Here is a 141,586-nt window from a genome sequence, read left to right as displayed (position 1 = left end):
CACGTACCAATGGATTCCTTAGGTTTGCTAGTTTCATATGATACCAGTATCTTCACTCTAGCTCTAAAAGAGCTGCAGCCTCCGAAGGACAGTAAAGTTGGTCGGGATCGCCGACGAACCTCCAGGTCTTTTAATTAAAAAAAAATAATAATTCCCTAACATCTGGCCAAATCGAACCTTATGGCGGCCAACTTTGGCCTGCGGGCCCCACTTTGGGCAGCCCTGATTTAGACAGTGTGAAATAAGCATCTTAGTCTTTGAAATTTGTGCAAATGACCCCTTTAAGAACTGTAAGTTTATATGACTGTGGATTGACATTGACTCCATACTGGTGTTTTTGCATGTTTCAGTCCCGTAACTACAAATAATACATACTTTACATTAATGCAACACCATTTACCAGAGCATGGCATACGGTGTTGCATTAATGTCCTTCTTTCCAGTCAGCCTCTTGATGCAGTTAATGCCAGAACTGTATGAAAATCAACTCGTCAACACTTGAAACCTCCCTGAGATAAGCAATGCATTGCAGGGAACACTTAAAAAGACAAAAGGATGCACAATGCATCATCCGACCACATTGTAAAGCCAATTAGAAGGTGGGCTGAGAAGCTAGACATCATAGAAAAGCGTGAAATTACAGTATAATATAAATTATAAGTATGAATCAGTAGGTGGTGGTAATGTGCCATTTTGTTTGTTTGCCAACTGCCAAAGATGAGGTTTAGTTGGTAGATGCTTCTTATGGGGAGCCAACACTATGCTCTTCTACAGTTTCAAACTATCAAAATAGAAAATAGAATAAAGGTTGTGTCAACAATACAGAAAATAAATACTGTACTTGCAGGTACCTCTAAGGGTAGTTGCACTGGACTGCATGCAACGTGTATCAGCGCTGAGCAAAGCTGTCCTAGACATTGTTCAGAACTAGTTGGTCCCAGCCTTGGTTGCATTGCTTTTGTCTTTCTTCTTTGATTCAAACCACCTCTCTATCGCTGGCAACAGAGGCATGGTGTTGTTAAGCAGGCAGTGTTGCTGTGTGGCAGAGGTAGGTGTATAAAGACTTTTCACACCTATGCACGACTGACAACCAGCATGGATAACTGACAGCTTAACTGAGGGACACAGTCTTCTGAAGCAGTGACAGAATGGACTGTTTCAAGACGTCTTCTCGCTGGTTTGTTCAGATATTTGTTCGATGCTACATCATCAGATATTTGAGAGTCTGCTGCTAAAAAGAGTGATGTTAATGAGCTTTTCAGAAAACCAAACCTAGAGGACAAACAGTCAAGAAAGTTGAATTTTAAGGTTCTTTTTTGACCTTAGTAATAAATGTTCAAAGAAAAGGTCCACTTGCAATATTTCTTCTGGAGCTTTCAGTTGCATCTGATAGCCTTCATCTGCACGTGCTGTTTGCTCAGTTGTAAACTCCATCCACTGATGAAGGCCACCAGATGCCGCTGAAAACTCTGGAAGAAATCTAACATCAGTTACCAGATTTCTTCTGAAGCTTTCTGCTAATGAAGACTACAAGATGCAGCTGAAAGAAATCTACTAAGTGGACCTTGAGTTAAGAATTTTTTCTCAAAGTAAGAAAGTTGGATGTCATGAAACAGTTTGGAGTCAGTGTGCAGGCACAACCTTTTTTTGGGATGGGGATTTAAAAAGTTTCCTGTTCGGTTTCCCAGAAACATTTGAACATTCAGTACAAAAGACTACTTCTTATCTTGGTCGAGTGTTAAGGTGAATTTCATACCACAGTGAAATGGATGGGGACAAATGGCTTTCTAGAAATGTGGGACTCGGTTTAAACAACTGTTTCACCAACATTTTTTTGCATATGTCTGAAAGCCTGAGGATATGCATTTGAAAGTGTAATGATGCTGCTGTAGTAAAGAGCGATGGTACATCACGTTATGCTCTACTGATACTGATGGTCAGCAGTAACGTAACGTATATGCCATTTGTAGTTAGCAGGGTAACACGCGACATCACCCTATGGTAATGTGTCCAAACATCTTGTTTCTATTAAAGTGGCAGTAGACAGTACATTTATGGCATCATTGGGCAACAATTCCATAATAGCCTTTCAGTATATTGTAATTCAAGTGTTCTGAGAGATAACTAGACTTCTGCACCTCCTCATGACTCTGTTTTCAGGCTTTAAAAAAATCTAGCCCATGACAGGAGACTTTGACCAATCACAGGTCAGGTCATTGACAGAGAGCGTTCCTATTGACTGTGCACCGATCATGTAAGCGGTACTTGACGTTCCTTCACCAGATTTCACAATGGCGGCGGCGTCACAAACGTTCTCATTTTACAGCTAAACCGTGCACTACAAGATGATTCTGAAGACATTTGAGGCGAGAAAACAGGCATTACCGTAACAAAATATTGATTCATATTTGATCAGCGCGGCCTAGTTTGACCGTTTGGTTGGAGTTTGCGAGTGATTGACAGCCGGCTCTCATAGACAGCAGATGGACAGCAGACCTCAGATCAGCTCTTACTGCTTGTTTTCCTCCGGTCTGTGAAATCTTGCAGATGCCGTTAGGAGCACCGAAGGACACAGAGGAACATGATTTTTTTCAGGTTACCTGTTTTATGTACGACTGTCACAATATAGCAACCGTTTTATAAAAATATTTTTTTTAATCATATTTGCTCCAATCTCGCCTACTACAGCTTGAACTATTTCACAGCTAATATCATTAATTACACCGTTTAATGAGTGTTGCACTGCAGGGCTCTCCTCAGGCAAACTTTGTAAATGGGTTACAAAAGCAGCAATCTGACCGGTCTGCTTGTGCTCCCTCACTATGTATCATATTGTTCAGCAAGTTTGTTACGTAGTAATAACAGGATTGAGTCTCTATTTTTTCTCCTTATCACACAAGACACGTGCAGGTTAGGAGTGGACAGAGGGCTCGCTGTTCAGAGCTGTCTGCACTGATAAAGAGCTGTGATGCAGGAATAATCTGTGCTATTGAGCAGCCCAGCTAGCTCTAATACATCACAGGCCCTGACATGCCCTTCACTACCCAGGAGAGCTTCGCCCCAACTGAGCACCAGTCCAGCGTCCTTCACAATTATAGTATTCATCAGTCTTACTATCAGGATTTCAATGTGAGCTTGATGATTCACTAAATCAATGAGTCGATATTTATTTTTATTATGAAGTCAGTTTGATTTACTTTTCCTCTCAACAGACTCTCAAAACACAACAGGACGCTGTATTGAAATATATGAGCCATCAACAATGCAAAATGTCTGTAGGGCATGTTCAGCGTGTTCCTGTATTTAAACAGCCCACAAATTACAGAAAGAGATGATGAATAATGAAGAACACAAACTGAGCTGCCTCTGAAGAGCACAAAATGTTCATCCACCCAACTGTCCATCACGTGATCCCTGTTGCTCTCGCATGGATGTGAGAATTAACTGTGCTCTCTCGTCTTCTATAACACTGTTATGCAAACCCATCACTTGTCTCTTTTGAAAAAAGCAAAACAAAAAAGATGTTTTACACCACAGCCAATATGTCAAAAAAGAGAAAATTCAACTTTAGTGATTTAGCTGTTGGTTATTTTTTTCGCGGTATCTCATGTTCTACGAATCTGTTCTTTCTTTTGTCACGTTAAGCTGAAGGAACCAGGAGGATTGTCAACGTCAATTAACTCATTAAGCTTCATTAAGTCTCCAAAAAGTTCATAATTTTGTATTTTTAGCTACGCTAGTGGCCTGACTCAATGGATGGAAATGTTCGTCTGTTTGTGGTCAGTTGATCTGTCGGCCCAACACTTTGGTCCAGATTGGAAATATCTCAAAAATTATTGGAAAGATTGACATTAAATTTTGTACCGACATTCACGATCTCCAGAGGATGAATGCTTCCGACTTTGGTGGTGACTTTTCATCTAGCGACACAAGCTGGGTGAATTTTGTATCCAGTGAAATGTCTCTAACTCCAGCTGTGCTATGTATTTAGTGCTAATTAACAAATTTTAACATGCTGACACGCTACACTAATACCACAACAAAACATGGTAAACTTCGGTATGTTAGCATGCTAATGCGCTAAACGAATAGTGCCTTCAAATGGGATCGTGTTTACCGTGTTCACGAGTTAAGCCCATATGAACGCCACCTTCATGTCGTATTCAAGACCTCTTAAGTCGTGATACCACTTGAACGCCAAGCATATCGTGTACACGACTTCTCATGTTGTAAACACAAGTTCATTTGAAGGTATCATAATACCACAACAATACATGGTAAACATCCGTACTTTAGCATACTAACACGCTAAACTAAAACCACAACAATACACGATAAATGGACTTGCATTTATATAGCGCTTCCGACCACTCAAAGCGCTTTACACTACATGTCATTCACCCATTCACACACTGAATGGGTGAATGACATGTTGCTAAGGTGCCAACATTCTAAATACTCATTCACAGACCGATAGCTATGCCTTCGGGAGCAATTTGGGGTTAAGTGTCTTGCTCAAGGACACATCGACATGTGACCCGGAATGTGATCTGCTACTCAATGCAATCTCTTATTCAGCATTTCTCTCATTAGTCTTTCTGACTTAAAAGACTAAATCAGCATCCACTTCAGCAACCACTATTAGAAAATCATTTAAAATATATATAAAAGAAAAAACCAAGCTTAAAGAATGTACCATCAGATGAAATACAGAAAATCAATCAAATTTGTGGGAGGCCATAAACAGCTTTGGGATTTTTACTTTAAAAATGACCTAAACAATCAGTCGAAATAAATATGTATTAATTTTCTGTCAGTCCACTTACAGATAAATTGTCTCATGGTTTCACAAGTTTTTATTGGTCTATACATACTGTTAGTCAGTGACTCCGCAAACCAGAACTAAAAACACAGATGAAGCATTACACTAGAATTCCACCTAACAATACTTACTTATGCAGAAACTTTGAATCTTTGTAAGCATTGAATGATGTCCTTTTTGTCTGTTGTCCCAGTCGTCCTGATTCGAGCCCTGCACGGTGCCAACCGTCAGTGCTGCAGGGGTCTTGGCACCCGGTCTGGCTGACGCTTGCTGCCGTATAGTAGATCTCTCCCCGCTCTCCCTTGAATCTCACTAATGAAGTGGACACATTGATCAACCTTTGCTCGTGTTTTCTCTCCATTTTATACAGTCAGGGAGGGGACACTTAAGGGGATTGCGTCTGTGCTGCTTCATTTCATGTGGAGGCTTTCTCCAGATGGCAGCAGGATGTTTTTGTCCCCAATCAATACGTTAATTGATATCAACTGATTGGGGCTCACTGTATTTCCTGTGTATCCACTCGGACAGGTTCATCCTCAAGTCACTGTCCATCAGCCTGTTACTCTTTTGTGTTATTTGCTTTTAAGTGCATTTTAATGACAAGACAGTTAACTTTATATTAGCCTCTAAAGCATTGAATTAATTCTTCATGATGTTGTTCTCCCTCTCTCTCTCTCTCTCTCTATCTCTCTCTCTCTCTCTCTGCTCTAGGACTGAAAAAACGAACCAGGAAAGTCCTGGGCTTAGGAAAGAGAGACAAGGAAACAGATGCAGCGTGAGTTTGCTCAGACGCGTAACACAATTAACATGCAGAGTTTTGCAAACCACCCAACTCTGAAAACAACTTGGAAAGACTTCAGTTTGACAATGTGAATTGTGTCTCTTGCATTGAGTATCAAAAACTGTAAAATGTTGAATGTTTGGTCAGATATGTAATCTGTTTTGACTCTTTCTCTGATGAGAATTTTGCTTATTTTAGACTGTTTTATTGAGGGGAAGGATCTTGTACTGCTGTTTGTGTTTTGACAGCATTTCACATTTGAGTGTTTTGACATATTTTGTTAAATGAAAGAAAGGGTTATTGTAGAAAATAACGTTTATATTTGTCAAAGTAAGATTGAATCAGTACCAAACCTCAAATATTGTATTGGCATCAGTCTCATGATATAATTATTTTCTTCTTCCTTGTTGCTTCAAACAGGAGTTCACCTGACAAAGAAGGAGCTGGAAGCGGAAAGAAAGGAAATGTATGTACATTTAAAATTTGCAGTGAAGATGTGTGAATTTTCCTCTCTGTTCTCTCTCTTCTGCTCAGAATGTGTAAAGATATAGCACTGTTTAACAAAGGAAATCATCCTTTACTTTGGACATTGTTACGTACTGCCGCCATATTCCGTTATGATAACTTTGTACTCACCGCAGTAATTGCTCAGATCTGGAAACGCAGCAACGTCACGACAACAAGGCAAGAAACACTAGAAGTCAGACAATCTGACAACATTTTCTCTAAATCACTTTATTTGGAGGTAAAAACTAAAGTGAGTCCATCTGAAATATCGGTAATAATCCCTCATTGCACATAACTACGTCAACTATGATAGGTTAACCAATTTATCGGTCAGGCGATTCAATAACAATGTTTGGGTAGCACATCGCAAAGCGCATCGCCGCCGCAAGTTTACTGGAGAAGCTGGCGGACAGTGGTGAGGAGTCTTCACGGCTTAGGCCCACCGTTTGTCTTGCTAATGCCCCGACTGTGCACAGGTCGCTGACACACATTATGACCCGGTATATTGACATCGGAATCGGCCCCAAAAATCCCGCATCGGTTGGGCTCTGTAATGGATGTTTACAACCGACAGTTTGGGTACTGATTTTACATTTGTTTTTTCTTCCAAATAAGTTAGCATAACATGGGCTTTTAAACAAAACTGTCTCCTCGTCCGACTGCTCATATTTCTTGCCCTGTCTTACTTATTTTGAGCATTTTTACCACAACTCACTTGGTGTATGCAACGTTATTTTTACTGATAGGAATAATGACCAAAACTACAACATTAAAACCAAGTTGTAACAAACCAGACTCTCCTTTAAGAGAATTCAGTTATTTGTTCCTCATTTATTTATACAAATTGATAATGACCTTTTAATACTGACTTTACTTGTCGTAGGCTTTATGAAGTTCTCCTTTCGTTATTCTGTCTTTTCTCCCCTTTTGTTGCTAGAAAAAGGCCAATGGAGCCCCGAATGGTTTCTATGGGGAGATTGACTGGGACAGATATGTAAGTATGCGCAGCCTACTCCATCTTTTACTCACTACTACTCCTCCTTCCTCCATGTTTCTAACCAAGCAGCGACTTTGCAGCTTTGCCGTGATGAAATACTTGCACTGTGCTGTGTGCAATCAACGCTATAGGTTTAAAATTACTGAGTAAATGGTGCGAATAGAGTGATGGCTGCAATATTCTGTGAGTCAGCAGAAGAGCTTCAGGCCAGGAAGCTGACCGTCTCTGGCAAGACATCTGTGAAATCTGATCCGCATTTATATGCAGAGTTGTTCACGGGGAAGAGTTTTGGCGATGTTACTGTACAGTGTGACTGTCACCTTTACTCCTCTCTCTCTTTTCCAGGCCACTCCTGACGTGGACGAGGAGGGCTTCAGCCTCCGGCCCGGCGAGGAGGGCGATGATATCCTTTCAGTGAAGAGAGGAGTCCGTCGTGGGACTCTTATCCTGCAAAACTATTGACCTGTTTGGCTGAGTGACTGATTGGACGAGAGCTTCTCTGCATTAAATAGGCCAAATCAATAGTCTCTCCCTCTCTTGCCTCATCACATGTGTATGTCCCTGCAGAAAGGAGCAGGAGGGCAGCCGGACAGACACATTACATTCAGATTGGCTTTCCAGTTGTCACTGAGCCACAGTTCTCATTAACAGCTGACCCCCAGCTCACTGGTATTTTGAGTTTTTGCTCCCGCAGGTGTCAGCGGCTATAGGTTTGAAATGAATTCATAGAGAGACTTCCCCTGAGTCGGATGATTTAGCCAGAGACAGAGCAGGAGTGTCAGTTACAGCAGGTGTAATGCAGTTAACTGGGACACAGCAGACAGAGATTTAAAAAGAATATGTTATGTTTAAATGCTGTAGAAGATTGAATAAGCTTCCATGTTTCACATTATTCCACTTTGTCCTTGACAAGCGTTCACCAGCTTCCAAAGCAAAGCACTTTTTCTCCTCCAGCGACTCCGAGGACGACGAGGACAGCAAGAAGAAGTTCAAAATCAAGATTAAGCCGCTGGTGGCGGACAGTGCCAAGTGTGTCCCTCCATCTATGGACGAGCTGAAAGCCTCAGTGGGCGGCCTGGCACTTTCTCCATCTCTGGTGAGCGCTCTGCTGATCACCACTCTTGTTCTGCTACACAGTACTAAAGGCAACAACACACGCTGCTAGTTTATATATATTGTAACAGCCGTTGAACTCTGTCTTACACCCTCTTTGTGTTTGTGTTTCTTCTCACTTATCTGCTGTCATCTCGTAGAAGAGAAGTCCGGTAAGTCTGTCATTCATTTTCACATCTGTATCACCACCAACATGGATCGCATGGCATGAATTCACTTGGAAATGCTTGAGAAAGTTTCCCTCTCTGTGATAGTTCACCTTTAAATTGCCTTCATGGCTGCATGCAGTTTTCTGTCTCACCCTCAGCGTCCTTTCTGTCCTTCCTAGGCCGTAAAAAAACCCTCACTTCTTTTTGTTGACTTTTTTGTTTAGCTACATCTTTACTTGAACCTGTATGGCAAAGTGTTACATAATGCACAGTAAACATAACACACTCACAAATCTATTGATTTGGTCTCAGTGGAGAACTTAACATGCCAAAGCGACCTGCTTCATTAAACGCTGTGCGTGTTGGTCATAGGTGATGCTGGTATTGTCCTCATGAGGTGTTATGGCTCATGTTGCATTATGAAGGCTTTGTGGTGCAAGTAAAGAGGTGCAATGTGTGCTGTTTTAGTTGGTGTCCATTTGACTGATTTGTGTCACTCACTCTCTGACCCAGGTCTGTTCTCTCTTCCTTTTTGCTGGTCTCAGAGACGCAGCCCGGTGAGTTTCTTACACCATCTGCTGGCTGTTTCAACAGCCGACAGCCTGAAACACAACTTCCTAATCTCTGCTGTCTGATCTGTTATTTAAGAAAAATGCAGTGCAGAAAGTAAAATGATACACAGCAAAATAAGAATAATCCATCTAAGGCAATCCTGATGTAGTTTGAAGTCTCAAAATTTAGATTTTCCTTAGATAAGTGAAAAATATGATACTATATGATACTGTAAAATGTATGCATTTCAATTTGTTTACATGGATATACTGTATATTCTTGATATGACTAAAGTGATCTTTTCTAAGATATTATATTTGTGCCTCAGAAGTTAAAACATCCATTTTTAAAAAAAGAAACATCTTAAAATTGAATGGAACAATGATTTAAGACAGTGTACACTTTCACAATATATTGTGTTTCCTCATTTTATATTTTGTTTTGGATTCTATCTGTTACAGGGGCTGATAAAAAGGAATTTGTCCTGTAAGTACATCTATTGCTAACAAATTTTGCTCACAAAAAAAATGCTAACATGCTTACAATGACAATGCATTGTCATTGTAAACTTGTTAGCATTGTTACAATGAAAAAAAAAAATACAATGACAATGCAAACATGCTAATACTTAGCATGTAAAATGTATATCGTGTTCACCATTTTAGTTTAGCGTGTTAGCATGCTATCATTTGCTAAATAGCACTATTTAGATAGCACCAACAAACACAACATTCGGTACAATCAGCTGTTCGTTCGTGTCCCGTTTTCACAACGTTCAGTCATTTTCACTGTACAAATGCAGTAGTTTTAAGTCCAACCATGTAGTTCTTTCCTAAACCTAACTATAGTGGTTTAATGCCAAAAATAAAGTGACGCCAAGTGGCGTGCAAAGCGGCAGTATGTTTTTTTTGGAAGAGAACGTATTAGATATTTCAGTCTGGACCAACTGACACACCACGCCACTAGATATATATAAATATTATATATTATAAATAAGCTTTTTGTGATAGTATAAATAAATACAAGTGCAAAAGAGCAACAGTTGAGTTTGTGTCATGTTTCTCTGGTAGGTGAAGAGATTGCCAGACCCAGACGCTCCACCCCAACACCAAGTCCTGCCCCTGATACGCCAAGGTCTGTCATACTTTTAGCAATAATGACCACTGACTGACCTGAACACCCCTCTTATTCAGTCTGTATGTTAATGCTGCTTCTACAGATGTGCCTTGAATAACCTTGTTTTTGATATTTTGTCTCTTCTTGCAGTGACAGGCTGTCGCAGAACGTTCCTGCCTTTTTTGGGCTGCCTTCAGAGACCAAATACGCCAGATATGATGGTCTGTCCCCTATCGATATTACATCACATGAATCGATACTGAGCACGTCATGTAGCAGGTGAAGTTTACAGAGGTGACGTTTAACGTTTCTTTGTCGTTATCCAATCACAGTGGTCCCTGCTGATGTGTGGGGAGACTCGAGACCACGCTCAGAATCACCGCTGAGCAGAAGTTTCCCAACAGGAGGTGGGTGAGCTGGCATGAATGAACCTCAGTGACATATTTGAAATGTTGTGCTGAACTGGCCTGAACTGTCACCCTTGTTGTTGCAGCTCCTCCTCCGCTTCCTCCAAAAAACATTCCATCAAGAAGTCATTATGGCTATTCTTCAGACTCTGGGGGTAAGTTTAAATATTTCAGAAGAGACTCGTATGAATTGAATTTATTACAAAGTGCACAAATTTATGAATAGTAACAGTCTTTGGCGATTTAGACCCAATGTGACATAGTAAAGGGGAAGTGATGCCGTAGTTGGATTAGGATTATTCCCCGGGTCTAGACACTGGTGATGGTGGTAGTGAAGAGATTGATGCAGATCCGAATCTGGAGGTGATGGGGTGGTGGAGGGTCGCATCAGTTTGTGCTAATACTGACACTGAAAGCAGCATAGAGGAGAACAGTTTTAAACTTTTGACAGCAACGATGTGATTGGTTTAGGGAGATATGGCAAGATCTGATTGGTCACTGAAAAGAGAGACGCCCATAATCAGCTGACATAGTAACAGCCCATGAGAGAGAGACCCAGAATGAATGAGATTGCACCCCTAGTCTTCCTGACTGAATTTACGCAGAAGCTTCATAAAAACACTGTTGTATATCAACCACACAGTTAAATCCCACATTGATCTAATGCTACCTCAAACTCTTTGCAGCTGATCTACCCAATGGAAGGGCAGCTCGCAGGTCTGCCCCCATCTACCTGAACGTCCTGTCCCCGGCCTCCTACCGAGGCTCCCCGACCCCTGACCTGGACGACGTGTTCGGCCCCGCGGACGGCACCCGCGCCAGCGAGGAAACATTGTCTCCCAGATGGGTTACTTTCACCAGCGACAGACCCCCGCCGCCTGATGAGCCCGCTCCCCCTCCGCCACCGGACTCTCCTCCTCCAGACACGCCATCGTCCACGCCCTCCACCCCCTGCCTCTCTCCAGGACCGCCGCCAAACGAGCCCCCGCCTTCGCCTCCGCCGTTTTCTCCCGGGTCTCCTCCTCCTTTCACGCCGCCAGAATCACCCCCTTCCATCGTGCTCGGACCTCCTCCTCCGGACGAACCGGCCCCTCCCCTGCCTCCTAACTTCTCCCCCTCTATTTCACCGCCTATGTGCTTCGACGACGAGGCCATCGATGAGGAGGTGCTGCAGTTTGCGGCGTACTGTCCTTCCCCTGCCCCCATGAGCCCCGTGCCCCCTCTGCCAGCGGAGCGGAGGTCCCCTCGGGTAGGAGTCACGTCCCCTCGGGTAGGAGTCACGTCCCCTCAGGTAGGAGTCACGTCTCCCCTGGTCTTGGCGGGCGTGGGGGGAAAGAGGACTCCAGAGGGAGCATACCTGAGAGATGATATCCCAGACTTTGTGGGTTCACCCAGAGAGCTGACCCCGAGCTTCAGGGGCACGCCACCTCCTCTCCCTCCGACCACCTACAGGTCTATCATGTCTTCCCCGGGGCCCTGCCCAGGCAGCAGTGAGTACTCTGCTCTCTGTCTCTCTAAATGTTTACATGCTGCATGAACACAAAGTATGATTGGAATATTGTGTTTAAACTTTGGAGCGTCCTTTAGCTTGAAGAAGTGAGAAATGAAGCTGCCATCAGTGCCACCAAAAGATCACACAGATGCTTGAAGTGCAGGTCGTCTTGCCACTCAGCCATTTGTTTACGTTGTCTTACTGTAGATGTTGGGATGTGATCTGATCCAGCTACAGAGCACTGATCAACATCTCATTAACTGCAGTCACTTTTTATGTTTGCTGTTTGTTTTTCAGTAAACATTATTTATATTTTTATGATTTGTTTTTGTTATTTTGACTAGCTGACTCATTTTTTATGTAGTAAGCTTTCTTCAAAGCAGTTTCACAAGCAACTAATAGAGTGATAAAATGAGTTCAATTCTAATATAATATAGCCTGCTACTTTGTCTTGATTCTGAATAGTTTAACAACATTATATTAATACCAGTGAGTCACCAGAAATAATGATTTCACAAGTGATGTAACACTTAATTAACTGATAACGTAATAAAAAATGCCAACTACTATTATTGTAACTTATAAGAATGGAAAGAATATGATAATTTCATCATGAAATCATGGGTATTGTAACACCTCTTTTGAGGTAAGAGTTGCTGGTTAATGTAACTGTTCAGAGTACTTTGTTACATTACAAAATTATAATTATCTTCCATTTTAAGATAAACTTTTATTATTAGTTAGGGCCACACAAGAAAATAAAAGCTCTTATTCTAGAAAGAGTTCTTACAATAATGCTGCCCTAAAAGAAATATGCATAATTTTTGCGACGTAATGTAATTAAAACTGTTTTGTAAACACGGATCAAAGCTTTATTTGTAATGTCATATAAAAATCACATGACTACGAAAACACTAATTATGATGCTAACACGAGTTGTGTATTTATTTTAAATACAATTTTAGGAATAATAGTTGTATGCTTATTTGAGCTACAATCTAATTTCTTATACCTGCCGACAGCAACTATGGACGTAAGCACAAACCGTAGAAACCTACTGTTTCCCTCAAAGATGGAGGTGCAGTAAATACTACCATGTAAAATAACACCTGTCTCCTACAGTTTCACCAAAACACTATAGAAATCCAAAGTAACCCAACCAACAGTTAAGTAAATGGGTTTCTTACTGACATCTAGTGGTATGATTGTAAGGTAACAGCCTCTGTGTTCCTAATCCTTAACAATGTAATTCTGTAAGATCACATACTTCTTTATTATCCGTCCTATAACTTTATTATTAGGGACAGATGCAAAATTATATATATATATATATATATATAAATAATATAAACACAGGACATGATGTTGTTGTTTCTCTTGCATATTACAAGGTGACCACTGACAAAGAAGCTCCAGTTATACAAAAAATATGTACAAACCTACAATTAGCAATTATAGATAGCGGACGTCACATGTTAAACCTTTACTGAATTATAGGACTCAGCAGCAGCATTCAGTGACCACCTATGTTACAGGGTCAGGTGTGTGGCCATGTCAATGGAGTTATAGTTAGACGTAAAAGCTGAATGTTTTTAATTAATTGTAGGAGTGAAATATGATAAAATATCACAAACAGCTCTTCAAATTCTTCTTGAATTTTGGTCACAGGTTACGGTCTAAAGCACGATTCCGGTGAGGGCATACAGTACCGGCTCTGTGAAAGAGTGGAAATGTTGGAGCTGATGTTGAATGATAATCTCTCTCGCTGTGATCTGAAGGCAGTGCTAACCACAGACACTGGTATGTGCCGTAGGCCCCTCGTCCCCAGCTCGTCCCGCCACGCCTCAGTCTCGAGGCAGTCCGGTCCCTCCGCCTCCTCCTCCTCGACCGTCCTCGCGACCAAAGCTGCCCCCGGGGAAACCAATCACAGACCTGGTACGTGTGAAGTGTCCTCTGTCTCGGTCTGCCCTCCTCTACTTTGTTTATTCTGTTGTTTAAATAAAATGTGCTGTCTCCAGAATCGGCCCTTCAGTCCGCCGGTTTCAGGCAGCCCCCCACCTTTCGCTCCCTTGGCCCGAGCAGAGAGCTCTTCCTCCATCTCCTCCATCACCTTACATAGTGCAGCGTCCACTCCAACCTTAGGAAGGGACCTCAACATTTCCACAGGTACACAACCAGCAAGTCATCTTCCTGTTTTTCTTTTAGCCTCACATCTCAGTCTGTGTCCACGTTGTCTGTTGCTCATCATCGTGTCCTTGCCTCACAGTCTTGTCCCTCTCCATGACTCTCTCCTCCTCATGTCTCTGCTCACTCAGAGGCCTCACAGCCTCTGGTATGGTTTGACCACGGCAGGTTTTATTTAGCTTTTGAAGGTGAGTCGAGCCAGAACGCTGCTGTAGTCCCACCAGTGCATGGGCTGAAAGCGCCTGCCCTCCTTTTACCTGCAGTCCTCTCCACGTTCATGTTCACTGAGCCAGAATATTGCTGCCCATCCCGTCCCATGTCCTGCTCACTAACCTACAATCTGGTCTCTAGATGGATTGTTGTTTTGCTTTCTTTTGCTTTATACTCCTCTATCCTTTGCGTATAACCCAAAGCTGGACATTTGAGCATATAGGGTAGGAGCCAAGATAATAGACATACTCTAAGTGTATTTTGTGTGTGTATGTGTTTTCAACAGGATGCTCCAGAGGACCCAGTCCGCTCACCATGGGACCCCAGGACACTCTGCCAGTGGCCGCTGCCTTCACAGAAACCATCAATGCCTACTTCAAAGGCGCAGACCCCAGCAAGTAGGCCCACATTTTCCTGTTTTGGACACTGTGACCATTACCGATCTAATGACCAATATGCATTGATTGAAATTGTGTTTTGAGCAAGATGAAGGGTCTCTCTGGGCGCTTTCACAAGCCAACATTTAGTCCTTTTTAATCAAACTCTGGTGCGGTTCATTTGGGCAGTTGAGATGAGTTGTGGGCAAAGTAATCGTACTCTGGCGCGGATCAAAACAACCGGTCCGAGAACGCTTGTGAGAAGTGGACCATTTCCAAGTGGACCAAAAACGCAGGCTGCCTGTGCGGGCTTGTGTTGAGATGGACACAGGTAAAGGACAGGTTAACATGAGTTGGAGAGGACTGACCTCGACTTCTATAGAAAGTCCGATGTTTGCATGACATCTGGGCCGAAGAGAACATACAGAATACGCTAAACAAAAATAGTGACGTTTAAAAAGTCATTAGAGATAAACTGAAGGAGAAGGGCTTTGTGCGCAAAGTAGATCAGTGCTGAGTCAAAGTGAAAAAACGTTGACAGCAACTCAAAGTCCGCGATTCCCTGCATAGAAGTGGCAGCTCTCGCGACAAAAAAGATCAATTCGCTCCGTCGTACACGCCCCTCAGCAACTTAATTGTTTAATTTGGTCCGATCGTTAGAAAACAAACCCAAACTATCAATTTCACTCTGATTCACAACCAGCCAAACGGACTATGGCTTGTGAAACCGCCTTTTATGGACTAATAAAGTGAATACATTCCTGGCAGCTACAAACCGACTTTGCACTTCAGTTTTGACACTAAACTGGATTCTTGGAGTGTGTGTTTTTGTTTGGCGTGATCTCTGAGATCTGCCCGTTCACTCCCTCTGTCCCAGATGTGTTGTGAAGATCACAGGGGAGATGGTGCTGTCCTTCCCCGCCGGCATAACCAGGCATTTTGCCAGCCACCCAACTCAACCCATCCTCACCTTTTGCATCAGCAACTACAGCCGATTGGAGCAGGTCCTCCCCAACCCACAGCTGTTGTGCTGGTAAGAATAACAGTTTGTTACAGGCAAACACACACACACACATAATATACTGTAAGTATCTCATTACTATGTACCTCTCATTCCTCAGTGATTCCACACCAGACAGTGCAGACACCAGGGAGTTCTGGGTAAATATGCCAAACTTGATGAGCCATTTGAAAAAAGTGGCTGAACAGAAGCCTCAGGCGACGTACTACAACGTGGACATGATCAAATATCAGGTATCAAACATCCATCTGTCTATGTATCTAGTTGATGTAACTATAGTATCTATCCATCCATATATCTCACCGTCTTGTGTTTCCTGTGTGTCTCAGGTGTCGGCAGACGGGATCCAGTCCACTCCTCTGAACCTGGCGGTGAGCTGGCGAGGCGACGCCATCAACACCGACCTTAGAATAGACTACAAATACAACACAGAGGCCATGGCCGCACCCGTGCCACTGCACAACATCAACTTCCTGGTTCCTGTGGATGGAGGCATGGCCAAACTCCAGGCCATGATCCCCCCCGGCACCTGGTAAGGACTCCTTACATTCAGAACCGGCTCTAGGGGCCTTCTGCCAAAATCATGGGATGTTTAAATGCTATGTTGCAAATTTGAAATGTATGTTTTTCATTTTAAAAAATGCAACAGTGGAGAGATAACTTCATCTATCTAACCACTATCTTCAAGTTTTTCTGTATTAACGTTGACATGGACTTCATGCATATCAGACAGCAACATGTCCTCTATAATATGGAATTACTTTCTCATAAAGGAACCCAGAGCAGCAGACGATACAATGGAAAATCCCCAGTCTCTCTCATAGATCTGAAAATGGAGGTGAGGGATTGTTTTAATGTGTTCATTCATTTTCTTAAATAATCTTCTAGTTAAAGGGTTACGTCAGTATTTTTCAACCTGGACCCTATTTTCCCGTGTTTTTGTGTCTAAGAGGTTAATGGGGACAACACTTTTTTTTAATTGGTCCAGTATTGAAGGATAAGTAAGCAGCGTCAATGTAACGTTACTAAAAGTGCTTGTTGTTGCCACTGACAGGCTCAGATTGGTATTATAAGTGTCTGACAACATTATGGAAAGGACTCTACAGAGAAATAGAACATTTTTCTTACCTTTCTCTTGATCCGGTCTGTTTGTTATTGTGTCCAAGGCCCGCTCAAGGAGACTCTTTCCATAAAGTCAGACACTCATAATAACAATCAGAGCCTGTCATGGCATAAACAAGCACTTTTAGTGGACGTAAATGACGGTGCCAGCTTGCCCCAATAGCACCATGTTGCAGCCTGTGAGCAGCGGCCGTCTACAGCGTTCTCCCTCAATACTGTACCAGTTTCAGAAATTGTTGTCGCCATTAGTCATTTAGACACAAATACATGGCAAAATAGGGTCCAGAGGCCTGTACTACAAAGCAGGATTTGTGGTTAGCGAGGTAACTTCAGAGTTAACCCTGGGTTTTCCGTCCTACGACCGTGGTTCACTTCTTTCCGGGATACATCGCCATGGTAACTTATGCTGAACTCCTAACCTGCTCCGGAGCAGGTCATGTTAACCGTACAGATACTGATCGTATGATAATATTACACAAATACTAAGAAGTTACAGTCCTAACCCAGGCTAAAAGCAACACAGTTTAAACTGACAAATGCAGCAAGGACAGTTGGCTGTATGCTGTGGGTGCGTAACGCTTTGAATTATGTTTTTATATTTATTTTTATACTTGCTCCCAAGTCTGTTTCACACACGCCGGAGTCGGGGACGGAGCTGAAAGAAGGCTGAAATAGTCACACATGCAACATCAATGCCAAAGGTCATAATGAAGTGTAATCTATTCATCCATTCTTTTTTTAAAGCTATTTATATATCACTGCCCCATCTAGACGACTGTATCTGACTTTTGCGTGTTCCGTTAAATTAATAAATCTGTTAATTTACACACTCACACATCAGCAGGTTTTTTTGCCAGCTGTCCTTCCTGCATTTGGCAGCTTCAACTGTGTTCATTTTAGTCTGGATTATGTGTTTAACTTCTTTTTTATTTGTCTAATATTATAGTTTGCTCTTGGTTTGTAAATCATGCCTCTCTGCTGACAGTAGACTTGTCCATGTTTGTGATTGGTCACATGCTGCAAACACCGCCCCTTTTATGTGAACACGCTCATATCATAGATTTGAGAAACCCTGGGGTGATTTACCGAGTTGATAACCACCGTCGTAGGAACGTGAAGCGGGATCGCGGTTCTTAGGGTTAGTGAAACCAGATAACTACAAGATACCCTGGGTATGTTGAACTTGCTTCGTAGTACAGGCCTCTGGTTGAAAAATACCAAATAACAAAGAATCAGTCTCATTATATTCCCCCTTATGTCACTGGACTGAACTGAAATCTCAGTTACAGGTTAGAAGTTTAGTTTTGGATTAATTTATATACTGTTTCATTCTTTTACTACACCATGTAACATACTATCTCAATAGTGTATCTGTATCCCCCAGGAGTAGGGGCTCTTCTGGGCCGGTTCCAGATGAAAGAAGGTCCCTGTAAACCCTCACAGCTGGCAGTCCAGTTCAGCAGTGAGGGATGCACTCTGTCGGGGTGCGACATCCAGCTGGTTGGGACCGGCTACCGGCTATCGCTGATCAAGAAAAGATTTGCTGCAGGTCAGTTTGAGTACCAGGATTGTGTGTGTGACACTCCGGGCCGAACCTCTCCGCTTCTCTGACATGTTTCGTTTTTGCTTCGCAGGGAAATATTTGGCGGATAATTAGTGGACCTGTTTGTGAACGGAACCAAAAGAATCAATGGCTTTTGACTGTGAAGACTATGGATCCATCCCATGTTTAGTGCATTTGAAACTTCATCTTTAGCAACCATCAGAAATAATGGTTGAGGTTTAAACAGAATAACAGATGATATTTGACTTCATAACATCATATTCAGTAGACCGACTGCTGCTGAGTTTATGCAAGTAAATACAAACGATTAGTTTTGTGCACTTGGAACACTTATGGGCTTACATGGAGTAAAACATAGGGAAACCCTGATTCTTTGTTCTTGTTGACATAATTGTGGATTCATACGGTGATCCAGCCTTATTCATTGCAGTTCCTTTTGTCTAACTGGTCATCATTGCAAATGCACTGTAAAAGATAATGTGAATAGATTATATAATATTAAAACAATCTTAAACAAGGTGGAAAAGGCTGGAAAATGTAAAAAACAAAAAGAAAAGTGTAGTATAGAGTTGCTTTGCAGTTGTATTCCAATAAGTTATAGGTTCCATGGTATTATCTGATTTACACTGCCACCTCAAATCAGATTTCTTTCCCGCCATGTGTGACCGATCTTTATCGTTGTCTAAGCAGAATTTATGTTTCTGTGTAGACAGCCGTTGAAATGTCACAGCCCACTCTATCAGTCTTGTGATTGAAGGCGACTGGTCAGTTCACAGTTCAAAACGACCCGCAGCGCTGGACTAACATCAGCACTCTTAATCTGAAGGTGCTTTTTATATGGAATTATAATTGTGCTTCAATCCGGATGGCATGATGGGGAACTTTGAGCACATTAAAAACGTTTGTTTGCAAGAACATGAATTATTTTTATTAGAGAAATTATCATCAAGTTTTTAATTTAAATTTAAAATGGCTATAATTAATATTTTGTATTAACACATAATTACTTTTATGTGAACGAGGTTGCTCATAGTGACAAACCTACAGAGAATTATCACCCGAATACTGTTTAGTTAATTGTTTTACTCTTTTTTTTAGACAGCAACTTTACTGTTTCGGTTGACTCTCACTGCTCATAGCATCGCTTTTTTTTGCTGCAACAGGCAGCTGTTTTCAGCAAAATACCTCAGATAAACCCACTGTCAAAGTTAGCAACTAGCTGGCGAGTATTGTGGAACATTTAGCAGCTATAAAGTCAGATTTTTCCTTCAGGAGTTGGTAGAAAGGTGGCCAGAAACAGGACTCCAAATGAATGCTAACTGCTAACATGTTCACCATATCAACTTAAAGGATGATATCGGTGTTGTGTTCACAGCTGGTTTCCGTTGCCAACAAGCGGCCAATAAATATATTATAATAACATAATATATAACATAATTTCATAAAATTGGGTAAATGGACCCAAAATGTTATAAAGTATACTTTATGTGTGGCCGTGGTGTGTCTGCTTACCATTCTACTACCTACTTACCAGATAGGTGAGGTTTATTATTCTGCGTTTATTGGGGCTGAACGGTTTTGAAAAAATATCTAATTGCAATTATTTTGACTGATATTGCAATTGCAATATAATTTCTGATATTAGACGGAATGATCATTTTTATTATCACATAAGTTTCATTGAACATTCAAATGATTATAGTGTGATTTTTGCGGGGATCTGTACCAAACAAAGATGTTTTCTTAAGTCTGTAGAATATGATGTAACAATATTTAATTTAAAATGGTATTTTGACACACATTTCACCTTTAACAAATATTGCTCCTCCTGCGTTTTGAAAATTGCAGTCGGCCGTATTGCGAATTTGATGCAATTTAGATTACTTGTGCAGCTCTAGCGCTTATGTGGTTAATAGAAGAATAGATTTTCTTTCATGCCAATAAAGCCACTGTGAATTGAATTGATAATTTCTCTACAAAATATCATTCATGAGCTTGCAAAAAAAAAATCATATTTTGTCCCATCTGGCGATCAGGATCGAAGCACATATATGTAATGCTATACTTTTACACACGCAATCTTTACCACTACTTCGATGGCATTTTTGCCGTCAACGGGTCATGTGAACAGAGTCAGTAAATCAGTTACAGCGGTTTGACTTGCTGAAAAAACAAAAGCATTTCATTTACCACTTTGGGCGCGTGCAATGCTCAGATACATCGACTTTCCCACATCACAGGGCTTTAGTGGTATTTGTGGTTGGTGTGTGAACGGTCAAATTTTGTAACAAAAAAGGTGTGAATAACAGAAGCTGCTACTTTCGCTGGAAGAGTTTGGTTCATTTATTCTGTTAATGTTACAGATATTATGTCTGAAAGGGCCTTAAGACGCATACAGAGCCAGACGCGAGTGCCATACGGTGGTTGAGAAGGAGCTTTAATGAGTTTATAGAGGGGGACCTGGGCTGACTGATTGTAGGAGTTGCCTTTGATGCTGCTTAAAAACTTGGCCAATTCCTTTGACCGTGATCTTTGATAGAGGTCTTGACGAGGACTATTGGGGACATCACGGAGTAATGAAAAGAAATGTCTATCAAGAAGACAGCACTATTCATGTCCCCGTTTTATTTTTCTTCCTTTTCCACCATGTTGAATAAATGTTTTATCATTTTCTAATAGCAATATTTAAGTGTAAAAAGTGTACATAAAAAGCTATGTTTCAAATATTTCTCTGGGCATATGGATGTGTCTGTGGTTGTCTCTTGGTTTATTGATGTCAGCACTCATGATGAATTAGGTCCTATATGTAACGACACCACCGCTCTTCATCTCTTGTTTTACATGTGGGTTTCTTGTACCAAAAAAAAAAAAAAGAAGTGTTACTGTTGATGAATATCTCCAAACGGTGCCGCATGAAATCTGCATTTGTCCATTCCAGTCTTATCAATGCAATACCAATTTATCCATCTCAATAAGGTCATGATACGTGTGTTATTGTATAATCGTGCTACGAGAGGAGACTTTTTTGCCTTCACTTAAACCTCCACTCTCTGTTTTGCTGTTGTTGCACCTTCAGAAAACTCATTGTCAATAAATTTGGCATGTATTCATTGATATTCCCATTCCATGCATCTGATATAGGTGTTTGACATTCTCCTGTGTTTGACTTGCACACAAAACACACCTTAAATTTCCATTAATAAAACAATTCATTGGCTCATGTCACATGTTCACATGTCGATATGTGTTTGAACATCTCATCTTATAGAATGTTTTAATGTGTTGACTCACAGTTTGGGCCTGGGTGTAATATTTCATTTAGTTCTTAGAAGAAGAAAAATCATACGGTCCTTTCAGTTGATTAAGAAGAACAATATTTCTGTTAATTATGCTTATGTTTTTCTTTGCCTTATTTCTGAGCATACACGTAAGTCCTCCGATACGGGAGGGTTTTCTGTGAGTTTATTTTTTCTACAACTTGTTTTGGCTGTATTCCTTTCACTGCATTAGACACAGAATATGCAAACATGTCATGTAAATTTCCCATCCAAAGATTTTGAAAGTAAATATATGAAAAAAAATCAATATAATGTAATACCTGTTTTACTTGGTAATAAAGAAGAGGAAATACGAGACATTTATCTCCCTCTCATTTGTTCAAAGATAGAAAAGTATAATTTGGGCCAGATTGTAAAAAAGGATGAATGTTCCTGTAAAAAGTGAATCTCTCAACCTGACGTCCACTGTTAAACTGAGAATATTAGTATTCTTCATGATTTATTTAATGTGGGCCATCAGACAGGAGAGGGTATGGGGACATAATGTTATTAGGCTAGTTGAGAAAACAATGGCACCACAAGGTCCATTTTCTTCGGGGCACTTGCATGTCCATGTTGGCATTAGGTTCAAAGTTCATTCCTGACCTTGGTATAGTAGCACAGGCTTTCTCAAACTTATTTGGACCAGGGACCCCTTAAGGTCATAATCGTAACACAGATTTGTACAATTTGTACTGTTAAATGCCATTGAAACTATTTGTATTCTAAAACTTTACAACCTAAATACTTCAAATCTGTTTCATAATGATAAACAGAAACACATTTCGATTTGAATCATGTTAAGATAAGATGAGAGGATCCTTTAAGAGTCCCACAGTGGGGAAATTTGCAATGTTATTGAATGTTAATACCATTTATTTACCTTTTAAAAAGAGGTTGATTTTATTCAACATGTATTTTGGACTCAACTTGACAGCATTTATGAAGCCTACATTTCAAGTAATTGATCTTAAAAGCTTTCAGAAAATGAACAGTAGCAAGACTGGCATTGTCCTAACAGATCCAGATATTTAAATTTACCATTACCAAGTGCTTCAACTTACAAATAATAAAGTTATTGCTGTGTGTCACAATCTTATCTTAGAGTTTCTATTGGCCCAAAGTTAACGTGGGTGGGAGTAATAGACACAATATGTTTGTTTTATTAACCCAAATGGTCCCCTTCTGTAGATATGGACTTTTTAATGACACAGCACAATTTTATAGTTAATAGCAAATTATTTTGTGCTACAGACCCCTTTGAGAATCACTGCTGAATTACATATAGTATAGTAGTAACAATATGATGAGAAGTGCTCGGAGAAAAAAAAGGAAATGTGAACTTCTATAAATCCATGACAACCGGGCAAACTCCATGTTGATGAATATCATGTGGTGTGATCAAAAGCTCCAGAGCAGCTCCTAAATAGACTGTTTCAAGGTCAAGAATAATCTGAATTTAGGTCCACTGTGAGTAGCTTTTTTCAGAAGCTTTCAACCACATCTCACAGTCTTCATCAGCAGATGGGGTTATGAATAATGTATCAGTAAAATATTCATTGTAATGTCATTACAAACAAACAAACAACACTATGCTTTAGAGCAGTTACAGTAGGACCATAGAGGAGGACTCGCGGTCATCTAGACCAGGGGTCAGCAACCTTTACTATCAAAAGAGCCATTTTAGGCACAAAAAAAAAAGAAATCTGTCTGGAGCCGCAAAACATTTGAGCATTGTGATGAAGATAACACAGTTTGTAGTCCAAGTACATAGATTATAAGTCTAATGCAGTGAGGGCCAAAGTGCAAGTGTACAACGGAGTATTAGGGCCACATTGAAGGAAAAAAAATCAGAGATTTCCAGAATAAAGTCATACTTTTACGAGAAAAAAGACATGACTTTACGAGAAATAAAGTCGTTTATATTACGAGAATAAAGTCATAACTTTATTGACTTTATTCTCATAATACTACGACTTTTTTTCTCGTAAAGTTATGACTTTATTCTCATAATATTATGACTTTATTCTGGCAATATTACAACTTTTTTTCTCGTAAACCTATGACTTTATTCTCATAATATTATGACTTTATTCTCATAATATTATTACTTTATTCTCATAATATTATGACTTTATTCTCATAATATTATGACTTTATTCTCGAAATCTCCGATTTATTTTTTTTCCTCAATGTGGCCCTAATACTCCGTCATACCGTCGTACCATAGACCTACAACAATGATAAATAAAAATGAAAATATACACAAAAAAACAGTTATTCATTTACACTCATGTTTTTTATAAAAATCCACAGGGAGCCACTGGAGAGGAGCTAAAGAGCCGCATGTGGCTCCGGAGTTGGGGAAACTCTCGCGAGATGATTAGGGGTTGGACAGCGAGTCTCGCGAGAGTTTTGCAAGTTTGCGGGTTACCTTCTAGAACTCCCTCTCTGCACGGAAGCCCCTCCCACTGACTGATGGTTCACTGTTGCCATGACAACACCAAGCTCCACGGTGCTGACTACTGTTGTTTCTGCTCGGTTCAAGACGTCCTGAAAACGGTAAAAAACGTGTTAAATTTACCCTCAGTAATATGGACATAAGACATAATCTGTAAAACTATACTGTAGCCAAAATAATAATAATAATGGGTTTAAAAACGAGCCAACTAACTAACTCCTAACAGCTAAGCCTGTCTGTTTACATCAGAAGCGCATCTCTCTGCTTCTTCTGATCCTCTGCTGTTTACTATCCATCTCTCTGCTTCTTCTGATCCTCTGCTGTTTACTATCCATCTCTCTGTCTGTCTGTCTGTCTGTCTGTCTCTCTGTCTGTCTGTCTGTCTGTCTGCCAGGGGCGGGGCCAAAGTGGGGGCCTGGGCTGCCCCCCCCCCCCTCTGAGTGTGATAGGTCCGATAAGACTCAGTGATTAAGACTTAATGATGATCTAAAGAAAGGGTGCCCAAACTTTTCCCCTGGAGGGCCAAAACTGGACCTCAATGGAGGGCCACAGGCCAAAATTAAACACCTATTATATTGTATTATTAAGATGCAAAATGGTACAAGGAACCCAAGTTCCCTTAATTGAATATGTTTTACATAGTTAGCCCCTTAAAACCCACCTGCTGAATACAATTTGGGCTCATTTATGCATTTCCAAGACTGTTTAGGGACCCCAGTATGTAGAAATATTAAAATACACTATTTTTAGAATATGCAAAAATGTATACTGTATTCAAAGAACTGCATGTTTTCCCAAAACTGCATAGGATTATTATACAGTGAGCATGTCTGTAAAGGGGAGACTCGTTGGTACCCATAAAACCCATTTTCAGTCACATATCTTGAGATCAGAGGTCAAGGGACACCTTGACAAATGGCCATGACAGTTTTTCCCCACCAACATTTAGCCCAACTTTAGAGTGTTAGTCTCCTTCCTGACAAGCTAATATGACATGAAATGGTACTAATGGAGTCCTTAGGTTTTCTAGTTTCATATGATGCCACTATCTTCTAACCATAAACCCAAGCCTGATACGGCCTCCCAAAGACTGTAAAATCGGTTGGGTCTTTTAATAAAAAAAAATAATGTGCTAACATCGGGCGGGCCAAATCAAACCTGATGGCGGGCCAACTTTGGACAGCCCTGATTTAAATAGCTCATATTTTGTTACACTGTGTTTAGCTCTTTTTTTACTGTGTTAGCTGAAGCATCTTGTTTTTTGCACTATCCCCTTTGCTGCTGTACACTGCCAATTTCCCCACTGCGGGACTAATAAAGGAATATCTTATCTTATCTTATCTTAACTAGGTAATAATTGAGCTAACGTCAATATATTTAGGTTGTCCGGTAAAGCAAAGAGGGAAGCTGTAATGTCTGACCTGCACCTGCTTAAAGACAAATCCCAAAGAAGTGAGAGGAGGACAAGCACGCTCTCAGAGGGAAGCCATGGAGTCAGAGGCATAGAAACAACTGGCAGGACTAGGGAGTGAGTAGATTGTGCAGTTAATACGGGCCAGTATTCACCTTTCATAGTATAGGTCGTGACTGATAATCAGAAAGCATTCCTAATACATGTGTTTGGTTGACAAGTCAACCACAGTGTGGATATACCCCCATGGCTCTTTTCCTGACAGTTTCTTCAATCTGATCATGTCTTTCAGCTCTATAAGTATTGACCTGCTTAAAGACAAATCCCAAAGAATTGAGAGGAAGCAAAGCAAGGTGCCCTCAGAGGGAAGCCATGGAGTCAGAGGCATAGAAACAACTGGCAGGACTAGGGAGTGAGTAGATTGTGCAGTTAATACGGGCTAGTATTCACCTTTCATAGTATAGGTCGTGACTGATATTCAGAAAGCATTCCTAATACATGTGTTTGGTTGAGAAGTCAACCACAGTGTGTACATACCCATGGCTCTTTTCCTGACAGTTTCTTCAATCGGATCATGTCTTTCAGCTCTATAAGTGCTGACCTGCTTAAAGACAAATTCCAAAGAAAAGAGAGGAGGTCAAGCAAGATGCCCTCAGACGGAAGCCATGGAGTCAGAGGCAAAGAAACAACTGGCAGGACTAGGGAGTGAGTAGATTGTGCAGTTAATATGGGCCAGTATTCACCTTTTATGGCATAGGTCGTGACTGATATTCAGAAAGCATTCCTAATACATGTGTTTGGTTGAGAAGTCAACCACAGTGTGTACATACCCATGGCTCTTTTCCTGACAGTTTTTATTCAATCTGATCATGTCTTTCAGCTCTGTAAGTACTGGGATGTACATGGATGAACTAGCACACCATGATGACAACGCTCGGATGGCCATAACAATGGAGAACACCTACCAGATGGGTGAGATAATATTCACCTGTATGGCAGACAGACATGCTGCATCATCACCAACTACAGATGTACTGTAACAGTTTAATACAACAGTGATTTGATTTTAAATTTGATTTGATTAATTCAGTACTTCAGCCTCATCACAACCTTACACCAAGGCACTTAAATAATGATATAAAGATTAAATGATCGACAATCCAGTATCATCGATGCAAAGTGAAAACAATGATCACATGCCATCACCTTATTTTGAGATACACCTTTATGTTGAAATTCCCATGTCACGTCTGTGTCGTAGGATGGCAAACTTTGTGATGTCAGCAAATATCGTACCGATGTCCAAAGTATAATATTGTATTGCGATGAAACTTGTGATTTACACCCATACTAATCAAAGTAACTGCAACATGAAGTAAAACTTATTTGCCATGGTATTGTTGTCTTTGGTTTTTTTTTACCACAGAACCTTACAAACGCATCCCTGTTCCTGCTGTCACAGACATACTGAAGGATGTACTCACCAATTACCTCCAAGAGGAGAAATATGAAGTAGAATGGTCTCAACAAATGACAAAAACAATATGTGAGGTAAGTAAAACTGAAAAAGCTCATTCATGCAGCACCTTTTGAATAACCTTGAATTTCTTTCTTATCAGTTTATTTTTTGGATTTCCCCTCCTAGGTGATAAGAGCCCGTGTGAAGGACCTCATGATTCCCCGATATAAGATTGTCGTCCTGGTCCACATCGGCCAGCTCACCGGGCAGAGCATGCAAATCAGCAGCCGCTGTCTGTGGGATGCGTCTAATGACACCTCCGCCACCTACTCCTTCAAGAACAGCTCTCTGTATGGTGTGGCAACCGTCTACGCTGTTTACTTTGAGTGAACCACGAAGACATTGAATAGACTCACACAAGAATCACTTTAGTTCTGCATTTCTCACAGAGTTCTGTATCCATGTTGTATATTTTGCCACGTATGAAATGATAAAACAAGAATTTATAAGCAAAATTCATGGTGTTTTTGTTTTTTTATTTTTTGTAGCATGGAAAATGAAATCACATTATCTTAACAATGTTCTGAAGCGTTTATTTTAAATGAACGAATGACAGCTGATGATGATGACCCCCTTGGGATGTTCCCCTCTAGCAGAGCATGGAGAGGTCAGTCCTTCGACAGCCTTGTTGACAACACGCTGATATTACTGCCTGGCTCTGGTCCCGCAAATGACGATACGTTGCTGGCACATCTGTCGTCTTCAGTTTTGGCTCCCTGCTACCTGCCAAGAGATATCAGCCTAATTTATTTTACAGTTGTGAAACTAACCCCAAAGCTACAAAGACAAATTCAAGTGACTACTCACCGTCTTGTAAAGTCTCCTCTTCTCCCATCAGTCTTCTCCACCTGGATCCTCCGCAGGTGTACACCACTGCTCGCACAAACGCCCGGCCACACAGCTTCAGTGTGTTATCCTGTGTCTGAACCTGTGCTACACACAACAAGCACAGCAGCATCGCAACCAGGATTAGGGATCTCATGTTGTTTATTCTCAGAAAACATCTGTCCCGACCAACCCCTTTTATGTAGAGTCTCCAGTGATGACACACACAAGTCTTCTTCAGGTCATAACTGTATTATCTCTGATAACCATCATGTGCTTTTAACAACGGATGTTATTCGGGATATGTGTGGGAATCTAGGTCACCGTGATGACCACTGATTGACTACATTTTCGTAAATGTTAAAGAGAAATAATTGCTCTTTTATGTCTGAGCTGCAGGGTTTTTATTGCCATGGATTTAACAAAGTGTTGCCTAATGGATCGCTTGAGATATCCATCCTACAACAAACTGAGGTGATGGCTCTCTACATAGCAACATAGTGGAGTGTGTGCCCACTATCATGGACATAAATCAGTGATTACGAGAAGAGACAGTTGCATTAACCGGTTCACTTGTTGTCAAATTGAACTGTGTCATGGAATAGAGTTGAAATAGTCATTACCAGATCATTTTTAGATATCAATGTTGGGGTGGGAGGAGGGCTAACCATTATCAAAATCAAAATATAGTTTGTATTATAAATGTATTTTGAATTAACCTTTTCAGTGCAGCTGCTTTTATTAAAGCACAAATAGACCTTTTTAATAGCAGGGATGGAGTTTAATTTGTCATTGCAGGAAATCCATAGGTGCAGTCAACAACATTAATTATATAATTGTCAAGGCCAGTTCAAAAGTTTCATAATATGTTAGATGTTTGAATTGTTTTACATGATGTTATATGTTCATACTAAGGCTGTCAATCGATTAAAATATTTAATTACGATTAACTGCATGACTGTCCACAGTTAATTGCGATTAATCACACATCTTTTGTCTGTCCAAAATGTACCTTAAAGGGAGATTTGTCAAGTATTCAATACACTTATTAACATGGTAGTGGGCAAATGTGCTGCTTTATGCAAATGCATGTATATATTTATTATTGGAAATCAATTAACAACACAAAACAATGTCAAATATTGTCCAGAAACCCTCACAGGTACTGCATTTAGCATAAAAAATATGCTCCAATCATAACATGGCAAACTGCAGCTCAACAGAAAACAACAGCTGTCAGTGTGCTGACTTGACTATGACCTGCCCCAAACTGAGACAAATCATGTAACTGCTTTCAGAACTAAATACATCATTCCTGATGACTATGAATATCATAGTAAAAAAACAATAGTTAAGCAATATTTGATTTACCTTTCCTCTTTCCATGAAATGTGCTATCACCTATGACGTCCATATTAGATGACAAGAAAGAGGAAGTTCCCTACGTCCCAGCCTATCACATGACATATCACTGGAAAGCCAAGGATGTCCTTTTTACAATACACCAGGGGTCTGATAGAGATGCACGTGGAAAAAATGTCCACTAAAGAGGACACAAGTCAATGGGCTGGGTGGGTCTCAGGAGGATGAATCTATTCCTTACTGATGTTTTTTTCATTTTAGAGCATATATCAGTACATTGCATTTAAATTACAGCTTTATTTTATTTTTATTTTTTTCCAGAGCAAAATATTCTGTTTTATAAGAATGTTATTTAAATAACAGACCTTTCCATAAGAATAAACATGGCAGCAGGTACACAATCATTTGACTTCAGTGACAAAATACACTCAGTTACCAACATTGCAAGGTAATTTGATAAACAAAAATAAAATTCCTTCAGTGTAACACAACATCCCTGCAATAAATCCTACCACCATGAAGATTATACTTTTTTTTTGTTTTTGTTAAGAAGTGTTTTAAAGAGGTGTTGAATCAACTTTATGGCCATTTTAGTTTAGTTGACATTAAGAGAAGAGGGAAATGAAATCACTGCTGTATAAAGTCAAGGATTAGACTTGTTATGGTCCTTAAAGAGAGTAAAGATAAATGAGTTCAGGTGATCAGGTGACATCATTGCCAACAAAAATTTTGATTTGAAATTACAGCTTTATTAACACAGTGTAAACAATTTAGACCTATAAGTATATGTTTGCTAATTGTTTGCCCCCTGGCATCTGTTTATTTTGTCTTGTTCCTTTTACAGTTTTGCACACGTCTTTGTCATTAAACCTGTATGACCGGTTTGTGAAATAAAGGCAATAAAAAAAAAAAAAAAGGGTAGCTCAAAAGAGTAAAAGGGGATGCATGCACTAAAGAGGACACAAGTCAATGGCATGGGTCTCAGGAGGATAAATCTATATCCTTACTAATGATTTTCTCATTTTAGAGCATACATCAGTACATTGCATTTAAATTACAGCTTTATTAACACAGTGTAAACAATTTAGACCTATAAGTATATGTTTGCTAATTGTTTGTCCCCTGGCATCTGTTATTTTGTCTTGTTCCTTTTACAGTTTTGCACACGTCTTTGTAATTAAACCTGTATGACCGGTTTGTGAAATAAAGGCAATAAAAAAGAAAAAAAAAAAAAAAAAAAGAGTAGCTCAAAAGAGTAAAAGGGGATGCATGCACTAAAGAGGACACAAGTCAATGGCATGGGTCTCAGGAGGATAAATCTATATCCTTACTAATGATTTTCTCATTTTAGAGCATATATCAGTACATTGCATTTAAATTACAGCTTTATTAACACAGTGTAAACAATTTAGACCTATATGTATGCTAATTGTTGTTATGAATATATTCCATTACATAAAACACATACATAATAACACATTAGGTCACTGCATCATCATCATCATCATCATCATCATCCATGCTTCATGTTCTTCATATACTGCAGGTGGGCGGGGCTTTACATCCGGGGAACAGCCGCAACCCCTGACGTCACGTGACCCCTGCAAGGATTGCAAACATGGCGGAGGTAAGAAAGTGAAATAAATATTCTGGGAAAAATAAATGTCTCTCCTGCTTAATAAGTCAGCCCAGCTGAACTCATACGTCGCTTGTGTGTTGTAGCTTTAATTCACGGAATTAAGAATCAAGTGTTTGTGCTGCTGGATAACAGTTATTTCATGACAACAGGCTTGTTTGAGTAAACTTCGGGGGTTTAGCTAACGTTAGCTTGAAGCTAGCTCAGTTAGCTGCTCAGTTAGCTTCTCAGTTAGCTTCTCAGTTAGCTTCTCAGTTAGCTTCGGTGTTAGCGACGCTACTTATTACAGAATACTCAACTACACGTTTCATTAGATACGCAGCGGTGGTTTCATGGTTTACAGCAGGGCTCAGCAACCTTTACTAGCAAAAGAGATGTTTTAGATCTGTCTGGAGATGCAAAACATTATAGCATTGTGATGAAGGTAACACAGTTTAAGGTATAAGTATATAGTATATAAGTCTAATGCAGTGAGGGCCAAAGAGACAATGTGTGATGCAGTATTAGGGCCACACTGAGGGGGAACAGAGATGAGATTTACAGAATAAAGTCATTATATTATGAGAAAAAAAGTTGTAATATTATGAGAATAAAGTCAGAAGGTTATGAGAAAAAAGCTGTAATATTACGACAATAAAGACTTAACTTTACGAGAAATAAAGTCGTAATATTATAAGAAGAAAGTCATAACTTTACGAGAAAAAAAGAAAATAACACGTAAAATTACACCTTTATAATATTATGACTTTATTATCGTAATATTACGTATTTTTTCTCGTAAACCTATGACTTTATTCTCATATTAAAACTTTTTCTCATAAACTTCTGACATTATTCTCATTATACTACGACTTTTTTTCTCGTAAACTTCTGACTTTATTCGTATAATATTACGACTTTTTTTTCGTAAAATTCTGACTTTATTTTCATAATATTAAGACTTTTTTTCTGGTAAACCTATGACTTTATTCTCGTAATATTACGACTTTTTCTCGTAAACCTATGACTTTATTCTCGTAATATTACGACTTTTTTCTTGTAAACCTATGACTTTATTCTCGTAATATTACGACTTTTTCTCGTAAACCTATGACTTTATTCTCGTAGTGTTACAACTTTTTTCTCGTAAACCTATGACTTTATTCTCGTAATATTACGACTTTTTCTCGTAAACCTATGACTTTATTTTCATAATATTACGACTTTTTTCTCATAAACCTACGACTTTATTCTCGTAGTGTTACAACTTTTTTCTTGTAAACCTATGACTTTATTTTCATAATATTACGACTTTTTTCTCATAAACCTATGACTTTATTATTGTAATATTACGACTTTTTTTTCTCATAAACTTCTGACTTTATTTTCATAATATTACGACTTTTTTCTCGTAAACCTATGACTTTATTCTCTTAATAATATGACTTTATTCTCTTAATAATATGACTTTATTCTCTTAATAATATGACTTTATTCTCGTAATCTCAGATTTATTTTTTCCTCAATGTGGCCCTAATACTCCATCGTACCGTCATACCATAGACCTACAACAATGATAAAACAGTTATTCATTTCCATTTTTATAAATCCACAGTTCCTGTTCACAGGTTGCTGACCCCTGGTTTAGAGCTATGTTGTTTTTAGGTTAGTATTCGCAGGCAGTTTGATACCAACTTGGACGCATTAGCTAACATATGTAAAGGGAGATTTAGCTTTGTGTTTGTGTGTAAGTTAGCTCAGTTGAGTAGCTTAAATCAACCAGTTAACTGTGGTTGAATGCAGGCGGTAAAGTCTTTCCTACCAGTGGCCCTCAGACTTTATACCTCCTCCCCCTTCTGCAGGAAGGACACTGAGTACAAATATAATATCAATATCATGTGCAATACTACTTTTTACATTCTCATGTGCAATATCACTGTTCATTGTGTGCAATATTAATGTCCAACATGTGCAATATTACTTTTTTTTTAGCTTACTTTACCTTTTTTATTTACTTGTTGTGGTGGAAATTGACCGAATAAGGGAGACCAACAAAGACAAAATTTATCTTTGTATATTTATTAAGCTTTTGCGCAAAAGGACCGAAACCTCTAAAGTGACAGTCAGCGACCGCCGAGGAATTGATGCCGAATGCATCCTCACCAGGGTTTTTATATGCATAAGAACAAAGAGTCAATGGTTACTTTGGTTACATTTGATATGATTACATACTATAAATGAAGGCACACTTTCAAGCAGGGAATTTCCATAAATCAAGGCACACTTTGTCTCAGACATGAAAGAGAAGAGTTAATGTGCAGGCTAGACTATATTTCATCCTTACATCATTTATACAGATCAGGCATTGTATAGAAAAGGACAGTTCATTTACAGTATCAGGAGTTTGAGTATAGTTCAGCGGAAAGGGAGCCAGTCATGAACAGTATAAAACAGAGAATACAAAGGTTATACACTAAATGATAATTTTTTCCCTCTACACTTATCTTATTTACTCATTTTACTAAATTGATCTTACTTAATTGTTATTCTATTAGGCCCTGGTGCTAGAAATAGTCCTTTTTTTTATACACTTGAACTTGTTGTATTTTTGAGCAATCTCTGGCACAAGAATTTCCTTCGGGATTAATAAAGTTCTATATTAACTTATCTTTTCTTAAACAGTGAACACCACTGTAAGCTCAAATGGTTGCTGTATTGAGAGGCTACTGAACATTTTCCCCCACAGGAAGTGGTGTCAGTCTTCTTTGTTTCTTTTCTTATTGAACTGCAGTTAGGAGGACCACAGGGTCGAGCGCGCTTTTTTCCCCTCACCTCTCACCTCTCACCTCGGCCCCCTCAGCCAGTTGCATTATGTCAAGTTAACATATACAGCAGTTTCTAATTGTGTACATCTAAAATTACATATTTGCATATTTCTGCAGCTTCTGTGCTTTAACTTTATTTTTTGTTTTGCAGCCCTCCGTCGGGAATTCGAGCCCAGGTACTTAAAGTTGGAGCCTCTGTTTTGTTGTTGTTGTTGTTTGGGTGCATGCTATATGTTTCTAATCCACTTACATTTAATAATTCAATTTGATGCTTAAAGGAATAATTTAAATTGAACCATAACCATAATCAAAATAAAAAATATAGTTTATATTATAAATGTATCTTAATTAAATTAATAAACCATTGTGGGAAATGCTGTAAATCAATGAATATGATTACTTTATGGTAATGTTAGTTTGAAAAGAATTTTGCATCCGTATGATGAGGTACTTTATTATGGCTTTTATTCATTATTATTGGTAATAATTATATAGATATTATTGGTAATCCGCTCCCTGACATTCCTATCTGGATATTTCATCTGTAAGATGTTGGATTTATCAGCTCTGTGAAGCATTAGGCTACTGAAGTAAAAAAGCAAACAAGGTTTAATTGGATTTTGATAAATCTTTATATATATAATAGAGCTTCAACGATTAATCGATTAGTTGTCGACTATTAAATTAATCGGTTTAAGTAATTTTTTATGAAAAAAAAGTCTAAATTCTCTGATTCCAGCTTCTTAAATGTGAATATTGTCTGGTTTCTTTACTCCTCTGTGACAGTAAACTGAATATCTTTGAGTTGTGGACAAAACAAGACATTTGAGGACGTCATCTCGGGCTTTAGGAAACACTGATCAACGTTTTTCACCATTTTCTGAAATTTTATAGACCAAACAACTAATAGATTAATTAAGAAAATAATCAAGAGATTAATCGTCAGTGAAAATAGTCTTTAGTTGCAGCCTTATATTGATATTGCAGATATAAAATTACATATTCCGGTATAGAAGATTCGATCCATATTGCCCACCCCTATGCCTGAATATGTCTGCAGTCTACATATGTATTCAAACAAAAAAAATACTGGTTGGACCTTTGTTGGATTTGTTCATAATTTCCATAAGTAAATGTTTCAGTCGTATTTTCAGTTAAATTTTGCATCGTCGCTTTAATTGTTCGTTACTTTTCCAGGAGGTTCAGCAGGTGCCGATGATCATGATTTCGACCCATCAGCAGACATGCTTGTTCATGACTTTGATGACGAACGCACCCTGGAGGAAGAAGAAATGTTGGAGGCATCAGATGAGACCAACGCCAACGAGATTGAAGATCTTGCACGGGTGAGTTTCAGGCTTAGTTCATATTTGCTTTTGTCTGTTGAAAAAAAATGCTGTGTAGCTCAACATTTAGACAATCAATTTGGGAATAATGGCGGGCAGCGCTTGAAACCTGGGACACAAAGGTACAGTGTCTGGGACAGTAGAGAAACTTATCATTACAAATGAAATGATTTCTATTATTTATGCGTCATGGTTATTAGTTTACTAACATTAGAGAGTGAAGCCATGGGCTAGTGAGAAGAAAAACCCAGAGAAAAAAGCCATGTGAAAGTTGTTCAAGTTAAAAAAAAAAGAAAAAGATTAAAAGTTGTAAAAGCTTCCGGAGAGTAATAATGTCCATTACTTTGGTGGATGCAAAGTTTTACCAACGGGTAACGGACATATAGCAACCTGCAGAAGATAAATATGTGGTAAATGTGAATTTGTTTTGTACTGCTTCATCAAGATGTAGTGTGTTAAAGTCAGGAAACAACAAGCAGAACTTCCATGGCGGACCAGAGTGAGTCATGGAAGTGATGCTAGTTGGTATAGTTTCTAATAAATAGTATATAACAAAACTTTATTTATTGTGTAGAATGGAAAAAGAACTTCAATTTGGGACACTGGTTGTTAAATCTGGAACAATTGAAATTAAAACTTGGGACAGTTGCGGAACAAAAAAAAAGTAAATTTCGAGCCCTGTTGGTGAGTCCTAATCCTGAGTTTTGAATCTACATTTAGACCAAACTGAGGCAGGAAACTGTTGTAAGTTTATTTTATTTTACGGTTTAGAAAATAATGTCGCTTTTCTTTCAACAGGAGGGAGAGATGCCCATTCATGAGCTGCTGAGTCTGTACGGTTATGGGGGCAATTCACCAGCAGATGAAGATGAAGAGGAGGAGGAAGAACCAGAGGAAGAAGAAGATGATGAGGAAGAGGACGAGGAAGAGGACCTAGACAATGACGAAAGCAGTAGAAGCACTGGGGAGTTAAAAAGAAATGAGGTACATCTGCGTCTCTTGAGTCTCTTGACAGTGATATGGTTTCCATGAACTTAATATATTTTGTTGTGTCAACTGTTCTGTGTAATTTCATCGTTGTTTGTGTGTTTTCAGGTTGAGGGTGTTAAGATCTCACCAGGACAGGAGGATGAGGCCCAGGTAACCTCTGAGGTCCGCACACGCTCAGTCAGGTCGCTCGGCACAGTAGAACTCATTCGCCCTCAGAAACTCAAGTACTTTGAAAGTATGCACCATCTTACCTCATTTTCTTCCTTTTGTTGTTCCTTCTTGTTGCAACTAAATGCAGATTTCTTTTGGGAGATTTAGCTGGTTAAATGGATATCATATTGTTCCTCAGGTAATAATGATGCAGAGGAGGAGTCAGATGAAGATGAGGACTATGTTCCATCTGAAGACTGGAAAAAGGTGTGTAAGAACTTTATTTATCAGAGTGTCACTTGTACTGCCAGATTACATATTGATTTATAATACACTGCCAAAAAACATTTGTCAGAACCAAAACGGCATGGTTTCTTTTGAATGAACACATTGTTCAGATGAATTTGCATACAGACTACCTCTTATTTATGTCAGGATTTGCAACATGTGCAGTGTCACTTCACATTTATCTAATCCTTTTGACTTTTAGAAATACACAGCTATCTACGTTGGCTGTCACAATGATGGATTAATGTTATTTTAATAAAAAACATACACTGAGCCCACTGCAGAAATAATATACTGAACCTCTCAAACAGAGGAAGCTTTTCTCAAGGGAACAATCAGAAATATTTACGGTGGAAGAATATATTCACAAAAACCTAACCGTGTGCTGAAAAGTTGTGCAGAAATGACTTCCTGAGAAAGGAGAAGAGTAGAAATTGCAAGCAGGTTTCATATTTGTTATAAATTATGAAGTAATTGTCTAAAACTGTGTGTTTATTCCCAACAGGAAATCATGGTGGGTTCAATGTATCAGGCAGAAACTCCTGTCGGCCTGTGTAAATATAAAGACAACGAAAAAGGTAAGCTGGCTGTTTCGTTGTCTCACTGTCAACATCGTAAACTGTAACTATGTGGCTCCTTTCTGTGTCCAAAAGAGCTAAAGTTAATTCAGTAGACTAAAGGTTTGACATCGCATTTCCTGTTTTCTCTGAATTTGTCCTTTAGTTTATGAAAATGATGACCAGTTGTTGTGGAACCCCGAGTGTCTTCCTGAAGGCAAAGTGGTGGAGTTCTTGACGGAGGCATCGAGGCGGACAGGAGAGGAGAAGGGAGTGGATGCAATCCCAGAGGGATCCCATATCAAAGACAACGAACAGGTGACAGCAACATACAACCCTGAAGAAGGCTGGCCGAAGGCTATATTTTCTCTTACTGTGAACAAATCCCATGAAAAACAGTACATATTTCAGTGTACTGTTGAGCTGTAAAATAAGAAAGTTTGTGACTCGCCGGCCGCAACCATGTTGAAAACAGTCAAAGCCAGAACCAGCCACCACCCACTGGCTGGAGCAAACTGGACCGCTTTGGGATCCGTCACATTTTTCCGCCTGTTGCCCGGACTAGGTGTATCTCCACCATTACACGTTGTCTGTCTTTTCATGGGTTTGTTGACAATAAGAAAAATGTTGAATAACGCCAGCATTATGCTTTAAATCAAATGATCATGCTGCATTACATGTTAATAGCTTTTCACTATTGAACTTGTGTGATCTTTTTGTTTCCCTGTAGGCGTTGTATGAACTAGTGAAGTGTGACTTTGACACAGAGGAAGCTTTAAGAAGACTTAAGTTTAATGTAAAAGCAGCGAGAGGTGAGTAGACTATCAAACACATATTGACCTTCAGTTGTCTGTGATGCAGCATGTTTGGAGGGTGATATGGCGTCCTGTACTTGGATCATCTTAAGAAGATTAACACTTATTTTTCTCTAACAGAGGAGCTTTCTGTCTGGACTGAAGAGGAATGTAGAAATTTTGAACAAGGACTAAAAGCTTATGGGAAAGACTTTCATTTAATACAGGCCAACAAGGTAAGAGAAGTGTTTTAAAAGCCACCATTTCTGATTAATGTGTCATGACCATATGTTGATTAAAATCATTTTGGATAACATTAATTTGATGTTGATGGGTTTTGCTGTGCCTGTGTTGATGCTCAGGGTTGGAATCAACCTCGTTGCATTTTGAGACAAATCAAATTTCTTTTTCTTTTCTGTAGATCACATTGACCTTTGTCAGAGTCCCAAAACAAAAAATTTGATTTGTCTCTTATTTGACATTGTACTGAATCTATCTCTTCAGACGACGGTAATAATGGTTATTTCATGTCTGCTGAATTAAATCTTTCAGGTGAGAACTAGGTCTGTAGGAGAATGTGTGGCCTTTTATTACATGTGGAAGAAGTCTGAGCGTTATGATTTCTTTGCACAGCAAACCAGACTTGGGAAAAGGAAATACAACCTTCACCCCGGCGTCACGTAAGTTTATAAAAAATATATATAGTTGTGTGTACAATTATTAAAAGAAGAAATGTACTCCTGTTTCACGTTGATGTGTTTGGTAATTTTGTCTCTCGCTACAATTTCTGGGTGTAATATAACATAAATGCACTGCCAGGGTCGAACAGTAAAGAAAAGACCTTCTGTTATTCCAGCCAAAGGAATGTAACCGCAGTGAAGCCAGAATTAAATAAAAAAGACTATTCTAGTCTGAGTGAATTCATTAAATGAGCTTGGCTTAACTGATACCACATGCACTTGTATTTTAGTGGGGGTCGGTTGAGTGTAACTGGTTGTGTGCTGTTGTGTTTCATCAGGGACTACATGGACAGATTACTGGACGAGACGGAGAGCGCGACGTCCAGCAGGGCTGCGTCGCCTCCTCCCACCACCTCCAGCAGCAGCGCCAGCCACTCGGAGAGGGAAGATGGCAGCAGTCAGAACGGTGAGCTGATGAATATACACGGTACTGAGCACACATACAAGCAGTTGATGTTTATAATTTTTAATATATCTCTTACCATAAACGGTCCTCGTTGTGTGGATATCCCATGTTGTCATCTCCTTCAATGGGAGCTATTTCTTAGGTATAAAGGGCCTTAGTCCCGCCCCTTCCGGTGGACCCCATGGTACCTTATTTTGGAAAAAATCTAAACAGTAGTCAACGGAAAGAGATAAATATTTTTTGGATCCCGTTTGAATTGCTACATGAATCACACAATAACTAGCTGGCTAGTGTTGGTGACGTATATTGTGCGAGATGAGAGAAGTAGTTCACTGTAGACACAAAACTTTATGATACTACGACGACAAACTCAGACTTTCTTGACTTGAAAAATTATGTTTTAAATTGACAAACATCATATGTGTGATTCGCGCCGCAGTTCAAACGGGATCAAAAAAATATTTGTCTCTCTCCGAAATTCTTTCCGAAATAAGGTCCGAAATAAAGTAGAAAACTGTGAGCAGCACAGATGAAATCCCATTCACCTCTTTTGTATTCAGATGAAGGCAGAAATCTGAGACACTAATATCTCAGAAGCTGGTGATACTACTATAGTGTTTTGTAATTTGGGTGATTCAACATTTTAATTGTCTCAAACCACACTCATTCATTCTCTCACATTCTCTCATTGTCAGGAATCGCAAGCCACATTTCAAGCCATCCAGCGGATGGTGCTCAGCTGCTTCCAGTAAATCAAGTCAAACCTGAGCCCGTTCAGTCTGTTCAGTCCAACGGGCCTTCCCATCCGCTAGTGGAAGCTGCTCCTCCTCCTCCTCCTCCTCCTCCTCCCATTTCAGACAACAACTCCAACGGCTGCAGCCAACCCGGTGCGCCCAGCCACGACCAAAACGGTTCTCTGGAGCCTCCGCTGGACCACCGAGACGCGGCGACGGCACATGAGAGGCCTGCCAAGAGATGCAGGACGGAGGCAGAGCCGATGGGCCAAAGTGAGGTGGAACCATCCAGAACACAGGAGAACTGAAGGACACAGTGACGTAGACTAATAGACGCTGAATTTAGGAGGGGGGGGTTATCCCTACTTCCCTATTTATGGGCAGAGGTAAGGGGGTGAAGAGGATGAGGAACGATGAGCCCCGCGTGGCCCACAAGCGCAGTATCTCCTGAGAGCAAAGACTCTTTGATAAGGTCAAAGGTCACTGAAAATCACACCTTGATGAACACAGCCAACCGAACTGCAGCTGTCCTCCAGGAGGGGGACGCCACGGCCGCCTCCGTCTCCCCGTCCCTCCGTCCCTCCGAACCCATCCGCGTACTGACTGCCTGCAGAGCTCATCCCAAAGTACCACAGCGCTCCTTCATCTCCGACAAAACCATCTTCTAACCATCGTCTTTATTCCCTTTTTGGAGACTTGACTGACAAAATTTTGCCAAGAATTTCCTCTTTTTTTTTCTATTTGTACTCAAAGAAAACAAAATCACCTGTGATATTTTTTTACACAAGATATATTTATATTTTTTAACAAAAAGAAAACTATGATAGGTAACTGCTGTTCAAGCTGTTAGAACATTTGATGAAAACACGGGACACGTTTTAAATGATTTACATGCTCAAGTTGTCAAAAAAAGAGGCAAAAACACAAGACGAGTAAGTGCCGGCGCTGTCGCTGGCTCTCTTTAGTTGCACTTTGATTGTATGTTCCTCATCTTTACGGACGAGGAGTGGCGTCGAAACCCAGCAGAATAACATTTTCACTCCTCTTCTGAACCCGCTCCGGCCTCTTATCAACGGCTGTTTGTTTGATTCTGATAAATAAACCGACGGGTTGGTCCCCCCGCAGGTTTGTTTGTGTAAAGCAGCTGACATCAGTGATGTCCTGTATTATAATTCATCATGTAGAAGATCGCTGTATTTTTGGATTTTCATAGTCAGTGCTTTGCTCAACGCTTTGTTTTTACTAGACAGAATGTCCGTGATTTTTAATGTAAAGTTTGTATAGATTTCTTACCTTGAGCAGTTGGTACATTTTTTTATAACTGTCTGTTCATCTCCGTCTGTTCTGGTCTTCCTCGTAGGCTGCTGTGCTTTTTTGTTGAGAAATCTTTTCGCCCGTGTTGCTCTGAGATGGATGTAATAAATAAAAAAAAGTAGCCATTCCTCTTTCCCTCTCTGTTTCACTTTACACTTCGCATTCCCGTGTGACCTTGCACAATCTAAAATGTTTGTTGCATATTTTGTGCATAGAAAAAGCCCCACCTTGTGGTTGAGCGTGCTGCTTGCCTTTGGTTTAAAACCTCTTGCTTAAAGTGCTTAGTTTCAACCGATATCCTCCCCGTCTTTCTACAGAGCAGTGGATTTCCAGCAATGAAACAGACCAGGTTAATTTGTTTTGGTACATTAGCTGTTCAGCTTGACGTGTTTTACTTTGTACTCCAGCTTTTGAACTTACATTCACAAATTAAGATAAGTTTGTCTCGAATAATGTTGATCCATGTAGTCTTTTCTTTCCCTTTGTTGACAATGTCTTTGTTTTGTTTTTGTTTTTTTTCTCTGTAAATGACGACATGAATAAAAATGAAGTGTATTCCAAGACTGGCTATGAATGGAATAACATTGGCTATATTTAATAAATGTATTAATGAGTCTGAGTTGTTGTGTTGTGAGTTTTCAAACTGTTCACACTTGTACACTGTAAGAAATGGAGGACAAAATCCACAGTCCAAGTTCAACTGAAGCCGATATGAGACTTAAGCAGTTCTGTATTTTTTAAGGAACAGTGTGTAACATTTCAGGGGATCTGTTAGCAGAAATGGAATATACTATTCATAACTATGTTTTCATCAGTGTATAATCACCTGAAACTCAGAATTGTTTGTTACCACGGTTTTGCACACGACGGCTCACGTTACTGCAGTCTTGGACAGAGAGGAGTAAGCTGAGGGGTACTCAGTTGGTTGTATTCTGAACTTGGGAATGTACAGTATGTTCGTAATCAGCGAGGATCAATTAAAAGCCAGCATGGAGAAAACAGAATGATTGGAGTGGCCAATAACTCAACATGGCATGTGAGGATTGTATTAAAATAGAATTACAAAAATTCAAATCTATCTTAATTTTATTGATTTGTCAAATATAAAAAAATAATCGTGACTTTGTATTTAATCAGTGAAATATAATTATAAAAAAATAGTGAAGGCTCTTTGTCTTAATTAAAAGATATAAAATGTGATTATAGTGTCTTTTAAAATTACTTTCCATGATTGCAGCAAAAATGTGTGCTTACAAAATACAGAAAATACATAATAAATGTTTTGACAGCACATACAGTACACAGACAACATGAAATGAGTCCTAGACGTACGCAGATCTTCAGTGTCGGGTCGGGACTCCGTGGTTTACGCCTTTTCTGTCAAATTTGATGCAATTACAATAAATTTCAGAAACGTGCAGCATGTTCAAATTGTAAATACAGCTAAATATAGCTTTTTAAAGAGGACCTATTATGCTTTTTGCCTTTCTTTTATTGTGTTACATAGTATTAATGTGCATATAAAAGGTCTGCAAAGTTACAAAGTCCACGCCAAAGGACAAAGAAACACTGCTCCTGAACTGCCTGAAACGCCTTGATTGAAGTCCTGCCTTTTCTTCCGTAACGTGGTGATGTCACCAAGTAACACATTTGGATAATACTTGCCTAGTGGCTAGTTTGGCTCGCCCTCAAAAAAAGCTAGTTAGAGCGGAGCTTGAGGTTGGTTCGGTTGACTGATCACAACAGACTAGGGCTTTTTTTAAAACATTAAAGTATGTTAACATGTTCTAGTAGAAACCCAAAATACAAGTATGCACCTGAAAATAAGCGTAATAGGTCCTCTTTAAATTTAGGGAGGTTTTGATGCACATTATTTGAACAGTTCTTACTTGCTTGCTCCTGTGTGAAGGTGATATAGGAGTACACCAGGCTGCCAGCGATGCTGTGAGAAACAAAGATAAAAAAAATCTGTCCCCAGACTGAAAACAGCGGCACAGTTTAAATTGTGTGTGTGTCTTACCTAATGTTTAGACCCATGAAGTTAGTCCAGGAGAATATGTAGTCTCCTCCAAACACCATCCCGAGGTAGGTCACGAGGATATTCTGCAGGAGTCAAAGACAGAGTCACCGCACACATCTGCATTCATGCATCTAGTCGGCCCGCAGAGGGCAGCGGCAGCGTGACATGACGTACCTTAATACAGCCCACGATGGAGGTAGTGAGTGCTGAGTTGTACTGCGTGCTCAGCATGATGGAGTACATTAAAATGAAGCTGTGCAACACAACGTAGAGGAATTAGACAAGAGCAGCAATGTGGGATATTCTCTGTTAACAAACGATGGATCTATAGAGTTTACCCCATGACACAGGAGAGCACAAACTGCAGAACAAACAGCTGATCAGACCATCCATCATAGTCCAGCGCCTGTACGCAAACACACACAGACAGGGGAGAGTCTCAACTCCAGTAGTCAGACACTAAGTTATAAATAAATTAAAGATGCAGTCGGTAACAGAGGAACATGATTTTTTTCACAGATTACCTGTCTCATGCACTACTGTGAGGATATAGTGATCGTTTTCATCATATTAGCTTAAAGTTATCAACTGCAGCTTTAACATACACATATAATATAAACATGAATATATTTGTGTTAAAAAAAAGGCATTCCTTACCACTTGCAGGTCCCCTGTGTAGTAGGCGTATGCCGTAGTGGGGAAAATCATGATTAAAGCGTTGTAGTAGAGAAGCCCATATTTGCCCAGCTCCTATGGGAACAGCAGCATACAGTACAATCCTTTATTAAGAAACGATGCAGCGAGGAAGCATCACACACACAGTGAGGTAGTACGATCAGCAGCTCCGCTCACCTTGGAATCAAGTTTCTGCTTCACAAACGCCCCGCTGGCCGCCGTCAGAACATTGTTCAGCATTATGAAGACGTATCCTTCAAAGTCGAAGGCTAAATCGGTGCTACAAAACATGTCATATGAGTGTACTTGTATGTGGTCGTTTCACCCATAGACTGTATATAAAGATGGACGACATAACAGCTCCCCAAAAGTGAAGCCAAAACATCTCTATCACCCCCTGGTGGCTGGCTGCAGTATAGGTCATAAGGCCCGCCCCCTCCATGTTAGTGGATGGGGCATGGGTCAAACTAAAAAGTCAAATGTACACGTCAAATACATTTTTCCCAAAGATGGTTTCTGTCATTTTAGGTAGTTCTTATTACAATGATGTACGTTCAAGTGTTAATTTTTTGATTAAGTTTGGTTTTAATGATGCTATAAAAAAGGGGTGAGACGTCATGATTGACAGCTGTGAGTCTCTCTTGCTGACAAGCTGCGGCCGTGCTCGGCTCATGATTGGCTCGGGCGGGTGAACTCAATACCGCGGCTCCACCGCCTGATCACTACCGCTCAGACTCTGGCTCCAAATGACGTCAAAATATCTAGATGACAGTGCCCGTATCCGGGATATTTTGGCTTCACTTCTGTACAGTGGGAGGAAGTGGAGACGAGTCGTCCATCTATATATACAGTCTGTATACGGTCTCACCTGGCAGCAATAAAAGCACCAAAGATCATGGTGAACACTGTGATCTTAACCGACGTAGAGTAAGTCTTCCTGTGAGGAGAGGAATGAAAAGCGATTAAAATCTTTAAATTCATCTGCAGGTGCTAGAACATTCTTGTTAAATAGTGCTGAGGAGGAAACTTACTTCAGCAAGAGTCCCTCAAACACCATGGTGAGAACAATAGTGAACCTCCTCAAAACTGTAAACATGGGCAAACTAGGAAAAAAAAAACATGGTAAGCTATACAGTATTTTTGCGGTTTCATATTAAAGAGGACCTATTATGCTTATTTTCAGGTGCATAAATGTATTTTGGGTTTCCACTAGAACAAACCAAACTTTACGACTCCATTCTAACTCGCTTTGTTTGAGGGCGTGCCAAACTAGCTGCTAGGCAGGTATTATGCAAAAGTGTTACTTGGTGACATCACCACGTTACGGAAAAAAAGGCGGAAGTTTAAGCAAGGCGTTTCAGGCAGTTCAGGAGTAGTGTTTCTGTGGGGGAGAGTAACTCCCTTTGGGCTTTGTAACTTTACAGACCTTTTACATGCACAAAAACTATATAACACACTAAAGGAAAAAAGCACAAAAACATAATAGGTCCTCTTTAAAAGAAATTGTGTTTCATATCATATAATAATATGCCAAGTAATAGAAGATCTAACTTGAGTCGCTGTGTCCCAAACAGCCCTGATATTTGATTCCCGACATACAGAAGAGGCAGTGGAAACATCTGGAAAGAACACATTAAATGTTAAGGCAGTATTTTGGATCATTAATATGAGGCTCTTCTTATTATCTTGTATTACAGTCTCACCTTGCCCGGTATACTCAAATCCATGTCTGGAAACGAGATCACACCCAACAGCTTCCCGGTCCTCAGAACTACAACTGTAGCCAACATCTGCACAGAGGACACACACAGTGTATCAGGCTCTGTTTAGGTAGAAACGAGGCTTATTGAAAGAGGCTGGGACGCGCGGTCTTGAGCTACAGGGGTATGACACATGCGCAGTGTAACTGGAGCTACGTTGCTATTGGCTCAATTTCGGCAACTGCAGACCAGATTTTACCCCCGATGATAATTCACCCTCCTTGGGTAGGAACAGGAAGTATCTGTGACTCAACTTAATGCAAACTTACCTGGCCAATTCCGACACATGTCGACGATGGAAATCTGTAAAACATGTAGAGAATGGTGTGAATGAGGAAAATCACAAAAAAATGAAAATATAGCTGTTTTTAGGCAAAAAAAATGACAAGGATTTAGCGTTCTCTGCTAGCATCTCCCATATTTTGCACCAGAATATAAAGTAGAACCAGTGATGGAAAGTAAATTATTTAAAGGTCCCATGTCATGCTCATTTTCAGGTACATACTTGTATTTTGTGTTTCTACTAGAACATGTTTACATGATTTAATGTTAAAAAAAAACTTAATTTTCCTCATACTGTCCGCCTGAATATACCTGTATTTACCCTCTGTCTGAAACGCTCCGTTTTAGTGCATTTCAACGGAATTGCAACAGAATTGCGTTGCTAGGCAACAGCTTGGGTCCATGTTTACTTCCTGTCAGCTGATGTTATTTACATACACTGCAACAGGAAATAAACTGGGACACGTTTAGAATGTTTATGTTCAAAACCGTGTAATGGTCTAAAATATTGTATATTTGTGACATCACAAATGGACAGAAATCCTGACAGCTTGTTTCAAACGCACAATTTCTAAATACGGGCTGTGTATATTTCTCCATTTATTGAGCGTTTTGATAGTTTAACAGTATTTATAAAGCACTTAAACCTGCTGTATAATATAAAAGACATGAAAATCTCACTTTTTACAATATGGGACCTTTAAATTCCTGGCTCTGTTCTCAGAGGGATCAAACTTTTCTGCCCACAACAGATTAAGGAAGACAATTTTCTATCTAAAAACTGCCCAGTTTGTCTCCTCCATGCTTCATGCTTCATATCCTCACTCCTCCTGCTGTCACTGCTCACAAACAGCTGGTCAAGTGTCCGAAGAGAAGCTTCCTGTAGCAGTCGCTTGTACTTTGCACCTTGTTACCTGTAGCTACTGAGGACGCTTTTGTTGACAACAACGATGAGGAACGAGCTGACTCCGTAAAACCCCGCAGCCAACAGTTTCACATGAACCGTGGACCTGTCACCGGATGAGGAGGATGCTCCGTCGGGTGACAGTTTTCTGTCGCCGAGCTCACGTCGACGTTTGTGGAGCTCTGCCATCGTTATAGATGAAGTTCAGACGGAAGACTGCGAGTTCTACTGCGCATGCGTAGAACGATCTCGGCGATGACGGAAACGGAAAGAAGTGAATCATCTTGACTCAAATGATATACTTTGACCATTCAGGACAGGAGTCAGCATCCAGCAGCTCAGGAGCCTCATGAGGCTCTTCAGCTCCTCTCCAGTGGCCCCATGTGGGTTTATAAACATGGAAATGAATAACTGTTTTTTGTTTACATTTTCATTTATCATTGTTGTAGGTCGACGGTAAGACGGAGTATTAGGGCCACATTGAGGAATAAAAATAAATCAGAGATTTCAACATTAAAGTCATAATATTACGAGAATAAAGTCAAAAGTTCATGAGAAAAAAAGTTGTGATATGAGAATAAAGTCACAAGTTTATGAGAAAAAAGTCGTAGTATTATGAGAATAAAGTCAATATTATAAAGTAGTAATTTTACGAGTTATTTTTCCTGTTTTCTCGTAAAATTATGACTTTATTCTCGTAATAGTACGACTTTTTTCTCGTAAAGTTATGACTTTATCCTTGTAATATTACGACTTTTTTTCTTGTAAAGTTATGACTTTATCCTTGTAATATTACGACTTTTTTTCTCGTAAAGTTATGACTTTATTCTTGTAATATTACAATTTCTTTTCTCGTAAAGTTATGACTCTATTCTCTTAATATTACGACTTTTTTCCTGTAAAGTTATGACTTTATTCTCGTAATATTATGACTTTTTTTCTCGTAATATTTTGACTTTACTCTGGAAATCTCAGATGTTTTTCCCCTCAAAGTGGCCCTAATACTCTGTCGCACATTTGCACTTTGGCCCTCACTGCATTAGACTTATATACTATATACTTAGACTATAAACTGTGTTACCTTCATCACAATGCTCAAATGTTTTGCGGCTCCAGACAGTTTTTTTTTTATTATTTTGCCTAAAATAGCTCTTTTGATAGTGAAGGTTGCCGACCCCTGATTCAGGAGTATTTCTAACAAGTTAACGTTAATTTCATAAACTACGGCTGACATCTCGAAATACACATAACGTGTATTTTAAATTGTACTTTACATAAAAAAACAATTAATGGAGCACTACTTCTGATTTATTTTACTATGTTTGCTGTTCGAAAAGTTATTAACTCAGCAGTCCGGACAAATTATTTGTCGCACATTATCAGGTTAAGCTAGGTAGCTACTAAGAAAACTAAAGACTGACGAAACCTAGTGAAACATAAGAACATAAAACTGTAGACAAAATTGTTATTTTTTTTACAGATAATACACATCATACACGAATGACTTGACAGTTGGTTTAAGACTCAAAATTGCAACTTTATTATGTACAGCTAGCTAAAACTAGTGATTCTAAAAGCCGTGTAGTAACATAAATACCACCTTCATGAAGTTTATTATGTTGTAAGAGAGGGGTTGACTCAACTTCATAGTAATTTAGGAGGCTATAATTTGTAGTGCTGTTGAGTTCAAGTCATATCCAACCAATTTAAATATAGACCATTTCACAGTTGTGAATGTAAACATTCCTAATGTGTCCCACTTTACTTCCTGTTGCAAGCTAACAGGAAGTAAACATGGACCCAAGCTGTTGCCTAGCAACTCCTTTAATGAGGGTAGCCTAAATATTATAAACATCTTCACAGTACAATTTGAACTGCATTAATCTTAGTTACTAGTACAACTAAGTGTAAATCAAACCCTTCTGGACTGTTTACGTCCCTCTCGAGTTTATAATTCACTGACATGACACCACCACAGCTTCATTACGCTTCAAGCAATGATGAGTCCACAGCACGTTTGTTTACACTTCGAACAAAATCGCAAGTACTGATTTTAAACAACCCAACAGCCATTGGCAGAATACATGTAACACCTCTAAAGCAATTTATTAGAACAGGGATGTTTGCAGAGAAAGTTTCACCGTCATGTGGCTCAAACAGTCCTACAGGAAAACCGCTCCAGCCGTCTGTATCAGTGCATCACCAGCAAGTCTTTGCAGAACAACAGCATGTAAAGCTTTAAATTCACTCCATCATGTTTCATAACCCCCGCCCACCCTCTACCCTCCCCACCCCAAACCCCAATGTGAAATATACCCGCTTCAATAAAAGAAAAAAAAACGCTCACTGGAAATGCTGACACAGGTGGCTAAAAGCACCGATCGCTTACGTTACATTCTGTAGCTCAAAGATTGTTGACAATGACAGCCAACATTTCTTTCAGACAAATTATGCATTGGTGCTGCTGCACTGATAAAATGGAAATAAAACAACAGCAAATATGGTTTAGAGAAGGGGGATGGGGGGGTGGGGAAACAATCTTCAGAGGATTGGTGCCGATAAAACCAAGTGCTTTGAAATCTAAAAGACATTAGAGATACTCTTAAGAGCAAAAATATGTCCACGGTCTATGCCTCATTCTCACCGAGATTTCAACAATCACTTCTCAAAAAGACAGTATGAACTACTTCAGGTGAGAACTTGCAGTCTACTGTTTTTTAGAGTGGCGAGTTCAGAGCAATTAGAGGAATACTTAAATTCTAAGTAACTAGCTGTCAAATCCACACATTCAGTCTCAACGCTCGCACACACACACACACACACACACACACACACACACACACATACGCACACGCACACATTTCCTTAACAAAAAAATACAATATTTGCTTAGTGGTCCTGAAGTAACAAGAAACACAGTCTGTATGACCTACGAGGACCAGCCTAAAGATATACACATTGGGCCCTGGGACACCCTGAAAACACAGGTAGCACATCTGGATCAGGGGATACAAAGCATCACTAACCACTGGTCCACCAAAAAAAAGGCAAGCTATCTCAAAAAAAAAAAAAAAAAAAAGGAATAGAGGCATTTACTTTCACTGCACAACAAGCAGAAAAATACCAAGCTTTAGTAGGAAGTCACTTTGCCTGGTTACCCATCCGGAATTTGTGCCTTGCAAAAGGATGGGTAGTCAGGATCAGAGTAATTACACTTTAAATGCATGTTAAGCCATACTTCAGATATCTAGTACAAGTATCCTATGTAGTGTAGTGCTACCACATCAGTGTGTGTTACTGGGAGGAAAGTTCCAGTAGAAAGTATTTTCTAAGATGACCTCATAATACTGAGCTGAAGTCATGAGGGGGAAAAAAAGCACAAAAGCTTCAGGGGGAGAGATACACACACTTCAACCTAATCGCAGAAATGCATTAATTCAAGCAGCACAAACAAAAAAAATATCAATGAAGTATGCATAATCTCTGAAAAAAAAGTATGAAAACATCCCTGCTTTCATGTTTCCTAAATACAAAACTTCAGTGTAACAAGAGGTCCTTTTCTCGCCGTTTTTTTTTTTTTGTCTTTTGTTCTCCTTTTAAAACAGGTAAAATTTTTAGTCCTCTGGTGGTGTGAGTGGGAATGGGATGACAGTCTTTTTTTGTCATTTAAAATCTTTTTTTTTTTTCTCTGTTTTCTTATATACTTGAAGATGTGGTAAGCATGCAAGCCTCGTAGAGGAGGGGCCCCGGAAGGGCTGATGGGGGTGGGCTGGTGGTGGAAAAGGAGCCTTTAGGCCAGGGCTGGGAAGGCCTCAGGATCGTCCACGTTGGGGACTGACACTCCACTAGCCTGGGGGAACAAACACACACAAACCAGGACAAGGTTAAGAGGGCTAGAATCAATAACTTTATATTGACAAAGCATTACATTACTACTTGTATATGAAAGGTGACACTCAGTGACAAACCCACAGATAATAATCAGTCAACCTACAGTCCCTCTCAGCTCTACTAGGGCTGGGTATTGTTTAAAATAAACGCTTGCGTGATTGGCTGCGAGCAAATCGGTCATCTTTTTCTAGAGCTGGGCACAAAAAGGATCGATTGCAGGTATACTTTTACTGGAGAAGTTCTGATACTACTTGGTACTGGTTTATTCCTGTCAATAACTTAAAGGCCCCATATTATAAAAAGTTAGATTTTCATGTCTTTTGTATTATAAAGCAGGTTTAAGTGCTTTATTAATACTGTTAAACTATCAAAACGCTCAATCCACGGAGAAATACACACAGCCCGTATTCAGAAATTGTGCTTTTGAAACAAGCTGTCAGGATTTCTCTCCCTTTGTGATGTCACAAATATACAATATTTAGACCATTACACGGTTTTAAACATAAACATTCTAAATGTGTCCCAGTTTATTTTCCGTTGAAGTGTATGTTAATGACATCAGCTGACAGGAAGTAAACATGGACCCAAACTGTTGCATAGCAACGCAATTCCGTTGAAATACACTAAAACGGAGCGTTTCAGACAGAGGGTAAATACAGGTATATTCAGGCAGTATGAGGAAAATAAAGTTTTTTTTTTACCTTACAGCATGTAAACATGTTCTAGTAGAAACATAAAATACAAGTATGAACCTGAAAATGAGCACAATATGGGACCTTTAAAAGGTTTAGAGTACCGTTACCCAGCCCTAAGCTCTGCGAAGTGCTTTCGCATCTTTCAGCTCACTTTATACGCTCTCGTTGCGTCAATTTCAGTGAAAATCTCTGAAAACCCATAATCTGGCACGAGTTAGCAACTAGTTAGTGAACGTTCTTTATACTAATGCTTATATGGTACTTAGATTTATTTCTTATAATACTTAGATTATTTATATTCTCATTAACTGATTACTTACTTTCTGGAATATAAACATGCTTTCCTACTAAGTCCTTTTTTAATGTAGTGTCAAAACAGAAAAGGTGCCTAAATAATACAATAGAACAAATTCTTATTTAAATCAGTAAATATAGTATAGCTGAGACTATAACTTGATTAATGTAATTACAGAAATTTGATGGTTCCAGCTTCCCAAATGTGAATTTCATCTAATAAACCACATACTTAAATCGATTAATTCAGAAAATAACTGTCATATTAATTGATAATGAAAATAATTGTTAGTTGCAGCCCTAGATTAAAAAATATTAAAAAGGAGTATGAATTTGATGCCAGCTTTTGGTAACTGCCAGTTAAATACTATAAACTAAACTCAGCACTATTACTACACCAATCCACCTGACCACTGACATGAGGTCAGTCATCGTGGGCATGCGGTCACTGGTCTGTTATTTCAGGGCCTTAGTGGTTCCACAGCACGTTTTCCAAGTCAGTGGTTTTACAGCCTGTTCACAGTCAGTGAGCTAAATCCTTTGTGAGGGACACTAAACCTTTGTCGTTGCCAGCGACAACAGCTTTTATTGTTACCTTTTCGGACCGTCCTCCTCCTCCTCCTCCTCCTCCACCTCCACCTCCTCCTCCACCTCCTCCTCCACTTCCTCCTCCTCCTCCTCCTCCTCCCCCGCGTGCCGTCCTGCTGCCTCCCCCGCCGCCTCCGCCGCGGCCTCCCCTGCCTCCGCGAGCTCCCCCGCGCCCGCGGCCGGGGCGGCCCAGGTCTCCAAAGTTGATCTCCAGCTGAGATGTGATGTCGTTGGCTGGTTTGCGGAAGTGGTGGTCGCTGGAGTCGTCAGGGGCGCCTGCCTGCTGCTGCTAAAAACAGACGATGAAAGCACGTTAGACATTAACTCTGCTGAGAGGTTTGTTTTTAAACCAGTAATGAAGTGAGTGAACACGTGTGTTCATTTAGTGTTGCTTAGCTGCAGAGCACCAACACCGTCTTTAGATTCTCAAAAATAAAAACGAATAAACCATTTTCAAAAATTGAAGGTATATTAAACCACGTGGTTCTATACGGACTGTTAACACTGAATGTCTTCATGGACTGTGTGGATGAAAGAGCAGTGTGAGAGCTGCAGGCACCTTGGTGAACACAGGGTTCGGCTCTGCTTCCGTCTCTGCGGCGTCAATCAAAGCACCAACAGGCCTCTGAAAGACAAAGACAACAGAAGGGGTTTTCATTAATATCATATCAGATGAGCTGGTGAGACTCACGATGAGCATCTGGAACCAAGTTTGTGCATGCTACACAGAAGTCCATGTACTAAATACATCAATCAGCAGAGCAAGGTACCCAGGCTGTCAGCTTTGTAATAGTGTCAGACGGCAGTGCTTAGGCAACAGTGTCCAGTTTTAGTTTCTCATAAGGCCCCGACACACCAGGCTGACGGTCGGCCTTCAGCCAATTTTGAGCCACCGTTGAGCATCTTGTCGCCCTAGTTTGTGTGTGTCCCACTTGTGTGTGTCCCGCTATGTTGGCTCTAATCTGCCCGTGTTGGCTGCTTTTTGGCCAATTCAGCATGTTGAATCTCATCCGATCGTTCCAATACACTGATATTTTCACAACGACATGGCCATCTAGAATGAAGCTGAGTGGTGAGTGAGAGTGATGTGAAAATGGTCAGCAAACGCTGCTTTATTTCATGTATGTATCATAACAACGGCTTGTATATCCGCCTTCCGGTTTCCTTTTTTCCAATGATGAATACAGACTACCGCCGCCTGCTGCTGTGGAGTTATTTAATCTCACGCCAAGCAGAACGCACGTGCTAGTTGGCCATTGGCTGTTGGCTTTGTGGTGTGGTCGAGTGCAACTTTTTGGCAAAGACAGGCGACATGAGGCGACGCAACAGTCGGTCTTCGTTGCTGCTAGTTCTTTGATGTCGGTTTGGTGTGTCTGGGCTTTTTACACTCAAAAGCGTCTAACTGAGTTAGCAGCCTCAAAATACACAATTTAAAAAAGAATCAATCAATGACTCAATTGACAGAAAATTAATCTGTAACTACTTTGATATTATTGAGTTTTAGACTTTAAAACAATTAATGGAGAAAATAATCAGCACACTAATCAATAATAAAATGGTTTGTTGCAGCCTTATACCTTTTAAGTTTCTTATGTTTTCTAATTCTACATTTCCTCTTGTCTTTTTGCTCTGTGTTAGAATATTAAAAAACACAAATTAATTCATTGTTAACCTGTCAAATCATTATGCTTACAATTTATTATTTTGTACTGGTTAAAATGTTACACACCAAAAAACAAAGAAGCCTTTCAGACTAAAAGGACGTCTGAGGTCACCGTGACGTGTTCGTGTGACGGAGCTGAAACAGGAGCCTGATCAGAGCTGCTGTTAATGGCTGCAGGGCAGAAAAGGTTCCAGAAAATCTGCACACTTACATCTTCACTCTTGGACTTGTGCAGCACGTATCCTTTCTTCCACTGGCTGTCGGCTCCCTCGTTGGGCTTACGGATGTTGAACTCCACCTTGGTGCGCTCCTTGTCCTGCATGGCCTTCCACTCGTCAAGGGTCATCTCTTTGGGGCCTTCGTTTTTAACTTCTTCCACCTCGTTCTCCCTGGAAAGCCAGCGCACAACAATGTAGGACCTTAAACCTCAAACTGCCAATCCTCTTAGCTCTACACATGCACTCTAATCCCAGAGCCAAAAGGTCAGAGACAATGTTTATCCCATTTGCGCGAAAGCTTTGTGATGAAAACGCACATGCAGGGATACTGTTTGTGACGCAGAACTTCCGGAAGCCGAAGGAAAATGTCACAACGTGATGACGTATACAACTCTGTCGCTTCAAAACTACTTATTGTTAAACAGAAGAGGTCCATTAACTGAACATCCCGACACCAACCTGAAACCTGAACATCTGACAGGAAATGGATACTCACTTGTTCTCAGAGCCGGCAGGTGCGTTTTCCTCTCCCTCTGGGGTCGTCTCTGGAGCAGCGGTCTGTTCAGCCTCACTGGGAACAAAGACACACGGCCAGCCTGTCAATACTGATCTACCGCCTCCAGCTGAAACATTATCTCTTAGTGCTACCTTTCCAAGCCAGCTCACATATACACTCTATACAGTGTGCTGCATCCATTTTATTCAATGTTATTACACACTTACTAGAATAATAAAAAGCTTAAACTGATTGTAAACAACCTGTTTAAATCAATATAAAATAAAAACCATAATAGCTAGAGCAATAATTCTTTTTGCAGCAAAAAGCTAAGGCTTCTGTCTTTTGCGTCATTGTTCTCTTGTAAGGATGACATTACATTACGTGCAGTACAAAACGTCGTGACAACATGCTGTGGCACAAGAGTATTGCCTTGTAAGGTCCGAGGGAGATTGTCGTTAACATGATCCCGTTTAAATCGATCTAAAATAAAAACAATACTATAGCTAGAGCATTCATTCAGAAAGCTAAGGCTTCTGTCTTTTACGTCATCACCTTTTAAGTTTGTGATGACATCATTATGTTACATTACGTGCTTACGCAACAATCAAAATGCTTATATGTATAGTTCAAATTACTTATGGAGCATTAAAAAATATTTTGTTTCATGTTTCTACATTTAGAAATCTCCTGGACCAATATGTTTTATGTGTTTTATTTAGTAACATTTTATGAAAAAAGTCAGATTTTTGTATTTTTATTTCTTTTTAATTTATGACAATCTCACTACTTTTATCAATTATTATAGTTTACTGACTGACATAACCTTGTAGCTTAGGTTATACAGATTTTAGGGATGTGAAGCATTTAAAGATACTCCAAGAAATGACATCACAATAAGCTAAAAAATACAAATGTGTAGGCACCGGCGGAGCATTTCTATTGCAGAGTTCTGAGGGTTAAACACAAAAATAGAACCACCTCATATATAGACCACACGCGGTAAGCAAAGTCTGTACAGCTATCAGATGTGCATCATTATCCTGCAGACAGTAACGCTCAGATAAACAGGCCATGTGTCTGTTCTTGAGAAACTCACCTCGCTTCATCCTTCACGGTGCCCCAGTTGTGTGAGCCGCTGCCGCTGCGCTTCTCCTCGCTTTTCTGATTGCTGGAGCAAACAGAAACAACGCACACTGATGTATGCAGCCTAAAAGATTACTTACATGCCGAAAACAAATGAACAACAACCCCTTGACCTCAAATCTGTTGATAAAATTAGCTTAACTGAGATGCCGTTTGAGTCGGACTGTTATTCAATGTAAAGTTTAACTGCCAAAAACCTTTTTAGGTCGGTATAGTTTGAAATAAACACAAACATTAACAGAGCCAACTGGTCCTGACAACCTTTGGCAGTTAAAGAGCTTGATAAAGGTTCAAGAACGGGATGCTTTGGCAAAGTAGTCATTTCTATTTATACATCCACTGGTCAGCCAAGGTCTCAGTCGAGGACTGACTCACGATTTGTCATTGCCGCTGTGTCTGTCGAAGTCTCGTTTCCCACGGGAGTCGAAGCCCTCTCCTCCTCTGCCCATGCCCCGTCCTCTTCCACCACGCCCACCCCGTCCGCCACCACGCCCTCTCGGGGGCCTGTCTCCAGAAGGCCTGATGGGACACAAACACACACTCAATTTTCCGGAAATACCATCTTTTGGGCTTCGAAGCTTCGGTGAGAAATAATCGAAGCTTCGGCCCAGCAGGCTGACATGTTCTTCTGTCCGTCTGTCTCCATCTCCCCTGTTTCAGTGCCATTGCCACACTACTGTACACACATGTAGCTCTACTTCTAATAATAATTAATGTTGAATAATGAATGATATTGTGGGATTATTCCTTATTTCATGGGCTACTTTGGGATTTATACATTATTATTACATACTTATATATTGAAACAAAACAAAAACGAAGCATTTCAATACTGATTTGGATGTCGATTACCATGGCAACAGTCGAAGCTTCGAAGCATTCAGGTCAGCCTTACTAAATTTAAATAAACATGACTTTATCAGAGGAGTGATCAGCACTGATCTTTACATCTAACACACATATATCTGCTCTTAATGTCAGTGGCAGTAGAAGGCTTCAAAAAGTGAGCTCAGATTATATCAAAACACTTCATCTATGCACACACACCCACACCGGTGCTGTGATCACCAGACAGCTTTGAGCTTATCAGCATGTTTTAAATATGCTCTTCGTCACTCATCGCAGCTACCCACTTGTCTGCGGAGAAATCTCCACCTCCCTCAGGCTTGTCCTCGGCCGGCTTCTCGAAGCGGCGCTCGCGGGGAGGTCTCCGGTCCGGCCTCTTGTCTCCAGGTCGCCCTTCGCTCTGCCCACCCTGGTTCTGGGAACCGGGCTGGCCCTGCTGGTCTGGTCTTCGGCCAACTCGCCTGATACCTGACAATCACAGGAGCATATGAATATATCAGACCTCGCAGAAGGCAGTCATTTCTATTAATGTAATACCTCCTTAAAGTGGCAGTAGGCAGTATATTTTTGGCATCATTGGGGAAAACTTCCTTAATAACCTTTCAGCATATTGTAATTCAAGTGTTCTGAGAGAAAACTAGACTTCTGCACCTCCTCATGGCTCTGTTTTCAGGTTTTAAAAAATCTAGCCCGTGACGGGAGACTTTGACCAATCACAGATCATTTGAGAAAGAGAGAGAGCGTTCCTATTGGCTGTGCTCCAGCCGGTGGGCGGTGCTTGGTATTTCCTCAACAGATCTCAGCATGGCTGCCGCGTCTCAAACTTTCTCATTTTACATCTAAACAGTAGTAGGGATGCTCATTTTGGAAAATGTTCTTAACCAATAACCGACCCTCGTTAACCGATGATTAACCGTTAACCGACAAGATTTGTGCCTCGTATCAGCCGCAGGAGCACAACAGATATTCGTTGACGGGAGTCCCCAGTTCAAACGTCCGGGAGCGTTAACTTAGCAGCTACGATGCTGCGTGTAGTGTTGCGGATATTTCCCAGTAAAAGTCTCCACTGCACATTTAGTTTAGTTTAGCAGGTTGTCAGCTGTGTGTCTGTCCGGCATAACTTTAGCGAATGGCCAACAGTGTGTGTATTTGTGCTACGTTAGCAGCTCTAGCATTGCCGGAGGCTTCGTGCTCGCCGCTGCACACGTAGTCTGCGTAACTTTAACGAGATTCCAACAGACCATGTGTGTGTGTGTTGGCGGTGAGTGTGAGGTTGTTGGTGGCGTTATAGTTGTGAACGTAGGTGTAGCAATGTGTGAACAGTTTATTTGTCGGTGAATAAATGCTACAAAACTACAACTCCTCCGCTCCGCTCAAGCGAGCCAGAGACCGGAGCCGACTTCCTGTATCCTGCAACTCCGGCTCTGCCTCTTAAGGTGGGCTGTTAAGGTGGACAAGCTTTTCTATTTAAAGAGACAAGCCACTCCTCTGAGTCGCTCAGCTTTTGAGTTCATTATTAACGGTTAAAATGCTTAATGTCGGTTAACGGTTAATTATGGACATCCCTAAACAGTACTCTACAAGATGTTTCTGAAAACATTTGAGACGAGAAATAGGCATTACAGTAACAAACTATTGATTCATATTTAATCAGCGCTGCCTAGTTTGACCGTTTGATCGGAGTTTGCGGGTGATTGACAGCTGCTAAGAGACGGCAGGCTCCAGCTCAGCTCTGATTGGTTGTTGTCCTCCACACTGTCAAATCTTGCAGATGCCATTAGAAGCACCGGAGGACACAGAAGGCACATGATTTTTTTTATTTCTGTCTCATGCATTACTGTCAGGATATAATGACCATTTTATAAAAATAAACTTTTTTTAAAATCATATTTTCTCCATTTCTACCCGCTGCTGCTTTAAAGCTGAAGAAGGCGAGATTGGAGCAAATATGATTAAAGAAAGTTATTTTTATAAAACGGTCACTATATCGTGACAGTAGTACATGAAACAGGTAACCTGAAAAAAAAAAAAAAATCATGTGCCTCTGTGTCGTCCGGTGCTCCTAACGGCATCTGCAAGATTTCACAGACCGGAGTCACAATTAAAATCATATCTGCTCCATTTCTACCCACTGCTTCTTTAAATGTAAAAAAAAAAAATAAAAACATTTATATACATACACAAGAACAAGAATTTAAATTGCTGATAAGATATCTAGATATCTTTTAATGCACTCATTTGGGATATTTCAATCAAAAGGATGTGACTTACAGAGTAATATAGATTCTTCTTTAATCAGGTGCAATGTAAGAATTTTAACTTGTTAGAAGTTGATACTGCATATCATCATATCATATATGATCGCGTACACATCATTGTGTACTTTATGATCTGGTCTCCTGGTCTTCATTAAGCCTAAGGAGACAGCAGCATGGGTATATTTTTTATTTACAAAGCCATACTGGGCAAACTCCCTTCATATCTGTGTAATCTCCTCTCACTCACAAACAGCTATTATAACTTTCGCTCCACTAGATGGCTGATCTACCGGGTATCGAGGATTTGCTCGGCTTGGTAGAGCAGCTTTCTCCTATTTTGCGCCCTGGTCATGGAATAACCTTCAGAGCACACTACAGCTTCATGATTTTGCCTCCCTGGGAGAGTTCAAAGCTCTGATAAAAAACTGTAACTGAAGAGTGCAATTGTTATTCCTAAACTGGATTTTGTATTATGTATCTGTTGTCTTTTGTCTGTTTTAACATGCTCCACTGTATAATTGTTGTAACTTTGTAATGGTGTGCCATCTTGGCCAGGTCTCCCTCGAAAAAGAGATTTTAATCTCGAGGGACCTCCTGGTTAAATAAAGGTTAAAGGTCCCATATCATGCTCATTTTCAGGTTCATACTTGTATTTTGTGTTTCTACTAGAACATGTTTACATGCTGTAATGATAAAAAAACACACGTTATTTTGCTCATACTGTCTGCTTCAATATACCTATATTTACCCTCTGTCTGAAATGCTCCGTTTTAGTGCATTTCAATGGAATTGCAACAGAATTGCGTTGCCTGGCAACAGTTTGGGTCCATGTTTACTTCCTGTCAGCTGATGTCATTAACATACACTGCAACCAGGAATAAACTGGGACACATTTAGAATGTTTACGTTTAAAACCGCGTAATGGTCTAAATATTGTATATTTGTGACATCACAAATGGACAGAAATCCTAACGGCTTGTTTCAAACGCACAATTTCTGAATACGGGGCCGTGTGTGTTTCTCCGTGGATTGAGCGTTTCGATAGTTTCACAGTATTTATAAAGCACTTAAACCTGCTTTATAATATAAAAGACATGAAAATCAGACTTTTTACAATATGGAACCTTTAAATAAAAAATAAAAAATATCATATTTGCTCCATTTCTACCCACTGCTGCTTTAATATCTGTCTGACAGTCAACACTTAACTGTTTTAAACCATTTGAGTGCAGCAGAACTGTTATGCAAAGCTGCTGCTGATCTCTCTCTCTCCCTCGCGCTCTCTCTCGCGCTCTCTCTCCTGTCAGCAGCTTAACAACAGCACTTCACTGTTTCACTGCTGCACACTATTATTAACAACACAGTGAGGGCCTCTCTTCTTCTTCATTAGCTCCGTGCTGTTGTGTTTGTGCATTTTTTTAGACGACTAGAAAGTCTTCCCTCACACATCACCACCACCAATGCAAACAAAGAGTCCACCAGCGTGCGCAGGTGAATATCTATCTGTGCGCATTTTTGCTTCAGCTATAACGGAGCTGCGTAGCCAGCCAAGTGCACGAAGCATCCTCCTCCTCTTCCTCCAGCAGACACACAGACAGTAACCCAACACTACAGCCTCTCTGCAGGATGCTGCTGCTGGAAACCATGGCTGCGACACACAGCTCTCTTTACACAGGCGGAGAGCTGCTTTATACAGTACAGCCATGTCTTGTTGCTAAGCTACCTATCCTCCGTGTGTCAGTTGACCTCCCGCTGTGTTCAGCTCCCAGCAGAAGATGCAACATGACAGTTGGTACCCAAAAAAAAAAAAAGATGGAAAATCAACATAAAACAGCAAAAATAAAAAGCCAGAGAGCAAGGCTGAATATCTCACCTTCTTTCTTCAGAGGAGCAGGAGCCTGGGACTCCTCCTTCTTGTTGTCCAGCAGCGGGTTCTTCCTGTCCTTCTGGGACTCCTTCTTCGGCTGCTTGGCTGCCTGCGCCGCCGCGGAGGAGGAGGACGACTTGTTGGATCCGCCAGAAGCAGCAGCAGCGGCGGCCGCCTCCTTCTTCTTGTTCTCGGCCGCTTTCAGGATCTCGAACGGGTCGGACTCGTCGTCCAATAACTGGTCGAACCGGTTGGTCACGACGCAGCCGAAGCCTTCTTGCAGGTGTCCGGGCATGATGGCGCCCCTTCGACCGGGATTCACCTCCGATTCTACGAGGCTTGCGATGCGAAAAAAACACAATTCGCTTGTGTGCTTGTGTGTGATGTGATGCTGCCCACAAGATGGCTGGGAGAGCTGCTCCTTCTCTTCCGGTGCGAGCACCATCCGGGTTACATCGAGCAGCAGAGGACACCGAGCACCAATCTGAGCAGCGCACGGTGGCTGCAATGTTGTTATTTACATTATGTAACGACGTGCTCTCTCTCATGTATGTGTCTATATTCTCTGTCATGTCCTGCTGGAATAATCCGGCTTTTAATTTCTGAGAGGAAGTCAACATGTTAGTGAAGCTTTAATAGTCTCACATCAGAACCAGGATCTGCTGCGTAAAAAGCACATGATGCATGGATGCATGCAGCATGCATGGATGGATGGATGGATGAATGGATGGATGGATAGATGGCTGCATGGATGGATGATGGGTGGATGGATGGATAAATGGATGGATGCATGAATGGGTGGATGGATGGATGGATGGATATTTAGATTGATGGATGCATGCAGCATGCATGGATGGATGGATGGATGAATGGATGGATGGATAGATGGCTGCATGGATGGATGCATGGATGGATGATGGGTGGATGGATGGATAGATGGATGGATGGATGCATAGATGGATGGATGCATGGATAGATGGATGGATGGATAAATGGATGAATGCATGAATGGGTGGATGGATGGATGGATATTTAGATTGATGGATGCATGCAGCATGCATGGATGGATGGATGGATGGATGAATGGATGGATAGATGGCTGCATGGATGGATGCATGGATGGATGATGGGTGGATGGATGGATAGATGGATGGATGGATGCATAGATGGATGGATGCATGGATAGATGGATGGATGGATAAATGGATGGATGCATGAATGGGTGGATGGATGGATGGATGGATATTTAGATTGATGGATGCATGCAGCATGCATGGATGGATGGATGGATGAATGGATGGATGGATAGATGGCTGCATGGATGGATGCATGGATGGATGATGGGTGGATGGATGGATAGATGGATGGATGGATGCATAGATGGATGGATGCATGGATAGATGGATGGATGGATAAATGGATGAATGCATGAATGGGTGGATGGATGGATGGATATTTAGATTGATGGATGCATGCAGCATGCATGGATGGATGGATGGATGGATGAATGGATGGATAGATGGCTGCATGGATGGATGCATGGATGGATGATGGGTGGATGGATGGATAGATGGATGGATGGATGCATAGATGGATGGATGCATGGATAGATGGATGGATGGATAAATGGATGGATGCATGAATGGGTGGATGGATGGATGGATGGATATTTAGATTGATGGATGCATGCAGCATGCATGGATGGATGGATGGATGAATGGATGGATGGATAGATGGCTGCATGGATGGATGCATGGATGGATGATGGGTGGATGGATGGATAGATGGATGGATGGATGCATAGATGGATGGATGCATGGATAGATGGATGGATGGATGAATGCATGAATGGGTGGATGGATGGATGGATATTTAGATTGATGGATGCATGCAGCATGCATGGATGGATGGATGGATGAATGGATGGATGGATAGATGGCTGCATGGATGGATGCATGGATGGATGATGGGTGGATGGATGGATAGATGGATGGATGGATGCATAGATGGATGGATGCATGGATAGATGGATGGATGCATAGATGGATGGATGCATGGATAGATGGATGAATGGATGGATGGATAGATGGCTGCATGGATGGATGCATGGATGGATGATGGGTGGATGGATGGATAGATGAATGGATGGATGGATAGATGGATGCATGGATGGATGATGGGTGGATGGATGGATAGATGGATGGATGGATGCATAGATGGATGGATGCATGGATAGATGGATGGATGGATAAATGGATGGATGCATGAATGGGTGGATGGATGGATGGATGGATGGATATTTAGATTGATGGATGCATGCAGCATGCATGGATGGATGGATGGATGAATGGATGGATGGATAGATGGATGCATGGATGGATGATGGGTGGATGGATGGATAGATGGATGGATGGATGCATAGATGGATGGATGCATGGATAGATGGATGGATGGATAAATGGATGGATGCATGAATGGGTGGATGGATGGATGGATGGATGGATATTTAGATTGATGGATGCATGCAGCATGCATGGATGGATGGATGGATGAATGGATGGATGGATAGATGGCTGCATGGATGGATGCATGGATGGATGATGGGTGGATGGATGGATAGATGGATGGATGGATGCATAGATGGATGGATGCATGGATAGATGGATGGATGGATAAATGGATGGATGCATGAATGGGTGGATGGATGGATGGATGGATATTTAGATTGATGGATGCATGCAGCATGCATGGATGGATGGATGGATGAATGGATGGATGGATAGATGGCTGCATGGATGGATGCATGGATGGATGATGGGTGGATGGATGGATAGATGGATGGATGGATGCATAGATGGATGGATGCATGGATAGATGGATGGATGGATAAATGGATGAATGCATGAATGGGTGGATGGATGGATGGATATTTAGATTGATGGATGCATGCAGCATGCATGGATGGATGGATGGATGAATGGATGGATGGATAGATGGCTGCATGGATGGATGCATGGATGGATGATGGGTGGATGGATGGATAGATGGATGGATGGATGCATAGATGGATGGATGCATGGATAGATGGATGGATGGATAAATGGATGGATGCATGAATGGGTGGATGGATGGATGGATGGATATTTAGATTGATGGATGCATGCAGCATGCATGGATGGATGGATGGATGGATGAATGGATGGATGGATAGATGGCTGCATGGATGGATGCATGGATGGATGATGGGTGGATGGATGGATAGATGGATGGATGGATGCATAGATGGATGGATGCATGGATAGATGGATGGATGGATAAATGGATGGATGCATGAATGGGTGGATGGATGGATGGATGGATGGATATTTAGATTGATGGATGCATGATGCATGGATGGATGGATGGATGGATGCATGAATGAATGGGTGGATGGATGGATGGATGGATGGATGGATATTTAGATTGATGGATGCATGATGCATGGATGGATGGATGGTTGGATGGATACATACATAGATGGATAAATGCATGCATGCATGGATGGATAGATGGATGATAGATGGATGGATGGATGCATGGATGGATGATGGGTGGATGGATGGATAGATGGATGGATGGATGCATAGATGGATGGATGCATGGATAGATGGATGGATGGATAAATGGATGGATGCATGAATGGGTGGATGGATGGATGGATGGATATTTAGATTGATGGATGCATGCAGCATGCATGGATGGATGGATGGATGAATGGATGGATGGATAGATGGCTGCATGGATGGATGCATGGATGGATGATGGGTGGATGGATGGATAGATGGATGGATGGATGCATAGATGGATGGATGCATGGATAGATGGATGGATGGATAAATGGATGGATGCATGAATGGGTGGATGGATGGATGGATGGATATTTAGATTGATGGATGCATGATGCATGGATGGATGGATGGATGGATGGATGCATGAATGAATGGGTGGATGGATGGATGGATGGATGGATATTTAGATTGATGGATGCATGATGCATGGATGGATGGATGGTTGGATGGATACATACATAGATGGATAAATGCATGCATGCATGGATGGATAGATGGATGATAGATGGATGGATGAATGCATGGATGGATGGATGGATACATAGATGCATGGATAGATGGATGCATGGATGCATGGATAGATGGATGGCATGATGGCGCCCCTTCGACCGGGATTCATCTCCGATTCTACGAGGCTTGCGATGCGAAAAAACACAATTCGCTTGTGTGCTTGTGTGTGATGTGATGCTGCCACAAGATGGCCGGGAGAGCTGCTCCTTCTCTTCCGGTGCGAGCACCATCCAGGTTACATCCGGCAGCAGCGGCCAACGAGCACCAATCTGAGCAGCGCACGGTGGCTGCAATGTTGTTATTTACATTATGTAACGACGTGCTCTCTCTCATAGAGACATATATACAGTATATATGCTCTATCTGTCATGTCCTCATGGAATAATCCGGCTTTTAATTTCCGAGAGGAAGTCAACATGTTAGTGAAGCTTTAATAGTCTCACATCAGGCTGCTAATATGTGGATACAGTGAACCAGGATCTGCTGTGTAAAAAGCTGGATGGATAGATGGATAGAAGGATGCATGGATGGATGGATGCATAGATGGATAGATGGATGGATGGATAGATGCATGGATTGATGGATGCATGGATAGATGGATGGATGGGTGGATGAATGCATGGATAGATGGATGCATGGATGGATGGATGCATAGATGGATAGATGGATGGATGGATAGATGCATGGATTGATGGATGCATGGATGGATAGATGGATGGATGGATAGATGCATGGATTGATGGATGCATGGATAGATGGATGGATGGGTGGATGAATGCATGGATAGATGGATGCATGGATGGATGGATGGATGGATGCATGGATGATGGATACATAGATGGATGGATGGGTGGATGAATGCATGGATAGATGGATGCATGGATAGATGGATGGATGGGTGGATGAATGCATGGATGATGGATACATAGATGGATGGATGGATGCAGTATGGATGCATGGATAGATGGATGCATGGATGCATAAATACATGGATGGATAGATGGATACATGGATGTATGTATGGATAGATAGATAGATAGATAGATAGATAGATAGATAGATAGATAGATAGATAGATAGATAGATAGATAGACTGATGTACTTTATTGATTCCAAATTGGGAAACTCTTGTGTTACAGCAGCAGGTTATCCAGATAATGCACAGGAACAATGCATATACATATCAACACTAGAGATAATATCTATAGTATACACAATATAAATGATATAATATAATACACTATAAAAATACCAGCTTACTACAACTAGCTTAGAAACTCTAAAATATGAACATAGAATAACAATAACATAGCAAAGTGGGCAATGATATTCTATATACTTGAAAAGTGTGCAAATTACAATTTTTCTTTAAAATAAAAATGAAATGAGGTAGTGAACCAATGTGCAAGATTATTACAGGACTAAAACAGACGCTGTCTGTCCAGTAGGTGGTGGAGAGGGTGGTCAGGATACTACACAATTATTGCTATTAAAACTCAGGGTATGTGCAGCTGTGAGTCTGTGCTGATACAAACACATATCATGAGATTAAGTGGGATTTGTCGGTTTATAAAAAGCAGCAAATGCTGTGGTGAGGGCCGGCCGGGGCATGCTGAGCAACAGCTGGTGGTAACATATCTGACAAAGTCTGCGCTCTGAACAGGCAGCTCTCTGCACACTGAGGAAGCTGTCACACTGGATGGATTCAGGCACTTTTCCATGTGATTTAAAGCTGGTCTTTCCAGTCATGGATGCCATTGATTTAAAAAAAAAAAGAATGAAACCCTATTCAGGCCCAGGGCACGCGTGGATGTTTATGACCGCAGCTCATTTATTTTCACTGCAAGATCCAATGCTAAGGTGCAATTAAACCATTTAATAAAAAATGCCACGCTTGGGTAGATTTCCCTGATTTACGTTCAGTTATTTGGCTGTATTATTTTCCTTATAAAGGGCTTCGGATGCATACTTCTTTCCTGTTTCTTTAATAAAACAATAACAGATGTTTCTAATTTTTCAGATAAGGAAATGCAGGAGTCAACCTCATACAGAGGAGGCAAAAAGGCAAATATCTTGCAAATTAGAGAGTGGCAGCAGCAGAGCATGTCTGTCAGGAACAGCTAAAGCTACACACAACTCATGCAATAAGCAGTTTAGCCAGCAAAGCCTTTTGCTATGCCAAAGTAAAATTTCAGTGAGAGGATATCAGTAAAACAAAGCTTGTGCATGAGAGATTGTGAGAGGACGGGTTATATTACACTATGCCGCTTTAAAATAAACTGATTTATTCACACATTGTGTCTATTATAGGGCTGCAAGTCATGATTATTTTTCACTGTCGATTAATCTGTTGATTATTTTCTCGATTGATTGATTAGTTGTTTGGTCTATAAAATGTCACAAAATGGTGAAAAATGTCGATCAAAGCTCAAGATGACGTCCTCAAATGTCTTGTTTTGTCCACAACTTAAATATATTCAATTTACTGTCATATGGGAGTAAAGAAACCAGGAAATATTCACATTTAAGAAGCTGGAATCAGAGAATTTTTTTTTTTTTTTTTTAATTACTCAGACCGATTATCGAAATAGTGGGCTGTAATGTGTATGTAATATAATATTCATCATGCATCACCTGAAAATAAGAATCATTGTGTTTTAGTGGGCGATTCATTTACTAGTTGACAACTAGTAAATTAATCGTTGCAGCTCCAGTCTATTACAGACCTCAGCAGTAAAGTACGCCATTCCTCTCGGCTAACTGCATCTTAATTTATGATTTTGTGGTAAAAGAAGCCTCTGATGACGGCTGATGGTAGTGTTGTTGGTGGTCGGTTGATGGCCTCAGTAAACCAGACCATACATACATACATACATAAACAGCTAATTAAAGTTTGTAAGGTAAGACGCCTGTTGTAGAAGAAACATGATACAGATATCAGGTGAAGATGCAGCAGGCGTTGGTTTCTACATTACAACTAAGAAAGCAGCAACAGATGAGCTAGTTATTGATCTCACATGATGCAAATGCACAAAATAAAAAAATATATATTTTAAGGTATATTTGTGAACGACCAAACTTCCAAGAGATAACACATATTTCTGATATTAATATATCAAAATATGAAAAAGGCCCATTAACAGTGAGGAAGAACAGTGTGTAGCATTTAGGGGTGGTCTATTGACAGGAATGGAATAAAATATTAAGTATGTTTTCTTCTAATCACCTAAAAATAAGAATTGTGTTTTCGTTACCTTCGAACAAGCCATTTATATCTACATACGGAGCGGGTCCTCTTCACGGAGACGGCCGTCATGTTTCTACAGTAGCCCAGAACGGACAAACCAATGGCGATTTGCATTTTTGCGTCGGCCACCGTAGTTCTCCCACACGCTTAGCACACGGGAGAATTTTCAGTTGGTTGCAATCTGCAACCACAGCACTATATGCCATCAAATCCTACACACTGCACCTTTAAAGGTCCCATATCATGCTCATTTTCAGGTTCAGACTTGTATATTGTGTTTCTACTAGAACATGTTTACATGCTGTAATGTTAAAAAAACCCTTTATTTTCCTCATACTGTCTGTCTGAATATACTTGTATTTACTCTCTGTTTGAAACACACTGTTTTGGTGCATTTCAACGGAATTGCGTTGCTAGGCAACAGCTTGGGTCCATGTTTATTTCCTGTCAGCTGATTTTATTTACATACACTGCAGCAGGAAAATAAACTGGGACACATTTAGAATGTTTATGTTTAAAACCGTGTAATGGTCTAAATATTGTATATTTGTGACATCACAAATGGACAGAAATCCTAACGGCTTGTTTCAAAAGCTCAGTTTCTGAATACGGGCTGTGTGTATTTCTCTGTGGATTAATACACAGAAACATAGTTAACAGTATTTATACAGCACTTATGATATAAAAGACATGAAAATCTCACTTTTTACAATATAGGACCTTTTAAGTCACGTGCATAGTTATGTAGAAAAGACACAATGGTACAACTAGCAAGAATGAAAAGAATAAGAGCACTTTTATTGTTCTTTGTCACAAATTGTACATGGTCCACTTCCCCCAAGAGCAAAACGCTCACTGCTACTCTATCTCACCGAGGCACCGTCCATGAGCCTCCTCGTCTGCACCTCCCTCACTCTGTTTCCTTCTGACTTCTTTCTCAAGTTCCACAAGTTTTGAATAGAGGACCTCAGACATTTCTTCGTCGATGTCCATCTGAAACGAGAACAAAAACACGCAGGAAATCTGAATTCATTACATGTTACGCAGATCACATTAATCACATTTTCCAGTTCAAAGATTTCCTGCTTGGTATTCTATAAAAAGCATCAACTGATCCCCGGTCTCTCTCATGAATGTTTTAATAGCTGCTATACCAAGATTCAGGTTATCGGAGGTTCACATGGAGCAGACTTGAGCAGTGTAACGTCTCTCTGGTTACTCACCTGTCGAGGTTGAGTGTAGTTTGTTCCGAGTCCCGATGTTAAACTGCAATACTTTGCTCTTGGATCCAGAGACTCAGGGGTTTGAATAAATAACCAGTACTGTGAAAAAAAAGCGCAGGATTTTACATTGTTATAGGGCGTTCATTGAAGAGATGTGAAGTATTTTCAGCAACAGGACAGGTCGACAACATACCAGCGCCTCTGCTCCGTTGTATGGGGTGAGCGTGAATGTGTTGGTGAAGATCCTGATCTGTTCAACAATAACATGAGACAATTCATACGCAGCTCTAATAGTGTTTAACAGAGAGGAGTAGAATATAAACGTCACTCACCAGCCACATGATGGGCATGATGAGGGTCCAGAAGAAGGAGGGGAGGATACCGTAGGTCAGATTAGTCATCACCAGTCCTGGACAGATTACAGAGGAGAACAGCCCCTGTCACAAAGAGGAGGAAAATATTTATTTCACATAACTGATGAATGCTTAAGTTCCTCCTGATGTACGGTATATTTTACTTTCTGAAAAACTAAATCAAATTAAATAGATAATACTGTAGGAGTGGCGTGAGTTTGTAGAGATGTTGTTATGATTTTCTCACGCTGTGAAAATTGGTTGACAACTGACTAATAACCTATCCTTAAAAGCACTTTAGTTTGGATCAAAATTGTACCTACAGTTCCACAACAATTATGCAAGTCTTATTTACTCTTCTCCCCAATACAGTCTTCTATGACCAATTTAAAAACATCAACTGCATACTGACTAAATACCAAACATAATTTTAGACTCTTTTTAGGGGTGCTCAAGCACACGTATATTACATCTCAGCACCCCTAAAAAAAGTTATCAAACCTCCTGAGACATGTGGGATTTCCTGCGATCACAGCCGTGCAGCAGTGCTGTAGCAGGCTCACTCTTAAAGCTAGTGATCATATTGGCATTTTATGAAACTAGAAAACGTCAGGAATCTCTAGGTATCAATGTCATGTTATTTTAGTTTGTTGCGAAGGAGGCTAAATAATGTTCCAAACTTAGGCTAAATTTTGGCGAGGAAACACTGGCATGGTGATTATCAAAGGGGTCCCTTGACCTCTGACCTCAAGATATGTGAATGAAAATGGGTTCTATGGGTACCCACGAGTCTCCCCTTCACAGACATGCCCACTTTATGATAATCACATGCAGTTTGGGGCAAAAACCAGGCAGTGTTTTTCATGCGGTATAAATGTTATTTCCGCCTATTCTAAAAATGATGTATTTGAATATTTCTGCATACTGGGGTCCGTAAACAGTGTTGGAATTACATAAATCAGGTATCACTGTATGCTGAGACTCTTGTGGATCCAATGAATTGAATGGTCACTTGCCGCCTGAATTTTGTGTCTTCCGTTACATAAATAAAGACATTTCCACCATATCTTGATAAAGAAAAGGCAGAAATTGGATCCCCCACTGAAGACACGGTTGTGGAGGATCCTCTACACTGAGAGGAATGAAGTACTGATGAGCAGGCTCAGTAAAATACATGGTATAATCAAGTTTTTCCTTTTTGATTTGCTTCTGATTAAGCTCTTGTGACCTGGCAGACAAGTGTATCTCTTCTACTATGGATGATTACATGTCATTGTCGCTGTTCATTATGTGTTTTATATACGCAGTCACACTGTCAAGTTATTGTTTAAATATGTGCGTTGTCCAAACTTGAAAGAGACTGAAACATCCACTGTAAGATTTTAACTGGAATCCACTCAATGAAACAGCTTTTCCTTTTTCTCTCCTTTATTTTTAGGTTGAGTTGCAGGTTCATTTCACTTTAGTGATTTGCCATTAGCCATTAGGCGTTAGGTGAAAAACCTTTCAAATAGAAAAAATACAGAAAAGAAAATATTCATATTATTACAAAATAAGTATAAATAAGAACAAAGAGAGAGACTATGCAAAATTCATTACTCCTTATTTAAGTTAATACACACACTCCCATTAAATGTCTCATATCAAATACAAATAAGCTTTAACATAAAGGTAATATATATATATACACACACACATATACATATATACATATACATACATATGTGCATTATATTATTTTATTTAATTACTATTTTTAATTATTTAATTAAGCACAAAGTATCTTATATTTCATAATTACTTTTGAGTTCATATCAAATCACGTAGCAATCCTAAACTACATTTCCCATAAGCCCCCACAATTCACCGTGCCTCTCACCGCATCATCCATCGGACACTCAAAACAAACAAAGTCAACCACCGGCACAAACAGACGGACTAAAACACCAGCAATAGTGATCTCCGCCAGGAAAACAGTCTCTCAAAGTGATTCAGTATCCTTACCGGCTGCCTCTCACACTTTGTAGATGTTCTTTTCGCACATAGTTTTACTGCAGATTGCAGTCGTGGTTTGAATGAAAGCCCTGCTGGTTAGCGCTCCGCTATATTTTCAGGACCCTTTTCCCTGTGACACTGAGGAGTGTTGCTTTTATAAACTCCGGGCGTAATTTGATTAATTACTTCCCTCCCTCTGCTTTACTCACTGAGCACTCAGTTTTGCTACTGGACTTATTAATTTACAAATTACTTTCTGATTTATTTCTTTTCTATTTTTCTATTTATATTATTTTCTTAATTTCTATTTATTAATTTATTAATTTCTATTTATTAATATTTATAAATCTTAATTTTCCGAAACTTCAGTTTGACTTGACACACACAGTTACTATGTTCACTAATGTGCTGCGTATATTATCATTAGATTGTCTGCACTGATGTGTAATTTTATATGATGGATCTATCCAATATGTATTCATCCAATATATTGTATGTATTCAATCCAAGGGAGCCAATTAGGAGATGAAAGTGAGTCTCTGTATTATATTCTTTGTCTGAAGAAGAGCTTGATGCTCTAAACGTCTCTCGGTGGTAATTAAATAAATGTTCACGGGAGAATCATCTAGTGTGCAGACTCTATTCTTTCCATCTTTATGTTCTTCTGTCCAGCACCTAGTGTTTATCGTCTGGATGTGCATGCTTTTGTAAACCTTTTTTTTTTACCTCTGCTAAATATTCTGTGATCTTGAATTGTTGAATGTAGGTGGATGTCAACAGTCTCTCCTGTACTGTAATCTGTAGATTTTGTGACTGACTCACCTGGCTGTTCTTGTGTCTGTTGAGTGCCAGGCTGAGCGAGTCCGACGCGTACTTGGAGGAGCTGTAGGACTCCATCCCATTTCTGTGCTGCATGTCCTCGATGCTGAAGGCAGAGCGGCGGGCGTTACTCGAGGAGGTCCACACAATCCTAGACGTTTGATCCAACGAACACAGCAGCGGCTCCAGCTCCCGGATCTACACCACAGACACGAGGACATCAGGTACATGAGGTTTGTGTCAGTGTCATTTGTTTAGTTTACTTATTTTATCAAAGTATTTCCATAACATATACTATATCACAATATTGCTTTCTTTCACAATACAACATTACATACACAGTGATAGCAGATTTTATCCACGTCATCCATCCCAACAGTTTTATTTTTAACAAATCTATCTACTTGCAGCGGTGCATGTCATATGCACAAACTAAATCCATCTGCAATGCCATACTACATGCATATACTACACTATAACACTGAGGACTATATATATTATGTCAAATTCAGGGATTTGTCATCATCTTTTAGATGTCATGTGTGCAGTCTTTGGTGTACCAGGAGAAAATGGCCGAAGAGGTTGGTGGCGAAAACTTCCTGCAGACCGTCCGAGTTGAGGCGGTCCTGTTGAGTCAAGATACCCTCGGCTGTCGCAAACATGTTGACGACATTCCTGCAAGGAGACGGTACGCTATTACATAACAACACTGTGGTGGAATATAGACAGGTTGCACTGATACAGCCATCAAGCTTTAAACCAATATGAGGAATTGTCTTTGGGATCTTACCTGGAGAACAGACCCCTGAAAAAAGCTCCGACATCAATTTGTGGATTCGGCATAATTCCTGCATTTAGATACAGAAAGTCAATTCTGTTGTACCTGTGGAAAAACACAAATATGCATCAATAGATCATAGTGAGGACAGTTGTGTCAACAGCGTCATGATGTCACTGTATCTTGGTATCTTACCTGGCCTTGACCTCCTGAGCGGCGGTGAGCACTGATCGCACAGAGCCCACATCGAGGTGCAGCAGGTCGACTTGTGCGTCGGAATGAGAGGTCAGGAGGGCGCAGCGGGCGGCCTCGGCTCGCTGCATGTTCCTGCAGGCCAGACACAGCCGGAGCCGGCTGTCCTCAGTCAGCAGCCTTTCACACAGGGCCAGGCCGATGCCGCTGGATAAAGTGACAGGTGGCAGACGACAAACACAGGCATGTGAACAGACTTCCCTGAGGAACTGTGTGATCACACAGATTTACTGAGTAAATCAGCTGGTAAACGTAGAAGTAACAAGTGAAGAAGAAATAATAAAGGCAGATTAGAAACATTTGTTTGCAGTATCAACTGCAGAAAGTTTGTGACCCGGCAGCCATGTTGAGATCAGTTGAGGAAATACCAAGCACCAGGCACCAGCCAGAGCTAACTTTCTCATTTTACAGCTAAACAGTACACTACAAGATGTTTCTGAAAACATTTGAGGTGAGAAATAGGCATTACAGTAAAAGAATATTGATTAAAATTTGATCAGCGCTGCCTAGTTTGACCGTTTGATCGGAGTTCGAGAGTGATTGACAGCTGCCTCCGTTGAATAAACAGCCAATAGGAACGCTCTCTCTCTCTGAAATGACCTGTGATTGGCCAAAGTCTCCCGTCACTGGCTAGATTTTTTAAAGGTCCCATATTGTAAAAAGTGACATTTTCATGGCTTTTATATTATAAAGCAGGTTTAAGTTCTATATAAATACTGTGAAAGTATTGAAACACTTAATCCATGGAGAAACACACACAGCCCGTATTCAGAAACTGAACTTTTGAAACAAGCCGTTAGGATTTCTGTCCATTTGTGATGTCACAAATCTACAATATTTAGACCATTTCAAAGTTTTAAACGTAAACATTCTAAATGTGTCCCAGTTTATTTCCTGGTTGCAGTGTATGTTAATGACATCAGCTGACAGGAAGTAAACATGGACCCAAGCTGTTGCCTAACAACACAATTCTGTTGCAATTCCATTGAAATGTACTAAAACGGAGCATTTCAGACAGAGGGTGAATACGAGGTATATTCAAGCAGAAAGCATGAGAAAAATAAAGTTGTTTTTAAACATTAAAGTATGTAAACATGTTCTAGTAGAAACCCAAAATACAAATATGAACCTGAAAAGGAGCACTATATGGGACCTTTAAAGCCTGAAAACAGAGCCATGAGGAGGTGCAGAAGTCTCTCAGAACACTTGAATTACAATATGCTGAAAGGCTATTATGGAAGTTTGCCCTATGAGGCCAAAAATACTCTGCCTACTGCAGATTTAATAGACTTATTTTTTGTATTCTAAGTGTTGCTTTTGGCTTTCCTGTAATGTTTAATGTGTGTGTTTTTTTTCTTCTTGTATATGTCTGATGCACAACATAATGGATTATTATGCTGCAGAACATCCAGCTGCTGCTCAGCATTATTACAGCTCGGACGCATTACAGAGTTTGAAGCAGTTAATCTCTCAACAGGAGGAGATGCTCTCCTCTTCCTCACTGACGCTTCAATGTGTCTATTCATCGTTATAATAACACAGTTTTAATTGACTCACCTGTTGGCGCCGGTTACCAGAACAACTCTCTCCATCATGTGAACCAGCAGCGTCTGTCTGTCTGTCTGTCTGTCTGTCTGTCTGTCGGTCTGTCTGTCTGTCTGTCTGTCTGTCTGTCTGTCTGTCTGTCTGTCGGTGTAAACCAGAACTATAAGTCTGTAAACCAGTTATGAATACTATCTAACCTGGAGCAGCCTCTCGTCCGATCCAGCTGAAACACAGCAGCCTATGTAAACGAGCAGAGACGTGGTGTGATTGGATGTCAACAAACAACCGACCAATCAGCGCTCAGTACGGAGAGCCGGGAGGACCAACACGGTCAAAACGCGCAACGACTGAAAGGGTTTAGTGCTTAGTGGTTCTCAAACTTCCTGCTTGGAAAAATGTCATATAAGCCAACACAGATCTGAATTTGCTAAGTCATTCCCCCGTTTAATAAAAGATACAAATATTTAAAAAAAAAAAAAAACATTTGAATGCAGTCTCTGAAACATGTAAATAATAAGAAAAGTTTGTGTACTATACATCATTAGAACCAATTATTTGGGGATTTGTGTAGTATATCATTTTAAAATGCTGTTTATTTTTCTCTCTCTAATGTTTATTTTAGTCTGTCTTTTGTTTTTCTTGACAATACCTTAAGTCTAGGAAATCTATGGAAGCCCATTTCCGCCACTATGGTAAAAAAAAAAAACAGATCCTGTAAGTCATTATAATGAGATACTATATCAAAATATTGAGATAGCAGGTCAAAATACTAAGAAAGTAAGTCAAAATACTGATAATAAGTCATAATACTGAGATAGTAAGTCAAAAATATTGAGAAGGTAAGTCAAAATACTGATAGTAAGTCAAAATACTTAGAAAGTAAGTCAAAATACTGAGATAGGAAGTAAAACTTTTTTATATATATATAATATATTTTTCTTAATAATCTAAAGCTGCATGGTAAACAGTAACTTAAGCTATCAAATAAATGTAGCGTAGTAGATGTAGTCTAAAAATAAAGTGGAAATACTCAAGTAAAGTACCTCAAAATTGTACTTAAGTACAATAGTAATCAAGTAGTAACTTGTAATTTCCACCACTGCTAATAACTCCAGTCCATGAGGAAAACAACAAGGAAAGTGTGACAAACAGTAGTGAATATTTATTTTTCTTTATTTACAGGAATCTTTGGTTTGTTCTATTAAACAATATACAGTTAATTCATTTCTTCAAAAGATCATGAGCATGTTTTATAAAACGGAGTAAAAACATCTGTCTCATCTAGACGAGCTTAAAATAAAATTAAAAAGCAAAAATATAAAACATTCATAAAAAAAGGTCACACAACTGTATTGACATCCTCTAATAAATGTGCAATAGAATTAGATGCATGTATGGAAAAGAATTAAAAAAAATATTCACAATTGTGTTTCCAAACCTAAGATTACTATAAAGTACTCTATAAATAGACATAGCATAGGAAATAAAAAGAAAATTAATAAATACACAGAGGAGTGTGAATAGTGCTAATTCTGTATGATATCTACAATATAAGGCTCTGTTCAAGTGTATACCTTCTTCTCTTATATCCTGTTATTTACAGCACCGTTGTGGAAAGACAGCTAAAAACAAATGGAAAACATTTGATGTGTTAATTCCAAATAAATCCAGGCTGAAGGAAGCGAAGTGCATGGTGGAGAGAAACGATCCGTTCCATCTGCTACGCCAGGCTCTCCATCAGCTGAGTGTGTATCTCCTGAAAGCTTGGCCTCTGCTTGGCGTTCCTCCTCCAGCAGCTCAGCATGAGGTCATTGTAGACGCCGTCAGGGCAACACAGAGGCTTTGGCAGGTACACCTGTGAGCACCAGACAATATATTAATGTAGGATTAAAGTTAAAAAGGGTCATGAGTAGCATTTTTGTTATTTGAAAACAGAGCACTGTGAGAAACAGATGCAGTAAAAATATGGGATACTTTGTATGATTGCCACAAGCAAAACCTGTGTGAAGCTCACCTGCTTGCCCTGGTCCCTGAAGAACTCGCCTGTGTTTTCAATGACCTGCTCGTCGGAGAGCAGCGAGTACGGCTGCTTCTTACACAGAGTCAGAATCTCCCACAGAGTCACACCGAAGGCCCACACGTCACTGGCCATGGTGAATTTACCCTGAGAGAACAAACAACTTCAATCCAAATACACAATCATAGCATAGACTTCATGTGGATGGACTTAAAAGGAACAGTGTGTAACATTTCGGGGGATCTATTATCAGAAAAGGAATATAATATTCATAACTATGTTTTCATTAGTGTATTATCACCTGAAACTGTTTAAAATTGTTGTTTTCGTTAGCTTAGAATGAGTTCTTCATATCTACATAGGGAGCGGGTCCTCTTCACGGAGTCCACCATGTTGCTCCGCCATGTTTCTACAGTAGCCCAGAACGGACAAACCAAATACTGTCTCTAGAGAGAACCTTTCAGAGCTTGTGAAACTGTGGTAACGTGAGCCACAGAGTGTAAAACAGTGGTACCGCCTGCCGCCGTCTAACATCTGTTCCTCCTAAAGTAGTGTTATTATGGTAAGGACGGCCTCTGAGCGAGACGAATGGTGTTACCACGGTTTTGCACTCAGCGGCTAACGTTTTCACAGTTTTGGAAAGGGAGGAGTGAGTGGACGGGTACTCAGTTGGTTGTAATCTGCAACCACACCACTAGATGTTGCCAAATCATACACACTCTACCTTTAAGTGGATGATGGTTTGCACACACGGAATAATTATCACAGCTGTAATATTATTAGCTGTCAAATCATGTGGACTTGTACACACTATTCCTCAGGGAAGCATTACTGACCTTTTGTTGTCTTTATATTTCTGAATCCTTTGAGTAAAAAGTCCCAATATTACAGTTAAGATCTACTTTCATTTCCCTACAAAACTTTTATTGAACTCTTTTATTTTATATGGCGTCTGGATTATGAATACAAATCAGGCAAAATAACCTATAATTAATTGAATGCAGTCCAGTATAAGATTTATATAGTACACAGCCAGTTCCTTAAAGGTACGGTGTGTAGGATTTGGTAACATCTAGTCGCGTGGTTGCAGATTGCAACCAACTGAGTACCCGTCCGCTCACTCCTCCCTTTACAAGACTGCGGTAATGTGAGCCGCTTAGTGCAAAACTGTCGTAACGCTGTTAGGAGCAACGGAAGTCAGACAGCGGCTGGCGGGACCACGGTTTTGCACTCTGCAGCTCACGTTACCGCAGTTTCACAAGCGTGTCAGAGAACTATGGTGGCCTTCAGGAAACGTAAAAACGTGAAAGTCTCTCTCTAGAGTCGGTGTTTGGTTTGTCCGTTCTGGTCTACTGTAGAAACATGGTAGACTGTGAAGAAGACCCATTCCCTATATATGAAGGCCTCATTCTAAGCTAACAAAAACAAAATGATTCTTAGTTTCAGGTGATAAGAAACACTAATGAAAACACAGTTATGAATATTATATTCCATTTTTTGCTAATAGATCCTCTGAAATGTAACACACTGTTCCTTTTTAAAATGAAAACAATAAGACTTAAAATCACAGCTGGACTAACGGGCTACTTGTGTTGTCTTCCAGCACTCACCAGCAGGATGCTCTCCCAGGACATCCAGCGAATGGGCAGCACGGCCCGGCCCTGGATCCTGTAGTAGTCCCCTCTGTACAGGTTCCGACTCATGCCGAAATCAGCGATCTTTATGGTGTAGTTCTTACCCACCAGGCAGTTGCGGGTGGCCAGATCCCGGTGGACAAAGTTGAGAGAGGACAAGTACTTCATACCAGATGCAATCTGCACAGCCATGCCAATGAGTTTACTGTAGCTGAAGAGACCATAAAGTAAAGAGAATACAAGTCATAAATTGGCTATATATAATGATCCAAGATAATCATTCCAATGTAATGTCAACATATGAGCCTACCTGACCATACTCTCCCCCTCTTTTCCCTCCTGCTCTGTCTTGTCCTCATCAGCGGCCTCTTTCAGTCTGAGATCACAGAGGAACTGGTTCAGGTCTCCATTCTCCATGTACTCCGTGATCATGCACAGCGGGTCCGTGTCCACACACACCGCCAGCAGACGGACGATGTTGGGGTCCCTCAGGCGAGACATGATCCGGATCTCCTTCAGGAAGTCGTTTCTGCAGCACACCCACAGCAGGAACAAAGAATTTGTAATTTACCGCTTGATTGACGCCCGGCTGAATAATAACAACCAGCTGGAGGACGATGCACCAAAAAAAAGTAACCACCTGAAAAAAAATTGTTTTACCTTGCATTCTTGTTGGCGTCTTCCCGCAGTGTTTTCACAGCAACCAGCAGAGGTGACTCATTGTTCCCCTCTATAGACAAGTCCTCATCCAAAAAGTCCTGCATGCCCTCTGCCTCGCACAAGTGCACCTGTTTTAAAAGAGCACTTTGTTACTCCATCATCCACTTGGCACCACTTGAAACCATCCGTTTAACTCTGTTTAATACCACTAAGTGTTGCCTACTTGTCAGCATGTACTGTATGGCCATTGCATTTCACACTCGTGCTTTTACCCCACAGCAATAACTATCACTCAGTGTTAAAATGAGAGCTATAAAGATACAGCAGCATCATTTTGGTAAAGAGGCAGAGAGCAGCCTGATGACTCTAATAGATTTAAAATACCAAATCAATGCCAACAAACATTAGAGCTATACGTATATACTATACTTCTCCAAACTGGCCCTCTCCCAGCTTCTCCTTGAAGGTGAGCTTGTGTCTGGGGAACTCTCTCATGGATGAGTCGGTGCCAGCGAACAGATTCATGTTGACAGCAGTGATGGAGTAGCTGTCTGAAGACTCCTGGAGGCTGATGATGTCTGCCTCCGCGTAGTGGGGGGCCCCGTCTAAACCGCTGGTTGCCAGGGCTCTAGAGGAGGTGCTCGGTCCTGATGGTGGTGCACACACACAAATACACACACACTACAGCAGCTATGGAGCTTTATCTGCAGTGTTTATTGCGTTCATTGCATCTTACCGAGGTGTTCGGTGGACTGAGCGAACTCGGGTAGTTTCCGGATGAGGCGGGAAGGCTCCTGGTAGTCGGCACAGAGGGGGAAGATTCTCTCGTAGGTGGAGTTGGAGGTTGAGCCGCTCTCGCTGGACAGAGAGGAGTGGTGGGAGGAGAAGGCCTGGGTCTGGACCGCCAGACGGGCTGTGAGTTCATCATCCAGCAGGCGACGGGATGCCTACGGAGGTAAATGTGTGAGAGTTGAGATCTGTTTGTTGTTTACATCAAATGATCTGTGTGAATTTTCCTCTTGCATGGTTGTTATAGGAGATGGATGTCAGATTTGTCAAATAGAAAGAAGACACACTTGGATACAAGCAGTGATAATTTGTAGAGCTGCAACGATTAATCAATTAGTTCTCAACTAATAAATTAATCGCCAACTATTTTGATAATCGATTTATTGGTTTGAGTCATTTTTAAAGAATAAAAGTCTAAATTCTCTGATTCCAGCTTCTTAAATGTGAATATTTTCTGGTTTCTTTACTCCTCTATGACAGTAAACTGAATATCTTTGAGTTGTGGACAAAACAAGACATTTGAGGACGTCATCTTGGGCTTTGGGAAACACTGATTGACATTTTTCACCATTTTTTTTTTACATTTTATAGGATTATTCAACAATGGAAATAATTGTTTTTTGCAGCCCTAATAATTTATGACTGAGGAAAAGGAAATGTGCAACTCCCAGGTGAACATAAAGCAGGCTGTATACACAGACAAAAACATAACAGCTGCACCTACGATTAGGAGATCACATGATGTGCACATAAAAAAACAATGTCGTACAGGGTTTTATGACGAATCCCTCGTTTAAACCATGGGTTGATTAATGCATAAACCCAAAATGTGTCATGTTTTTTTTCTCCAGATCACCACCTGAGACTTTTATTGTTGTTGTTTTTTAATTCCAATAGGGTGCTGATTGCATTGGCAATGGACTGCCATGGGACTGCAGTCCATCTCAGCTCATAAAGCTGTCTAATAAACACAATAAGAAACAAAACCTAGACCCACTTACTGATTTGTTTTGTCTCATTCAAACCGAGTGAATAAAATATTCTCTTCTCACCTTCTCCAGCATCTTTTGCCACACCTGCCTCCACAGGATGATGACAATGATGGCCAATAGGATGGCGATGATAGCCACCAAGCAGCCAATCAGGATCCTGGTGTTGCTGTCGTCCACTTTGTGAGTGGGATCCTCTCCTATAAGGAACCAGATGAGAGTTGTGAGTTGAGGCGGATTTGACTTAATCCATCACAGCTCAAGCTGCTATTACAGTATATCCCATAATAATTATAGTCTCATTGCATAATCCCCCTCATGTCTCCTTACAACTACAGTGACATTTATTTCAATGATCGGTCATTTCTGGTGCTGACAGCAGGGGGCACTGTGTAACCACAAAACATTTACCTTTGAAGCTGAGCAATTACCTACTTACCTTTTAGACTGAAATGAATCACTATACCTCATAGTAAGATGTATGACACCAATCCAAGCTTGATTAAAAAAAATCATAAATGACTGATCCTCTAAATATAAATAGTTTTTTATTTGCGGTTGACTGAATATTATACTTGGCCTGTGTTTTGTTTACCACCACATCGCTTCCCAGCAGCCGTATATCAAACCAGCCTGCTCTCCCTCTTGCCAGCATTTTTCTCCACTGCCCGACGGTCACTTCACTAAAATTACAACCAATACTTAAACTCATAAAGGGTTTAGCTACTGACCTGGCAGCGTGTTTGTAGGGTGTCCGTGTTTGCGAGGAGTCAGAGATGTGTTGTACACTGCTGAGCCTGTGAGAGAAAGAAAAAGACAAAGCTGAAGGATATAAGGCCAGACAGGAGGAAGCTTTGATGCCGGCAGTTAAAGAGGACCTATTATGCTCATTTTTAGGTGCATACTTGTATTTTGGGTTTCTACGAGAACATGATTACATGCTTTCATGTTCAAAAAATGCTTTACTTTTCTCATACCGGCTGTGCTGCAGCACCTCTTTTCACCCTCTGTCTGAAACGCTCCGTTTGAGCTCCTGGCCCGCCCTCCTGAAAAGCCCAGTCTGCTCTCATTGGTCACCTGATCCACTCTGTTGTGATTGGTCAACCGAACCAAACTTTTGTGCCAAACTAGCCGCTAAGCAGGTATTATGCAAATGTATTACTTGGTGACATCACTACGTTACAGAAGAAAAGGCGGGACTTCAAGCGAGGCGTTTCAGGCAGTTCAGAAGCAGTGTTTCTGTGGGGGTAGAGTAACTCCCTTTGGCGTGGACTTTGGGTTTTGTAACTTTGCAGACCTTTTACGTGCACAAAAAACTATATAACACACTAAAGGAAAGAGAAAAAGCACAAAATCATAATAGGTCCTCTTTAAAGAGTCAATATTTACATTGTATGGTGGACAAATCAAATGGGATAAATATTCAAACTGATGTCTCTATCAAGGCACTGACTGGAACCATCTTACCTGACTGGAAGGCCACCTCGCTGAACAGCATCCAGGTGTCACTGAAGTGGAAGCGGCATTTGATGGCGCTGGCTGTGCGGTCGCCGAGGGACACGGTGACGAAACGGGCGCTTTGGCTCACGCGGTCGACGGTGGGCCTGAAAGTCACCGGGTCGGCCTCCCAGTCTGATCCCGACCGGAAGTAACAGGTGGCCTGTCTGAACATCCTCACCCCTCGGTTAAACATGTTGTTACAGTGAACCTGTGGAGGAGGAGGAGATGGGATATATGTAACTAAAAACTGCATCTCGCAAATAGTTATCCTGATAATATCTACAAGGAAATATGCATTTCTTCCTCTACCTATGACCATGATGACTAAACGGGTGCAGAACTGCTCCAAACAGTCAGAATCGAAGGGAAAAATGACAGAGGAGCAGGTGCAGCGATGACTAATCTGTCTTGCTGTGCTGTAGCTGAAAAAAACATCATCGCTGATCTCCGGCCGCAGCACGTACCCGTGACAAATATGCTAATTATACAGAGAAACTGATTTTCACACTGAGAGGCTATTTTGCATCATTCTATGCATTTTACCTCTTAATAAAGGCGATAGAAGATGGGAACTGGCACGGTGTAGTTCAGCGTAGTGTTGGCTCAGCAATTTTAAATATATTCCACTTTTCCACTATTAAGCTGTTCAGGGAAGTTCTCCCCCCCCCACCCGTACTGCAACGACTCCTCACCTTCATGGAAGTGAAGTTTCGGACGTGGTCGAACTCAAAGATCATCTCCACGTAACCTTTAGGGAGGGTCTTGTTGTTCCAGCCCACGTAGTCGTACCCGGGCCACATGCCGTATATGTGGCTGTGGAGGAAATCGTCCAGACCCCAGGTGCCATCTGTCAGCTGGCCGAGGCCCTTCGTCAGTCTGGTGGAGGGATGGATGGAAGAAGAAGAGTTTTTTTTAACTGCTATTTCAGCTATAAAAACACACATCTTAAATCTGTTTTGGAAAAAACACACAGGGTAAGCAAAATGATGATAACAATGGAAATAAAATCCAGACCTTTCAGCTGATGCTCCATCATACACAGAGTCATTAAAGTAGACATCCAGGCCTCTGTAGATCATTTGGTGCCCATCTGGAATGCTATAAGACATCAGGCCATCTACAGGAGGGGCAGGTCAAAGGTCACAGATCATGATTGATTTACTCACTGTACATGCTTATAGGATATTATGATAATAAAGTCATAATGGAACTGGTAAAAATGAATACAGGCTTTGGTAATTATTTAAGAAAAGGTTAGGCTAGTGCGACGAGGTGAAGACGTTGCACTCTGTATAATGGAAAGCAATGACCGACCCAGCCATTCGCAGCCGTAGAGCTCCACTCTCATGCACACGATCATGGAGTGGTCCGTCACGGGCATGAAGCGGACAAAACGAGCTATGATGGGAGGCTCCAGATCCTTCAGCACCACATCGTACGCATTCCTGTTCCCCTCAATGACCTGGCAGAGGAGAGGAATAAGACGTGTCAGCAGCATAATACTGTATGCGATTGTCAAATCATTCGCGAAATCTTGACAAATCTGTAAAAGAATTGGTTCCCTTTCATCTCATGCCAACGCTGCTGCTAGTTCTGCTGTTTCTTAGTTTCCCATGAACTCTGCTGCTGAAGATGTTCTCTTCTTGACATCTCTTGCTAGTGGCGGAGGAAGTATTCAAATCAGATCCTTTATTTCAGTAAAAGTAGCAGTACTTTTGATATAAAAATACTCTGAAAATGGAAAATGGTGTTTGAGTAAAATAATGTAAGGATTAATAGCAAAATATACTTAAAGTGTAATTCTGTCATATTTCAGATCCCTGTGAGTGTTATACTATTGATTTGTTTAGTTTGTCTTGTTTTTGTATTGTAAGTAGTATTTTACTGCTGTAGCTGGTCGAGCTGGGGCTAATTTGAAATATTTCATATATTATTGGGTTTAATCTATAATTTTGCTGTAAAGTTGTTAAATAAATATAGTGGAGTAAACAATAAACAATAGTATAGTAATATAATAATAGTAATTAATAGTAAATAGTAAACAATATTTCCCTCTGAAATGTAGTAGTAAGTCACAGAAAATGATATACTCAATTAAAGTACAGTATTTGAGTAAATGTACTTAGTTACATTCCACCACTACCTTTCACTTTGTTGTAATTGCTGTGACACAATCTGTAAAGTATTATGAATGAATTATGCTCATAGTTTTGTCTAATTTAAATTCACAGATCCAAAGTAACTTCCTGTTTCCTGTCATAAACAATACTGTGACGTACAAAGTCAACCAGTCTCTAAGGCCTTCCTGTCATGGCGCCTGCACCTGCTGCAATTAAGATGTCCTGATAATGTGCATGCCTAAATTGAATTATACATGGAATGAGAAGCGCTGACACACAGTCATATCTAGAGACACGCTCACCTGCCTTCCCTTCCTATCGTGCCATCCCACCCAGTTGCTGCCGTCGCGGCTGTACTTGATCCTGTATCTCTGGGCGAACTCATTACCCATGCCATCGGCGTGGCGACCTTGGGTGCCCACCAGTGTGATGAAGTGCAGCGAACGCAGGTCCACCTGGAGGTACTCTTTGAGGCCGTCCGGCTCTGACATGATGTCAGGACACCAGGCCCCGTCACCGTCTCCGTTGTCCAAGTCAAGTCTGAAGAGGAGGAAGAAATAAAAGAGGAGACAGTGAAGGAAAGGGGGGCGAAGAAGAGTTCAGGTGGAGACGAGATGAGCATGACAATGAAGAGGAAGAGATAAAAAGGGGAGAGAAATGTTTCATGACATGCATAAAGGAAGAAGAAGAAAATTGAGAGTGAGTTATCTACTATGCATAATTCATATTTGCATGAGAACATCTTTGACTGCACTATATTGCGGCTGGACAACAGCTGGTAAATCAGCAAGATAATTATTCAACATGGAGCCACTTCATGAAACTTTCACATATGCTGAGCTAGAAACTACAGTCTTGACCTTGGAGACAGCAAACAATCTCACCTCAAGGTCACTTTAGTGGCTGTTTCTGAAAAAAAATCCATCTGCTGATGAAGATCACGTGATTTGATGAAAAGCTTCAGAACAACTACTACATGGTCCTTGAGATAAAATTGTTTTTTTGTCAATTTTCACACATGCTGTTTGCAACATCAAGTCCAAGGCAGTTTGAAATAATAATAATATTGGAACTAAAGTTGAGTTAAAGGGATAGTTTGGGTGTTTTGAAGTGGAGTTGTATGAGGTACTAATCCATAGTAGGTGTTTTACTTATAGTAGATGACGTGCTCCCAGCTTGGAGAAACAGAGGCACCGGAGCAAAGCAATGTACTGCTATGGACGGGGACGGCAGAAAAACGTATTTTAGCCACCTAAAAGAAAGGCTCACCTAAAAAAATCAATATCAGTTTAAGTGTACGCTATATTTCACCGCTTTATCTTGCCATCAGACAGTCCTTTCCTTCTCCTTTCTGACGGGGAACTGAACTGACAGTGAAACATATCTATGCTCTCTCCAAAGCCAGCAGGCTCAGATGACAAAAACAGTATAGATACGTTTCACTTTCAGTGCAGTTCACCGTTGGGAAACATTCTAAATATGGCGTACACTTAAACAGATATTGATTTTTTTAGTTGAGCCTTTCTTTTAAGTGGCTAAAATATGTTTTTCTGCTGTCCACAGCACTGTACTGCTTTGCTCTGGTGCCAGTGCTCTTGTCTGTTTCTCGTTGCTGTGGGCATGGCCGACCGTCATCTACTGTAAGTTATACATCTACTATGGACCTCATACAACCTCACTTCAAAACACCCAAACTCTCCCTTTAACAACCTGCATGCTGTCTAACTTACTTATAACACATTTTAAATATGTAGCCCAAAGCAAATGAAATTAAGATATAGGAAAAGAAATGTATCATCAAACGTGCCTTCCGAATCTTGCAGCCGTCGACTCGGACCACTTGCTGGAGGCAGAGATGTCCTCGTCCTGTATTTGTCCGCCGGTCATACCGAGAGGATACCGACACATCTCTACAAACACATGAAGCATCACTGATACACATGCTGCTCACAATATGAATATTCTTTCACATACAGTTTTTATCCTTTTTGTGTATTTTTACAGGTTGTTGAGTGTAAAGCAATCAGGTTTGTCCCTTCCTCCCTCCCAAGTCCCCTTCCTGCAGCCCTGCAAGGCCTCTAAAGCCACACAGAGGCATCACTGTGTAGGTGCCAGTCTAAGCAAAATGAGTCGGGAGTGGCCTCTGAGCCGCCTGCTCTTCATTTTTCATCCTTTTTTCATAATCTACACCAGAGCCACGTGAGAGACATTTTTGACTTTTTAAAAGCCCCTGACATCTGGCGTCAACCCTTATGTAATAAAAATAAGTTTGGCAGCAACAGATGCTACATTGTCGTGTTAATATGATTCAGTGACCGTACTGTATGCTACATCTGCTCGCTGCATCTACCAGAGTGTCCCTGTTTATTCTCACCATCTCTACCTGGTAATTAAGGGGGCGTCTGTGTTTTATTCACCTTCCCACTGCACCCAACGCCTGACATGTGGGAGAGCAGCAGAACAAATAAGCCTTTTACTGTGAATATATTCTCAAATGAGTGCATGTGTGAGAGTGTGTGTGTACGTATGTGTGTTACCTACAAATTTTCAAACTTTTTTTTTTCCACGAATGCCCCCTGCTTGTGAAAGGTCTGCCTGTTCTGAGGATATTTGCTGTCTGACCATTAGGTAAACCACACACACACACACACACACACACACACACATTCTTGCGTTCTAAGCCCACCCACCGAAAATTGCTTCCCTTCTCCATCTTGTCAACATGCGTCTCCCTCAGGAATATGAGGAGGTTATTTTGAGCTTATATGTGACATTATCCACATTGACTGGCTCATGCTTCAATTACACAGTAAAAACTAAACCCAAGAAAAATTCATTTAAATAAATTAATTAATCAAAATAATTATTATCATTATATCGTTGATTGTCTGACTGGGTCATGCATTTAAACATTGAGGTGTGATCCCTGCACCAAAGTGTCCTTCATCAAGATATCTAACCCCCTACCTGCTCTGAGAAAGAACGACTTGGAGGAGAAATACGAATATCTACTATATACCTGGGTTGACTTGAGATTGTACAGCGGCAGCCAGCAGGATAAAGAAGACATGGTGTGAGATCTGTTGAACCTTCATGACCTTCATCTCTTCTCAAGAAGCTGCACGCCTACAAGGCTGTAGATCAGTGGATGAGAGGATAGAAGCACAATTTAAGAACATCAGGCTAATCCAATGTAAGATATTATTTAGGTTTTCATGCATCATGTCACAGCAAATCCTACGCTTTATATTATATTTTGGATGACTTGAAGGTTTTATTAGATTAGATTAGAATAGATTAGATTAAACTTTAATGTACAAGTACAACGAAATGCAGTTTTGCATCTAACCAGAGTGCAAGCTAGTAAAGTGCTGATTAAGACAATAATACAAATGAGGATATATGTGGTGTATGTACATAGGCATATCCTGTATACAGGTTGTAGTTAAAGTGCAAGGGATTGACGTGTTATATTCTGATGAATAAGAGCTTAACTATAAGTTGCTTACTGATGAGATATTGTATAAAAAAATTGTATTGTAAATAATAAATGGCATATACAGGTGGAGTTGCCACATACACAAACACTGAAATGCAGGGTGGCACGCTCTTAAATCAGTGCTAAAAGACTATATGCAGTAAATAATAAGAATTCGATTAATAAAGTAAAAATGGGATAAAGATAAAACATTGAAAATATATGTAATAGGCTATAACAGTTACATTTCAGGATAGTAGGATGTTACTGTAGAGTTGAACGGCGCTAAAAGCCACAGTGTTAAATGCACACACAGTCCTCCTTGTATCCCTGAGGCTTGCTCTCTCTCCCAACACACTACCTGCATTTTATTTACCTTGTAAAAAGGTCTCAGTGACTTATGCCTCTAACACACTGCTGTATAACTTAGCCCACAAACTGCACTTATACAGTCACGTTCACGTGGTGGGTTCACCAAAGATCTGGAAGCACAATGTCGTCCTGTGTCAGTGTGATGTGTATAGAGTGTAGTTTTACTGTAGTATGGTGCTTTATAAGTGAAAACCCATGTTTGTAATGTATTATTCAGAAGAGTTTCCATTTCTGGAGTGCTGACATGAGGATCGCTGACTCACTTTCTAGTGGAATAAACTTTTTCCTGTATATTTTTGAGGTAAAATAATACAAATAAAGCACAAATATTGTGCCTTTCTTCACTTTATTGTTTGCAGCTAGATCCTTTTCTTGTCATTAAGGCTATTTTAAACCTGTATAATGTATTTTCCTGTGTGAGGTCACTCTCTATACTGAGCTGAACTGACTTCCCTCCCAAGTCAACGTGGACGCTGGGGTTAATAACTACATATGAGGAAAAATATGGATTTGACTTACTTTTGCAAGTTCTTCTCTTGTTATTATGAAACCATCTGTCTTGGAATATTCCACATCTACTGTGACTTGATGCGTTCAGCACTGCAAGTCGCTGACCTCTTCTTCCTCGGAAGGACTTTCTGGGAATGGAAAAGAGAGAGAGAGAGAGGGAGAGAGAGAGAGAGAGGAAACGTAGGCTGATGTAACAGTCTCTCTGTCTGGAGGAAAGAAACAGAGAAAATAACACGCTTTGGGATTTTGAGGTGAAGCCAAAAATCCCAGAATTCCACCTGATCCACAAATGGTTTCAATTATGGCCCACAGAGGCAGCTGAGAGCAGCTTCCACACAGAGCTACTGACAAAAACAGACTGGAGTTCATTTTCCTGCAGAGGAGAACCTGCTAATTAGTGAAGGAGAACACACAATGTTCTAGAAAAAAAAAAAATAACTCTGCATACAAACAAGATGAGTCACAGCACGGATTGAAATGGTAAGTAAAATGGACACAGCAGCTACTGAATAGCAGAAAGGAGGCAGAAGCTTGTTCTGATTAACATAAATCAATATGTGATTCAGTGTGGTGTGGTAGATATTTCCTAACATTTCCTTTCTCATACAACACTCACAATACAAAGAGTTTTACAGACACTTGGAGGTCATGTTAATGTATTTTGTGCAAGTAAATACAGTATTATGTGTAGTGTTGGTGAACGCAGCCACAGACCTGACTACTCCCCCAATCAATTCCCTAATCAGGGCCAGATTATATAAAGCGCCTGTTGGCCTATGATCACTCTTTTGGCCTTGGTCCTCTGTTGTTGGTGTTACAGGTATGTAGTTAAAGTGATCACTTAGCATGCACAAATCAGCCTTTTCACACTACTAGTTCACTCCTTTTGTTCCAGCTTTGATCTGATTGGCTGAGCACATTGTGTGTTGAACCCCATTATTTTCCTGCCTACCTTTCTGAGTGATCCCTATGTGTTAATGCCCCAAACCAGAGGTGGTGAGGAGACACTATCAGTTTAGTATGCAGCATGGTGAGCCCTGTTAATCCCTGTTTTCCCTTTGTAGGTTCACCTGGGTGGCTGTAACTCCGTGGGTTGAGCAAGTCGTCCTTTAAAGGTCCCATATTGTAAAAAGTGAGATTTTCAGGTCTTTTATATTATAAAGCAGGTTTAAGTGCTTCATAAATACTGTTAAACTATCAAAACGCTCAATATACGGAGAAATACACACAGCCCGTATTCAGAAATTGTGTGTTTGAAACAAGCCGTTTGGATTTCTGTCCATTTGTGATGTCACAAATATACAATATTTAGACCATTACACGGTTTTAAACATAAACATTTTAAATGTGTCCCAGTTTATTTCCTGTTGCAGTGCAGGTAAATAACATCAGCTGACAGAAAGTATACATGAATCCAAGCTGTTGCCTAGCAACACAATTCCATTGAAATTCACTAAAATGGAGCATTTTAGACAGAGGGTAAATACAGGTATATTCAGGCAGACCGTATGAGGAAAATAAAGTTTTTTTTTAACATTAAAACATGTAAACATGTTCTAGTAGAAACATAAAAAACAAGTATGAACCTGAAAATGAGCAGGATATGGGACCTTTAAGGTTGGTGGTTTGATCCACGGCTCCACCTGTCCGCACGTCGAAGTGACCTTGAGCAAGACCCTGAAACCCAACTTGCTCCCCGGACGCTTTACAGCAGCCCACTGCTCCTAGAATGCTTAGGATGGATTAAATGCAGAGGTCAAATTTCATGTATGTATATGATGATAATAAAGTTTAAGTTTTGCTCCTCATTGTTTAACTGGGTTGTTTGTTTTATGCTTTTTGCATTAGTTTCCTTTCTTTCAGTGAAGCAGAGCCATATTGTTAGGTGCTGGTGAGGTCTCTACACTTTAATGCATGCAAGTAAAAGCACTGGGACATGAATGAAGACTGCACTATTTTTGCTGTGAGGATTGCTGTGTTGCACCTGAGGTGAGTAAGCGGTAGCACCCTTGAGTCTGCCTCTCCACCAATGACCTCTGCTCAGTTTCCTCAGTTTTGCTTAGTCAGTTTTAGATGAAGGGTTGTCTTATGGGTTTAGATTTTGTATCGAGGCCTTTTTAAGCAAAAATTGTTAAAGCTTTATTCATTTGACTATTAATATAATTTCCTCCCAGCAGCTCCACTCCCTGCCTATTTGAATATTTTGACTATTTCAATAGGACATGGTCCATTCTGAAAACACGTCTTTGTCTGTGTGCCTTATCAATATTCATAACACTATTTAAGGTTCTTGAGATGGTATTTCCTGTGGTGCAATTCCCCAGGTGGTGGTTTGTTGTTTTTCCTCCCATTCTCCCCTCATTGCCCTTGTGACATTCTCAATACTTTAAGTAGGCCTAACCAAAAACTGGCATGAAGTAAACAAAGATTTAAATGCTGAATATTTTATTTTCTCATCATCATGAAACTGGTGCAGCAGCACAAGAAAAGAAAATAATCCTTTAGTAGGATGTTGTGTGAAAACAAAACAATGTGACCTAAATATAATGGCAACAGAAAAGAAAAGACTAACTATATCCAAAGCAACACATTCCTTTTTCAACACACATGCTCTTATTTATCTTGAAACCATGATGCTTGAACAGTTCAGTACATCTGATCTCTGGTTGCTGGCTCCACCTACAAATGTCATGACAAATTACTGTCTCGCTATTAACGTTGACCATGATTGACTAGCAGAGTAGACTATTTAAACTATTCTTCAGGAAGTGAGTGAGAAGATTCACAAGTTATAACGTATCTGTATGTTGCTGCCTGCCTCAGATTCATGGATATGTGACATAGAAACGGTCTCCCAGATTTACTCTCATCTGTAGGAGTTTGATTGGAATAATGACTTAATATAATGATGCACTGGGAAAGCAGCTGGATTAATTTAGCTAATTGTTGACAAGAGTGAAGCCGTGCCTGGGCACAGTGATCCTCTGAGCTAAATGTCAACATGCTCCCATTGACAATGCTGATGTTTAGCAGGTATACTGTACTATGGTAACAGCCTTAGTTTTGTGTGTTGGCATGCTATCATTAGCTAATTAGGATTAAACAAAGTTCAGTTTAGGCTGATGGGGATGTCATTAGTGTTGCAGGTATCTGGTCATAAACCAAAGTATTGGACAAAATGAACATTTTGACCTACAGTAATGATGGTGCTACAGGGAAAGTCAGAGCCTCACCAAAGATATTACAATTCATCCTGAGGGGAACATGACTGTCAGTACAGTAGTAAATTCCCAATAGTTGCTGAGAAATTTCACTCAAAACCACAAATGTCACCTCATGCTGGTGCTAGAGGGAAAAATGGGGATCACCAAAGTCATTAGGATTCTTCATCTGGGAACCATGAATGTCTGTGTGCCAATTCATTCTTCATATGTTGTATATTTTACTATATGAGTGAAAATGTTGACCACACACACTTTAATAGGCTACTCTACCAAAAAGTAAGCACAACTACAAGCCAAGTATACCTTTCTGTAGGCCTATAAGCCAAGTATACTTAACTTTTCTGTATACTTGTCAGTATAAACCGAGTATACTTAGACTTTACTGTATACTTGTCGGTGTAAGCCAAGTAAACTTTGACCTTTCTGTATACTTGTCGGTGTAAGCCAAGTATACTAAGCCTTTTCTGTATACTTGTCAGTGTAAGCCAAGTATACTTAGACTTTTCTGTATACTTGTCAGTGTAAGCCAAGTATACTTAGACTTTTCTGTACACTTGTCAGTATGAACCAAGTATACTTGTGTATACTTTTAAATATATCTCTGAAAAGTACATAAAAAGTAAACTGAAAGTATGCTCTTTTATTTTAAGTTTTAAAGAAGTATACTACTAGCACACTTGAATAAACATCTTTTTGGAAATATAAGGGATGACAAACCATCCAACAGTAGTTGAGATATTTCAATCTGGATCGACTGACATTGCCATCCCTAGAGCCACGGTGCTAGTCTGCTAACAAGACCCAACCAAGGGATAAACCTTACACTGCATGTACACTTAAACGATGTGTTTTGAATTCACTTTACCTGAAGAATACAAGAGGGGGCGAGTAGAATGACACTACAGACCATTTTTCATTCTAATCAAGCAAACGAAAGTACAGGCCACGTCCTGGAGGCCACCCACTATCTGTGTCAGCAGCAGCGGCAGCACTAGTGGAGCTGCAGGGTGTCGTGGCTGGATGTGGGTGGGTAATGGCTGATATTCTTCATATTTTCCAGCTTATATCTGCAGCGTTACATCAAGCCGCCGCTGCTGTCTGCGCACACAGTGAGCCTAATGAGAGATGTCCCCGTTTCACCACCACAGCTGGTGTATCTCTAACAATAACAGAGAGAGAGAGCCATCATCCTCACAAAAGACCTTCCACGTGCCCACGTCTCATTTTCTCAACCGGTTATAAATACTAATGAGAAAAACAGTTTGAAAAGGTCAGACCAGGAGCTGGTGCTGTTCATCATTATATTAGAGACATATGTCTGGTTATATCACCCGTGGATGTATTTCAGCAATTAGTAACTCACACCAAACGCACTGAACACACCGTGACACCGTTTGAGAAAGGGCATGAAATTCCACATGGAGAAACATCGATATAAGTGCACTTTAATTTTTAGTACACTTCATGTGAACAGACATAACCTTGGAGAGGAATGGCAGGGATCAACGGAGACGTATGGATACAGCAGACAGATTGTGAGAGCGGGGAAGAGGTGATGAGCTTCAGGAAAAAGAGGGAGAGAGGAGGGCCAGGAAAAGATTAATCGATTTTGGAAAGAGCTCAAAGACACGTCCCCCAATACAGTGATTCAGAGATCTGGCTCTCAGTCAGCGAGGTGGAGCTGGTGCGACAGCTGGCCAGAACAATATGAAGGTAGTCCAGGAGTCGCGTACGCCTCCATCTTTCTCTGAAATACTTCAGGACTTTCTGAGCAATTCCTCTGAAGGGTGGAGCAACAGTGACCGAGCAGTTTACGGTTGCCGCAGTACGACATTAACAAATAATACCTAGGGGACAAGGTTGTAGCAGCACCTGCACACAGTGACATGTTTCCATCTGAGACACAGCGTTACCCAATCAGAAAGTGTTCTTCAATAATATGAAAACAGGATGAATAAAATCATGCTATGTGTTTTATGCATATGCAAATTATATACAATGTATTGAAAAGAGAAATCAGACTATGAGAGAAACATGCTCATTTTTAAACCCATGTGTAATTAATTACAGATTACGTGTCATAGCAAGCACAGTAATTTTCACACTCCAAAAAATGTGTTAGCATAACCAGACAGACTTGACAAAGGGGTCTTTTCTTCACAGATCTTCATCAGAAAAACAGCAAAAAATGACCACCACGTCCATTTCGGATGCGTCACAACTCCATAAACACAGACACGACCACAGTGTGACAAGCCCAGCAGCGAGTCAGAGGACCAAACGGATGTAAGGTACGACAATCATCATCATCATGTAACGTACATACTAACAGACAGCAGAGATGTTCAGAGAGACGGCGCCTGAAACACAATCTGACAGTCCAAGGTTTGAATGAAGCTGCACCGTGCCAAACTCCTATCTAGAAGTACACCGTTTTTGTTTTGGAGCTGCAATGGAGTGAACTTAGACATTAGGATCAAATTAATCAGTTCAATTATACTTAATATCCCACCACTCATACATAGTGGTATATTTTCTCAGTGCACAGGAAATCAAAACAGAACAGCGTTGCATGAGCGCTGCAGTTTACTGATGTCACGATACATGATTTCTGTGTAATGAAGTCCTTCAGATTCTGAATTTCAGCTGTTTCCCATCAGTTTGGTGCATAAGTGCAATGTTGCCTTGTGCAGATTTAAGAGCACCACTACACAGCCATCTCATCCCCCAAGCTGTCTGAAAGACTCTCCGCGTTCAGCACGTTTAAGAGTCGAGCGGCACCGTCAACCCCCACCACTCCCTCCCCGTGACCCCAGCTGTCCCGGTCGTCGCTCTCATCCGTGTTCGATTCGTACTCGGACCCGATCCCTGACTCCCTGAACCGGAGCAGCTCCAGGGCTCCCAGGACCTGCTCCCCCAGCAGCGAGCTTTCATCGCTGGGAGTCTCCCCCGTGTCGTGGCCCTGCTCCTGGCTGTCCGCCGGCCCGCGGGACGAGAAGCGGAAACACTCGAGGCGAACCCCGCTGCCGCTGAGCCCCAGGGGGCTGACGTCGGCGCCCACGGTGCCTGGAGAGCACGGCCCGGGGAGGGCGGAGACCCAGGGATTGTCGCTAATCTGGACCTGGGATTGAGCTGCAAAATGGCCTGTAGATGAAGAAAAGCTGGGGGGCTTGGCGCGGAAAGTGATCTCCAGAAGACTATCCTGGGAGCCCACTGAGGACACAGAGAAAAAATATCAAAAGATGTGTAAGCACAGGGAGAATTGTTAGTTATCACATGTATACAGAGATACAAGACATGAGAGGAGAGGTTTGAGCAAAACCGAAGAGATTATATGGAGAGGTCTCTGCTGACAGGATTGGATAATTCATGACTACACGGTAGCATATTGCCACTGGCTAAATGCAGGGAGGGTAGAGCAGGGAGCAGTACTGAATCCTCTGAGCGGGCTGCCACGGGATAATTAATTGTGTGCCAGAAGTGGATGAGAAAAGGAGCCTTAACGACAGGAAGGGGAAAAGAGAGGAAGGGAGAAGAGGATGATTTTATGACAGAAATTAGTTGAGGATAAAACAGAAATAGAGGAGAGGCAACCAGACAAACAAAATAAAATATATACTGTGAATGAAAAATACAGCGGGGGATTTCCACTCACTGGATGTTAAGTGGCCAGCAGCTTTGAGCTCCAGCTCCTGGATCTGTTTAACCAGCAGGGAAATGTGCTGCAGCAGGTCGGTGTTCTGCTGCAGCAGCCTCTGCACTCTGGACTGGGTCTCAGTCCGCGCACACACCTCCACTGACAGCTGCTCCTGGAGTACATGGACCTGGAGACCAACACACACACATCATTAAGAGGCAACCTACTAATTCAATTCCACAGTGGCTCCTAAGTTTGCTCGTGCAAAAGTTTCACTCTTTAGACAGCGCTGACTTTAAAGAGAATCTTTTGTTTCTGAAGAGGCCGATCCAACACATCAGCACTTATGGATCAACTTCTGTCGATGAGATTGGTCAATGAAAGCTGTAAACTCTAAAACTTGCTTCAAATCTTCAAAGGCCTTGAAAACCACGGCTCGGGCATATTTAATGTGATGTTGAAACTTTTCAGAAGTCTATGTAGTGTTTTTAGAATGGAAGAGGTGAGAATTTAATAAGCCAAAATGCCTCGCCACATCCCATTTAACACAGCACTGATTGAAAATGGAAACAGCGCATCACTCTATTATGTGCTCGGTACGTTTTGTGTCAAGCATCACAAAGTTTTCCAGTAATCTTAATTAAAGGATTTTGATGTGCATCTTAATACCGCCGAAGTTATAATTGTTCCTTTGGTTATCAGGCGCTCATCAAACAAACGTGTTCTAAAATTCAGTCAATTTAAAATTGATTCTGGCTCTACGGATGGCAATGTAGGTCTGATGGTCGTTGGTTGGTTCACCACTTTGGTCCAGACTGAAATATCTCAGCATCTACTGGATGGATTGCCATGAAATTATGTATAGAGCTGTATGATTCCCAGAGGATAAATACCTCTGACTTTGATGATCCTCTGACTTTTCATCTAGTGCCATCATCAAGTCAAAATTTCCCTTTGTTCAATAATGAACGTGCAAGACTTTTTGCTGCTGATGGCAGAGTTTATGAGGGTTCCACTTTTTCATCATGGCAACCACAGAAACGATACAGGAGTTGATTTTATTGGTTTCTAACATGCCTGAATTTTACTCCTCTTCACCAGCAGGGAACAGGCAGATCAATGAGGAGAAACAGTCTGTGACCATCAGCTTCAAAGTTTGATTATCCAGTCTAGTCTAGGACAATAAACAACGTTGGCAGGTGGCAGCCGCTCGCTGCCTGAAAGCACCTTTAGTCTTGTTGATGTATATTAGGTGTACATTATGATCTATGCAGATATATTTGTGGTCTATTTAGGACGTGTGACTTGTGTTGTAGTCTTTTAATTTTGATACAAGGCTTTGCACTTCAATAACACTGTATGCCATTAGGAGTTTCATCAAGAACAACAAAAAAATAGAAGAATATGTGTCCTAGATGTGGTTCCAACAGGAAACAATAATCGCCATCAGTACCTGCTCTGAAGCTGCCAGTGCCTGTTGTTCCTGCTGCTGCAGTTGCTTCTGGAGGAGCTGGACCTGGTGCTCTGGAGCCTCTTCTGCCGACTGACCCGACAAAGAGGCTCCGAGGATGGGGGAGCTTAGCAGCAGAGATGGGTCACCAGATTCCTACAACAGAGATGACAGTAAATTGCTCTATTACTTATATAACTGTGATATTTTCATTCTTTGAAATGTGTGTTTTGCTGGAGGGATCATAACCAACATGAACAACACATAGAAACATAAGCACCACCCACAGGTATTCATCTCATACAACAATATATCACAGCAAGAGTAGATATGGCTGTGGAAGGGCTGTACAGTAGATGGGGGAAAAAAAGGAAATTTAAGTATAGGGTAGGTTAGCCAACAATCCTAAATAATGGAGTAACAGTGGAAAGTCAAACATCACATGAAAGCGTGTGTGTAGTAACACATCTAAAGAAGTGGTTTGAAAGAGGACAGTCTCGCTCTGCCAGTCTGAGCTCCTCGGGGAGGGGGAAGAGTTGGTGAGGATCCGCTGCACCGGCAGCAGCTAGACTGTCTCCTTTCATTATGATGGGAAAATTCACAGATGGACCAAGAAGATATCATCATTACTGCTTGGGGCCTTCCAGGAGGCATTTTGTGATAAAGCCTTAAAACCTGCCTAGTCCCAGCTACTTCAGTTAGTGATTTGATTTTCTAACATTTTCCAAAAATAACTTCCAACAACACTTAAAACACACAGCACTTTCTTTGTGCTGTATGTGCTTCAGAGAGAGATGGAGAGAGATCAATGCTATATATCTACCTTGTCAAGTTGTATAAATAAAGAATAAATAAAGAGGGAGTTGTATTTCACACCAAAGGACGATCAATAAAGACACTTCTCTATTGAGGCAGCTGTTGATGGAGGATTTTGTGTTGCTGTCTGCTTCGGTGATGGATTTCTACTTGAATAACAGGTGAGGAAGAAGAGCTTGGTCTTCACACAGGGGTTTAAAAAGTATAGGATTACATTTACTACTTGTACTTTTTTGAGTAGGCTTATTTTAAAATATTGCCAGTAGGCTAGTATTACTTTTAGCATACTAGTAATAGGATACTTTCTTTCTTAAGTAGGCTATTTTACTTTGTTACATTTGAAGTACAGAGTAAAAACAAAAGTCCCATGAAAAAAATCTTGATAAACGTGTGAAAATGGAAGGAGGATAATTTTTTTTTACATTTTTTTTTTATTGAAGATAATTAATTTACAAACATTAAGACATTGTAATCTAAACTCAATACTTCTAACATACAAGGCACAATTGGATACGAAAGATAACTTAAATTATAAAAAATAATATAATAACAAAAATATAAAAGAGGGTAGAAAATAATTAAAGGAACAAAAAAAGAAATGCATAAATAAATAAATAATAATAAGACTGCCCTCTTCCATAGTAGCTCTAATGCATGGATGGATGGATAAGGGATAAACTGTAATTTACGACGTCACTTCCTGAGAGCCTCCTTGAGTCTCCTTGGAGACGTGTAACCATGGTAACCCGTGAAAACGTCATGTGACGAAAAACATAGTGTCTAGCGTTGCGTAGTGGAATTTAGTTCGCAATTCGCGTATTATTGGTTTCATACTAAGGTTTCGGACACACTAAATATCTCATATACTGTTTTAGCTTACTAAATAACATATTAGTATGGAATTTCGGATGTAATTACTCTGGAAAAGATATGTTTTATATGTTACCTCCACCGGCTGGGTGTCATGGGGGTGTGGTCGCACCGGGACCGTTGGCCAGTTTGTGAACAGTAGGCTACAAAAATGTAATATAATACATAATTACTATGGGTTACGGCTTTGATTATTGTACCTCACCACAGGTAAAAAGGCTGGTCTACCTTTAATTAATTAGTGATTTGATGGTCGCGAACGAGCCGGTTCATTTAGCTGGCTCTTTTATGTGAACGTTAAGAACCGGCTCCCGTCCGAGAGCCGTTTTTCTTTTTTCTTTAATTAATACAAGGCAGAATGATAGGATGATGCACTGACTGTGACTGAATGTTGTGTTAATGACGTCCGTGCGACCAATCAGGTGATGACAGACAAGCATCATACCATCAAGCAGGGCGGGGCGGAGGTGCGCAGCGCGCTGACGGTCTACAGGTACAGAGCAGGAGGGAGAGGAGGAGAGAAAAAGAGAGGAGTGCGGTGCGTTGCGGTGCGCTGAGGTGCGGTGCGGTGCGGTGCGCGAATAGCAGACGAGATGAGTAACAGTCGGAAACGAAGCAGCATGTAAAAGTATGATATTCTGGACATTATAAGGTTTAGTATAATTATATTAAATAATTTAAGTGATATATGTGCACACATACTAATCATAGGTCAAAACAGCTAAAGCTACATTTGGTTGAATTATGAAAAGGCAGAAGTGGTACAATGAAGAGCCGTTTGAGGAGCCGAAAGAGCCGGATCTTCTTGGTGAGCTGAGCCAAAAGATCTGGCTCACTAAAAAGAGCCGGAAATCCCATCACTACAATTAATCATCGGCACCAACTGACCAGCCCGCTAAGTGGTCCAAATCAAACACACCTAACAGAACAGGCATGCTGGGTCCGGCTAACATGCTAAGATGCTTGTTGGACTGGTTATACTGGGACACTGGACAGAGAAGACGAGCTGTTATATTATGGATTGAGAATGAACGAGCAGAGAAGTTGAACCTGAGGACTTCAAGTTCAGACAGGTGAGTACAACCAACTCCCATATTTATATGGTTGTAACTTAGGAGAAAGTCAACGTTGCTATGGCAACGTAGCGTTCTGTGTGCTCTATGCAGTGTGTGTCTCCATTGCTTTCACATGTGTGTGTGTGTGTTTTTATCTGTAGCCTCTGTGTGGTCTGATGCTTTATTCTGCTGTTGATTCAAATAGGAAGTGTCAGGCTATTTAATTTATGTTAGTGGCTAATGAATATTGCTTTTTGCACCTGTCACGGTGTCCATAGCTCTGTTTTGTCGGCCAATTTTGTTTAAAGGTCCCATATCGTGCACATTTTCAGGCTCATACTTGTATTTTGGGGTTCTACTAGAACATGTTTACATACTTTAATGTTTGAAAAAAAACTTTATTTTCCTCCTGCTGTCTGCTTGAATATACTTGTATTTACGCTCTGTCTGAAACGCTCCGTTTTATTACATTTCAATGGAATTGCAACGGAATGGCAACAGAATTGCGTTGCTAGGCAACAGCTTTGGTCCATGTTTACTTCCTTGTCAGCTGATGTCATTCACATACACTGCAACCAGGAAATAAACTGTGACACATTTAGAATGTTTACGTGTAAAACTTTGAAATGCTCTAAATATTGTAGATTTGTGACATCACAAATGAACAGAAATCCTGACAGCTTGTTTCAAATGCACAGTTTCTGAATACGGGCTGTGTGTATTTCTCTGTGGATTGAGCGTTTCAATACTTTCACAGTATTGATATAGGACTTAAGCCTGCTTTATAATCTAAAAGCCATGAAAATGTCACTTTTTACAATATGGGACCTTTAATTGTTCAAAAGAGTTTTGTCTCTTTTCCGGTTAAGGCTCTTAGGAAGGTGGTTGTATGATTGATAATCAGTTGTGTGCACAGGCTGCAAGTGTCTATTATAGAATATAGAAAAAGAATATATATTGTTGGTTTCGAGGTAAGGATTCTGGTGTGATGTGGTTGAAACGTTAATTAATATGTATATCATATTACATAGCTACAGTAGCCTATATTCTTACCCCCCATTACCATTTAAAATGTAATGCACTAATGTTTACTCAGAGTACATTTTAATTCACATACTTTTTTTACTTTTATCTGAGCACATTTTCACACAAGTAATTTTAATTTTACTCGAGTAAAATGTCCTCTTAAAGGCCCAGATACACTAAGCCGACATCAAAGTACTAGTGACAATGAAGGCTGACTGTTGTGCCGCCATTGACTTGGCCAAAAAGTTGCACTTGAACACACTGCAAAGACTACAACCAACGGCCAACTACCATGCATGTTCTGCGCCTGCATGAGGAAATTACTCTTCACACCAGCAGGCGTGTATCCGTCATTCAAAAAGGGAATAATTCGCTTAAGTTGAACATCCAATCAGAGTGATTTCTCTCACTGATGAGCTCCACCGCCGATTCAACATGCTGAATCACCCGAAAAAACTCTGACACGGACAGACTAGAGCAGACGGTGCGGGACACACTAAAAAAACTAGGCTGACAGACGCTCACCAACGACCCCAAACTGTACAACGGCCGACCATCGGCTTGGTGTGTCAGGGCCTTTTAAGGAACGTTACTTTAACTTGATTATTCTGGCAGCCTTCTCTTTCCATCCCTGCTGACACAAAGCATGACATTTACTTTTGTTTCTGACCTATAAATCATTTCCTGCTGCCATTGCACAAGCTGCAAGTATCAGTCAGGAATGCCAACAGCCACAGCACGGCTACATGGGGGCAGTGGAATCGAGCTGTAAACAAAACTAACATATTATCACACTTTTTAAGTTGATATGCCTAACGTGTTAACTAACCATTGCCTTAATTCATGTTTGAGGCAATCTGTTGTAATATAAATCCAAAATTATAATATTTACTTACTATTTATTTACTCCTTTTCGCTCTGTTTTGGTCTCTCCAACTTCTCAGGATAAAAAGAACTGTCTCTTTAACTGCTAAATGCTCCACTATGTTCACCAGCTACTCGCTAACAATGTCTGTCTGCTGTTTGGTGCTGATTGCATTTTTTTTTTGCTGGAAAACAACAGCCTGCCAAAAACGACGCTATAAGAGTGGTGAGAGTGAACCAAAACAATAAAATTTGGGCCCATAAAACCAAAACAATGAGCTTCGTGGCACCAAGAGGAACCGCAGAGGGTCGGTATGGCTTTGTCATTACGAGCGACTCCTTTCACATGTCGTATTTGATCCATTGTTAGAGATATTGACTATAGCAGCTTTAAGTTGAGAGTTACATTTCATTTAAAGAGGTGGACACTTTGATTGAGGAGCCACAACACAAGCATGACAAATCAGTCACACTGAACATTTTACTCTAAACATCTCTGGTCTAAAATACAGAGTAGCATCATTTAATCTAATTGTGAAGTTAGCGTTTTAATGGGGATTGAATCTATAAATAGATCTACAGATTGACTGGTTGGGCTGCTGTCCATACAGGAATTATGACTCACACAATTATGTTAGAGTGCTGCTGTGAGAGGAGCGGCCCTGAAGGACACGACTTATAGGCTATGTGTTATATCTGAGATGAGAGATCAATACGGTGGACTTTCTTGTCAGTAATGCTCGACCGTGAAGGACACTTGACCTTCAGATTACACACAGGAGAGGGAGAAATTGCTTGTGAGATCTGGACATATGAAATACTGCTGTTTGATTGTGGCAGAATTGTATGAAATAATGAAATAATAAAACTCATTTTCTTCTCAGGTAACAATTTAATTAGAGGTAATATCCATTCAATTCAATTAACTCCTCGCCAGCACAACACTGTGAAGCTCACAGTGCCACAGAGACTTGGGTTGGAAAATGAGCTGACAAATATCAGAGAGCAGATAGCCGCTTACTCGACATCTCAGGATTAGCGGAGTGACGCTGGAAAGCCTTGCTATGTTTTAATTAATAAACCATCTCTCATCAATATTGAAGAGCTTCATGGAGCGTTTCTCCACAAACAAGCCTTAAAGACGCCGTTGCTCGCTGTACATCCCTTCGTGACATTTTCTGATCTTCATACGGCTCCTTTTGAGGCCAGATTTCATCATGACTTTTTAGATCAGATATATGCTCTGCCAAAATACACCCTGATTCTCCTCAGATGTTTCTTCTGAAGGAACGAATGTATGTAAAAGAGACAGATTTAATAGCTTGTTTGTGTCATATCTGGGTGCAAGGGGGGACTTAAATAAAACAGTTCAGTAGCATGACTTATGGGCATTAGAGCTGAAACGATTAGTCGATTAATTAATTTGTCGATCCACAGAAATGTTATTGATTAATTGTTTAAAAGGAGACTCCAGTGATTTTACATATATATATATATATATATTTACAAAATAAGGTGCTAACAAAGGAAACTGTATATACGGAATACATATATGGAAATAAAATTGATTATATTATGTTCACCAGAAGTATAAAACATTGCATGTACCTTATAAATTAAAAAGAAAATACCACTAATTTGTGAGGGATATGTCTTTATTCTGTCATTTTTGGGTTGCTGGAAAAAAATGTAATAAATAATTCCTGACAATGACTGATATATTTGACTTCAGGACATCTCTGACTACATAGATGCTGAAAATCAAACATTTTAATGTATTAATTTAGATAATTTTCAAATTAAAAGTCCCTAGAAGTGTATGATTCAACTTTTAATCAAAAGCAATAAATAATATTATCACTCGGCTTTGTTGAATACTCGATTCTGATTGGTCAATCATGGCGTTCTACGGTCTGTTTTTTCTTTTCGGTCTTTTCAGTCTGTTATGCCGTTGCGGCATCGCCTTGTCGGGGTTTATTTCACAATAATGACTGGCTCGCTGTACATTATCCCTTACATATCAAATCGGGCTGTGATAGCATCGAATTGGGAGATAGGTGTATCTTCCCAGCCCTAAAGTAAATAGAAGATTTTTGTCCTTTGGTCCGTTGGTCACACAAAACAAGTGATTTAAAAAGGTTAAGATTTCTTTCCACAATTTTTAGACTGAACGATTAAATGATTCATTGACATAATAAATGGCAGATAATTAGTAATGAAAATGTGTTAGTTGCAGCCTTGCACTTTAGCAGCTGTGGAGCCATAAAGCATCAATAAATCACACACTGCAGGGCTGTTTTCATCTCTGCAAGGTTTACGAAACCTCCTGAGTGAGAAAATAGCAGTTCTTTTTGTATGAGCGACACTGAAATGATTTGAAGGACTTCTGTACTCTTACCTTCTCATTGTTATCGAGGGCCTCGTCCTTTTTACTCTTCTCCAGGTCTGACGAGGAGACGCACTCAATGCTCTCCTCTGTAGTGGCTTCAAGGTCGGTCTCCTCTGACAATGCAAACCTCTTCTTTGCTGCAGAGAGACCAGATGCACATAAAGGGGGGACTCTTGCATGCAGCTTTTACTCTGAGCTTTATAGTTTGCAACATATCTAGAGGCAGTGACAGCAGTGACGGCAGCAGCAGCAGCCCACACACAAGCAAGGCCTTTGATCAATGGTTCGCCCGACTCACCAAAACACATCTGCAGCCGGGCAAGCTGCTGAAAAAAATACACCTATCGACAGTGGTGTATAATGACAGCTTTTCTAAGAGTGTTGTGCCACTCTGTGTTTCTGCAGGCGCTCAGGGCTTTTGTTTGTGAGAGAGAGAGAAAGCAAGAGAGACAGAGGGGAAGAGAGAAGGCCTGGAGAGTTTGTGTGTGTTGCTGTGTGAGGAGAAGAAAAGAGATTGTGTGTGAGACAGAATGAGAGCGGGAAGGAAGGAGAGAGACGGCGATTTGTGGATGGAATTTTGTGAGTCACCTGGCACTGCCTCCGATTCCTCCGCCTTCCCCTCCTCGTCCTCCTGGTCATCGCTTTTCTGCTGCAGGGTCAGCTGGTGACACACATCGAACGCCTGACCCACCGTCCGCACGATCCTCATGGCCTGAGACTGCAAGGGAGGACACAGAGGAAAAAGTGTGTGTGTGTGTGTGTGTGTGTTGGGCTGTTTAGATCATGGGTGGGGGAAGCAGCAGCAGGAGCACAGTAAAGGAGGATGTAAAAATGAAGGGCCACAGTAGGGGAGAAAATGAGGTGCCAGAAGAGTTGCGCGTGGAAGTGGATAGATGAACATGTGTGTGTGTGTGTGTGTGTGTGTGTGTGTTTGTGCACAGCGTACAGTGACAGAAGATGAAAAATAGCAGCAGGAAGAAAATGGGGAATGTGGGGGGCAGAACGGGAGTTGAAAAATGAAGACGGAGGGAAACAGGAGGAGAGACCAAATTAAAGTCAGGAGATATTACGAGCACAGAGACCTGCTTGTCCTTGTCTATCTGCTCTGCATATATTCTGCTGTCGTAGTGATGGATCGGTCTATTTCAGGGGCGACTAACTTTGAATGCAGAGGGAGTGAAGATAAAGTTTGTTGTTATTGCAGGTGGCTCAATAGGTGTGTCAGCATCATCAGGTCATCGATAGGTGACTTGAAATAATTAAAACATGAGCACACTATTCCTTTCAAATTACACAAAAGCCACATTTTCCCACCAAACTGTATTGGTTTTGCTCACTTAAACTCAATCTTTGTCTGTCTAGGTATGGCTTTCTTATAAGTTATTGTGTTTATTGTAATTTTTCAAGCTTACTGTATACCAAACATACAGCTTCTCAATTTTGAATATTTGCTGCCTTTCTTTGTAGTAAACTGAATGTCTCTGGGCTGTTGGACAAAACAAGTGATTTGAAGACATCACCTTGGGCTTTAGGGAAATAATTGTTAGTTGCAGCCATAGACTGTATATAAAAAGTGGACGTAGTCACCATGACGTTTGTGGACTGCGGTTTTGAAGCTTAGAGTTTGTCATTTTGGCCGTCGTGATATTGTTTTTTGCAACCAGAAGTGACACGAGAGGGTGGAGCTAAGTACAACCGAACGCTGAATAAGACATATTTTAGCAAACCAAAATGTTACAATTAACTTTCATGAACTGAAAACACATTGCGAAAGGGTTAAAGCTATAAGACAAAAGCACGGACAACTACCAGACTGAAAAACGCCGTGGTAGCGACCTGTCAATCACAAGGTAGCCATGCCTTAAAGCATACCCTTATTTATGGTCTATGTGACTCTAAATGGGACCATAATTTACTAAATGAACATCATGCTGTATTGAAGAAGACTTGAAACTAGCAATTGAGACCATAAACTCGTGTTTACAATGTTTACTCAGGTAATAAATCAAGAGAGAAGTGGGGTAATTTTCTCATACACTTCTAAACAATCAGACTTCTTTTTGCAACCAAAGGAGTCGCCCCTAACGTGTTTAACAGTTTCTATTTTCTATCAAGGCTTTTAAAAGTTCTGCACAAATCAGATCATCAATATTGTTATTACATCGAATTCTTATTATTTTTTGTTGTACTGGCTTAAATGAGGTTATCAGTGTGCTGAACACACAGGCGAGAAAACTGAATGTGTCCTTTGAGACAGCAGCACTTCAAAAGCCCTAATATGCAGTCCAACGGCAGCATCCTAAACCCACTGGAATCAATCTTTATCCACCACGTCCTTCCTCAATTTCACTAAAGGTGAGTTTTTGTGTTTTCTATATTGAATAGTGCCAGAAGCGAGAGGTTGAAATAAATGTATTGTCATCTGCTTCTGGAGGATGATCCTGCCTCGAGGCATTCAGTCAATACCTCAAGGTAACTCAAGCCTGAAAGCAGTTCAATCAAGTGAAATAGCAAAACAAGAATAAAGTCATGAAATTGATTATTTTTGCTCCATTGATACATTTAATTTTGTTTTAAAATTGTCAGGTCAAACTACCAGCCCTCCCAAGGCCAAACACAATAGGCTCTGCTGGTGCACTGAGCGGATATCTAAGCCCTGTTGGGCCGCAACAAGCCGTGATGAGAGTAAATCAAATCTCCTCTTATCTGCTCGTCCATCTCCTCCTACTCAGCACACATGCTTGGTCTGCAACACCCAGATAAGGCTCTGCGGCCCCGGGGAGGTAGTCAGGCACCACTCGCCGTGTCTGGGTGGGTGTTGGTTCGGCAGTGGTGAAAATGTCTTTGAGCGCTGAGTGAAAAAAGCCCCTCTTCTTTTCTCTTCCCACCAGCATGATTAGTATTCAGCTTCACTAAGTCACTGTCAGTCTGGTATCCATGGTGAAGGGATGGGAGTCAACCTCATGCTCCGTCTTTGTCATGGAGGAAGTAAAAAATGTCTCTGCTTCATATGCAGATATGTGGAGATTCATAAGCATTTAAGCACATGAGGGGTCTGACTCTCAGATTAATTGGCCATATGTGAGGTCCATCAGGACAATACATCACCCAGACAACGGGCGTGATATCATCATTAAAAGCTATGTGAAGAGCATGGAGCTGAAAACAAAATGCAATGATTGATTTGCTGTGATTACTGGAAGGATAATGCTGGAGATATTCTGCACTTTTGTTAATGTCTACAAAATCCATGACAATACCGAAACCAACTCTTATTGGTTTGTAACTTCCCCAAGCACATTCATTCCCACTGAAGACTATAGGGCTGCACAATTAATCTAAATTTTATCGCAACATGGCTCTCTGCAATTTTCAAATCACAGGATGAGGAGGAAATCGCAATATGTACTACTGAGTTGTCCTGGCCTACACATCATATTTTACAAACTTAAGAAAACATCTCCCCGCAAAAATCACACCATAATCCATTCAATGTGTTTTTCAATGAAAATGAGAATAAGGATGTAAAAATGATCATACCCTCTAATATCGCAGATCATATCGCAATTGCATTATCAGTCAAAATAATCACAATTAGATATTTTTTCAAAATCGTGCAGCCCTATTGAAGACGAACATTTTTAAAGGTATAGTTTGACATTTTGGGAAACATGCTTGTGATTTCTTGCCGAGAGTTAGATGACAAGATCGTGTCTCTACTGTAAATATAAAGCAACCGTCAGCAGCTGGTTAGCTTAGCTTAGCACTATGGAAACAGTGGGAAACGGCTAGCCTGTCCAAAAGGTCCTCCTACAAGCACGTCTAAGGGGCCGTTCACATGTTGCGTCTAAAAACGCCTGGAAAACGCCAGCCATGCCGCTTTTATCCTTTTTATCCAAAGTGCAGGGAGGTGACGATGAAGTTGCGGTAATTTAGCAGTAAGCCTCACTGACTAAACTAAATAAAGTCAAAACAAAGATAAATGTATTTCCAGCATCAAAAATCCCTCACAGTAATTTAACTGCTTGATTTGTTTGTCAGTCTGTCTGACCTTTCAACCGGATTTTGTGACGTCCTCGGATGTAAATGGAGAACCTAGTAAAATATCCGTGTGACAGATCGTGAAGCTCTGGGTAGCCCTACACTTAATTGATTAACTTCTCCTCCACATATTTACTGTAGACTGATATTTACGGAAGAAAGAAAAGATATATCTCCCGGCTGTGATTGGTTGTTCCTTGTCAGATGACATGTGGTGCGTGCTGCAGCATTCCAAAATTTGAACTATTTTTATCTCAGGGTGCAGCCGTTGTGACCTGAAAAATAGGCGCATGGGAGCGCTTGTGCACCACGACGGCATCGTTCTCGTTTTAAAGCGCACCTTCCGCGCGTCTACATTGAAAACAATGAATTTGAAGGCGCAAAAAACGGCCCCTAAAAGCTCGCTAATTATAATTTTGATATAATTTCCTAAAACTGCTGGGCACTGTAGTTTTAAGAAGACATTACTCAAACAATAAAGGACTATAGTGGTGGATTTGGTGCTTTAGTGAGTCGTGAGTCTTGGTGCTGCTGGGATTGATTCACAATAGACTACAGCACCCATATTTATCATAATGACAGAACATGTCACCCAGTGCATCACTGTGGCTCATTGATGTGTGTTTAAAAGCTTTTGGACAACAATGGAGCTGTATGGCACAGAAGAGCAAGATATATCAGGCTTTAGCTACACAGGCACATGCTTATTAGTAGCATCATTTCATTGTTGGTTTTGGTCTTTTCATTTGTTGACAATAAGAAAACTATAGAATATCATCAGACTTATCGTTTAAGCATTAAGCAATTAAACCTACTTTCCTCTTCGACTTGAACACGTTGCAGCGGAAGACGTTGCTCTGTCCATCTCTCGCTATGTAACTGAAGATCTTCAGGTCTTGGGCGTCATGTGAGACGTAGAAGATCCTGTTAAAAGGAAGACAATACACGATATTTCATCCGAGTTGGTTACAAGCTGCCTGGTTATTTGGTTTTGTTGTTGTTGTTTTGGATTTACCTGTAGATGGGATCCTGTGTCACCATGATGGTATTGTCATCCCATGACCACCCTTTTCTCTGTTTCAACACAAAAAAACACACACATGGGTTGACGGTGACAAATTGAAAAGATAAAAAGATATGATTCAATTAAAGTCACATTTTACAGGACTGACCTTCCTCTTTTTGCGCAAAAGCACTTTGACAAAATCGGTGGATACGACAATGTTGACCTTCTTTTTCTTTATATTCTTCAGTTTGAATTCATACTGTGAAGGAAAAAAATTATATTTAAATGAACGTTCAAGGTTGGCAAAAAAAAATCCAAATCCAAATTGCTGATTATGCTATGAGGTGTGACTAGCATTAAATATCACTGGAGCCCGCTGAGAAGGAGCTCTTTACACAAGATAAATGACATATTGGAACAGAGGGAATGGATCAAACAGACAGGAGGATATTTTTGACAATCTTCCTCTTAGGGGTAAATGTGAGATTGAGTAAACACTGTCAGTTTCTGTTTCTCGGAGCTGTTTAAGCTTTCAAAGGCAGACTTCCCAGAGGGAGGCAGACATGTGTGGGACACTTTCATCCCTCTCCGTGATTAATGCCGGAGCCCGTACCCTCTGCCTCCACTGCAGACTCCGACTCCAAATATCAGGGCCCTGAGATCTAAGAACAACCAGGATTTATGTGAAATAACGCGCCTCGCTTTGAAAAAACAACATCCAACATCAGATGATTAATTGATCAGACGGAGTTCTGTGAAATCGTCTTATGCGAACGAACCCGCTCTGCGTAACAGACTCGGATATTCTCAGTCATCTTTTCTTTGGTTTGTGCAAAAATAACAACCTGACAGCGTCTTTTTTTATTTTCAGAACTGTCTTCTCACTCTGTATATTGACATTTCAGAATAAACGAAATCTCACAGGAAGTAAAGTAAAGGGATCGTTGTTACTGACATGGCAAGTTGTATTTGGTGGTTTTAGCCCTGATGAATCTGGAGCAGTAAGCCTGCGTGACCTGTGTCACATCCAGCAGAAAAGCACCTCATTAGAAGATTCAGTGGGCCCTTATTCCTCGTCATACGCTCTTATCTAGTTCATCCATGTCATTGTTGTGTGGGAGGCTTCCTCTGTTGATGCTCAGGTGAAGGGCACAACTCTCACAATATGTATGTGTTATCCAGGCTAATGCAACCACATGTAAACTGGGACAAGAAGAGGACCATCCATCTCCACACACACACACACACACACACACACACACACACACACACCGCTATCAGAGGGCGATGAAGTGGAACACAGGTTCATACATTTTCATGCACATTAGCCGCCGCCCCCGAGCACTACTACTATAACCCTCTACAGGTTGTGTCAACTCACCTCTCTCCTTATCTCTAATAAGCCACTGTGAGTGCTTTAAGGACAAGTCAGCTCTTGAATATTCAGCGTCCGTCTCCTCAGAAGCCGAGGCTTTTAATTACCGCGCCATCACAGCACTCACAGAGCCCACCGACTCTTTTACACACTTGCTTTCATGCTATCGACTGTAATCTCGCCCACGTTTTAATATCACACTGTTTATTCACATTTATTCCTCTCTTAATGCATTTTCTTTTCTTCTATTTCTTTTTTTTTCTTTTTTTTTTTTAAATCTCTCTCCTTTTATTATTTTTGCTTCGACGCCCTGCAGAAAAGCAATTTCAAAACTCTGCTTTTAGATAAGAGTTATAAAAGACATTTAATTAAAATTTGTTTCAAGACACATTTAAAAAAAAGGTACATTACATAGATTTGGACATCAAGGTCTTCAACAGCCCTTGGACTACCTTGTGCATTGTGTGTGAAATATATTTTTTTCCATTTGAGCTGCTGTATGAAAAGCTTTTTATGATGCGTTATGAGAAAAAATGTAAAAAAATGAAATCTTTGAGATTCCCGAATGATGAAACTCAAACTCAACACTAAATCTTTGCCAGTATCAAATGGTCATTATACTGCGCCGTGCTTGAGGGATCAGGATTAAGTGCTTCCTGGGTGTAACTGGGGATGTGGCCGACCTCCGACTGACTCAACAACTTGGTTGTTAGATTAGATCCAACAGCTGACAAGCAGCTAAATCCTCTCCTCCCTGTGCTCCTCTAACACTGCATTGATGTGTAATGACAAGACATCACAGTGTTCCCAGTGGCCTTGTCTGGTCTAAAGGGGGGCTGTTGGTCTTTCGGATGGTGTCACATATAAACCTGCGCGCCGTACCTCTCCTCAGCCATAAAATCCGAGCTGCCTTATGAATCCTGCAGTGATTTAAAGCGCTCCTGACAGCCCACTGAATCTGCCGTGTAGTTATACGCAGACTAGTGATTTGTGTGTAAAGAGGATGTTGAGGGATCCTCTGAGCACAAGGTGAGGGAGAGACTCAATGTGTATGCACCAGCATCGATCGCTGGGTCATTATTAATGCATTCAGACTGCTGTTGTCAAAAGGGTCAAGTTCAGCGGTCGGGTTCAGGGATGTCACATATTTTAAGTCTCTTACTCTGATTCTCCTCATCGCCGCGACTATCTCCATCCGGCTGCCGGGGCGACCCACCTCCAGACTGCCAATGTACTGAAAAAATGTAAGAGAAAGGTTTAAAGAATGGCAGCTCGAGGGAATGAATGCCACTGATTACTTGGGGAGCGCTGGGCCGGCAGATTGTTGATTGCCATTGTAGTTTTGACAGATTTTTTCAGAAATATGGAAATATTCCTCCTTTGTGAGGAAATCATTACACGCTAGAGCTGCAAGGATTAGTCAATCAGACGATCCTAGGAACGCACCGATCCCACTTTTTCAGTCCCGATAACGATACCTGGGCTTTTGGTATCGGCCGATACCGAGTACCAATCAGATACCAGTGTTGAATTGTAATTAATAAACTGTATGCCTCACTGTGTGGACGTGACTGGGTTCATTCTTTTATGTGCAAGGCAACATCAGGCTGAACTTAAACATTGCTTTGTAAAACATAAAAATACATAGATATAAATTTACTGAATTGTTATTTATTATTAGAATAATAAATTGTGCAACAGCAACTTGGTAAGAAATCTTCAAAATTAACATGAATTACAATACAAGTGTAAACCTTTTTAATGCAGCAACGAATTGGTCAAAACTTAAACAGGAATTCAAATTCCAGTATATAATGTATATAGTATATACATATAGAATTGAATTGAATTGAATGGATCGGCCCCTTTGTCACCGATACACAAACCAGCTAATTTGAGTCAGCATCGGCCCGATGTCTGATATCGATATCGATGCATCCCTAGTCGAACCACAGAAAATGAATTAACTTTTTTTTTATCAATTTTCAATGGCCCCTCAAAAGTATCAAATATGTGATGGTTCCAGTATCTCAAATTTGAGAATTTGCTGCTTTTCCTTGTCTTGCATTATAGTGAATTGAGTTTTGGACTGTCGGTCGGACAAAACGAGACATTTGATGCCATCATTTTGGGCTTGAGCAAATTGTGATAGGCATTTTTCACAGTATTCTCATGTTTTAATAGACCAAATGATTTCTATTAATTAAATGATTAGGGCTGCAACTAACAATTATTTTCATTATTGATTGATCTGAATTTTCTAGATTAATCGATTAATCGACTGGTCTATAAAATGTCAGAAAACAGTGAAAAATGTACATCCCAGTTTCTCAAAGTCCAAAGTGATGTCTTTAAATATTGTTTTGTCAGTACAAAACCCAAAGATATTCAGTTTAATATTATATAAACCAGAGAAGAGCAGGAAATCTCCACATTTGAGAGTCTGAAATCAGCATTTTCTGCCATTTTTGCATGAAAAATTACTTCAGAGATGAATCGACTATCAAAACAGTTGGCTATTATTTTTCTGCTGATTAGTCGACAATCCCTGCAGCTCTAAAAATGATCAATAATGAAAATAATGCACACACACATTACCTATTACTACACAGAAGACAAAACATGTAAAAACTGCCCTATAGGATTCTTCTGCACTTATCAAAGGGTTGTCAAAATGCATATAAGGGAAATAAATGATGTCAGCATTCATCAAGTTAAAGCAACACTTCTCCCTGCATGTATGAGGTCTACACATGATTCAATCACAAACATTTCAAAGTCAAAGTGGGCAAAAAAATAATCTATTAGTAAAGTATTATATAAGGTCAATAAAACACCATCAACATCACATAAAAGCCCATGGATGAATATGGTTGTTATTATTCCAGTATAGCAGTGACATGAATAGCCCTCACTGTAAACAATTGCTGTTAATTTACAGCAGGATTTCAACAGTATTAACCTGTTATTGCTAAAAACAGTGCTTTACTGTTAATACAAAAGAAAACCTGTTAAATTACGCTCATAGGCCGTTTTTTAACTGAATGCATTCTTAAAAAACATCACTTTACTGCTGATCAACTGTCTAAAGTATCATCAGAAACAGTTTCATGCAGTATTTTTTTTAATTCTGGGACCTGATCTGCACATGTGAGGCTTGCACATTGTACATGATTAGAAAATCAGTGAATTAGCTTTATTGTTCTTCACTCACATGTTGTTCTGGTTTGCATTCTGTGCTTGTAGCCAGCTATAGACAGACATTTTGGGAAAAGTGTATTATAGCCTTTTTCCTAACAAGTGCCTTTAATTGTATTTAGTGTGACTATTCCTATGTCTGTAGCCTGCTAAGTCTATTCATCTAGGCAAAAAATAATGTTTATTATAATGTATGTAAAAAATACAACCTAAATAGTGCATTAAAACAAATCAGTAAGATAATGTAAAATAAAGGTGGAAAACATCTATATAATGTATCTTTAAACAGTAAATTAACTGTAAAATACTGTGAAATGAATAAAGTTCAAACTGTATTTTTCATTAACAGTACAAAGCTGTACATTTCAGTGACAGTTTAATAATGTTAATTTTACAGTAACATAAAGGCAACCCTGCTGCCAGGGGAAATTCTTAACAGTGCTCATTTCAATGATTGTCACATCCAGTGTATAATGAAAGTATATCTGTTGCAGACAGACAGACAGACTGGAGGGTCCTTTCTTACCTTTGCCTCGAAGCAGACCCCATGCTTAAACACCTCGTCGTTGTGCATGGGGATCCTCAGATCGTGCGCGTCATCCACTAGATTGTACTTGGTTACCCCTGGCATCGCTTTAACGATAGCTGTGACTCCGGACTCCCGTTTTTACGACAGCGCTAGAGTACCTGCAGATAATGCGCATCTCCTCCTCCTCCCGTCACTCCGGAGGTCATCCGGGTTCAGGAGGCGCTCCTGCCAATCAATCCGCTAATCAATGAACTGCTGCTGATCGGTGATCGCTGATCGGTGTGTGTGTGTGTGCACTGACTGACCCTCTCACTCCGGTCTGAGACTCGACGGAGAAGCAGCAGCAGCACACACCACCACCACCTCCACACACCACCACCAGCCGGGGTCCCGATGACGCACAGATCTCAGCACATGATTGTTTTCTCCTCTGAGCACCGCGGCATCAATAAGCACTAATACACCAGAGTGAGCGATCAATATTCATAAGGCGGTGGCCGCTTATTAGCCCATTAAACTGGGTGTAACATGTAACAGAGGGAGATGGACTCTGCCAGTAAAGACTCTATCAGCAGCAGCAGCTACAGCTGGTGTTTGCTTGTAGGACATCTAGTGGCATCACAGGGAACAAACAATTCCCAAATCACAGACTCCCAGTGGATTCCTGGAGCCCCCATAGGGGTCCCTGAAGGGCTCCGGGTTCATCCTGCAATATGAGGATTAAAGCTGAAGTATAGGTGAGATTGGAGCAAATATGATCTAAAAAAAAGTTATTTTTATAAAACCGCCGCTCTGCTTCCTTTATGCTTCAGCTGCTGCAGTGGCTCACAGGTAAAACTTTAAACTTTCTGTTTGTTAAAAAAGCAATCCGTTATCAAACTGACTAAAATAATGGAAAAAAGACATATCCCAGATGGCAAAAAAAATGACTCAACACAGATTAAAGGACGCCAGCTAAACAGTTAACGTGTGAAAAATGCACACACCTATTCCATGATACATACACTAGTGTAACCAGCACTTTAACCCTTAAAGCTGAAGTAGGCGAGACTGGAGCCAATATGATAAAAAAAAAGTTATTTTTTATAAAACGGTTGCTATATCGTGATAGTAGTACATGAAACGGGTAACCTGACAAAAATCGTGTGCCTCTGTGTCCTCCGGTGCTCCTAACGGCATCTGCAAGATTTCACAGACCGGAGGAAAACAAGCAGTAAGAGCTGATCTGAGGTCCGCTGTCCAGCCGCCGTCTATGAGACCCGGCTGTCAATCACTCGCAAACTCCGACCAAACAGTCAAATATGAATCAATATAATGTTACATTAATGCCTATTTCTTTCCTCAAATGTTTTCAGAATCATCTTGTAGTGTACGGTTTAGTTGTAAAATGAGAAAGTTTGTGACGCCGCCGCCATTGTAAAATCTGTTAAAGGCACGCCAAGTTCTGGTCACACGACCGGAGCACAGCCAATAGGAACGCTCTCTCAATGAAATGACCCGTCATTGGTCAAAGTCTCCCGTCACGGGGCTAGATTTGTTTAAAGCCTGAAAACAGAGCCATGAGGAGGAGCAGAAGTCTAGTTTTCTCTCAGAACATTTGAATTACAATATGCTCAAAGGTTATTATGGCATGTTTGCCCAATGATGCCAAAAATATATTGCCTACTGCCACTTTAATGTAGACATTAATTTAAGAGAAACCTGGCAGATGTTTCTCAAACAAAATAAATAATGAAAGGACCATCAATGCTCCTGTAATTATCTGGTTAAAACATGCTTTTAACCCGGTGAACCGTCACCATATAAAGACACTCTGAGGTGTTAGATTCTTCTCTAAGTGCTGACAGTTTTGACCTTTATTATTCTTCTGGTTGCCACGTGCAGTCTGCTTCTGTAGATCTATTATTAAGGGCTGAAATGATAAAGAAGCAGAGATGGAACAATACAGCAGCTTCTTTCAGGTTAAATGATGTGAAAACTGCCCCAAGGTAACTTTGAAATATAGATAAAGATAAGATCAAATTTGCTGAATGGGCATAGATTTGGGGGAAGGATGAATTTTTGAACCCCTGATTTTTATACCTCTATTTTCACTTGCTCTGCACTTTTAGAGGCAGATGCAGGTTTGGTGTTATTGCTGTCTTTTACTGGATTTGGTGCATGGCTTTTGTCGCAGGAAAACACAGCCCTTTCTCTGTTGGATTTCTTCTGTCTGTCTGTGTGCTTTTAAAGACATTTTGATAAGTGAGATAAGATTTTAATCAATGTTTGAATTTAAATTTAGTCACATAGAGGCAGCGGGAATAAGCTCTAAACACGACACTGACATGTTATCACGTTTTAAAGCAACCATAGGCATTATTAATGTTTTTCTAATAAACTTATCAAAAGACAATATCCCTGTTCACACAGCCTGTTCAAAGCACGGTTGCTGATATTGATTTTTTTTTTTTTTTTTTTTAGGTGAACCTTTCTTTTATGTGGCTAAAATGCGTTTTGCTGCAGGGGTTAAAATCCATCCCGTCCACAGCCGTATATTGCTTTGCGTCCGTGCAATAACTCCTGTCTGTTTCTCCAAGCTGGGGGCGTGCTGACCGTCATCTACTGTAGGCAGGGCCGGCTCTAACCCTTTTGGTGGCCTCGGTGAAATTTGGATTTGGAGCCTCTCGCGTGGCCGGCGGCGGTGACTTTCTAGGGTTAGGGTTAACCCCCATAGAACCCTAACCCTAGCCCCATAAACCGCATCACACATCAGACATCACAATGGTTTTAAGACAAAAATTAAAATTAAAATTTTCTTAAATAACTGTATTTATTGTAATATAAATAAACAATTGGTCCCTGATATTGTTGGTTTAAAAGAGTTTATTCAGTTTCACTACAACGAGAGTTACAGGGGTGAAAAGTTTCTTTCTTTCTTTCTTTCTTTCTTTCTTTCTTTCTTTCTTTCTTTATTTGTTACTTCAATGCAGAAAATGAGGAAGGGCGCCCACCAGCATTTTTTCCCCCTTTTTTTTTAGAGGGCGACCGGCAGCCCCCTGAAGGTGGCGCCCTAGACGACCGCCTATATGGCCTATGCCTTAAGGCGACCCTGACTGTAGGTAATACACTAACTATGGTCCCTCATTCAACCCCACTTCAAAATACCCCAACTATCCCTTTAAATGTACAGTTTTGGTTCACTCTCACTGCTTTCATAGTGTTATTTTCAGGCACAGCAGGCAGTTGTTTTCAGTGAAAACAACCTAAAAACCCAGTGTACACGACCTGCTCAACACCAAACAGCAGACAGACACCGGTAGAGACTCACATAGTGGAGCATTTAGCAGCTAAGGAGCCACATATTTCCCTCAGGAGTTTCCGCTGCCCCCAAGTGGCCAAAAAAAAAGAAAAGAAAGAAAAATCAGTTATTGCAGGTTTAAATTGACATGGTGAACTATTTAACAAACAGTTGCCTGCCCTATTCACACATCTAACGATAATGGAACAACACTGGCATTCATTTGAAGTCGTGCACCTTAGGGCTGTCCCGATTACCATGTTTTTTGGGCTTCCAAGCTTCGGTGAGTAATATTCAAAGGTATTCAAAGCGCGGCACAGTGCAGCAGGCTGACATGTTCTTCTGTCTGTCTGTCTCCATCTACCCTGTTTCAGTGCCCGGGACAGCGCCACTGATGCTCTACTGTACTCAGACGCACCTCTACACACAACAAACAGCGATATTCATCTGAAAATAACTAATAATTAATGTTGAATATGAATAATGAATAATGTTTAGGGGTTATTCATTATACTACTTTGGGATTTATACATTATTATTACATACTTATATAAAAACAAAACAACAACAAAATACCCCCAAAGCATTCGAATACTGATATGGAGGTTGAATACCATGGCAACGGTCGAAGCTTCGAATCATTTGGGTTAGCCCTATAGTGCACCTGATGAATGTAAGTCCAATATTCACTCTCCTTGCAGCTCTTAGTCAAATCCTGAGGGAAATATCTGTCTCTTTCGCTGCTAAATGTTCCACTATATTCACCAGCTAGTCTCTAACTTTGTTTGTCTGCTGCTGAGCAGGCAATGAACTGTGAGGTTTGAGGTCGTTTTTGGTGAACACAGCTGCCTGCTGTGGTTAGAAACAGAGCTGATGAGAGCAGTGAGGCTGGACCAGAACAGTAAAACTGAAGTGAAAGATGCTAAAAAGCCCCGTAGAGCTGAGGGGAACCGCAGAGATTTGGGTGATGACGATCCATGGGTTTGTCACTATGAGCGACGCGACACTCTTCACATTCAGTCATTTGATCCAGTGTTGTTGTTATGAACATTTTGATTATAGCAGTCTAACAAAGTCTTACACATTTACACCAGTATTTTCTTTAATAAACATATACTTGGCATGTACATTTCATTCTAGTCTCCCTGCTGAGGTAAATAAAGGAAAATAGGTGATATAAATATGTGGCTCAATGTATTTCACCCACATACTGTAGAACATCAGTTTTGTTTGTGAAGCCTACACCTCTCTTTCCCTCCCACCTGTCAGGATAATGACACATTTTGTTGAGTTTTCTGATCAATCTTGAGTCATGCCTCATCTCTCCAGCTGGTGGCGACAAAGCTCTTTGCATTTTACAGCAAGTAACTCTCGCAGCAGCAGCAAAGAGACAAAGAGACTCCTTTTTTTATTCTCAGAGTCCCTCTTTATCGTTTTGTGCAGCGTGTCTTTCGTTGACCTGTGTCAGGAACCACTCAGCGTGATTGTTGCGCTCTCCGCCTCAGTGTAAAGCACAGAGAGACTCCATTAAGGTCCAAATGAACAGAGTGCTCTGTCACTTCAGAAAATCACCTCATCACTTTTTATTTTTTGGGATACAAGCGTCTGGTTGCTTTTCTTTCTTCGGGACAAAGTGTACTCTTGAGTTCACACGTGGACAGAACAGAAATACTGTGCTCGGTGCTCAAGACCTTTTTTTCTGTAAATGGTGTCCTTTCAAGTAGTTGACGTCTGGCTCCAGTTCCTGCAGCCTGGATGACGTTCTTTCTTGTACAAGCCCCGCTACAATAGCTGGTGACACGACCATCACGTGTTGACACTTTATTGGTTCGCTTCCACCGACAAGAATCGAAGCTTCCTGTGTCTAAGTGAGTTTTATTAGTTGATGAGTAGGAACTGACGCATGTGCTTCTGATGCTGCAGTTATTTTAACACTCGGCATCCGATAAATCGCTCATTTAGCTGGTTGTGAGAGCGCAATGAGGGTCAAGTGTGGCTGCAGGGCATCTTCTTATCTCTCTCAGAGCTTCCCACTCACCACGTGAGGAAAGAGCTGTGTGTTTTTCTTTTGAATCGTTGATGCTGTTTTTATAATTACAGTAAATACACAGTGGGTTTGCATTCATGCTGTCCTTTACTCCATGCTTAATTATAGTTTCTGAAGTGAACAAATCATTATTTTTTCCGCTTTCAGTTTCTATTAGGGCTGTCAAAGTTATTGCGATAATAACGCGTTAAGGCAAATTTGTTTTAACGCCACTAATTTCTTTAATGCAATCAGTCTTTCAGAGGTTGGGCTCAGTTTTAAAGCTAGAGAGTGAAGATACTGGCATCATATGAAACTAGAAAACCTAAAGAATCCATTGATATGATCTCATACTAGCTTATTGGGAAGGAGGTTAAATAACGCTCCGAACTTATGCTACATTTTGGTGAGGAAAAACTGGCATGGCCATTTTCAAAGGGGTCCCTTGACCTCTGACCTCCAGATATGTGAATGTAAATTGGTTCTATGGGTACCCACGAGTCTCCCCTTTACAGACATGCCCACTTTATGATAATAACGTGCAGTTTTGGGGCAAGTCATAGTCAAGTCAGCACACTGACACACTGACAGCTTGAGTTATGATTGGAGCATATTTTTTATGCTAAATGCAGTACCTGTGAGGGTTTCTGGACAATATTTGTCATTGTTTTGTGTTGTTAATAGATTTCCAATATTAGATGTATACATACTTTTGCATAAAGCAAGCATATTTGCCCACTCCCATGATGATAAGAGTATTAAATACTTGACAAATCTTCATTTAGGGTACATTTTTTACAGATAAAAAAATGTGTGATTAATGTGCGATTAATCTCAATTAACTCTGGACAATTATGCGATTAAGTAATTGTGATTAAATATCTAAATCGATTGACAGCTCTATTGTTTACTGAATTAGCTCAGTTTAAAATTTGTTGATTTTATTTTAGAGACTTTTAAAGGACTTTTAAAAAGAGTCTACAGCAACACTACTGTCTCTGTGAGGCTGTAGTTCTTCAACTCTGGAGAGTTATCATGGCGACTGAGTAGAAATAGAGAGTAGAAATACGCCCTTAATGTTACAAAGTAATCTACCAGGAGTGTGTGCTTGCATGTACAGTATTTGATTGGCCATCACAGCACCTTGCTGGATGACATTGTGTTGCAGCAAAAAATTTAACCAGACTCAACTTTTGCAGGACAACAACGCAAAATACTTTTAGTGAAATACTCTGAATGAATTTGCTCCTGTAAACAGTTACGCAGTGTATATATCTAGGGCTTTTATTGTGAAAGGTAAGAACGGACGGAGTGGATCTGGTCTGCGCTTCCTTTGTCAAGGTTGAAAGGAGTAATAAAGTTTGCTGTCTTGGTTCGGTCTATAGAGCCTTTGTGTTGTTGGGTTAGAGTTAGGCACTAGTACACTATTGTACGTTTTGAATATGTTCGTTCCGCACAACATGATTGGTTGATGCGTTTATTTGTGGTGCAAAAGCTCAGAAAAATCGACCTTGTTCCAAAAAAATGATTCCACTTTTTTGCCGTGTAATATTTGCATTCCGTGTAACAGCACTCATAACTTAAGTTATTGTTTACCCTCTTCACTATCTTAGTTTAGCGTGTTGGGATCTAACATTTGCTTACTAGCACTAAACAAAGTACAACTGAGGCTGAAGGGAATGTCATTTGTTTTGTAGGTATAGCAGAAAACAAAGTGTTTTTTTACCTGATGATGGCACTAGATGAAAAATCAGACGATCACCAGAGTTATTACAATTCATCCAGAGGGGAACATGAATTTGCGTACCAAATCTCATGTCAGTCCATCTAATAGTTGTTGAGATATTTCAGTCTGGACCAAAGTGGTTCACTAACTGACCGACGTTGCCAATCATAGAATCTGACATAGCAAACAAGAGTCAGGTGTTATTTTGATATCTACATACTGGGACGTGACCGTCGGCAGACCGGCACGAGATCGGCTGCTCTGCTCCTCATAGGTCAGTGAACACAGCATGCTGTCTTTGTCACAGCGGCCGAGTACAAAGCTGACCTTCCCTCAAACCCAATTACCTTGTCAATGTGGAAGCCGCACAGTTATCGTCTCACACACTCCCCATTATTTCTCACTTAGACATTTGGATGCGTTAAATCTACGTCACACTACTTTCTGTGTCTTCTTTGTGCTTCACATAGAAAACGGACTTGAAGGAGGGTTATATGCATCAATTAACCTCATAACTGCCAGTTGAGTTTATGAAAAGCTGCACCAATCGGTGTAGCATTGAAGTAAAAAAATGCTGGTGGAGCACCCATGGCTCATCACTTCTCTTCCCAGAATTCTTCACGGTGAACTTTGACCTCAAAAACTTCGTTAATAGTATGTGTCTGCTGTATTGGGAGAGAAATCCACTCTTGTAAAAAAAAAAAAAAAGAGATCAGTGACGGGGAGTGGGCGTTAGGTGACATTGGAGATATTTCCATCCTAAACTGACAACTGTCACTGGTTGTGACATTTCCAAGGCTTCCCACTCACCTGGATTCTCTGCTTGGTGCCGGCTTCTGTACGGATCAAACAAATTAGAAAAAAATATGTTAATTATTGAACTGTACAGGTGCTGGTAGGTGGATTTTGTTACCTTTGGACAGAGCCAGGCTAGCCGTTTCCTCCCGTTTCCAGTCTTTATGCTAAGCTAAGTAGGGCTGCCCCCTGAAAGATGATGGGTCGAATCATACATCAGTGAGCCCTTATAGTCGACTTTAAGAAGCTAGATCTATGAAGAACTTTGTGGGAGAGGGCGCAGCGAGCACTAAGTCTACGGCTCCAGGAAGCGGCGAGGTTCGGGCGAAGGGTGCTGTAAAGCTCACTAACGGAGCCGCGAGCCACCTTCAACCCGGGCCTTTCCAAGCCGATCTAGAGCCGGTCGCGGTGCACCACCACAGGGGGAATGAGCCCAGTGAGGGCCAGCCAGCAACTGGTTAAGAAGTGTAAAAATATTTTCAGTTCAATATGAAACTGTGGCGGGCTGCATTTGACTATGTTAACATTGTCGAAATCATCACTGAAACTCATGCCAATGGATTCTAGGATTGCCAGATATAATATATAATAAGTCTATATAAAAAAAAGAAAAACAAGGAACAAATAGTCAAATCTTTGTATTAACCAGCCAAATTTGATTTGAATAAAAAAAAATTTGATTCGGGCACAGCCCTAAAGCCAAAACCATACAGACATGAGTGGTATTTTTCTTCTCCTGTAACTCTTGACAACAAAGGGAATAAGCGTATTTCCCAAAACATCATCATGTTGGCCTCAGTTTGACCGTGCGCATATTTACTTGGTGGCCGTTCTCAACTCTTCGGACCTTTTTTATGTTCCCACTTAAATAATCTGTTTAGGATCCTAATGTTATTAGCTGTATCGCTCAATTAGCGTTTGATCAATGTCCAACATGATGCTATATGACTGTAAAGCTTTTAAGGGTTCACAATATTCCCTCAAGTCAAATCCCATCAGGGGAATGCATCCGACAAATAAGTAGAATAAGTAGAGAAATAGTAAACAAAACAGACAAATGCATAATGGGAAGTGCTTTCGTGCATTAAACTGTCATATTAGTGGAAGATTTACTCACCTTGTAGCATGCATGTTAATGTGGGAAAAGGGGACAGTCCAAAAGTGTGTGGTCTTGTGTCTTGAAACGTGTTGTTAGCGGAGAAGCAGACAATTGGCTAGTTTCCCTGTGGAAGGTGGAGCTTTAACATAGTCACGAGGAAACCTCCAGCAGCAGGATATTCTCAAATAAATTAGAAAGAAGGAACATCTGACAGGATCACGGTAAACAGAGGGAGTCTCTCATGAGACACACTCTCACAAAGACACACTTTATCTCATACTGCCTTTATAACCTTTAAATGAAGCAGCGGTTCCTGTCTATTCCAGCCTAGTGTAAGAGAAGGAAACACCCTGGAAAGGCCTAAACATACAGACAACCACATTACATTCATACTTTTGGTCAGTTTAGGGTGTCCGTTCCATCTGATTTACATGTCTTTGAGCTGTTTCCAGAGGTCACCAATACAGGAACTCCACTGAGAAGAAACAAACTCTTTAGGCTCTACATCATTTTTCCTGTAAATGTAAACTAACAGCAAACATATGTGGCTTTACCTCACAGAGGTGAGTCATCATTATTCGCTGTACATGGCTCGACTCCTTTCTGTCTTCATATGGCATCACGTAATGAAATAATACAGACCAGATGTTGTTATGCGCTCATATTGTTTTAATACCACCTATATATAATCAGATGAAGTGTTTATGAAGCCTGACAAGATGCTATTTTCAACAAGTGGACACAAAGGAGTTTATTTCTGGTAGCAGCCTATTTTTTATTCATTTTACAATCCAAATGAAATGAAAATGAGTTTAAGCTCTTGTAGTATAATTGGACCACTCGCCTGTGCGGGGTTTGTTCCCTTGGTAACCCGGTAACCATGGCTGCAGCTCTTTGTTTTTACACCCGCTCTCCCAAGTTCAAGCACCGTTGGCGACGCTATTAATCACCACTCGCACCGCAAATATGTATTTAAATGAGCACGCTGACTCATTCCTGCCAGTGAAGTGCAGTAGGTGCCCAGATCCAGTCGTTTAACAGAGCTCCACCTCTTCTGTTGCACATTATGTTTCCACCTTCTTGACATTCAAAGACTGATCCATGCTTTAGAAACACTCATGTAAAAACACACACACACACACAGGGTTCAGCCTCTCCCATGCCAGCTCATCCAGGTGTGGGACCTGTCTGTGTTTACAGTATATAGACTGTACAACTTAATGAGCCTGAATGTTTACAACAGGTGTATTGAAGTAAAACCTGATCTTCTTGATCTTGATGCAGAGTGTAAACACATTGTGGTTATATCTGGCTACAGCCAGCATGGAATAACTTTTCAAAACTTGAAAATGGAGATTATATTTCTGACTTCAAACGAATAAAAAAGGACATCATAATAAAACCCAGTCTGTCACAGTAATTGGTTGCTCTTGTCTTGTCTTGCTCCTGGGTTATTGTATTTATTCAGATCTTTTTTACATTAGTATAATGAGTTGGATAGAGGCAACGCTAAATCATCGTATCTGTATTTGCTTTTAGGATTTTTCACGGGGTCATTTTGACCTTTATTTTGGTAGTGGATATTGAAGAGATGACAGGAAATCAAAGGAGAAAGAAAGAGAGGAGGAATGATATGCAACAAAGCTCCGTTCCTGGCCTCGATTTGGGGATTTACGCTTATTGAAGCGAAAGGAAAGATTTATATTTTCAGTTTTGGGTTCTGTAAAGATTCAGGAAATTATACAGCCGTACAGCATAATAGAATTATGAGAATTTAGAAAAAACATTCACGTAGACAACTAAGCATATTTCTTATGTTACAGACACATTTTAATCATCATCATCAGTTTCCATTATAACACTGAGCTCTCTGTGGTTATCAAAAGCCTCCAGTGGATCCTCTTTTTTATAGTTTGGCTTAGTAGATGGTTTCTTGCTCTTTTTCCAGGAGAAACTCCAGCAGTTAAAAATAGGCCAGTAAAGTTGAACTCCAGTCATGTAGATTTCCAGGATGTTCATTTACCTTTAAAGGCTGTTTAATTTGTCTTTGGGTAATTCTCTGTTAAATATGACTGAAGAGATTTACTGTAAGTCGACAGCAGAAATCACCAACGTTTGTTTGACTAATGAAGAACGGAAGTGGACACTTACGTAAGTTACAGCACACAGTACTTGGAAGTCAGTTCAGTCACTGAGGTCTCTCAGTTCAGTCACTGAGGTCTCCCACTTCATTATCCACACTTTAGGAGTTTCGCATAATGGCAGAAAATACCCTCTATGGGACTGTTTTTCCCAGAATGAGTTACTAACCTTTGTCTTTGTTCACATCTTGATAATGTCTTAGACATCAGCATCTTTTCCTCATGTTTGTCAATAGTGTTAATAGGACTAATATTCAATGTTATTACCTAGTTATTATCCATAATAACAATATAATGACACCTCCAAAACCTCAATAACTCCTAAACTAATAATAATAATAATGATGATGATGAAGATAATAATAATAAATGACAGACTAAATACACACTTTGGCTCCTAGAACTAGTATTACTTTTTACTCCACTACATTTCTTTGACAGCTATAGTTACAAGTTACTTTGCAGATTTCGATTATTAATACAAAATGCAGAAAATGGTGTATATAAAGCATTTGAAATTAGCTCTACCTTTACCAACTGAAAAAAATAGAGATGCTTTATTTCATTAATACATTACTAATTATAATCCATTAATATATATATACATATATATATTACGGACCATTCTGCATAATGAGTACTATAACATTTGGTACTATACGTATATTCTATGCTAATACTTTTCTACTTTTACTTAAAGCTAAAAGATCGGTAATGTTTAGAAACTAGCTAGAGTAAGCTAGATTTTTAAAATTATCCAACTGAAAATCCCGCACATTCGAGCTGAATGAAATGATTAGACTGGCTTATCACAGTCCTGTGATAAGCCAGTCTAATCATTTCATTCATTTTTCATTTCTTATTTTTTGTCAGAGCATTTGATTTACTGATTGCTGTCGGGATGTAATTCGAATTTAAAAAAAATATATAACAAAAAACGTTTTTGAAGGACTACCAAATAGCTTCAACTAAGGTTTTGAATGCAGGACTTTTACTTGTGTAGAGTATTTTTACACTGTAGTATTGCTACTTTTACTGAAGCTAAAGATCTGAATATTTCTTCTACCACTGACTGCGTGTGTAGTGGGGTTTCTTCAGGGTAAAATAAATCAGCTATTTGAGGACTGAAGATGATGGATATCTAATATTTAGATGGTACTCTTTTCAAATATTTGATAAACGGATAAAAATATCTCCTATACTGTCTCATAGCTGGAAAAAGTAATGAAAAACAGCAACAGAGTACAGGAAATGAGTTAAAAGTCCAGTCACGCTCTGACTGGCATTAAATTCAATATGATTCACCTGTAATTTATTTATTTCACAGTTCTTTTGTCCACCCATCTGTATGCAGTTACACACATCGCACAGAAATGCACCGCTTGGCTTCACAATGGACTCATTTTCTTCTCCGTACATGATCAGAGTAGAAACCTTCAGCCAGAAGCTGTTACTTTAATCTTTTAAAATGTTGTGTACTCTTTTATGTTGATCCAAGGTTGTTGTTGCCGCAGTAAACCTATTTTTCCTCCAGGCATGAGAACAAATCTCAATCTTTTCTCTCTGTTGCTCTGTGATTATTTTTGTTTTCATTTATCTCAACGGTTCAAAAAGTTCCAGACTACACCCTCGTGATAACTATATCAAGTTACGTAAAAACAAAATGTACCAACAAGCTCTGTCCACCCACATGCTGCCGCGCCTGATCAGGTCTCTACATGCTTCTTTTATTCTTGACATTTGATAGCTTAAATTAGACATGAATCATGAACATCTGCCCAAACAGACTGCTGTAGTCGACGTGAAAAGCATACTGCTTTATATGTGTGTAACATCAGCTGGTACAGCAAAAGAGTAAGTGACAATTAAAAGTCAAGTCCATCTGTTCTCTGAGGTAAAGATGTTTCAGTTTGCTGAGCAAAAAAAAACAAATCAGTGTTTCTTCAGTGAATCTCAATTACTGCAGAGGCCTCATTACACATCACTGCTGGGCCAAAGTGACAAAGAGGGATGGAGTGGAAAAATAACCTCTGTCATTTTTCCACGAGTGTGAGAGCGGTGTTAATGACTTCACCCTCGCCCTCTTGAGGGGTTAAGTGTTTGAACAGGAGTCAGCCGTTGCAGGAAGGAGAGCGTAGGAGGCGTGAGAGTGGCGAGGAGGTGGCGAGGAGGTGGCGGTGATGGATGGCAGGAGAATGGATTGAAGGGGGACTGATTTACAAACAGGAGAGGAGGCTGATGTGACTCACAGCAGGCTGTGAAAGGCGGCAAAGGTAGTAAACAAACCTGGAGGTGCTCAGTAGGTGGCTGCTGTCTCCATGGCAACCAATCACACTCCGATGCTTCCCGGCAAAAAATATCTTGTTTTTTTTGTGGACTTGCATAAACACACAGAAACAGTGTTTCACAGCCTTGCACTTCTACATTAACTTAAAGGAGTAGTTTGGAAATTTTTGGAAGTTTGCTTTCCTGCCGAGAGTTAGATGAGAAGATCGATACCACTCTCATGTTTGTGGGTAAATATGTAGCTACGTTCAGCTGGTTAGCTTAGCACAAAGACTGGAAACAGGGGGAAACAGCTAGCCTTGGATGTGTTGATAGGCAGATTTATCCAGGCTAGCTGTTTCCCTCTGTTTCCAGTCTTTGTGCTAAGCTAAGCTAACCAGCGTCATATTAACCGTATAGATATGAAAGTGGTATCAATCTTATCGTCTAACCTTCGGCAAGAAAGTGTATTCCCCAAAATCCCAAAACATTATAAACTATTCTTGTATTTATATTGTTTTTTATTATTTATTTAGGTTTTGTGTTATTACTTGTGTTAGTTGTTGTCTTTTAGGGATGGGACGATATACTGTAGGATTTTATCTCGGATTGTGATAAAAAAACACACGGTCATGGTGAATTTCCATTATCGGGATAATCGTGAATATCCTCATATGAAAAAGTTAAAAAATCAAGCCTAATTTAAAAAATAAAAGAATTATCATGTAAGAAAAAACAGACTCACAAATTTGCTATTTAAAAAAAAAATCCTTTTGATCATTATTTAAAATGTTTTTTTTTTTCACTAAAAAAAGACGTGTGTCCTATCGGTGATGCTATAAACATATTAGTTTCTTAACAAAATGTGAGGTAAAGTGATTCAAGTATGTTTTAGTGCCATATTTAGAGTTTTAAGCATATTTTGATGATTAAAGGGATAATATCGTGAATCGCAATTATTTTGGCCAGGATAATCTTGACATGAACTTTTCATATTGTCTTATTTATGTTGTCTATTGTGACCTGTCTGACTAGTGTTTCCTGTTTGTTACTGTGCATGGGTGACAAAATTAGTTTCCCCTCTGCTGATCAATTAATATCTATTTATTAAAGAAGCTGTCTGTCTAGGGCTGCTATTAACGATTATTTTCATTGTCGATTAATATGCTGATTATTCTCTCAATTAATCGACTAGTTTTTTGGTCTATTAAATATCAGAAAATGGTGAAAATGTCGATCAGTGACGTCCTCAAATGTCTTCTTTTGTCCACAACTCAAAGATATTCAGTTTACTGTCATAAAGGAGTAAAGAAACCAGAAAATATTCACATTTAAGAAGAGAATTTTGACTTTTTTTTCTTAAAGAATGACTCAAACCGATTAATAGATTATCAAAATAGTTGGCAATTAATTGAATAGTTGACAACTATTCATTTAATCGATTAATCGTTGCAGCCTTACTAAATTCAATACCTTCTATAATCCATGTAGACTTGAGCACCGGCCAATATGACCCCTCTCCATCATAACATATTCTTATATTGATAAAAGAAGTGACACACATTGACACACTCCCTTCATATCTTCCATTCAGTGTAACGCCAGAGAAAAGGAGTCATCCAGTCACCCACGTGTGAAGTGGAACCGCTGAGGCCACAGATGAGTGAGCAGCTACAACAGCACACATGAGCAACTCTTCTTCTTCCTTTCTCTGACCTCACTAACCACATCCACCTTCTGTGTATGTCAAGTGAATTTTCCATGGTACAAAACAGTAACCTTTTGTCTCTGGAAATTGGTCATATTTTATTCAATGCATTTATTTTTTTTACATACAGTACTTCAGATAAAAAAAACATGGAATACAGATCAGTTTTCACCACATAATAAAAAATACTTTAAATAAATAAGAAATAAATAAGCATTAATGCTGTTGGAGTCTCTCCTAGTGGTAGATTTGTTGTATAAAAGCAACTCATTTCTACATTTTCTAATTGATGCCACTGTTGCTGCCGTGCATGCAGCCCTGTATGTACAGTACAGGTGACTCTTTCAGAGGCAGTCTGTGTCGTCACAGCTTCACGTGTCCTTCAGCTTCCAGCTCGGACGTCGATCCGTACGCAACCTCCGGTCTCCCAAAATAACTCCACAGCCTGGCGTGAAACTCCTCGGACTGAGGTGTTTGTTCCGCGTGAACCTTTCCAGTCTCTGCTGTGCGTCAGTTAGCTTATGTCACTTTACGTCTCCTGCTGCTTGCAGGATGGTTTATTCAGTTACCCGGACTTGGCCTTTCTGCTGAGCTCCAGGTACATGGGGGACTTGAGGAAGCGAGGGTAGCAGTCTTTCTCCATCAGGGTGTAGATTTTGGCTTTGGCCAGGTTGAAACAGGACGTGTTGGGATGCTCCATGTTCTCCTTTGTGAGGGCTTTGGTCACATGGTCAAGATTTACCTGAAAGGGGAGCAGAAGAGAGGTGATTATCAGCACTTCACAGTGAGATAAGTGAAGCCAGCAGAGTGACAGATAATCCTAGATGGTCTATTTAGGCTTTTTAATATATTTACCTCTCGTGGTGCGTCAGAGCCGATGAACTGGTCGTAAATCTTCTTGGCTTTGGCGGCCAGTTTTGAGGGTTTCGTTGCCTGGTAGTCCTCGCAAGCCAAGTAGAAGGCGATGTTTTCCTCGCTGAACTCTGAGTCCAGGAACGCTCTGAACAGGCACAGTCCATCTGGAAACAGGAGAGAGTGATAGATTAACATCTGGTAGTCATCTCAAAACATCTGGAATTATGGAAATATCAAGTGTGATGTGGAGGATTGCTCTTACTTTGACTGGACAGCAGTTTCTCGAACGACTCCTTCCATTTCAAAGGCTCGTCGACGTTAAACCTGCTGCAATAGAAAAAAAACATCATTAGGAAAAGTTCTTAAAATTACAGAGATCCATTTTTAATTTCACTGGTATGCTCAGAGAGAGAATTTGAATGTGTGTCTTACCTCAGTTTGTCATTTTTCTTTGCCTGGCCGGTGTTGCCGTGATCCTTTTGTAGTAAACTTCCAAACAAAGCTTTCAGCTCCTTTGCCCTGCAAAGATAAAGAAAGAGAAAATGTTATAAAAAGTTATTAAATCCACCTGTCTTATCCTACAAGTACAGGAATAATTAATTTTCCTCCAAAAACAAAAAGCAAAATGTATATCTCACCTCTCCAGGCAGGTGGTAGGCAGTGATTCTAGTGCTCTGCACATGATGGGAGGTTTCTTTCCTGCTCGCTGGTGGATATTTCCAAAGGTTTTAACAGTTGCTTGCAAAGTATGTAGTGTCTGTCTTCCTCCCTGTGAGTGAGTGAGCTCTCAGCTGGTCTGCCGTCTGTGTGGATGAGTGACTTTTTTATAGGGTAGTCAGCTCTGTGACATCACGCCCCTCAGCCAATGAAACGAGCCGTGTGGGAGGATGAGGAGACTCCTCGACACAGATTTTCCTCCAGACTGCTTCCTCACCTACTGAATGTGTGTGATAGTTACTGAGTTACTTCATAACTTTTAAATGTCTTTGTGCTCAGTCAGGGTGTGTGAATGTGTGTGTGTGTGTGTGTGTGTGGTTTTGGGGAGTGTTTGTGTGTGTTCTTATTTTTCAGTAGTTGTGAGGAGAACTAGACGTTCTCACAAGGACAGAAAAATCCCCTCAAGTGAGGACGTTTTGCCTTTAATACAAAATAGGTTTAGTGTCTCGACTCGGGGGCAACAAGCACTCGTATCTAAATGATTAAACAGTTAGATTGTCGGTGAATTCCAAAAGGACCCGGATGATTTGGCCGAGCTGGATCGCAATGAGGTCCTTTACCTAAGTTGAAATAGCATTAACACATTGTTAAATATTACTGTTGTGAAAACCATGTATGTCCAAGACATCCAACTTTTCATGAGCTTAGAAAACAGCCTTGTTTTCAGCTTTGTAATAATTTTTTTTTAGCTAATCCAGTGGATTTACGAAAACATTATTTAGTTTAATCCTTCTTTTTTTGGGGGGAAAATGCAAAAGCACCAAATTTGAATATACATGATTGTCAATGAACAGTGAGGGTATGTTAAGTAAAAGTTAGTGCTGTGCTTAATACCATTTTTTGGGCTTCGAGGCTTCGTGGAGCAGCGCTTCAGGCTGACATGTTCTTCTGTCTGTCTCCATCTCCCCCGTTTCAGTGTTCGGGACAACATGTGCTGCTGACCCACTACTGTACACACACACACACACACACACCTCTACACACAACAAGTAAGAGATAATGTACAGCTAGCGGGTCATTGTTGTGAAAAGAAAGGGGTTTCTTTCACAAAAATGACCCGCTAGCTGTACATTATCTCGCTTATTACACGGCTACGTAAGATGATCATATATTTTGTTTGTAAATTCTCAATCTGCAAAGTAACTTTTAACAACAGCTGTCAAACAAATGTAACAGAGTAGAACGCACCATATTCACCACTAAATAATACTAAAATATAGTGAAGTGGAAGTATAAAGTAGTAGAAAATGGAAATACTCAAGTAAACTACAGTATATAATCCCTTAAAAATGGTACTTGGAAATTAGGCTCAAATTACATGCAGAATCAGGTTTATTGCCAAGTAGGTTTAGGAATTTGCACTGGTGTTGTGGTGCGTGTCGGCCAAAATATACAAAGTAAGTGAAAAGAGATGAACAGTGTTTACAATGATGAAATGATGAGGAAAAATTTGATATCACATATTTCCGCACACCAATCCGTAACATTAATCTTAATATGAATTTCTGAATTTTAACTTTAATTGTTGCTTATTTAGTCCTGACTACTTAGTGTTAATACTGAAATACTTATTTTGAATTTTTAAAAGGGTCTTTACTTGACTTTTCAAAATGCTATACAAGACAAAACGGTAGAAAATAAGAACACCATAAAAAAACTAAAAAACAGCATTAAAAATGAAAAGCACAGAAGGAAATCGTAACAGTAATACAAAACACAAAAAAAACACAAGCTATTCATTAGATTTCCCCAAACAGCTCACACATACAATAAAATAATAACTGTTATTGCTAAACAATTATTCTGTGGGCCCAAAAGTCCCATTTTTACTTCTTAATTAATCTCATTATATCTTATACGAAGGTCCTCACGGGTGTGTCAAAAGGAAGAGCTTGCATTCTTGCCTGTCTTTTTCTTTCCAGGCATGACAAAGCAAAGGTAATTGTGCCTATATATAGCCTTGGGGTCAAGAAAACAATTGTTTTATTGAATAAGAACATTTATATTTAGACTGGACAGAGAGCCAGCTAACAGTTAACTCTGCTGATGAGTTATTTCTCAATGAGTTCACAGGAAAACTCTCAGGAAAGTGTCTGAGCCGGCTTCCTCTGCCGGCTGCCCCGAACAATACTCCCGCTCTAACTGGCTGCTTTGTCCGGCACACCACTCTCTCTCTGGGTGTCAACGCCAGGTCACTTGAGTCTGAAATAATGAGCTGCTTCCCTGCTTCCGGTATTGACCCTTGTAGGCCCTAGAGGGAGAAAGAAATGATGCATCCAGCAGTCTGGGTTATGAGACAAAGCAGAGCCAGTAATCCACCAGTTTTGGGAAGTGTCATTGATTTTGGCTTCAAGTGGGGCGGTAAGAAAAGATTAAAAGTTTTAGAGCTCTCCTCACACTACAGGAACTTAAGTGTTGATTTAAGGAAATATATGGAAAAAAATACAACCTAACCATTATTTGCCATTATGGGGAAAGCAACTCTATCCCCAGTACTACAAGAACACACCATTAAGTTCTTTTTAAAAACTGAATATGATTTTTGAGCATGGATACAATAAGAAAGAGAACAAGAGTTACATTATTTTACAATGGCTTTGGCTCAATTTTCACAGCAGAGTTTCAATTTACAAAACTCTTAACAAAAATAACAAGCATAAAATGTCCACATCTATATTAAAATAGGTACTCTAATACGCCACACAGTGCATGTTGAATTTCAAAATAAAATAATCAAATAATGCTCTCAAACATTCTCCAAAATTGTGCAATTTATGCAGAAGTCAGTATTTGTAATTATTCGGGATAAGAATGACTTTCATTTTATTTATAAAAGTCATGCAGGTTAAGTTAATTGTTGACTCTAAATTGCCCGTAGGTGTGAATGTGAGCGTGAATGGTTGTCTCTCTCTCTATGTGTCAGCCCTGTGATAGTCTGGCGACCTGTCCAGGGTGTATGGACGTGAGCTGGGATCGGCTCCAGCCCTATTTTCACTCTTGGATCCGTGTTTTTCTGGACACCGTGACCTCGAACATGTTCCACTCCTCACCCAGAGGAGCCTTCCGCTCGTCACGAGTTTCGTACATGACACAAAACATGATCCAGACATGTTTCTTACAACCAAAACACGTTATTCAATCAATCATTATCTCTCCATTTACGAATGCAGTGTTTGATCATTACAGATATCGGATCACGTTGTGACATTAAACACTTTGTTTCCTCATTAATATACATGTATTTTTAACAATGCAATACGAGGACATTTGCATTTAATTTACAACACTGTTGAATCCAAAAATAATTGTCTCGTCGTATCTGATTCAACTGCAGGTGTTTGTTGCTGACACACTTTCTTTTAAGAAACTAACTACACTATTAACTTTTGGGTGATGTAACTCCTGCCTGTATACAATATGATTCTTCTTCAATGACACCGATAATTATGTAATTGATGTTACATTATTCTGTGTTATCCAACAACAGAATAGGATCCTGATGAGCTCTCCAACCTCATTGTACACACCGACAAAGATACACAGACGGCCTTGTCAACCTCCTCTGTGTATTGTCATTATTGATCCGGCTGAAATCTGGGTTAGTCAACAAAGGTATGAGTAAGAAAGATACAAGGCTACACACTCTCACAGTCAATATTCTTAGGCTCATAGAAGATGGCACAAAGAAGCCCTAACAGCCCACAGTGGGATAACGCTGTTCACATTATTAACATTTAGGTCATAAACTGTTTGTCCAAAAACTGGGTCATTTGAACAACATGGAGCTGACATTTAATTTCCTGGCCTCGCTTTGCTCGTCCTCACCATTCATCTCTTACAACTTTGACCCAGAAAAATCTATTTCTTGAAGAAAAGTGTATATAATTGAATATAATTCAGTATATTTTAAGGCTTTTCTGCCTCTGACAAACAGAATGATGCAGGATATTTTAGTTAAGTCGAGATGAGGAAAACAGGGTCTCTGCGTGACATGCTGCAGTTTAGAGGCAGACTCAAAATAACAAGCTGCAGTGGTTTTCAAATTGTATTCTAAATTCAACATCTTTTTGATTTAATTCTCAGCTGAATACATTTTAAATAGGGCTGTTAATCGATCAAAATATTTAATCGCGATTAATCGCATGATTGTCCATGATTAATCACTATTAATCGCACATTTTTTATCTGTTCAAAATGTACCTTAAAGGGAGATTTGTGAAGTATTAAATACTCTTATCAATAATATATGGGAGTGGGCAAATATCAAATCAAATCAAATCAATTTATTTTTGTATAGCGTCAAATCACAACAGAAGTTATCTCAAGACGCTTTATATATAGAGCAGGTCTATGACCGTACACCATATGCTTGCTTTATGCAAAGTTTGTATATATTTATTATTGGAAATCAATTAGCAACACAAAACAATGTCAAATATTGTCCAGAAACCCTCACAGGTACTGCATTTAGCATAGAAATATGCTCAAATCTTAACATGGCAAATTGCAGCCCAACAGGCAACAACAGCTGTCAGTGTGTCAGTGTGCTGACTTGACTATGACTTGCCCCAAACTGCATGTGATTATCATAAAGTGGGCATGTCTGTAAAGGGGAGACTCGTGGGTACCCATAGAACCCATTTTCATTCACATATCTTGAGGTCAGAGGTCAAGGGACCCCTTTTAAAATGACCATTACAGTTTTTCCTCGCCAAAATTTAGAGCAAGTTTGGAGCGTTATTTAGCCTCCTTTCTGACAAGCTAACCTGACATGTACTAATGGATTTCTTAGATTTTCTAGTTTCACATGATGCCAGTACCTTCACTATAGTATTAAAACTGAGTCTGCTACAACCTCCGAAATATCGAATAGCGGTCGGGCCAAATGGCGGCCTATCGGATTTTTAAGAGGTTAATTAAAAATCGCAAGTTGCGTTAATGTGTTAAAGCAATTAGTGGCGTTGAAACGAATTTGCGTTAACTCGTTATTATTGTGGTTTTGTGTGTCTTGAGGTCAGAGGTTAACTGTGTTGAAGCAGCTTTAATAGACCCAGAAGTAGCCCTTTGATTCATAGTGAGTGTGAACATAAAATCTTACTACTGTACAGGTACTTTCCTGACCATGGCAGGTCCAGAGAGTCATTTTCAAGCTGTTTTTGCAGAGATGCAGTTTGAAGCTTCAGCACAAAGAGGAGTATGTTTACTGAACTGTGCAGGAAAACATCAGCTGGGAACTTTCAGAGGACAAATCTGTCTCCATCATTAAGGAGTGTCTCATATTCATCTACTTGATCCGGCCTAAATATGTCAAATCTATCTTGATTCAGTCAGTTTAAGAACTACACAACTTAATTAAATCAAGATGTTCACTAATGATTGTTTTGAAAGTGATGCTTGGAAAATCTAAACTGAGTTTACTCACAATTCTTGTTAATCTGAAAATTTTTCAAACTGTGTTGTAATAGTCGTTATGTTGACTCAGTGGGAATTGACACCACTTCCTGTCCCGCTCTGGCTGCATTGATTTTCATCCACAGATGCAGAGCTCTGCTTTCTGGAAGGGTCTTTCGTATGCGGGAAGTCCACAGCAGCATGGAATTCCCAGTTAGTCTGTCCATTTCCCAGCCGACGTGACCCCGGCCTCTGTCTGGAAGTCTTCCAAAAACAAGACTGTTTCCTCCTTTTTGAGCCCTTTTTCCTCTTCCCGCTCCACCTCCCCTGAAGCTCACATGTTTAGATTTTATCTTTTGGAGCCTAATCCAAAGCCATAAAAAAGAACAACATAAACACCGGGCACTTATTGGATCATGTCTTGCTTTGGACAGCATCTTTCATGCAGTATTCAGGCTGCAGATACAGTTCGAGTGGCACCATCTGCCAGCAGACAGAGAAGCCACGATGTGCATATTCACTCCGCTACCTATCTGACGGAGCAGGTGGAGGCTTACCTAATGCATCCCAACAAAGAAGCCCCGCCAGTGGCTGCCAGTGGTGCACACGATCCTATCTATGTATTATCAAACGCCAACTGGCCATCGAACATCTGGAGACGCGGCAGCCAGGACTATAAATCAATGTTAACTAGCCTCAGCTTCAGTGGAATATCAATGACTGCACATGAAAAAGAAGATGCAGTACTACACCCACCTGTCTCAGTAGCGTTCTCTACCTGCCAGCCACTAAAGCTGAATGTATTTTTAATTCTGACACACTGGCTTTTATAAATACATGCACGAGTTGTTTTTCACCCATCTGCTATCAAGCTGCACAGGTTTGCTTTTGTAATCCGGAGGAGAAAAAAACATCATTGCATGTTGACAGATTCATACTAGAATCGGCTACTTTTTTAGCTCAATTATATCTGCATCCTCCTCCACGCATCCTTTCTCTTTCTTCTGAGAATAATTACAGAGGGCAGCCAGGGAAAAAAAGCGGTTTAATTTTTCCAAGGAATACTTTGCAGGAGGCTAATAAGTTTGCACTCGCTAGCCCCGAAACAAATGTGCCCGCAGCAAGGCCAGCGAGGCACCAGCAGGACGTTGGTAGACACGCGGCTAATTGGGTACATTGCCAGAAATCCAGCAGCAGGCAAGAAAAAAAATCTGTTTTATGGGAAATAATCAGGGACACCACACACCACGCATGTGTCTCCTCTTATTCTGTAATGTGTTTTATTGTGAGACAATAGGGCGCGTGGGAACAGAAAGTTAATGAGGTGCCAGTAAACAAGACAGAAATGTCACATCGGTGTGATGAAGGCACCGGTGTCTTTTCCAAATTTAATATATCATTTATTAAATTCAGTCACACTAGCCAACGGGTCTGTCATCATGTTCTTTTCAAGGAACAAAGCCCAGTGACAGATAATGCAATGAGATGCTTTACTTGAAAAGGGAAAAGCGCACACAAGAACCATCAATAACATCATCATGTCAGTTTCAACCAACAGCTTGTGTTTTTTCTTTCTCTTTCCATTATAGCGACGTAAGTAAATGTTTGTCAGCTTTTAGGCTCTGTGGCTTTTTGGGGGAAAGGTGAGGAATATTCTGGGACATGCCTGTTGAAAGTATCTGGGCAGGCACATCTGTTGAGAGCCCTGCCTGCTCGGCAACACTCGAGTGGGGATGTCTTGGTTGAGCTCTTCTCAGAAAACAAACTGTGAATGAGGATCATTAGAACAAGACGGAGAGTCGTCAGCCACGCAAGCAGCTCTGTGAAGCTCAACTGAAGCACAGCGGTGCTTTGAGCTGGATGCTAACATCTGCATGCTCATAATGATAATACTAACATGCTGATGTTTAGCAGGTTTAAACGTTCAGCAACTTATTTTTGCATGTTAGTATGCTAAAATTGGTTACTTAGAACTAAACACAAAGTACAGCTGAGGCTTATGGGTAAGGGGGGGAATCACCCCACGATATGACATTATCATGACATTTAAGTCGCAATACAATCTTATTGTGGTTTTAAACATTTTGCGATATGCTGAGTATTGCGATAAGATAAATTGTGATTTATTACCTTTTTTCAACCGCAAGCTATGCAATTTGTCAACATCTGTTTTATCTAATATGATACCGTTTTCACTGTGTTCATCTCAGAGTTTTCATTCACATATCTTGAGGTCAGAGGTCAAGGGAACCCTTTGAAAATGACCATGCCAGTTTTTCCTCACCAAAATTAACTTTGGGGCGTTATTTAGTTTCTTCCCAACAAGCTAACATCACATGGTACCAATAGATTCCTTAGGTTTTCTAGTTTCATATGATACCAGTAAATTCACTCTAGCTGTATTATTATGTATCTAATATTTAGCCATAAAACAAAATATTGGACAGATTGAAATGTTGACCTTATGATGACGCTAGATGAATAATTATCCAAGTTCCTGTGTGGAACATGAATGTTTGTATCAAATTTAATGCTAATCCATCCAATAATTTTTGAGACATTTCACTCAAAACAACAAATATTAATGCTAATAGCAGAAAAAGTCATGATGTCAAGTCATCATCACGCCGTTAGGATTCATCGTCTGGGAACCTTGAATGTTTATACAAAATTTCATGACGATCCATCCAATAGTTGTTGAGATGATTCAGTCTGGATCAAAGTGGTGGCCTGACTGACATTGTCATCCCTAGTGTTGCTGCTAGTGTGACCAAAAATCAGAGTTGGGAACCGAAGGCCTTTTTTCAGGAGGAAGCAGGGCCTGTAATGTGTGTTTCATCCACCTTCTGTCCATAATCCTATTTTTCAGCACAGTACAGTCGGTTATAGCTCCAAGCTCCACTATAGCCGGGGAATGTTTATACAGCAGGGAGAAGTGAAGGTTAATCAACTATGTTTAGTCCATTCAGATTGTTGAGCAAGCATTTCATTTCCAGGAGTTAAATAAGTAAATATAATTAACATTACCGCACTGAGCTGTGGATTATGTAGAAATGTTGGGTTCATTACTGATGAAGGTTTTAATATTGAAAACATTCTGTGTAATCACAGGGCTTCTGTCTATAATCCTGATGTCGATCCATCATCATCATCGGCGTTCATTGGAGGCAAACATGACTATCCTCCCTGTTGGGTCCTCTACTTGATCCACGTACTCTGGTGCTGTGTCAACAGGGCTAAGTGCTAGTTGAGCCTTTTTCTCTCTCTCTCTTTGTCACTTTGTTTCTGCGGCACGGCGGAGTTCTGTTTCATGACGTGCAACTCCTTCCTGCACCGGTTTTCTTCCAGGAGCGCCTGACCAGTGCAATGTGCTCCCAGTTGCTTGATGTGATGTGGAATTTCTTCAGGCTGGTCTTGATATTATCCTGTTTCTTTTGCCTGCCGGGGGCTCGCTGACCTCCCTTCCGCTGGGGCTTTTCTGCACAAGTGATCCCTGCATGCAACTCACTTCTTTGGCTGTTTGGCAGACTGTGTATGTCGGAGCTTCTCAGTCAGACTTCATCTGCAACAGCTTGCTTCTGGCGTGCAGAGAGTCCAAGGGGAGTTCAGAGAGAATTAATGTGCAGGATGATTGTTTCTTTTCACAAAGCTGTGAGCGTGGCTGGTAGCAGAGACAAGAGCTCAAAGGGCGCAAGGCGTGTGAGACCCTTCTCATTGCTACAGTATGCAGCACAACAAGCTGGTATCTTATTAGAATTACACCTAACTGGAGAAATATTGTGGAATAAACAGGGAAGAAGGTTGCCTCCAGTGCTTCTTCTAGCGTGAATTTCAAGGTCTGTTTTTCGCATCGTCAATCAGTGACACAGCTTATATTGTGTTACACATGAATACCTCCGTAGGGTGCTTTGTGCAAAACACAGAGAGTAAATAAAACATGAAAATAAATTAAAAAGAAGCTCCCGACACCTCCTGCTGTATGCGATTGGACTTTATCAGTATTTTGCGGCGGAATATCCAAGAAAATTCAAGCTGAGCAGACAGCAAAGGTAATAAAATGTGACCTTCCGATGCTCCTTCCTGCTCTGGCTGCAGATTAAAGTTGAAGTCAACACATTTCACTGTCTGCCTGGCTGATCTGTGGGTTTTTCTAAGAGACCTCAGTGGATCTGTTGACTGTAATCAGGTGTGTCACTTGCCACAAGCAAAGTAATAAAGGGAGCATGCACACCAAGGTTATAAATGAAGAAGTAGTATTCTCTGCAATGTACTGTAGTAGTAGAACTCTAACTCATCAATCCATGTTTCCTGTTTCCATGAAGGATACTGTAGACATTGTGAGATTTCTTTTCATGCCACAGTCTACTTCTACTCCACCTCATTTCAGAGGGAAATATTGTATTTTTTACTCCACTACAATTATTTGACAGCTTCTTTTATAGTGTGTAAAGTAACTAGTAACTTAAACTAACATATTAAGTAAAGGTGCTTCAGGTGGCAATTTTGGTCTTGGTTTAATCATGAGTGAGTGAATAGCAGTACATCTATAATATTAATATCATAGGCTACAAATAATATCTTGCGCTGCGTCTGAAATCGCATACTATGCACTACATACTCAATATGTGTACTATCGTTCAGTATACTTGTGTGAATAAACAGCAGTATGTATGTTTTCGGACGCACTGAGCTGCAATTTACGTCACTTCCTGAGAGCCTCCTTGCCGGTTGGAGACCTGTAACCATGGTAACCTCATGTTACCAAACGGTGATTTGTGATAATCAAAGTCTGAACTAATTTAAAAACTATATTAGGCAAAGTGAAATCTTATACTTGCATTTAAATTGAAGCGTTATTGATGTTACAGAGCTGCCCGCCGACGTCTGTTATGAACGTTGACGTTACTACCGCATTGCATTGTGGGATATTTATGCCGGCGTAGTGTCCAATGTTTGCATACTACAATATTTCACCATAAATAGTATGCAATTCACATACGAAAAAATGCAAGTCCATACTATTGGTTTCATAC

The 141,586-nt window shown here is 40.4% G+C and overlaps 10 protein-coding genes and 1 long non-coding RNA gene across 30 annotated transcripts in view; 4 read left to right on the top strand and 7 right to left on the bottom strand.

Annotated features, from left to right (window-relative positions):
• Positions 1-20,341, top strand: part of sgip1b (SH3GL interacting endocytic adaptor 1b) — a 22,284-nt gene extending 1,943 nt beyond the window's left edge. Inside the window, exons 2-23 of one of the 3 annotated variants that reach the window (XM_037788454.1) lie at positions 5,534-5,597; positions 6,024-6,069; positions 7,048-7,104; positions 7,453-7,510; positions 8,028-8,203; positions 8,361-8,372; positions 8,915-8,926; positions 9,383-9,407; positions 9,992-10,055; positions 10,188-10,258; positions 10,370-10,444; positions 10,531-10,599; positions 11,131-11,934; positions 13,750-13,871; positions 13,955-14,102; positions 14,617-14,728; positions 15,585-15,740; positions 15,829-15,961; positions 16,058-16,260; positions 16,502-16,566; positions 18,241-18,399; positions 18,485-20,341. In XM_037788454.1, the coding sequence (XP_037644382.1) occupies positions 5,534-5,597; positions 6,024-6,069; positions 7,048-7,104; positions 7,453-7,510; positions 8,028-8,203; positions 8,361-8,372; positions 8,915-8,926; positions 9,383-9,407; positions 9,992-10,055; positions 10,188-10,258; positions 10,370-10,444; positions 10,531-10,599; positions 11,131-11,934; positions 13,750-13,871; positions 13,955-14,102; positions 14,617-14,728; positions 15,585-15,740; positions 15,829-15,961; positions 16,058-16,260; positions 16,502-16,566; positions 18,241-18,399; positions 18,485-18,507 (2,654 nt within the window). In that variant the 3' untranslated portion in view covers positions 18,508-20,341. Of the gene's footprint in view, positions 1-5,533; positions 5,598-6,023; positions 6,070-7,047; positions 7,105-7,452; positions 7,511-8,027; positions 8,204-8,360; positions 8,373-8,914; positions 8,927-9,382; positions 9,408-9,991; positions 10,056-10,187; positions 10,259-10,369; positions 10,445-10,530; positions 10,600-11,130; positions 11,935-13,749; positions 13,872-13,954; positions 14,103-14,616; positions 14,729-15,584; positions 15,741-15,828; positions 15,962-16,057; positions 16,261-16,501; positions 16,567-18,234; positions 18,400-18,484 lie in introns of all 3 variants that reach the window. The other 2 variants (XM_037788453.1, XM_037788455.1) reach the window with 2 other exon arrangements.
• Positions 20,342-24,170: 3,829 nt separating this feature from the next.
• dynlt5 (dynein light chain Tctex-type family member 5) lies at positions 24,171-27,577 on the top strand. 3 transcript variants are annotated; one of them, XM_037786634.1, is made up of 7 exons: positions 24,173-24,293; positions 25,574-25,720; positions 25,896-26,015; positions 26,189-26,308; positions 26,484-26,575; positions 27,030-27,154; positions 27,249-27,577. In XM_037786634.1, exons 2-7 carry the CDS (start codon positions 25,605-25,607, stop codon positions 27,450-27,452), a joined length of 777 nt encoding a protein of 258 aa, XP_037642562.1. In that variant the 5' UTR covers positions 24,173-24,293; positions 25,574-25,604; the 3' UTR covers positions 27,453-27,577. The 3 variants fall into 3 exon arrangements, with proteins under 3 accessions (XP_037642563.1, XP_037642564.1, XP_037642562.1); XM_037786635.1 differs by lacking the exon at positions 25,896-26,015 and having other exon boundaries at positions 24,171-24,293; XM_037786636.1 differs by lacking the exon at positions 26,189-26,308 and having other exon boundaries at positions 24,172-24,293.
• Positions 27,569-29,399, bottom strand: LOC119498117 (relaxin-3-like). The gene is made up of 3 exons (XM_037786637.1): positions 29,319-29,399; positions 27,930-28,055; positions 27,569-27,845 (listed from the first exon to the last, which is right to left on the bottom strand). The coding sequence occupies exons 1-3, from the start codon at positions 29,359-29,361 to the stop codon at positions 27,712-27,714; spliced, it is 303 nt and encodes a 100-aa protein (XP_037642565.1). The 5' UTR covers positions 29,362-29,399; the 3' UTR covers positions 27,569-27,711.
• A 1,456-nt stretch (positions 29,400-30,855) lies between these two features.
• mier1b (mesoderm induction early response 1b, transcriptional regulator) lies at positions 30,856-41,683 on the top strand. 3 transcript variants are annotated; one of them, XM_037786629.1, is made up of 13 exons: positions 30,856-30,936; positions 33,901-33,925; positions 34,947-35,095; positions 35,894-36,079; positions 36,191-36,320; positions 36,435-36,502; positions 37,029-37,101; positions 37,247-37,398; positions 37,811-37,892; positions 38,016-38,110; positions 38,508-38,554; positions 38,893-39,041; positions 39,716-41,683. In XM_037786629.1, exons 1-13 carry the CDS (start codon positions 30,928-30,930, stop codon positions 40,060-40,062), a joined length of 1,512 nt encoding a protein of 503 aa, XP_037642557.1. In that variant the 5' UTR covers positions 30,856-30,927; the 3' UTR covers positions 40,063-41,683. The 3 variants fall into 3 exon arrangements, with proteins under 3 accessions (XP_037642557.1, XP_037642556.1, XP_037642555.1); XM_037786628.1 differs by having other exon boundaries at positions 38,427-38,554; positions 38,893-39,020; XM_037786627.1 differs by having other exon boundaries at positions 38,427-38,554.
• A 97-nt stretch (positions 41,684-41,780) lies between these two features.
• Positions 41,781-47,010, bottom strand: LOC119498114 (UDP-N-acetylglucosamine/UDP-glucose/GDP-mannose transporter-like). The gene is made up of 13 exons (XM_037786633.1): positions 46,720-47,010; positions 45,793-45,826; positions 45,467-45,553; positions 45,315-45,382; positions 44,795-44,866; positions 44,632-44,700; positions 43,941-44,043; positions 43,746-43,838; positions 43,427-43,494; positions 43,263-43,341; positions 43,089-43,171; positions 42,958-43,010; positions 41,781-42,445 (listed from the first exon to the last, which is right to left on the bottom strand). Exons 1-13 carry the CDS (start codon positions 46,896-46,898, stop codon positions 42,435-42,437), a joined length of 999 nt encoding a protein of 332 aa, XP_037642561.1. The 5' UTR covers positions 46,899-47,010; the 3' UTR covers positions 41,781-42,434.
• Positions 47,011-48,225: 1,215 nt separating this feature from the next.
• On the bottom strand, positions 48,226-61,216 carry serbp1b (SERPINE1 mRNA binding protein 1b). Of its 3 annotated transcripts, none has more exons than XM_037786631.1 (9): positions 60,678-61,216; positions 56,834-57,014; positions 56,076-56,219; positions 55,654-55,725; positions 54,555-54,629; positions 54,052-54,238; positions 52,737-52,802; positions 52,185-52,463; positions 48,226-50,559 (listed from the first exon to the last, which is right to left on the bottom strand). In XM_037786631.1, the coding sequence occupies exons 1-9, from the start codon at positions 61,114-61,116 to the stop codon at positions 50,500-50,502; spliced, it is 1,503 nt and encodes a 500-aa protein (XP_037642559.1). In that variant the 5' UTR covers positions 61,117-61,216; the 3' UTR covers positions 48,226-50,499. The 3 variants fall into 3 exon arrangements, with proteins under 3 accessions (XP_037642559.1, XP_037642558.1, XP_037642560.1); XM_037786630.1 differs by having other exon boundaries at positions 52,185-52,466; positions 60,678-61,195; XM_037786632.1 differs by having other exon boundaries at positions 52,185-52,466; positions 54,052-54,229; positions 60,678-61,176.
• A 7,592-nt stretch (positions 61,217-68,808) lies between these two features.
• On the bottom strand, positions 68,809-75,270 carry LOC119497840 (3-keto-steroid reductase/17-beta-hydroxysteroid dehydrogenase 7-like). 7 transcript variants are annotated; one of them, XM_037786252.1, is made up of 10 exons: positions 75,148-75,270; positions 75,014-75,091; positions 73,400-73,603; positions 73,217-73,309; positions 72,987-73,101; positions 72,430-72,624; positions 69,592-69,696; positions 69,453-69,509; positions 69,260-69,358; positions 68,809-69,029 (listed from the first exon to the last, which is right to left on the bottom strand). In XM_037786252.1, the coding sequence occupies exons 2-10, from the start codon at positions 75,049-75,051 to the stop codon at positions 68,895-68,897; spliced, it is 1,041 nt and encodes a 346-aa protein (XP_037642180.1). In that variant the 5' UTR covers positions 75,052-75,091; positions 75,148-75,270; the 3' UTR covers positions 68,809-68,894. The 7 variants fall into 7 exon arrangements, with proteins under 7 accessions (XP_037642180.1, XP_037642181.1, XP_037642186.1 ...); XM_037786253.1 differs by having other exon boundaries at positions 75,014-75,095; positions 75,148-75,250; XM_037786258.1 differs by having other exon boundaries at positions 75,014-75,083; positions 75,148-75,237.
• An 886-nt stretch (positions 75,271-76,156) lies between these two features.
• Positions 76,157-87,829, bottom strand: LOC119498587 (discoidin domain-containing receptor 2-like). The gene is made up of 16 exons (XM_037787590.1): positions 87,730-87,829; positions 86,518-86,620; positions 85,013-85,250; positions 83,905-84,052; positions 83,605-83,707; positions 83,283-83,466; positions 82,558-82,798; positions 81,822-81,887; positions 81,154-81,290; positions 80,049-80,259; positions 79,742-79,959; positions 79,313-79,440; positions 78,963-79,181; positions 78,629-78,863; positions 77,016-77,165; positions 76,157-76,856 (listed from the first exon to the last, which is right to left on the bottom strand). Exons 1-16 carry the CDS (start codon positions 87,812-87,814, stop codon positions 76,722-76,724), a joined length of 2,601 nt encoding a protein of 866 aa, XP_037643518.1. The 5' UTR covers positions 87,815-87,829; the 3' UTR covers positions 76,157-76,721.
• Positions 87,830-93,713: 5,884 nt separating this feature from the next.
• Positions 93,714-115,200, bottom strand: LOC119498585 (carboxyl-terminal PDZ ligand of neuronal nitric oxide synthase protein-like). Its single transcript, XM_037787586.1, has 10 exons — positions 114,548-115,200; positions 111,986-112,057; positions 109,615-109,707; positions 109,458-109,516; positions 109,258-109,366; positions 104,990-105,119; positions 104,411-104,538; positions 97,385-97,537; positions 95,950-96,118; positions 93,714-95,507 (listed from the first exon to the last, which is right to left on the bottom strand). Exons 1-10 carry the CDS (start codon positions 114,650-114,652, stop codon positions 95,002-95,004), a joined length of 1,524 nt encoding a protein of 507 aa, XP_037643514.1. The 5' UTR covers positions 114,653-115,200; the 3' UTR covers positions 93,714-95,001.
• On the top strand, positions 100,035-129,806 carry LOC119498588. Of its 5 annotated transcripts, none has more exons than XR_005209138.1 (3): positions 100,035-100,140; positions 127,715-127,890; positions 129,477-129,806. It is a non-coding gene; the product is annotated as an uncharacterized LOC119498588 (long non-coding RNA). The 5 variants fall into 5 exon arrangements; XR_005209142.1 differs by having other exon boundaries at positions 127,707-127,890; XR_005209139.1 differs by lacking the exon at positions 100,035-100,140 and adding an exon at positions 127,044-127,327.
• On the bottom strand, positions 129,668-131,258 carry rgs5b (regulator of G protein signaling 5b). Of its 2 annotated transcripts, none has more exons than XM_037787587.1 (5): positions 131,084-131,258; positions 130,878-130,964; positions 130,708-130,775; positions 130,446-130,609; positions 129,668-130,332 (listed from the first exon to the last, which is right to left on the bottom strand). In XM_037787587.1, exons 1-5 carry the CDS (start codon positions 131,125-131,127, stop codon positions 130,156-130,158), a joined length of 540 nt encoding a protein of 179 aa, XP_037643515.1. In that variant the 5' UTR covers positions 131,128-131,258; the 3' UTR covers positions 129,668-130,155. The 2 variants fall into 2 exon arrangements, with proteins under 2 accessions (XP_037643515.1, XP_037643516.1); XM_037787588.1 differs by having other exon boundaries at positions 130,708-130,772; positions 131,084-131,257.
• Between the last annotated feature and the right edge of the window lie 10,328 nt (positions 131,259-141,586).

Source organism: Sebastes umbrosus, chromosome 12 (genome assembly GCF_015220745.1).
Source record: "Sebastes umbrosus isolate fSebUmb1 chromosome 12, fSebUmb1.pri, whole genome shotgun sequence".
Taxonomy (NCBI): Eukaryota; Metazoa; Chordata; class Actinopteri; order Perciformes; family Sebastidae; genus Sebastes; species Sebastes umbrosus.
The sequence above is the reverse complement of the archived record's forward strand: the minus strand, read 5'-3'. Positions and strand labels throughout refer to the sequence as shown.

Excerpts from the sequence above, each read along its gene's own strand:
- LOC119497840 (XM_037786252.1), bottom strand. The coding sequence starts at position 75,051 with ATGATGGAGAGAGTTGTTCTGGTAACCGGCGCCAACAG. Across the intron at positions 73,604-75,013 it reads CTGGTAACCGGCGCCAACAG|CGGCATCGGCCTGGCCCTGT; the intron begins GTGAGTCAATTA and ends CACTTTATCCAG. Across the intron at positions 69,359-69,452 it reads ACAACGGAGCAGAGGCGCTG|TACTGGTTATTTATTCAAAC; the intron begins GTATGTTGTCGA and ends TTTTTTTCACAG.
- serbp1b (XM_037786630.1), bottom strand. The coding sequence starts at position 61,116 with ATGGTGCTCGCACCGGAAGAGAAGGAGCAGCTCTCCCAGCCATCTTGT. Across the intron at positions 57,015-60,677 it reads TGCTCCTCTGAAGAAAGAAG|GTATCAGGCGAGTTGGCCGA; the intron begins GTGAGATATTCA and ends TGTGATTGTCAG. Across the intron at positions 54,239-54,554 it reads CCTGCCGGCTCTGAGAACAA|GCTTTCCAGGGAGAACGAGG; the intron begins GTGAGTATCCAT and ends TGTTGTGCGCTG.
- rgs5b (XM_037787587.1), bottom strand. The coding sequence starts at position 131,127 with ATGTGCAGAGCACTAGAATCACTGCCTACCACCTGCCTGGAGAG. Across the intron at positions 130,776-130,877 it reads AAGAAAAATGACAAACTGAG|CAGCAGGTTTAACGTCGACG; the intron begins GTAAGACACACA and ends TTTTTTCTATTG. Across the intron at positions 130,610-130,707 it reads GAAACTGCTGTCCAGTCAAA|ATGGACTGTGCCTGTTCAGA; the intron begins GTAAGAGCAATC and ends TCCTGTTTCCAG.
- LOC119498114 (XM_037786633.1), bottom strand. The coding sequence starts at position 46,898 with ATGGCAGAGCTCCACAAACGTCGACGTGAGCTCGGCGACAGAAAACTG. Across the intron at positions 44,701-44,794 it reads TTTGAGGGACTCTTGCTGAA|GAAGACTTACTCTACGTCGG; the intron begins GTAAGTTTCCTC and ends CTCTCCTCACAG. Across the intron at positions 43,495-43,745 it reads ACACAGGGGACCTGCAAGTG|GCGCTGGACTATGATGGATG; the intron begins GTAAGGAATGCC and ends GTTTGCGTACAG.
- mier1b (XM_037786627.1), top strand. Across the intron at positions 36,321-36,434 it reads GAAACTCAAGTACTTTGAAA|GTAATAATGATGCAGAGGAG; the intron begins GTATGCACCATC and ends ATTGTTCCTCAG. Across the intron at positions 36,503-37,028 it reads CATCTGAAGACTGGAAAAAG|GAAATCATGGTGGGTTCAAT; the intron begins GTGTGTAAGAAC and ends TATTCCCAACAG.
- dynlt5 (XM_037786634.1), top strand. The coding sequence starts at position 25,605 with ATGTCTGACCTGCACCTGCTTAAAGACAAATCCCAAAGAAGTGAGAGG. Across the intron at positions 26,016-26,188 it reads ACAACTGGCAGGACTAGGGA|CTCTATAAGTGCTGACCTGC; the intron begins GTGAGTAGATTG and ends CATGTCTTTCAG. Across the intron at positions 26,309-26,483 it reads ACAACTGGCAGGACTAGGGA|CTCTGTAAGTACTGGGATGT; the intron begins GTGAGTAGATTG and ends CATGTCTTTCAG.
- LOC119498587 (XM_037787590.1), bottom strand. The coding sequence starts at position 87,814 with ATGAAGGTCATGAAGGTTCAACAGATCTCACACCATGTCTTCTTTATC. Across the intron at positions 84,053-85,012 it reads ACGATAGGAAGGGAAGGCAG|GTCATTGAGGGGAACAGGAA; the intron begins GTGAGCGTGTCT and ends CTCCTCTGCCAG. Across the intron at positions 77,166-78,628 it reads CCTGGGAGAGCATCCTGCTG|GGTAAATTCACCATGGCCAG; the intron begins GTGAGTGCTGGA and ends TTGTTCTCTCAG.
- LOC119498585 (XM_037787586.1), bottom strand. The coding sequence starts at position 114,652 with ATGCCAGGGGTAACCAAGTACAATCTAGTGGATGACGCGCACGATCTG. Across the intron at positions 109,708-111,985 it reads CGGCGATGAGGAGAATCAGA|TATGAATTCAAACTGAAGAA; the intron begins GTAAGAGACTTA and ends TTTCCTTCACAG. Across the intron at positions 96,119-97,384 it reads CACTGGCAGCTTCAGAGCAG|GTCCATGTACTCCAGGAGCA; the intron begins GTACTGATGGCG and ends GTTGGTCTCCAG.
- LOC119498117 (XM_037786637.1), bottom strand. The coding sequence starts at position 29,361 with ATGGACGTCATAGGTGATAGCACATTTCATGGAAAGAGGAAAG. Across the intron at positions 28,056-29,318 it reads ATTTCATGGAAAGAGGAAAG|CACAGGTTCAGACACAGGAT; the intron begins GTAAATCAAATA and ends TGTTGTGTGTAG. Across the intron at positions 27,846-27,929 it reads AGAGGAGACTTTACAAGACG|GTAGCAGGGAGCCAAAACTG; the intron begins GTGAGTAGTCAC and ends ATCTCTTGGCAG.